This window comes from Chenopodium quinoa, unplaced genomic scaffold (genome assembly GCF_001683475.1).
Source record: "Chenopodium quinoa cultivar QQ74 unplaced genomic scaffold, ASM168347v1, whole genome shotgun sequence".
Taxonomy (NCBI): Eukaryota; Viridiplantae; Streptophyta; class Magnoliopsida; order Caryophyllales; family Amaranthaceae; genus Chenopodium; species Chenopodium quinoa.
The window spans coordinates 1,676,790-1,820,791 of record NW_018743920.1 but is presented as its reverse complement, the minus strand read 5'-3'; the positions used below and the strand labels follow the sequence as shown (position 1 = coordinate 1,820,791).

General features: G+C 34.2%; 13 protein-coding genes, 2 long non-coding RNA genes and 3 pseudogenes across 17 annotated transcripts; 7 read left to right on the top strand and 11 right to left on the bottom strand.

The window, feature by feature from the left end:
• Positions 1-10,884: 10,884 nt before the first annotated feature.
• On the top strand, positions 10,885-18,369 carry LOC110687855 (proline transporter 2-like). 2 transcript variants are annotated; one of them, XM_021864497.1, is made up of 8 exons: positions 10,885-11,611; positions 14,325-14,549; positions 14,659-14,753; positions 15,068-15,254; positions 15,869-15,993; positions 16,110-16,325; positions 17,094-17,324; positions 17,411-18,369. In XM_021864497.1, exons 1-8 carry the CDS (start codon positions 11,494-11,496, stop codon positions 17,558-17,560), a joined length of 1,347 nt encoding a protein of 448 aa, XP_021720189.1. In that variant the 5' UTR covers positions 10,885-11,493; the 3' UTR covers positions 17,561-18,369. The 2 variants fall into 2 exon arrangements, with proteins under 2 accessions (XP_021720189.1, XP_021720190.1); XM_021864498.1 differs by lacking the exon at positions 10,885-11,611 and adding an exon at positions 13,051-13,813.
• Positions 15,201-21,104, bottom strand: LOC110687854 (putative pentatricopeptide repeat-containing protein At5g37570). Its single transcript, XM_021864496.1, has 3 exons — positions 18,985-21,104; positions 15,377-15,522; positions 15,201-15,289 (listed from the first exon to the last, which is right to left on the bottom strand). The coding sequence occupies exon 1, from the start codon at positions 21,082-21,084 to the stop codon at positions 19,357-19,359; it is 1,728 nt and encodes a 575-aa protein (XP_021720188.1). The 5' UTR covers positions 21,085-21,104; the 3' UTR covers positions 15,201-15,289; positions 15,377-15,522; positions 18,985-19,356.
• A 7,439-nt stretch (positions 21,105-28,543) lies between these two features.
• LOC110687590 lies at positions 28,544-29,791 on the top strand. Its single transcript, XR_002504450.1, has 2 exons — positions 28,544-28,977; positions 29,601-29,791. It is a non-coding gene; the product is annotated as an uncharacterized LOC110687590 (long non-coding RNA).
• Positions 29,792-34,541: 4,750 nt separating this feature from the next.
• Positions 34,542-39,781, top strand: LOC110687853 (proline transporter 2-like). The gene is made up of 8 exons (XM_021864495.1): positions 34,542-34,744; positions 35,357-35,581; positions 35,671-35,765; positions 37,411-37,597; positions 38,349-38,473; positions 38,625-38,840; positions 38,930-39,160; positions 39,292-39,781. The coding sequence occupies exons 1-8, from the start codon at positions 34,618-34,620 to the stop codon at positions 39,439-39,441; spliced, it is 1,356 nt and encodes a 451-aa protein (XP_021720187.1). The 5' UTR covers positions 34,542-34,617; the 3' UTR covers positions 39,442-39,781.
• LOC110687852 (aldehyde oxidase GLOX-like) lies at positions 39,760-42,002 on the bottom strand. The gene has a single exon (XM_021864494.1). It carries the CDS (start codon positions 41,925-41,927, stop codon positions 39,960-39,962), a length of 1,968 nt encoding a protein of 655 aa, XP_021720186.1. The 5' UTR covers positions 41,928-42,002; the 3' UTR covers positions 39,760-39,959.
• A 2,840-nt stretch (positions 42,003-44,842) lies between these two features.
• Positions 44,843-48,658, bottom strand: LOC110687851 (annotated as a pseudogene).
• Positions 48,659-50,379: 1,721 nt separating this feature from the next.
• Positions 50,380-57,227, top strand: LOC110687850 (rhodanese-like domain-containing protein 11, chloroplastic). The gene is made up of 10 exons (XM_021864492.1): positions 50,380-50,808; positions 50,930-51,024; positions 53,532-53,640; positions 54,124-54,220; positions 54,452-54,491; positions 54,583-54,657; positions 55,716-55,803; positions 55,896-55,963; positions 56,097-56,169; positions 56,252-57,227. The coding sequence occupies exons 1-10, from the start codon at positions 50,656-50,658 to the stop codon at positions 56,330-56,332; spliced, it is 879 nt and encodes a 292-aa protein (XP_021720184.1). The 5' UTR covers positions 50,380-50,655; the 3' UTR covers positions 56,333-57,227.
• Positions 57,217-61,126, top strand: LOC110687849 (BRCA1-associated protein-like). 2 transcript variants are annotated; one of them, XM_021864490.1, is made up of 11 exons: positions 57,390-57,685; positions 57,795-57,903; positions 57,975-58,089; positions 58,184-58,281; positions 58,877-58,983; positions 59,074-59,323; positions 59,610-59,663; positions 59,863-60,006; positions 60,141-60,205; positions 60,568-60,622; positions 60,775-61,126. In XM_021864490.1, exons 1-11 carry the CDS (start codon positions 57,390-57,392, stop codon positions 60,931-60,933), a joined length of 1,452 nt encoding a protein of 483 aa, XP_021720182.1. In that variant the 3' UTR covers positions 60,934-61,126. The 2 variants fall into 2 exon arrangements, with proteins under 2 accessions (XP_021720183.1, XP_021720182.1); XM_021864491.1 differs by lacking the exon at positions 60,568-60,622 and having other exon boundaries at positions 57,217-57,685; positions 60,775-60,924.
• Positions 61,127-61,607: 481 nt separating this feature from the next.
• Positions 61,608-66,861, bottom strand: LOC110687846 ((+)-menthofuran synthase-like). The gene is made up of 2 exons (XM_021864489.1): positions 64,629-66,861; positions 61,608-62,377 (listed from the first exon to the last, which is right to left on the bottom strand). The coding sequence occupies exons 1-2, from the start codon at positions 65,562-65,564 to the stop codon at positions 61,763-61,765; spliced, it is 1,551 nt and encodes a 516-aa protein (XP_021720181.1). The 5' UTR covers positions 65,565-66,861; the 3' UTR covers positions 61,608-61,762.
• Positions 66,862-66,908: 47 nt separating this feature from the next.
• On the bottom strand, positions 66,909-68,653 carry LOC110687848 (annotated as a pseudogene).
• Positions 68,654-84,577: 15,924 nt separating this feature from the next.
• Positions 84,578-92,914, bottom strand: LOC110687687. Its single transcript, XM_021864312.1, has 13 exons — positions 92,522-92,914; positions 91,523-91,671; positions 91,237-91,366; positions 90,901-91,182; positions 90,592-90,797; positions 90,188-90,348; positions 89,398-89,657; positions 89,034-89,314; positions 88,565-88,658; positions 87,644-87,735; positions 86,731-86,860; positions 86,503-86,638; positions 84,578-84,714 (listed from the first exon to the last, which is right to left on the bottom strand). Exons 1-13 carry the CDS (start codon positions 92,912-92,914, stop codon positions 84,578-84,580), a joined length of 2,451 nt encoding a protein of 816 aa, XP_021720004.1.
• A 4,243-nt stretch (positions 92,915-97,157) lies between these two features.
• LOC110687844 lies at positions 97,158-100,849 on the bottom strand (annotated as a pseudogene).
• LOC110687845 lies at positions 99,092-101,270 on the top strand. Its single transcript, XR_002504474.1, has 2 exons — positions 99,092-99,203; positions 100,652-101,270. It is a non-coding gene; the product is annotated as an uncharacterized LOC110687845 (long non-coding RNA).
• Positions 101,271-104,279: 3,009 nt separating this feature from the next.
• LOC110687843 (cytochrome P450 71A25-like) lies at positions 104,280-106,966 on the bottom strand. The gene is made up of 2 exons (XM_021864488.1): positions 105,910-106,966; positions 104,280-105,086 (listed from the first exon to the last, which is right to left on the bottom strand). Exons 1-2 carry the CDS (start codon positions 106,852-106,854, stop codon positions 104,469-104,471), a joined length of 1,563 nt encoding a protein of 520 aa, XP_021720180.1. The 5' UTR covers positions 106,855-106,966; the 3' UTR covers positions 104,280-104,468.
• A 593-nt stretch (positions 106,967-107,559) lies between these two features.
• LOC110687842 (cytochrome P450 71A3-like) lies at positions 107,560-110,342 on the bottom strand. Its single transcript, XM_021864487.1, has 2 exons — positions 109,271-110,342; positions 107,560-108,608 (listed from the first exon to the last, which is right to left on the bottom strand). Exons 1-2 carry the CDS (start codon positions 110,219-110,221, stop codon positions 107,985-107,987), a joined length of 1,575 nt encoding a protein of 524 aa, XP_021720179.1. The 5' UTR covers positions 110,222-110,342; the 3' UTR covers positions 107,560-107,984.
• A 2,304-nt stretch (positions 110,343-112,646) lies between these two features.
• On the bottom strand, positions 112,647-115,040 carry LOC110687589 (cytochrome P450 71A26-like). The gene is made up of 2 exons (XM_021864233.1): positions 113,666-115,040; positions 112,647-113,423 (listed from the first exon to the last, which is right to left on the bottom strand). The coding sequence occupies exons 1-2, from the start codon at positions 114,599-114,601 to the stop codon at positions 112,800-112,802; spliced, it is 1,560 nt and encodes a 519-aa protein (XP_021719925.1). The 5' UTR covers positions 114,602-115,040; the 3' UTR covers positions 112,647-112,799.
• A 580-nt stretch (positions 115,041-115,620) lies between these two features.
• Positions 115,621-116,486, top strand: LOC110687686 (DEP domain-containing protein DDB_G0279099-like). Its single transcript, XM_021864311.1, has 2 exons — positions 115,621-115,824; positions 115,893-116,486. Exons 1-2 carry the CDS (start codon positions 115,621-115,623, stop codon positions 116,484-116,486), a joined length of 798 nt encoding a protein of 265 aa, XP_021720003.1.
• A 20,410-nt stretch (positions 116,487-136,896) lies between these two features.
• Positions 136,897-139,037, bottom strand: LOC110687841 (cytochrome P450 71A26-like). Its single transcript, XM_021864486.1, has 2 exons — positions 138,054-139,037; positions 136,897-137,628 (listed from the first exon to the last, which is right to left on the bottom strand). Exons 1-2 carry the CDS (start codon positions 138,993-138,995, stop codon positions 137,014-137,016), a joined length of 1,557 nt encoding a protein of 518 aa, XP_021720178.1. The 5' UTR covers positions 138,996-139,037; the 3' UTR covers positions 136,897-137,013.
• Between the last annotated feature and the right edge of the window lie 4,965 nt (positions 139,038-144,002).

Sequence of the window (144,002 nt, the reverse complement as noted above, 5' to 3'; positions counted from 1 at the left end):
TTTATTCTTCCAATCTAATATATATTCTATAAAAGTTAATCTTACATTATTTGATAATACAATAATTAATATATATATATATACTTTTATATGAATCCCAATAATTAATATATAATTAATTGTTTTAATTTTATCTAATGTTTTACTTTGTAATTTTCAACATATCGGATTATCTTTAATCTTAATTCCTTAAAGTTTGATATTTATATTATTCATTTAAACTAATGATGTGAACTATTTAGATTATTTTATTCCTGTCCCTTTATTATAACACAAAGACTTTTATTATAATATAATAACCTTTATTTTCGTCAAAAAAATATAATAACCTTTATTAACATAGTGACATTTTTATTAATATAAAATTTCATAGGTTTAAATAGCAACATTTAAATATAGTAACCAATTAGTGTGAATCGGGTTTATTTAAGAGTTTGTACCTCTTTAAATGGGTAAAATCAAATCTCAATGGATGAAAGTGAGAATATCACCCGTATAAAAATTATCCAATTGTCGGTGTATTTTAAAAATCATACAAAGTTGAAAGTTAACCAAAAAAGATAAAAGTTATCCCAAATTATTGGATAAAAATTACCTGAAAAAAAATTGCTCAAAAAAAAAAAAAAAAAAAAAAGGGTTTAATACTGTTTTGACTAAATCTTTACCATCCAATATTTAAACTCTCAACAAATTACTATATTTTTTGAAAAAAAAAAAAATTCTACAACAAATTCTACCCTAACTAACTCCGAATTTCTAAACTTTTCTATCTACACCATATAATCATCCTAATCTCCTTCAGTAAACATTTTTTCCTTTCAGCAATTATACACCGTAATCCATCAAAAATTCCACATCCCATGTAACGTAGATTGAACAAAACAATGTCACCCTTAAAGGATTTATTGTTGTGTCGCCTGTCGACCACAAGCATTCGATGGTTCGATGAGCTAAAAATCCAAGTCCATTTCGCCGAGAACTTCACTAGTGATCCTAAGCCGAGTGGTGATGTAGTCAACACGAAGCCATTAGAGCCACCGCGATTTTATGTAAAATCCATGGTTCGGGGCCAAAAGTTGCGCATGAGCCAACAAACGACTAAAATACAACTCACTAGGAATGAAGAAGGGACGTCTTGCGTTAATTGGAATTACCCTATGACATTCAAGATTTGTATTCAAAGTCTATTTCAAAGTGCTACACTCAAGTTTCGTGTGATCCAAGTTAAAGAGAATAGGTCGGACCAAGAAATTGGAGTCGCTAGCGTGTTTCTTAAGGAATTATATAATAAGGCACCTCATGCCCAATTGCGCCTACCGATCAAGCTGAGGTTTGGAGAATCGAACAAGGGTTTTCTTTGCGTCTCCAAGGTGATAAATTCATAAAATACAAAGTATTTACAAAATTTTTAATTTGCATCGACTTTTTTGTAAGTTGTTTATTTAGTGCTTTTTGAAAAAAATCGAGGAAGTGGAAGAAATTTCTTTTTTGGGAACTTGAACTTCCTATGCAATTTTAAGAAATTTGTTTTATGTTCGATCAAACAAGCAGATATTCATATTATTCAAGTGTTAATACTGCAATAGTTACAATTAAATTTTATTTAAAAAAAAAATTTATAAATCCATTTTATCATTTTATGGTTTCTGGTTTGGGTCATTTTTGAGCTGTTGTACATTAATTTTTTTAGGGTAACATCTATTTTTATGTGATTGTAATTTTCTTTTATATAGAAAAGTCAAATGATGTAGATGAAATTCGTCGATTTTGAGTATCGCTCCCAAGGTATCATTCGTGTTAAACGTAAGTAGTAGAATAAACTATAAAGTAGGAGTGTTGTTAGTGGGCTGATAGCCTGACGTGGTTTGCTGTGCAATTCGCAGATTTGGGTCATGTTGAATTGTTGATGGTTCATTAAAATACGTTGTTTTTTTTTTTTTTTTTATGTGTTTATTAAAATACGTTCATGAACTTATAAACTAAGTTATAAGTACGTTTACTTTGTAAAATCACAAAGAAAATTGTATTTATTAAAATAATAGCAACTTTTTTAGTGCAGCAGGTCACACCGTGTGACTGGGGGATATTTTGTTAGAGGTTACCCGAGTTATTCAGTCAAAGGTTACTGAAGTTACTCGGTCAGGGGTTACTTGAAAGGTTCGGATAGGGGTTACTCGAGGGTTTAACTCGGTCAAGAGTTACTTGAGGGGTTACTCGGTCAGGGGTTACTCGAGTTACTCGTACTAAGGTTACTCGAGTTACTCGGTTAGGGGTTACTCGAGGGGTTACTCGGTCATGGGTTACTTGACTTACTTGGTCAGGGGTTACTCGAGTTACTCGATCAGGGGTTTCTCGAGTAATTTGGTCAGGAGTTACCTAAGGAGTTCGGTCAGGGTTTAATCGTCAGAGATTACTTGAGGGGTTACTTAGTCAGGGGTTACTCGGTCAGAAGTAACTCAAGTAACCCATGACCGAGTAACTCGAGTAACCCCTGACAGAATCGAGTAACTCGAGTAACCCCGACAACTCACGTAACCCCTGACCGAGTAACTCGAGTAACTCCGACAACTCAAGTAACCCCTTCCGCATATGATACAGCAGGCCGCATATACAAAAAATTGTGTTAAAATAAACATCACTTGCAAAACTATTCCTTTTTAAGATTTTTGCTATTCAATTGAAAATGTATACCCATTTACACTAAAAATAAATGAATATTAGTAGTTTCAATTGAAAATGTATACCCATTAAAAATGTATACCATATTTATTTTTAGAGTTAAGGAGTGGGTAGTTTCAAACCACCACCCCCCCCCCCCTAAATAAGTAAATTAAAATCCTAGTACGGCTTAATGATCTCTATATATTAAATTTATTTTTTAACGAGTTATAAGGGATGGGTGATTTTCTTGAACAAAAGTCCTCGACACTCTTAATCACCACTTACAAGATCTAAATTCTCATCAATAGTATTAAACAAAGTTAGTTTTGCTACTAAATAATATATATATTTAGATTTCTTTATATTGTTCTTATGTTGACGTGCAAAGGTGATAAAACTTTATGACTATGATCGTTATATTGTTATTGGTATATATATTTATCAACTTTGTAACAAATTAAGAAATTAGGTCTTATCATCAATAAATTTACTAATAGCATAATCTATTATTAATTCATTATGTACGTTACTTTAAAAGTTATGTTCTTGTATGTTGGATTATATTGTATCTATTGACCCTTACAACCACATGATATGTTTCTTTTTTTTTTTTTTTGTTCTCTTAATAGTTCTAATAATAACTCCACATTATTCATGTTTTCCAACATATAAAGTTGACAAATAATACCTCTAAGGCTAGCTACTATTTATAAGCAAACAGTTATATTAGAACTATTTTTCATAAATACTTTATGTATATAAGCAATTAAGCAATAGATACAATATTGATAGTGCTAAAAACTGAATAAAATTAACTAATAAGCTAGTATAAAATTCTAATGAAAGTGCTCATTGTTATAACAAAATATTGCTTGATTAATTGATGACAAAATGTTATGGAGGTAAATTCATGTACATTCAATATAATGTCTTCACCATATTGCGAGGTTAAGCATTAGTGGCTTTGATCAAGATATTTCAACAAATTAAAGCTAGGGTTAGTTGTCACAAATATTTTTTTTTTTCCTTTTCTTTGTTGATTGTAAGTTAACCAAAAATGGGTTGTTAATTATAGGGCCATGCATTTTTGCCTTGCAAAAACTAGAACCGCAAACTTGTCACGAGAGAAAAAGAAAAAAAAAGGTGCCAAAAGTAGGTGGCTTCGTTGTGAAATTTTTATGTATCAATTCAACTTTCTTTTTCATTTATTTATTTATGACATTGACCATTTTGTGTTTTTGTTAGTATAATTAAGGGAAAACATATTTAAAGTTACTTTCAAAGAGATAACTATATTTTCATTAATAGTAGTAGGATCACTAGGAATCTAGGATGAGGTGTGGTGCGTTTATAATTTCAAAATGTGTCACAAATCTATGAGTTTCGCTAAATCTTCACCATAGAGTCATTCAAACAATCATTCAAATTTCTATCAATCAAGGAAAAAGGAAATGTGGGGGCAACATTATTATTGCTGAAAATTCTAATGTAGTCTTATGCTTTTGACTACCACAAATTTTTAAAATGGACGGCTGAAATTATTTGTTTAATGATTTATTTTTAATTAATAATTTTATTTAAAATCACTTTTTAATTTATTTTATATATTTTTTTTTATTTCCTGAATTTCAAAAATATTAAAAAATAATTTCTAGAAGATAAAAATATATTTAAAATTATTTAAAAATTATTTTTAACTAAATAAAAATAAATCCAAAAAAAAAAATCTTAGCCGTCCATTTAAAAAAAAAAATTATGATAGTCAAAAGTCATAAAACTACATTAGAATCATTTTTATTATTGCGATTATGAATATATCTCAAGGGGTCGATGAATATTGAATGAAAATATAAGGATACAAAGTGATTTTATTTTTTCAAACTATTATTAGAGCACCTTGTGAAAAATCCTTAACCATTTGGGCATTATTAAGAAAAGAATTTGAAATTGCATGGTGAGAATGATGTGAAGGTGAAATATTAATAAGGACGGTCAAAGGGACATCATTTTGTTTGGTACAGGTGTGATCGATGTGAATGTTGTCCCTCGGGTTAAGTTAAAAGTAAAACATCTTGTGTTACGTTAATACTACCTTCGTTTCATATTATTTGCAAAGATTTGACATAAAGTATAAGTGGAAAGTGTCTAATTATTACAAATAATATGAAACAGGAGTAGTGGATTTTTCTCCATCATTCGTAATGAGTTGTGATTATGAATGGTGACGCTCGTAATATCAATACAAAGAAGACAAGCTTAATTAAGACGGGAAGAGATAAGAAATTATTACTGCTTATTATGGAAACATTTATCCTAATCCGACCTAAACACCATTGTTTAAGTTGCAAAATCAAATATGTCAATTTCTTTTATGCTACTCCACACAGTGAACCAGCCAAAAATTTTGACGTGTGAAATGTGATTTAGTGTCGTATTAGCCTAATAATAAAAGATAGGGTAGCTAATTTCACGTATATTTCCTATATGAGACTTTTATATAATGCATTTAACGTATACATAACTAAGTTTTCTTATTGTATTATAGGAAAAATTCATTATAATCAAATCAACTAGTAACAATTGACAACCACACCTTAGGATTTTCAAGGGTCAATTCTGAAAATAATTGATCACGACAACCCTACAAATCTACAATATACAATTAGCATATTTTCATTTCCAATAGTACAATTTTTAATTATATTTTTTAAATGGACAAGAATTTAAATAGGGTAAGATGTTCTGCATTTATATATACAATTGTATGAGTACTTTTTACTTCTTTTAGGTGATGAACTTTTAAATATGTACATTAGGAAACCTTTCTTTGTAGGTTAAATCTGATATATGTGATAAGTATGTCATAGTCTATAAATGAATATAATACTAAGGGAATATATGTTATATTTGTTAAATTTCGGGAAAACTCCTTAATTAATTTCGGAAAAAACTCCTTAATTTGAAGCATATATCTGATTACAACTTATAAGACTAATAATAACCGTGTTAGAAAATCAAACTAGCAATATAATTAAGTATACATAATACACAAAAACTTATCCTATATCTATGAAAAGATTATCTTACTATAATCTCTTTTGTAATTAATGATCCCATCAACTGCATATTCACGAAAACTAAAAAAAATGAAGGCCTTTTTCATTATAAAATAAAATAAAATAAAAGCTAGATCTTTTGTATCCATCAAATTAAAAAGTTAATTTCAACGAAATAAAATGAATAGAACAAAAATTATGCTAAAACAAAAATTATATATGATAAAAATCGTGATTCCATAGTAGATGTGTTTGTTCATAGTTATCAAGAGTTGGATTTTCATATTAAACTAGATTAGGAGGATATTATTAGGGATTATCCTTTCGTGATAAGAGTTCTTAATATTCCCTAATTTTCATATTTATTTTAATTTGTTTGGGAAAGGTTTTATAATTTGACCTCAACAAAGAATGAGGAGCACTTGTAGCACAAAGAGTGGTGCATGGAAGAGCATGAGACAAAAGATAACAAGAATATGCGTATAATCTTAACATACAATTAGACCGACTTTTATGCATAAAGTTTTGAGCTATATAGTTATAAAGTTAATGCATTGTTATTTTTGTTAAGATAAGTAGGTATCAATGGAAGATAGCTACTTTGAACCAATAATTTATAAAAAATAGGGACAAGTGTTGAGTTCGAGTTCACTATTATTATCCTTTATTAGAATGGGTTAATTCAAATATTTTTCATATTGATTAATTTCGTTTTTGTCTTGGTGGCTGTTATCAATTACTTACCATTATCTAAAATGCAAAGGAGAAAAAAGACAAACGTGAAGAACATAGATTGTCAATGTTCGTTGTCTCAACTCTCAAGTAAGCCAAGATCGAAATATCATAAGATTATAGCGTCCTCTAAACAACTAGAGTATGTACGCGTACACATTAACAACTTTGAAAATACAAGAATTCCATTTCCCTAACAACTAACTCAATTCAAAATGTGGTAACAAAAACATGAAGAATTATAGAGAAAATCTTCTTTTAATATACATCAAAAGAGAGTGATATTCTCTTACCAAAAATGTTCTGGTTATTAGAGAAGATAATGATGACGGGATTCACTTTTTCTCTTTAGATTTATATGATAGGTACAAGAGTTCTTATCTTTGCAATCTCTTACATAATTGCAAGGAATTTAAATTTAAAATCATATTTTAATTTTGATACTCTTTTTCAATAAATGTTTCCCATATCGTTTGTCTTTATGCACCAATTATATTATACCCATCTTATTATTATTTATTTGAGAGAATACCAATCCTATTACACAAATTCTTGTATATGGCATCATGGAGCTACTTCGTTAGTATTATATGGGTTATTTGGTCAATGTTATTAGAGTTACTCAATCAGTGTTATAGGGATTACTTTGTTCTTTTACAAATGACTAAATAATAGCAACACACAAAACTTATTACCCTTTCCATCCCTAAATATAAAATATAATAAAGAAAAACCTCCATTTCTTCTAGACACACAATTTTAGTTTAAAATGGGGTATTGTCGAATGTCGATTCAATTCAAATATAAAAGGAAGAAAGTGATTAATTCATAAGTGTAAATATAATTATATTAGAAGGGTATTGTGACTATTAAATTAAATTTAAAAAAGTTATAAGTAAATGATAGAGCACACCTATAGGAGGAGCCTTTTATTATGATGTTTTCCACAAAAATAAGGCTTTTAATTATGGATGGAGGGAAAAAACATCCATGTGATGTAGAAAAATACTCCATAAATGTGTGATAATATCACGTGACATATAATTCCAATAATGCAAGCAACGCATATTATACATTTATACAATTATACCATCAGAATGAATTAATGTTGCATGTCTTTTATTTATCAAAACATTAGTAGCCTATCCTCCAACACTTTTACACCTTGAAACCAAATAGAAAGAAAAACCAAACTAATCAAACAACCTACAATCCTACATTAACTAAAGCTAAAAGCAATGTATACTTCATGTGCCTTAAATGATTTGTCCCTAGGGTTTTAATAGGCCTTGATGGTTTAAGTTGTTTTAGTTCGATTTGATGTATTTGCAAAACCTTGTCTAAATTTATGCCAAAAAAAAAAAAAAAAAAAAAAAATCATTCCTCCCCCCTCAAAATAATAATATAAAAAAAATCAAGATCTTTATTACAATATTATAATTTATGAAATAATATAATGGGGTTAAACTTGGAATTTATGAAAGATTTATTCATATAAATATTTTTGTAATGAATATATTCTTTGGATCACTTTTTTTAATACAATTTCAAGTAAATTGTTAGAAAAGAAATTAAGTAACATTATTTACATATGATTATTTTTTGAGATGAAAGATATAGTTTTACATAAAAAGATGGTCACAAAAAGTAATGAAAAGTGGGATGAACTTCACAAATTGGAGGGAGTAATAAAGTTGTTAAAAATTACCTAAGTATTAATGTTGAATGAAACAAAGATTGAAGAGTTGAAATGATCAATGCGTAAATAATACAAACTAATGGACACTTAAGATGTAATCTGTTGATTAAGAAAATGACTTTGTTTTTATTGATTACTCTGTAATTACTTTATTTCAATTATTTAAATCTTGTAATTTTGGAAGCAAATATATGATATAATGTCATCTATATATATTATATATTTATATAGTCCTTGGTCTAGCAATAAGAGCAATTCCAATGGTAAATTAATTAGCAAATAACCTGTTATGTCACATATGATCTTAATTAAATTAATCTCTTTTGTAACTAATTTGTGCCCTAAATTTAGCTTATAATTAATATGAGCCTTAATTTCTTAATTATCTTTTTAAATTTAATTTTATTAATATATCAACCCTCTTTTTGACATTTTTTTTAACACTTATTTCATTTTTAAGTTCCAATGATAGCTAGAAAATACAATGGGCTATGGCTCTATTTTTTATTTTTTTATTTTTTTAATAGCAAAAATATTTCATTAATTAAAAGTCATACGACATCTACAATAGAGATACGACGTTAACAAATACATAAGATATTGAATCAAATAAAATTTTCCTTCATAAAAACTACGATTGTCGAGTAGATCTTGCATTGTGGAACATCTCCCACTTATATCGCTTGAAAATAAAACCTTGTTGGAGAGACAATCTAACAATCCTTTGTAGCTGTGAGGATGTTTTCCTTCTGATTCATCTGTCTGTATTCGAAAACTTGATAACTTTTTCACCAATGAAATAATTTCACGACAATCCATTAGATCTAATATCATGGATTCAAAACTAAGAAAGTTCCCCCCTGAAAAGAGGAGATAAACCTTGTCTTTTGAAGAAGGTCGAAAAACCCTTGTCTGTCAAAGGAGATCGGAAACCCATTCTTTCGAGGGAGAAAAGTTCTTCCCAAAAGGAGGAAACATTATTATAAACCTAAAAAAAACTTTAAAGTTACAAGGATTGGGGCTTTCCACCGGATAAAACCGATGAAAGCCCCTTCAAAATTCAACAATGGAGGTTAGGGTTTTGGAGAGAGGAAGAAGGTGAGAAATTTTTATCTTTTAAATATAGAACTCTCTGGGGCTATGACTCTATTTGGTGATAGTGTTTCAGGTAGCAGTTAGCTTTTGTACTAAGTCAAAATACTAGTAGATAAAATAAGAGTTATTGCTAAGGAAATGTTTCATGTAGCGGTAAGTGGTAGAGGACGGCCTGTTCTTTAGAGCTAATATGCTCTATTCTTCTTTGTTCTGCTCTGATGAGTTCTGCTATGCTCTGCTATGCTATGTGAAATATTCTTTGCTCTGCTCTAATGACACCTGCTCTAATATGGTCTGCTGAAATCTGCAGGTTTGCTCTGCTCTACACTGCTTACCCAGAAGCTCAAAAGAACAAGATGGTAATGTTTTGGTAGTTTTTCACAAACGTAAAATATGTTCGCGTTTGATAAATTTTGTGTTGTTTTTTTTTTAAAAAAAATTATTATCACATATGAATTTTATTGTATTTATATTTCAATCGCTATTTTTGTCAAATACATATTATTAATTGTTACATTAACGGCTAACATCAACCATATACTAATTGACAGCTACCCGCTATTCGACCGCTTAAAGATACTCCGTCAGTTCTTGAAATAAGGTTGCATTTGTTCATTTTACGCAGTTAATAAGGAAAATAAGATAGTGGAAAACAATGATTAGATATCACATGTATCAAGTATTATTAAGACATTAGTTCAACGTTGAAGATAAGAATATTTGCATAAGAAATAGGTAAATATTTATGTAAATATGAATATTTGCATAGGGAGTAGGTAATTATTTTAGTAAATGGGAATAATTGCATTGAGAATAGGTGTATGAAGGGAAATGTGTAAAAAAAGTTACTCCGAATTTTACATTAAACTATAAAATAATTACAACGTAATTATTAAAAGGAAACGCAAAAGATGACAAATGTAACCCTCTTTAGTAACGGAAGGTAGTAGCAGATTTTGCCAAATAGGGCCTATACTATGAGATTGAGAGTTAAGATAATATGGAGTAAAGACAATTCAAATGGTAAGCAAAAAAAAAGTTTTACCTTTTGTCATTATTCATTTATTTATTTAATATTTTTAAAGCTTGTAAATTTGAAAGAAAATATTTTAATATAATGTTTATATGTGATATTAAACTAGTTTGTGGTTCGGGCGATGCCCCGGGTTGCTAGTTTGTACTTCTTTAATTTGATAATTATATTCGACTGTTTGTATAGTTAGTGTGTGGTTCGGGCGTTATCTCGGGTGTTATTGTTATTTATTTTATTTTTCTTACCTTATATGTAATTATTTTCTAATCTTGTGAAAAATAAATAAAAAATATGACCTCTAATTTACTTAATATATTAAAGGAATATATAATGTTAATTATGTGAAATTTAAGACATTAATCAAAATTGGTTGAGATGGTAAATGTATGACCTTTGGAGAGTGACGTGGCATTGTGCAAATATTTGAAAAGTGTCACGTAGCACCGTTCTATTACTATAAACGTCTTTTAATATATAGTATAGATTATTATAAAAGACTATATTACAATCCAAATACTTGGATCTAGCAATAATAGAGATCACAAGTTTACAAAATATGAAATTACCGACATGAAATAGGCAGCAAAATATCGTCCCTGAAATAAATGACAATTCTTCATACCCATTCATAAATCATATTGCCCTACTTACTCTATCAACTTGTCTATATTTATGATTGATGGAGCTTGGAAGTGGTGTGGATCCCATCTACTTTCCTCTTCAATGAGTGGTGTTGCGCAAATTTTGCATTTGGTATTGTTATGCTACTTAACAAATTTAAAGGAGTGATAGAAAACAATACATCGTAAAACTATGTCATATCCTTTTTACTCCTTATTTGATGATAGGAGTTAAATCTGATTGCTGGTTAAATTAATTCCTAACATAGAGAGTAACATACAGGGAGTCACGTCCCTTGCCGACCACTCCGAATGCCGTTCCTAGCCTACGTGAACAGACCACAACCTGCCAACATGCATATATTACCAACCATGATAGAGATCCTCACCAAAAAGTTGGGAAAAAGAGAGACAAATGAAAGAGGAAGTAGTGGCCAATTACACATGGAAAATAATGAAGCAGCAGCCAGCAGGCAAAAGTTGTAATATATGGTCATTGATTGATGCATATTGATGGTCCTTACTCATCAGATGTTTTCCTTATAAAGAAGTAACAATTGGCAAATGTAACAATATCACTCTCAAAAATTTAAATATATGGAGATAACAGAAAGCAAAATTAGACAGCAAGAAGCACTTAACATTGAATCTGGATCAATTAGAGATGATCAAAACCAAGAAGAGTGTCCTACTTCTGCTCACACTATTGGAAACGGTGAGTTTTTGTTCATCATCTAAGCTTTTGAACATTGTTATTTTTCTTTTATGTTATCATCTAAGCTTTTGAATTATTGCTCTGACAGTTCTGTTTATTAACACTATATGTCACAAACTTATAAGTGCTAGTATAAGTCCTATTCCATCTCCACGCCTAATTCCGTCCGCCCTATTTAAATATTATTAATAATATGTGTGACAATTAATTATGAACAAGGGAGTATAATATTAGAAAGAAACACTTTTAATAGTGGGAAGGAGTGAAGATGATGTCTCTTGAGTTTGGGCCTGTGGTGTCAATCACCCCGCCAAGCACTAACTCAACAACGAACATATCTTTCCTGAGAAACATAAGTACTCTGTACTTACTTAGTTTCCTTAAAATTTCAGCAGTTTAAAACTGAGGTGAATGAGAAGACCTTAAAACAAGTACTCTTGAAATTTTAAAGACACTAACCAAAAGTTTGCAAAAATTAAATAACATCCCATAGCTAAACAGGAAAACCTTTATCAGCAAACATTTTGGTAACATACGAAGTTTTTCTCTATTTTATTTCATCCGAGCATGACTCGAGCACTACCTAGTTATATATAAACCTCGGGTGACCTCTCTGGCTCTCACTAGCCAAAGACACTGAATCACATATACAGGGGTAATGAGCTTATGGGCTGAGCTGAGACACCTAAATCCTATCCCATTTTGTTCCCCTCTCCCTTATCCTTGAGTCTCAAGTGATGAGATGAGTGACCACCGAGCCATTTTGTCTTCTTGAATATAACGGCTTCTTGTCTTATATGCAAGATTTCGACTGCAATATTAGAAATTTCAGCAAACCCTCATTTTCTAGCACCTCATTATTGACTTGAGAGAAAAAAATAAGTATAATTTATAAGATATTTGTTTCATAATAGTATAAAAAAAAAAATGCAATTAAAGAAGAATCTTATAAATGAGCATATAACATCCCTCAAAAAGTATTGGAAAAGAGAGCATATAATCCTTTTGGATCTAGTTAAAAGCTACTCCGTAATAAAATAACCAAGCAATCATTAATTCATTCATTTACCAAGCTAAACTTATCATCTTCCAACCTTGTGGTTGGAAGTTCAATCTGCACCGAGGGCACTCAAGAGTGAGTATCTCCTTACCCTCCACTTCCCTACCCTCCCCTTCCTCACTCCCAAAAGTCCCAATGTATCTACCTTTCATCTTACCTGCCAAAAAAAAAATCATTAATTCATTTCAATAAATAAAAACATCACTTTTCAAAAATTATTGAAAATGACTTTGTTTGCTTGAATGAAATGAAATGAAAATGATGTAAATCTTCGACAAAAGTATTTTAGTTTTGTTCTCTCCATATAAAAAAAATGTTTAGTACAAATCAGATTTTAACAAACAAAAACTATTATAAATAGCAAATATTAGTTTGAAGAACTTTCAGTAATTAAATTTTATTTTAAAAATAAACTAACGACTAAATAAAAAATAGTCATAACAGACAAAAACCCTTTTAATCATTTATACCAGTAATTGAGTTTAATCACAATTGTAATCATTATTAACCCGTAAAAACAATTTATGCAGTAAAATTAGTTCGGTTCAATAAAATCAGGTAAAGAAAACAGACCTCAATCATAAATCATACAAGGCCTAAAGCCACGGCTGTATATTCTGGCTTTATGTATGTTTTTTTAAAGGTTGAAGGACCCACTTTTAGCAATAGGTCCAATGAATAAGACTCCAAATCTAAGCTTGGGACGGAGTATCTATCAATATTAATTCTTGACCATAGATGCACCATATATGCATGCTAGCATAGCATGATTGATCTCCAACCAAAAAACTGGGAATATTGAACAAAAAAAGAAAGACAAAAAAAAAAAAAAAAAAAAAAAAGACAAAATTAACAAGGAAAATAGATCACAAATTTTAAAATAATGCACCACTGTCCAGTGTCCACCAAAACAAGTACAGTATATAACGTTTATGTGGTCCTTTAAACTTCATACCATACGCTCTCCTTGTAAAAAACCAGCAAGTGGCAACAACCACTAAGCTTAGAAAAAGAAAGGAAAACTATGGAGACAGAAGGCAAAACTAGTCATCCATCAGCTTTTAACTTAGAATCAGGCTCTATAAAGAATGGTGATCAAATTCTAGAAGAAGTTCCGACTTCGGCTCATGCTATTGGGAATGGTTAGTTTTAGTCACGCCCCTTAGTCTGATAGAATCAAATAGCTTGTTTAGTCTAGTATACTGCTTGTATCGTGTGATCCAGTGCACTGCTATATTTATTCTGTGTTCCATTCATGACATGTTACCATGACTTCCTTGACTTCGATAGTAAGTTGCATTATATCTGCATCGTAGTTGGTAAAGTCTTAGGGGTGACAACTATGACATGTGATCAGATATTGTCGCATAACTCACATTAATATAGAATCTTAGTACAGTGACTACGTCCTTAGTTTGTTTTTGAGGGAGGAATGAAGATTACTTCTCATATTAAGCCTAAGGTGCCAGTAACCTCTACCATAGTGCAATATCTCTTAGCACTAGATCAGTAAAGTGTACAAAAAAGGAGGGGAAAATGTGTTATCCTACACTTATTTACAATTTATAAATGTATCTTCTTAGATTCTTCTATCTATAAGCTTGATGAAACAGAATGTTTTGATGTGATAAATTTGTTATGGTTTATATACAGATTCATGGCAGCAGGTTAGTTTGATGCTCGTAACGAGCTTCAACTGTGGATGGATACTAAGCTTTTCAAACCTTATGTTGGTGCCCCTGGGTTGGGTATGGGGTATCGTCAGCTTACTTCTTATTGGGTTCTTCAGTTGCTACTCAAGCTGTCTATTAGCAGGCTTTCACTTCATCCAAGGTCAGAGATTCATCAGATACAGAGACGTCATGGGGTATCTATTTGGTTAGTATGCTAAAAAAAACTACAGTATAAAGTTTCAACTGTATTGTTCAGATGTATTTTAAAATTGGATACGAAGTAGACACCTAACACCAAACATAAAACTGTGCAGGGAAGAAATTGTACTATGTAACATATATGCTCCAATTTTCAACCTTTATTTTGGCAAATATGGGTTTCATCCTTCTGGGAGGCAGAGCACTGAAGGTATACTGTTCATTTAACCTCTTTAAAACTAATAAAATTAAAAATAAAAAAATAAAAAATGATTATGCAGTCTTAGTAATCAGTAGGCAAAATCCGCCATAGATGATTATGAACACTTTTAATCTAGTGAGTTAATCAAGAAGAGATGGCTATGTTTGGCCGTGTGAATATTAAATAGTTAAGGGTGATTTTAAATAATTTTCTCTTAGACGCAGTAAGATTATAATCAGCAGCTCCACCCAAAAGAAACAACATATAAGCAAATATAGAGAAAGATCTTAATACCAGTTAAACTTGTCATGGTCTTCTTGCAGGAGATAAATCTGGTGTTCAGTGAGACAGCCTTGAGGCTCCAGTATTACATCATTATCACAGGAGTAGTATACTGCATATTTGCTTTTGTCGTCCCAAACATGTCTGCCATGAGAGTGTGGGTAGGAGCTTCTACATTTCTCACCTTCGGTTTTATTGGAGTCCTCCTTGCGGTATCAGCAAAAGACGGTAAGCTCAATGTTGTTAATGTTAATAACCTCAACCTGCAATAACATGTACAGATGCCAAAGAATTATGTAGTATACTAAATTTGATAGTGCTTCAAAGGTTTGTGGCTTATTTCCCCTCACCAGAATTCAGCAGCTAGATTTGTCCCTAATCGGTTTTATTAGGTCTTTAGCCTTTAGCCTAACAGGCTAACACAATTTTCCCATTCCTCTGCAACAACACTAATTCATTCCCCCAACTTGAGGTAAAACACGGAGCAACAATCACCCTAGTTCAAAAAGCAAAAACAAAAATATCATTAATTTGTTTTTAAACTCCCTCTTAAGGCTGAATAATGTGCTTCAGATTTCATAACTCAAAACGGATAGATCTTTCAAAATTTATGTCATTTAGTTGCTGAACTGAATGTTGCATCCTTACAATGCCCACTCAATGCATAAATAATGCAAGTAATGTGATTGTGTGTATTATATGTATATATATATATATATAAATACATGTGTGTGAGTGAATGTAAGGAAATTTATATACATAACAATTGTTTCTTTGATTTAACAGTTCTACTCCATCAAATGCATATTTCAGCCCAACTTATTCATCCATTCACTTTGCAGGAAATTCTAACAGACACAGAAACTATGAAGTTAGGGGTAGCACAGTGGGTAAGGTGTTTAATGCCTTAGGTGCAGTATCGGCCATGATTGTGAGCAACAATTCAGGCATGGTACCAGAAATACAGGTGAAAATTTCTACTTAATATGAGCTTTGAGACAATAGAAAGTATATAGTCATGCAGAAACAGAGAGCAATATTCAAACAAGCTTCAATGACCAAATCTAATTTTGAATTGTGCAGTCAACTCTCCAGAAGCCAGTTGTCAGGAACATGAGAATTGCCTTGTGTACACAATATACTGTTGGACTCATGGTATATTATGGTGTTAGTATCTATGGATATTGGCTTTATGGTTCAGATGTTCCAGATTATCTCCCTATGGCACTAAGCGGGCCAAAATGGGCGAAGATCCTGATCAACTTAGCTGTCTTTCTACAAAATGTCATCTCTCAACATGTATGTGTTATTTTGCTTCTTCTTACTTAAACCACTCCTCATCTCCCCCTTTTCATACTTCTGCTTCACATAAATTCCAGATTAAAAGCATATTATATTAGACAAATCATATAAGTTACTTAAGTCTCTACAGAGTACAGACTGAACATACTGCATCTACATTAATTCAAATTACTAAATTAGTAACTAAAAATTATTTCACCATCATAAGTCAGTTTAAAATCATGGTAGTGGCACTAAAAGTAAGTAATTCTGACATGGAAGAAGAAGAGAGAGAGTAATAGAATAAAGGAGTGATTAGAGAAAGGACTGATAAACGAGGAATTACAGAATCAACAAGGGAAAATCGTTGAAAGAGTCTCCAATGAGCAACAAACATTTTTAATATATTACTTTGTATTAAAGTAGTAGATTAATGATCCAGGTGCTATTTATTGTGTAGTTGTAGGCACATGAACTATATTTTTTAGGTTTGGAGGGAGAAAATGAGAAGGGTTAGGTCTCACTACTACTACTTTACTAGGATATTTCTAGATAATCTTATATTGAACTTCCTAAAAATGCTTTGATTGTAACCAAACAAGACTACTATAATACAAAGACATGATCATGATATCTTCATACAACAAATTATGAAAAAATGTTTGGTCAATGTCTCCAATTGAGCTCATAATCAAAGAAGGAATTTGCATGGGAAGTATCTTAAGCTAATTAGTTGTGACTCACAATAGTATATTGCTAACCTACGAATATTTCATACAATGTCAGATGTTCTTCCAACCAGTTCATGAGGCGCTAGATACCAAGTTTCTGAAAGTTGACGAGAGTACATACTCAAGAAGAAATATAACAAGGCGATTTTTGCTACGGGTACTTGTATTTACAGGCAATACTTTGGTGACAGCGGCCATACCTTTTATGGGAGATTTCATGAACCTCTTGGGATCATTTACACTTGTTACATTGACTTTTATCTTTCCAAGCATGATCTACATCAAGGTAACTTCTACTAAGGCTAAGCAGTTTCAATAAAAGTAACAACACAAAAATCAGTTATAAATTTTGACTCTTATTTTATGCCATAGGTTAAGGGGAAGACAGCTAGGACTGAGATGAAGGCATGGCATTGGACTCTCATCATTGTATTTTCCATACTAGCAGTGGCAACTACAATCTCAGCAGTCAGATTAATCATCAATAATGTTAGAAACTATGAATTATTTGCAAATCAATAATATATTGAAGTACATACAGGCAGCAATAGGCTCTAGTCAAGGTCATAGTGTTCCTAACAGTAGCTTCTACAGCATTGCTCCAAAATAAAAGTGCAAGAATGCCCCTGGCTGCATTGCTGGGGAATTGTTGTGCAAAAAGTGACACAACCAGCACTCCTTAAAATTAGAATATTATATAACTATGGATTTGCAAAGCAAACCAGATGAAGGTTTTATCAACAAAAGATATAAAAGAAAAGGGCCAAAAAAAATTGCAACTGCTACTGGCAAGGACATGCTGGGGGAGTTTAGACATCATCTTTACAGAGGTAACTCACGAGGAAAAAGAAATTTTCTGGGAAAAAGTTACCTTTCTTAAAGTGTTGGACTCAAAAGATGGCAGGACTGTCAGACGGAAACAGAGAAACTGTCCAAGGAGAATGTCAAATAAGAAATGTTTTAGAACAAGCGAGGGAGTAAGAAAACTTGAAAAACAGTGGAGACCAATTTAGCCATGCATACAACAGAAAGGAATGAATGGGCATGCAAATGGAGTTAGGGTGGGAGCAGTAGCTCCCAACCCAGTTTCTTTCCCCTGAGATAGAGGTTCAACTACTACCAAGAGCATGTGGAGATTACAGCTTCCCTCCATTCACTCTCCTTTTTACCTAAAACATAACCAAGTAGATAGAGATTATATGAATTGCATGTGCAATTTTTCCCAGATTAAGGTCTTAGAAGATAAAATCAATTCCTGTAATTATAGACCATCAAGTGTATCCAACCTTTCCACATTGGTAAAGCAATAAGGCCTTAATTGGTTCACCTTATTTTTACTGATCTGATCTGGTTTGGTCTGATCTGATCTGATCTGGTCTGGTCTGGTCTGATTGTCTGATTTGACCAAACTTTGACCTTAAGTGTACGATAATCTATAAGGAAAAAATATATCAAGTGGGATCTTGTTAGATTCGTAATAATGTGTAGTTTATTAATATGTAATTTTCACAATTTTTTTCATTACGAAATTAAGAATATTTAGCGATAAAAAACCGCACATAAAACGATGTTTTGATCTGAACTTATTTTTTCTGATCTGATCTGAACTTATTTTTTCTGAAATAAGTAAAAATAAGTTGAACTAAACAAGGCCTAACTCAACTATCTAGCATGATACATTTGGAGTTTTGGACATATATTAGAAAGTCCGATCCAATGGCGGCATAATAAATGTGTATGTAGCAGAGTAAAGGTAAACTACAGCAAAATAATGGAAGAAAAAAGAAAAAACACAGCAGAAGCTTTCAGGTGCTTTAACAAACAGCATTAAAGTCGGGCAATGCAAAATTGTCTGACTTGCTTCAATGCGGACTTAGACCAAAATTATATGCCAAATACAGCAACAGAAATTGTAGAAAAATGTAGCAAATTAAAGAAAGGTATACCTCAGCTCAAGCACATCTGGCAGTCTCACCTGCACTCTATATTCTGTACATAATCCAAGAGTAGTTTCATGAGACATTGACTCTAAATATGTTTGTTCTGTTAAAAATGTACAAGCCAGCAATCATATTACCTCGATCAAACTAGGGGAGCAGTAATTCTGACGTGCCATTAGGAAACTGGTAAGATATCTTAATTTGATAAAGAGATCAATGAAAGATTATAGCTCTACATATTATAAAATCAAAAGGACGGCTGATATTCCTGCACTTGGACTCCAGAAATCAGAACAATGTACCTTAATACCACCTCAAAATCAGAATCCATCATTACATAGTCTGTTTTCCTATGTCATGATCATCTACCCAGTTCACTCACACTGGGCCACTATAAACTTTCCCGTATTTGTTAGATTCAACCCAACTATGACCAGGTAATTTAGCTGTGATCTTTTTCTTCATAGCTTTTCGAACTCTTTCAGCCTCATCCCATTGCTCTCTTTCAGCATAGATACCAGAGAGAAGCACATAGTTACCAGTATTATTAGGTTCTAATATAAATAGTTCCTGAGCAACAAGTTCTGCTATTTCAACATTGCTATAAGTTCGACAGGCAGCAAGAAGAGCACCAAAAGCTGCAGGGTGAGGATCCATTGGCGTACTCTTGAGCATCTTATACGCTTGCTCAAGTCTCCCAGCACGCCCAAGCATATCAACTACGCAAGCATAATGATCTGCATCCGGCTCAATCTTGTAATCGTTTATCATGCTCTCCCAATATGCTAAACCATCATCAACAAGTCCCGTATGGCTACACGCATTCAATACTCCAACAAAAGTTATATAATCAGGTTCAACCTTCGCCATCAACATTTTTTGAAACACCTCAAGCGCTCTGATGCCATGCCCATGTGAAGCAAGGCCTGTTATAAGTGCACTATACGGGTATACATCCGGCTGAGGAATCTCCTCAAACAACCGACATGCTTCTTCAATGTTCCCACATTTAGCGTGCATATCAACCAATGAAGTAAGGACTTTTACATTTCGCTCAATGCCTTCTTGATTCACTAATGTCATGATCCAATTGGCCAAATCAGGACGTCCTAACTGCGCCAATACAGATATTACAGCAGTCATTGCAAAAGCATCCGGCTTAACATGTACTCCTTGCATTCTACGAAAATACCTCAATGCTTCATTTGGTTGTCCATTTTGAGCATACCCGGAAATCATAGCAGTCCAACAAACTAAAGTCTTCTCCGGCATAGCCTCAAAAAGGACTTTAGCCATATCCATCATTTTATTTTTAGTATAACCAACTAGCATTGTCGTCCAAGTTACAACATTCTTCTCAGACATCTTATCAAATGTAGCTCGAGCCGAATCCAAATCACCATTATTCACATACCCTACAACCATAGCATTCCAAGAAATCAAATTTCTAACAGGCATTTCATCAAAAATCATCTGGGCATCCCCCATATCATCCCCAACTCTAGCATAAGCACCCAGAACAGCATTATAAGACACTACATCTCTCTGAGGCATTTCGTCGAACACTTTGCGTGCACAACCCAACTTACCACATTTCCCATACATATCAATCAAAGCATTAAAAACCTCAACAATTGAACAAAAACCAGATTTCACAACACGCCCATGAACCTCACATCCATGATTAAGGTCACAAAGAGCAGCACACGAGTTAAGTAAAAAAGGGTAAGTATAATTATCAGGTTTTACATTACAACGAATCATTTGAAGGTATAATTGCAAGGATTCATAGCAGAGAAATGGGGTTTTAGAGAAAACTCTGATTGAGTGATTGAAGAGAAATGCAGTGGCGTAGTGAGAAAGAGAAGAGAAGAGGAGATGGGTGTGACGAGGAGAGAGAGAGGTGTACAGAGTAACAATGGAGGAAGTAATTGAGTGTTGTTCATGGAGATTGTGGCGTAGAATTTGAGCGTGAATTTGTTTGAGGTGAATGATCGAATTGCAGTTTCTTAATAGAGATTGAATTGATTGATCTACTACTTTCATGTTTAAAATGAGAGTGCAAAAGACTGAGTGAGTGAGTAACAAGATGGTTTCGTGTTTCATCGCAGCGGTTATTGAGCCATATTAACATGCGTCGTTAAAAAACATTTTTTTATTGAGAAAATTCGTGTTTTTTTTTATCGTAAACAAAAAACATGCGTCGTTTATATGGGATGCAGAAGTCATTTCATTGAATAAAGTAAGGGTTTCTTTGTAATTTTCCCTGGGCAGACTAACAACCGTCAATGGGTAATTTAAAACTGCGTTTTGAAAACATTTTGGTTGTTACTCCGTTCCGTAAATATCACAATCTTTACAACTTCGATCGATGGGCAGGGTACTTGTCAGAGCTAGGGTTTCAAAAGATATGTATAGTCACCTAAATGTCGCCGTTTTTATCCAGTGGATCGATGTGAACTTATTCCCTCTATTATTGAGTACAATGGAATTGCCATATTAACAACGAATTCGATAATTACATTTTCATAGCTTATTGAATTACTGTATGTAGATGAAAGGAAGTAGTTTTAATGAATAATTAAATTGTATTGTGGTAAGATTCGTAAATTTTGAATCCAATCAAGTTAAATTGCATGCATCAAAATTTCAATTTATATTCATTAAGAATTGAAAGGAATTGGTTGAATTGCTTAAAGGCATATGCAATTCAATACTCCGTAGCTCTTCTCTCTCCTCTCTTTTTGGGGTTTTAATTTTCTTGTTCGTTTAGGCCAGAAATAGTTTCGGAAATTTGACTATTTCCGACCCTTTTTCTTTGATTTAATTCGCTTATTTGTTATTTCATTTGTTTTGCTTTGTTTTGTTCTCTTCATTTGTGAGAGTTTGTCCCAATTTTTTTGGGTTTTTCCCAATATTCTGAGATTTTGATTCTCATCTATAGACGAGAATTTTATTTTTAGGGTTTTAATAATAATTGAGAAGGTGATTTGGATTCATATGGGTTTAGGGTTCGTCATCAACTCTACGATCAAAACATCAGTGCAGATTGCGAAGGTCTCTACTTGGAAAGATGCAAAGATACCGAAAATCACTGTTCGCGTCAAGTTTGAAGCGGTGGAGTGTGAGTTATGCCCGATATGCAAAATAGTTATGATTTTGATTGTAAAAGTTATGTTATTTTCTCTAGATATGTGGTTTCCAAATCTTTATTATTATTGTCGATGCCGTATGACTATTTATTAATGATAATATTTTTCTTCCTGTCAAAAAAAAAAAAAAAAAGGTAAAGGCATATGCAGAAAATCCGTTTTTAAGCTTACACTAGTTGAGCACTTTCAGATCTTGGCACCAAGAAACCTCAAATGCAGTAAATTTGTGCGTTCACACATGAAAAACCTCTCTATGTTGCTCCTTTCTCGATCACTACACTTTGGTGTTTTCCTGACAGAGGAAAGGATCGAGATCGTGTTTTCAAGAAACCTTAATAACGAGGTTGAATATATTTTTTGAGTGGCGAATTCCAAACGAACGGAGGTCACTACATTCGTTAAATGTTAGCAAACACCCAGTTAAGTGCCACATCAACAACAACAAAGAATAACATTAAAATATTTAAAACCACCGCTCATATTTGCAAAACTGCCACTATATTAACATGGTTGGTTAATATGCTATATTAACTGGGGCCGGCTCGCGGTTATTTGAAACATAAGTTGTTTATCTAGTAGTATTTCAGTAAATAAATCAACAAAAAATTATATTTTGGTAATTTTGTAACTATAGCAATATTTGTAGGCTCACATGTAAAAAAGTTGTTAATTTATTTGCGAAATGTCATTAGATAAACTTATATATTCCCTTATTTGAAGTAATTGCGAGAAATTGTTAGGTTTTTTGTAAAATGGAAAGATCCTTCCTAATGAACTAATTAGTCATTATCTGATTATCTCACTATCTTATCTGAAATTATCTTATCTGATTTGAATGTATATAATGTTATTAAACCATTAATTGAGGAGAACATGGCCTAAATTGCCGTATACTTTTATAGAAATACGTTATATATTTTTGTGTAATATTTATTACACTAGTTAGCAACTTAGAAACTCACTCATATTAATTCTTCCTGTCTAAAAATTAATGTCTAAATTGCAGGTATTGCAATCTAGTGAAACAATTTAGTATATACTATATTCAAATTATACCAGAAAGATTCAAATTTGCATAGAATATTTTGACGTACTTATACCGTCCTCTAGTCAGTTTGAGGGTTTTAGTGTTTTACCACCTTTTATTTTACTGTATAAAAGTTTTATGTTTAGCACCAGATATTGGATTCCCAGACAAATTTTCGTCTAAGTAGGGCCCATTGACGAAATTGTTAGCTAAAATCCAAATTGACTAAAATTAAAGCTATTTAGCTTAGTTAGGCAATTGAAGCTCTCTCGAATAAGTAAATGAGCCAAAATAATAGCATCAATTGTACAATACTACAATAGAAATTGTTAGAGCTGTTAATTTTTTATCCGAACCGTTAAATTCGACTGTTTCGAATCGATTTATAAAAGAATCAAACTGTTAAAAACCTTTTTTTGAAAATAGAAAACCGACCTAATCCAATTTTTTCCAACCCAAAACTGAACTGAACCGAAGTTGTGCAAACCCTTAATGACCCGACCCGTTATTAAGTCAAACCATTACCAGCCAAAAACCGAAAGCAACCCGAACTGATTATGTCCGAACCCGATAGTAACCCAACCCATTTTAAACCGAAAACTGTTTAAACCCGACAAAAATCCGATTAACCTGAACCGTTCCAACCCGTAACCCACTGTGACCGAACCGTTTATAACCTGTAACCCGTTAGGACCGAACCGTTTACAACCCATAACTTGTTGAGACCGAACCGTTTACAAATCCTAATCCATTATGACCGAGCCATTTACAACTCGTAACCTAATATGTTTATATCTGATCCGTTTCAACCTACTACCGATAAACACAACTTATTTAAGAATTAACTCGATTATAACCTAACCCGTTCCTACCCACTATCTGATCAACCAGACTCGATAATGATCTGACTCGATTTTAACCTGATATGATTTGAACTAAAACACACTTCATATTGGATAATACTGTTTCCAAACAGACCCAATTCAATCCAAATCAATTACGACCATAACCAATGACCCGATTTCACCTGATCTGTTTTGAACCGAAACCCGTTTTCAAACCGACCCAGTTTAGCTCAAACTAATTATGACCTGAACCGATTACAACCCGATCCGATTAGGACCCGAACTATTTTGAACCAAAACTCGCTTTAAACAGGCTAAACTCATTTTCTAACAGACCTAGTTTAACCCAAACTGATTGTGACACGAACCGATTACAACTTGATCATTAGGACCCAACCCGAATAGAAACTGCAATTAAAAAAACCAAAACTGAACTGACCCGATAATTTTCAAAACCAACCCAAACCAACTCGCTAATCATTTCAACCCATTATAAACCAATCTGTTATAACCTGAAACCGATAAACAACCCGAAACTGAACCGTTTACCCGATTTGACACCCCTAAAATTGTCCGATATAAAGTGGTGGCTTGGTGGGTATGGTAACCAAAATAGTTTTATGAAAAAGTAGTGGTTATTAAGGAGCATTGATGGAGGCACTCTTAGTCCATCTTCAATGATATTTTGTACTACCCCCGTTAAATGTTATGTGCAACTTTTGTCAAAAACGGATGATTAAGGTTATGTGCAACTTTCCATTTCCTTTCCTATTTTAATAAACAAAAAAGCTTAAAAAGATTGATATACCCTTACTTAAAAAATCAGGTTTGAATAATTAAGTGGGGTGGTCTCATTTTCTCTCTTTCTTTTTTTAAGTGGGGTGGTCCTATTTTCTCTCTCCCTCCTAATAAAATAAGATTTCCCCACCCTTATTTGAGTAGGGTGGTCCCCATTTTCTCTCTCCCCTTTCTTTAATCTTTGCCCTTCAAATTTTGTCTTGATAACCGCAACCCCCTTCAAAATTGCACATAACATTTAACGAAGGTAGTATTTCAATAGTCAAAGTTGAGTCTCATTATTGGAGATGGTATTATAAGAATTACAACAAATATCCAATATTGCCGCATGTAATGTCATTGCCTAATATTTTAGATTATGAAACCAGTTACTCATTAACCAAACAATCAATTTCAAACTCGAGGAATCTTACATGCTCTTACTTTAGTTTGAGTCTTATAAATGTAAGATAAAATTAAAGTTTATTTATATTTTATTTTTTATTAATTACTAAGAGAAGCTTATTCATTTACTACAAGATAAGTGTACTAAAAGATATGATAATTCGATGATTGATATGGTGGACACAATTCTATAATTGACATTAAACCTAATAATCAGATAGAAATATAGTCACACCAAAATGACCAAGTCAAATAGTCAATAGCAAGTAACAAGTAACAAGTAGCAATCAGTAGCAAGTAGCAAGTAGGCAGAAGAAACTATAGGAAAAAACTAGAGCCGCTAGTAGATTGGACCTAAACGCCTATCAAGAAAAAATCAACCAAAAACCCTAATTAGGAGGGCGCCCCCATTGATCTTCTTGATCAATTTAACATGTAAATCAAAATGGCTCATTTGTAAATAATATGAACAGAAACCGTCCACATATCCACATATCTGATTGATGGCAATTACTCAGCAGCTAAGTAGGAGTGCCCTCGTGTAACGGGAGTGCCCTCATGTAACGACTGTTAGAGTGTTGAGCGTCACCGTCAAGTTTTAATGTCATTGATTTTTCTTATTTATATCCACATATTATGTTCATCTGACCAAGTGAGGTAGCTAGTAGCTGAACACACACACACAAAAACAGAGAGAGAAGTGAGGTTTTTCATTTTCGGATTTTCTAGGGCAGACTTCTGCAATTTGCTCGTTGCCAGAAATTGCACCGTTGGATCATCCTCAAATTTTGACAGCTTGTTCCTGACATCTAGAGCTTCATTTTGGACGGTCGGATTGTCAGTTTGAGCTCTGGTTTGGTCGCAGTCGTCTCTAGACAGTTTTGCTGTTTTGGGTGATTTTTCTCCACTTTGTTTCTTCAATTGTATCATTATTATACAATTGGCTTAAATAAAACATAGCAAAATCAATTATAACTTGTTCATGACTAATAGATAATATATATCAAAATCTGAATTTGAGTTCACAATTTGGGTACTATTAATACATGAATTTTAAAAACAAAATAATTAAATACTTAAAAGGGAAGTAGGTGCATTGATGAGAAGATGCATTGATGAGGTGCATTGATGAGCAGGTTTGATGAGGAAATCACGGCAAAAAAAAAAACGTAACGGCAATTTGTTCAAGCAACACGTAGGCAGTGAGATGTGGCAAACCTGCCTAGTCATCATTAATGGTATTACACAAATGTCCCAGGTTTAATGATGAAAAAGACTATATTGCCCTGTTGATTGACAAAATAAATTGATCAACTTGTATTTTGCGCCCTAATCAGTGACTTTAAGATTCCAATTCTTTTTTTATTTTTTGGTAAAATTGTTCTCATCAACACGAGCCGGCCCCCATTGATCTTCTTGATCAATATAGCAAACAAATCTACATGGCATAAATGTAAATATTGTGAACAGGAAATGTCCACATAGCCACTTACGTGAATGTGGGCAGTTACTCAGCTGCTGACTCATATAACTTCCGTTATCAATGAGGCTTCACCGTCAAGTTGCAATAGTCAATGAGTTGTCTTGTGTTAGAGCCACATATGATGTTCTTCTTTTATGAGTAAATTCAAAAATCCATACTTCTCATCCATGTTTTATGATGTTCATCTTTTATGGGAAGTGAATTCGCAACGACGGATGAGTGATTGATTTTGGTATATGATCAATTGGATTGTTAGGTAAGTCAAATACAAACTATTAAATTCAATATTTTTAGCATCATTGCACTGTGTTTTTTGTTTTTGATCGCATATATGGAGTATAATTTTATTTGTTTATTACGGATTATTGAAATGTATGGATTGTTGAAGTAGATGTTGGTGTGAAGTATTCGAATGAGTATATAATCAAGTGTGACAATACTCGTTCGATTAGCTGGACATTGGTAGCATTTGTTTGTGTTTGTGTATGTGTTAGAATTGTAAATCCTCTAAACTAGCCATGGAGAACTGTAATGATTCGCCCGTAGTTGGTGGGTGCATTGGTAGTGTTTTGCAAGATAAGGGAAGCGGTGTTAGGTGCAGAGAGGAGCCTTGTCTGGAAGATGATGCAAATCGGATTTGTGAAATCGGAGATGAAATTCAAGCCCTCACCATTACTGAATTTTGACCCATATTGCTATATTGGGCTTCACATACTTACAAATTGCAATATTGGGCTCCCCGAATTAAACTACATTCTATACTCAGTTACCCAATATCAAATTATCAATTATTCTAATATAAGATTAATGATAACAACAACCGAATTTTCCGTTTTTTGACGGTCTAATTATTTTTTGTAATGAAACGCAATAACAATGACTAATGCCTAATAGGGTAATTTGGAATTAATTAATTACGTATCATTACAAAGTGGTATTATAAATAGTTGGTATTAAAACATATTATACCGAAGTTAAAACTAATTAGAATAAAGTAAATATTGATACATACTTTTTTTGAACATTCAATACATTAATTGTGAACAATTATAAATATTCAATATTTACAAGGGGTAGTTGGATGACATACATAAATGAAAAAAAAATAAAACAAAAAACATTAAAATGGGTGCATTTATGGCACATGTACAAGCAAGTGAATTAACGGCAAAATTGTGCCGTAACGACCAATTTCACCATCATTCACACGTCAAATGCATAAGTGGCAAAGAGGATGAGTCACACCATGGGATATTACCATATTGTCCCCAGTTTAATGATGGAAAAGTCTATTTTACCCCCTTGATTGACAAACTAAACTGATCATGAAGATCAACATGTATTTTGCGCATCAACAGCCTGAACTATAAATACAAGTGTACTAAACATCCTGAACTTTAATTAGTAATTGGCACACCACGAACTATTGATTGGGGTGCAATAAGTGTCATTAATAATTTTTAATAAAATTTAAGATAAGATTAACTACGTTAATAAATAAATATAAAAAAAAAAAAAAAAGTGAAAATCAACTGAACATGAAACACTCTAAAAGCTCAAGGATTAAAACAAAAGGTCCTATTTTAAAAGTATATGTTTATGTATATGCGTGTAGAACTGTAGATAAGTACTCCTAAAGTCATAATGAACAATTGTTGGCATTTAATTCTAGAAATTAATTAATTAACTAAAACAATAAACTAAAACAATGAATACATTATCATTCTATACATTAAACATTAGATGTTCACACTAGTAGGAAAAATGAAATAGGCACCCCCTTTTAGCACCGGTTCTTTAAAACCGGTGCCAAAAGAAATGGGCGGGAGTGAAAAATTGAGAGTTGGCACCGGTTCGAACTAAAACCGGTGCCAAATCCTGTAATTGGCACCGGTTCAAACCGGTGCCAACTTAAAAAAAAAATAAATAAAAATAAATTAAAAAATGGTATGGAAGAGAGTTGGCACCTGTTCACCTGTTCAAACCGGTGCCATTTATGACAAAAAAAACCGGGTTTCAATTCCTTAATATATAATACTTCTTCGTTTTTCAGTATTTCATTCAAGCAGCTTCTTCGTTTTTCATTCTCTCTACCTCTGAAATAATTGCATGCTCTCCTTCCTAATCTCTCATCTTTCATCTCGATCTCTTCTCTCTCACCTCTATTCTTCTTCTTTAAATTGTCGTTCTTCTCTCATCTCGTTCTGCTTCTTTGACCCCTCTAATCTCTGTTCTTCTTTCTCCAACCAAGCACAACAACCAAGCTGTCGTCGTCAACCACAACAAACATCGCCGCCGCCTTAAATCTGGGTAATTTATGGGTTTTTCGGTTTCTGGGTTCTTGAATCAGGGTAATTTCTGGGTTTTCGGGTTTCTGGGTTCTGGGTTTTTTCACGATTTTGCTCGGTTTTTTCTGTGTTCTTAGGGTTTCTGGGTTTTGTCTTTTTTTTTTTCTAGGTTTCTGGGTTTTGTGGGTTGAATCTTTGTGGGTGTATTTGTGCGAAATCGTTCGTTTTTAATGGGGTTTAATTGATCGATTTGTGTTCGATTTTTTGGGTTTAATTGTTCGATTGGCTTTCGATTTTTTTGGGTTTATTTGTTCTATTTATATTTTGTTTTTTTGGTTGAATTTATCTGGGTTGAATCTTAGTGCCTTGTTCGATTTTTGTTCGATTTTTTGGGGTTATTTGTTCGATTTATTTTCGATTTTTTTGGGGTTTATTTGTTCTATTTATTTTTGGTTTTTTTTGTTGAATTTATCTGGGTTAATCGTTCGTTTTTAAGGGGTTTTTTTGATCGATTTTTGTTCGATTTTTTGGGTTTATTTGTTCTATTGATTTTCGATTTTTTTGGGGTTTATTTGTTCGATTTTGTGGGTTTATTTGTTCGATTTTTGTTGAATTTATCTGATTTTATTGTTTTAATTGATGCAGGTTTGAAGTTTCTGATTTTTTAATTTTCGGTTTGAAGGTCGTGAATTTGCCGAGTATGAAGTTCGAAGTTTCTGGGTTGTAAATTGTAAAATTACAAATTCAGCAATTTCTCTGTTTTTTTTTTAATAAATTGTAAAATAACAATTTATTTGATGAATATAGCCTTGTTCGATTTCTTGTTTTGGATTGTATGCTGAAATTGGATTGATGAATAAATTGTATGCTGAAATAATTTTTTTTTTTTTACTGTTTGAAGGCATAATTGGCACTGGTTAACCGGTGCCAATTGTAGTTAAAATAAAAAAAAAAACAGCGCGGCATTTACATTTGGTACCTAACCGGTGCCAAAGCGTGTAGTTAGCACCGGTTAACCGGTGCCAAAATGCTTTAGTTGGCACCGGTGCCAAATTTTTGGGGATTTGACATCCCTCAAATCCTCAACGGTTCAAAACCGGTGCCTTAGGGGGGTTTTGAACCGGTGCCAAATTACCTTTTTCGTCTAGTGTCACCTCGTAGAGAAAGTCTATTGATATTTAAATTTTATTTTCCGTACTTGTTTTAGGAAAATGATTGCATATATCATTCGGATTAGAAGTTTAATTTTACAGTCAAATCATTAAATTTTTATTTTCCGTTTTTTTTAAGAAAATGATTGCATATATCATTTTGATTAGAAGTAAAAATTACAATCAAATCACAAAACCGGCCACCTAAGAGTGAGGTATAGCTTAAGTGGTTAGAGCTTCCCTCCTGATTCTAGGAGATCTTGGGATCGATTCTCATCACCCACTTTTGTGGCTCTCTAAACACCAAAAAAAAAAAAAAAAAAACAACCAAAATCAGCCACCTCCACCTCGTCCTTGAAACCCTACCCTTCACATACAACTATTTTTTCCAGTGGTGATCATTATATATATATATATATATATATATATATATATATATATATATATATATATATATATATATATTTTAAGCCTAGCAATACATTACAAATTCACGTTTAAATTTGGTACTATTTTATTATTAATACTACTGCGTACCTCTCTTCATCTCATATTTATTGCCTTATTATTATCTTACTTTTTTTAAAACTGTTTTGGATTAAATGAGACAAATTACATCGTAAGGCAAAAAATTGATCAATAACAAAATGATTGCTAAATTAAATAAAATACGATTATACAAGTAATACTGTTTTCGTCTGAAGTTATTCCGTATAATTAGGGGTGTTAATTTAGGTAATATAATAGGGGTGTTCACCGGTCCAAAACCGGACCGGACCTGGACCGGACCTGTTGGGACTGGGACCTGAATTAGGGGATTTTGAGGACCAGAGACCGGACCTGATTCAACAGGTCCGCTTCCGGGTCAGCCCTGAAAAATCAGGTCCGGTCCGGGTTTGGACCTGAATAGACCTGTTTTGTTATTTTATTTTATTTTTTTTAATAAATAACCTGTTGGACCTGCATATGGACCTGTTTTGTGATTTTTAGACCTGTTGCATAATTTAATAATTACATACAATCCCAAATTATCAATCACAATTTTTTTTTGATTTTTAGACCTGTTGCATAGACCTGTATATGGACCTGAATAGACCTGTTTTGATTTTTGATATTTTTTTTTTTAAAAAAAAAAATATATAAATTTACCGGGTTTCAGGTCCGGACCTGAAAACCTCGGTTTTGGACCAGAACCGGAAACCTTGAATTTTAAGAACCGGGACTGGACCTGAATCTACAGGTCCGGATTAGGTCCGGTCCCAACAGGTACGGTTCAAGTCGGTTTTCAGGTCCGATCCTGTTTATGCACACCTCTAAACATAATGGATCGTTGTGGGTTGGCCTACGACAAGTCCGGTCTGTTTGGGTTAAGATTACTCTTTTAACCCACCTCGGTTAGGGTCGGGACAATTTCAGGTCAGGTCAGGTCAATTTTGCTGTCAAGATCTGTCCAATCAGAGTTATGTTTAGGTTGGATCAGCTTCTGTTCAGTTCATATAATAAGGTTTGGTTAAATTCGTAATGAGTTCAAATTAAAATGGGCTTGACTAGGTTAATTTTGGGTTGGATGACTTTGGGTTGAGTTGAGTTCAATTCGGTTTAGTTTGATTAGGATATGGTTGATTCAGTATCGGATAAATTCCAATTCAGATTCTTTTCGACTTTGGTTGAATTGGGTCGGGTTGACCGAATTCAATATTCAAATAAGGTCATTCTTAAACCAGAGTTATTATTGCGTTACAACCTTATTATTGGGTTACTATCCAGTTATTCCTATTTCATATTATTGTCACTAACACTTATTAGTTTTTCTCATTAGATTAGTTCTTGTATCAGTTTTATTTTTAAGCCAAATTAATATTAAATTATTGATGACTTATAAGTGAGACGATAAATAATGAACTAATGATACATTAATAGGTGATAGCCAGTTATGGTCATGTTATGTTTAAGGAAAAAAAAAGAAGTTCTTAATGAATAACGAAGTAAGCAATTACATAAATCGAAGTAATTATGTTTAAGTCAAAAAAAGGAAGGTCATTAATAGTTTGGATTTAAAATTATGTTTGGTTTGAAACATATTGGGTTAAAATCATGTCTGGTTAATATCATTTCGGATCAAAACGGGTCATATTGAATTGGCCATTGGGTATTTGTCGGGTAAATTCTGGATTGGGTTGAGTTCAAGTCGGATTAAATTGGGGTCAATTTGAGTTCAAATCTGGTAAAATCACTGTCGGATTGAGTTTAGGTCTAGTCAAATCGGTGTTGGGTTTGTCAAATTCGGATTTAGGTTGAGTTCAAGTCAGTTACCAAATCGGGTTTGTGTCCTGAATTTTTCGAATTAAATTAGGCCGGTTACAATTTAAAACGGATAGTTTTTTTTTTGGTCGGGTCGCTTTTGACAACCCTACATGTATAATAGATTAATAGACCAACGATGTGGTGTAATCAATTGTATTAAATATCTTCCATGATTATGCCTTAAGTGTTATTCCGTAATATAAGATCTTAACCACGCAGAGCATTAACTTGTCAACATACATACATCATACATGGTCTAGTCCCCCACCTAAAATTTGAAAATAAGATTAGGAATTCAAAGATGGACCTACATGGAAAACAATGTATGTGATCCACCATCTAGCAATTCCTTTTTCTAAGGAAAAAATTTGTCACAAGATTGATTAATTGTTATAATAATCAAACAAACATATTGAATTGAATTGAATAGAATAATACAAGTATATAATAGCAAAACTACTATCATTGCAATTCGAAAATATCTTATGTCCTTTTTTCACATCATAATTCATAATGATTTCAGCATTCCTCGTTTAACGAGGGGTCTATGATAGTATGATCTATTGTAGGCCTTGTAGTTGTAGAAATGATTTTCATTTGTAGTTGATAAATTTACATATTTGTTTATTCCTAATACTAGTAAATCTTCTAACAATTTAATTGGACGAAATTCAAACAACTTAACTAAAACTAATTTAATTCTACCAGAAGGACACTCATTTCACTCAACAAACGATGTAGTTTCAATACCAAAAACATAAAAATTTACGGCATAGGAGGGTCTGAAATATTCAAATTTTCAAACAAATAAAAAAAAATAGTAATTTACATAAATCTTAGAGAGAAATTAAGAAAAGAGGGTAGAGAATGATAGAGTATAAAAACCAATTCTAAGACTACTCTAACCATTGCGTTATTAGCTTATAACTTTAAGTTGAGTTGATCTTTTGGCATAATATTTGAGCAAAAAAATCTCATATGATGGGGCGTGATAAAATATAAAATCATTCAATCATTCATATGATTCTATTAATTAGCTTAATCTTTTAATTGATTTGATCCTTTGGCAGAGATGAGAAGGGTTTTGAATGCACCTCGATGTAACCTGTAAGAAAAGATACTGTAAAATCAGAAAAATAAAGATTGAAATGTGAGCCAAATTTCTTAATGTATGTATAATATTGTGACGTGTTAGGAACACTGTCTTAGAAGCAAAATTCGCCCCGATTATGATGCAATCGGAGATGGCGTTGCCCCCCAAGATTTAACACAACGATCTCTTTTAATGTGCACTCAAAAAGAGAGATTAGGAACTCACAATTGCTCATAACTAATTTAGAGGAAAACTGATTTTCAGAGGAAGAGGAAGAAGAGAAATTTTTCAGTGTGTCAAAAACTGATTGCAAACTCGGTTTTTAAAAGCTTTCAAAACTCGGAACTGCTGGAGAAAAATCGGGAAGTAGTAAAGATAGAGGGCGAAAATCAAGGAAACTTTTGAACGAGTAAAAACGTATGTTGCAAGCTTCGTAACTGAACGGTCTCATAAACCTGGACCGTCAATTATGCCACGGCCTAAAAAGGTAGGTACACCACGAACCAATCGGACGACGGTGGAGCACGAATGCCCCTCTTCTAGCTCACAATAATAAGGAACGCACTTCAAATAACTAACTTAAACCCTCATATAAAAACCAAGTAAAAACTTTCCTCCTCCACCAATGTGGATCTTGTTAGATTTGTCATGTTATATACTTTCAAAATATCAACTTTTCATAATTTTGATTTATCGATAATTAAAGATATTAATGATTGAATAGGTATATTGACAAACGTGACTAAAGAAACGTGTCAACTAAAAAGAAATGGAGGAAGTATAAAACAAGTAAAACCAACCTTATATTATCCCACCAATGTGGGACAAAGAGTTTTCTTCCAAAACAAATAACATGTTTCCTTAGCATTATTTCCAACATAACCAACTAGCTAGGACCAATTAAATATTCTAAAATTTCTTGATATATAAAACTAATGCGATGACCACTAATTCACTACATGCTGTCCTTATAACCACTAAATAACAATTAGATAACGTTGTTATAAATAATTATATCTATTCAAAAATATATATATAAAAAAAATTATATTCTTATAAAGAAGCAAGAACTTAGTAGAATAGTAGCAGTTGCTTTGCAAAACAACCAAAATATATGGAGACCACAATTATAACAGAAGGCAGAGTTAATTATCCACAAGGTTTAAATATAGAAACAAGCTTCATTAAAGATGAACAAGTCTTAAAAGAAGCTCCAATTTCAGCTCATGCTATTGGCAATGGTTAGTTTTACTCACCTTAATTAGTTCTATATTATCAATTTATCATAGACTATATGAGTTACATGCATGGTTAATAATAATATACATAATTAATTAAGGATGATGAACGTGGCGTTTCCATAAATTATACAAGTACGAGTATTAAATATTATAGTGGCTTCTAGGATGGTTATGGTAATATATGTTGTTTATGGTGGCACAAGACATGATTTTGGACCTTGTGGTTGTCATCGTATACAATATCTCAGGTGGTTATGGTAGTTGGGAGGTAAGATTTTGGTACTTGTCTAAGGGAAATCTATCATTGCTTTACTTTTATTTAAGCTCTATGTTAGTAAAGTTCAAATATAAGCGAAGGAAAATTTGTGAAAAAACATCTTTTAAAATCGAATTTTAGACTTTTAGGTTCGTTGTTTGCCATCCCATTTCTTATATTCGTCGTGCAAATACTCCCCTTCGTTAATTTTACAAATCTACTCCTAATTAATGCTTAGACTTACATCAGAGTTAGTTCCATTATTGTTCACTAAGTTGTTACATCACTAGGTAAAAATTCTGTCTTTTTTTCTTTTTTTCTTTTTCTAAACAATTTTGTATGCGTAAAAAATGCAGATTCATGGCAACAGGTTAGTTTGTTACTCGTAACGGGGTTCAACTGTGGATGGATACTATCCTTTTCAAATCTAATGATGGTACCCCTGGGTTGGACATGGGGTATCGTCGTGTTAGTTCTGATCGGGTTAGCCAGTGCCTACGCGAACTGGCTATTGGCAGGGTTTCATTTCATACAAGGCCAAAGATTCATCAGATACAGAGACATCATGGGGCATCTATTTGGTAAGTTTGCTCAAAAAACACAAGTTTCAACTGTATTTTTAAAGTGTTTCAAAAGTATGTAGATATTGAACAGGCTCTTAGTTGTGCAGGGAAACATATGTACTATGTAACATGTTTTCTCCAATTTTCAACCTTTGTTTTGACAAATATGGGTTACATCCTGCTTGGAGGCAGATCACTTAAGGTACGATTTTATTACTTACGTTTAACCTCCGTGCAGTCTACATACTGCAGCGAACAATTTATTTCCGAATATTCTAAAATATGAAGCGTTATTCATGATTATTAATTATTAATTATTGATTGACGAAGTATATAGTTGGCGGCTCTAACTAAAAGTTAGCAGATTAATGCATAGATAAGATCTTCATACGATTTGTCGCTTAATGCATATCTTTGTGTTACTTCAAATTCATAAATAATTAAACTACTACCTCTGTTTTTTATTATTTACAACAAAGAGGTATTATTTGTGAGACATAAAATATTAGGTCACCTTACAATTAAGATTTAAGAGTAGCATGTTAGGGGAGAACATGGCGTGATTGATGGCCCACTATATATAAATTAAATAAACACATGCATTGCATATGCTTATAAAACTTAATTAAAATCAACTAACTAATCCTAGACGTATGGATAAACTACCCATCATTAGCGATGGTGGGATTTATGAAGAATCACTCCTCTTTGGTTGTGATCATGCACTTCTGGACGACTTATGGTTATCTGCATGCATACTCCTTCCTTTCGTCTCTAAATAAAGTAAATAGTCACTTTTAATGAACCAAATAGGATAAACAATAGATCTGGGACCTTAAGATTTTTATATATATATTAAAAAAATAAAAATAAAATTAATGCATGGTACGTATGTATTCTTTTTAAGAACAAAATGTAATATAAATAGAACCATTTTTGAAAAACATGCATGTATTCTATGGTTTAAAACAAAAATTTCCATTGCTATTACAAAAAAATATGAGGTACTGTATTAGCAAACATAGTGCGTGCTCTCCTTTTCAATGTGATTATAACTTTTAAAGGCTACAAGTAGTAGATACTCTTAGTTATTGTTGAATACCAAAAAAGTCTAATTTGGTGGAAAATAATATTGAGTATCTAATTCTTAAAGCTTGTATTGGGTCATTAATTGGTTCTTTGTGTTAGTATATGTCATTGGCATCTTGATTAATGCTTTGTATGAGTTGTTGTACCCTGGAAAATGAAAGATTGTTGGAGATCAATAATCCAAAAAGCTAGATCACAATTTTTTTTTGGGCCCCCTTCCAGTCATCTGCCCTAGGCCATTGCACTCCTACCTAGCCTCAAGGCCGGGCCTGAATTAATCAAACCTCCACTATTTATCTTTCTAATATTCACTTTTAATTACCCAAACAAAACAATGTATCTTGTTAATGCAAGTTACCACTAAGGCTGTTCACTTAACGTTAAAACAATACGGAGTAATATTTAATAAATACGAAGTATTCCGTATAAGTTTAGTTCAGTAAAACTAATTTCTGTTCAAATTAAGAAATTTGAGTTTAGTTAAATAAGTTCAGTTCTGTAAAAATAACTTCATTTCAGTAAAAATTAATAACTTTAAAGAAGAACTATAATAGAGAATCAGTAAAAATATAATTTGAGTCCAGCCAAAAAAAAAAAAAAAAAGTTCAGGAAAAATAATTAAAGTTCACCTAAAAATTTCAGTTCAGCAAAAATAAGGTAAAGTGAATAGGGTGTAATACCTTATGTTCAGTAATCATGATGCACTTATTTTTAAATTCAATTCTCTAACAATTTTATTTATTTAATTTTTTTAACAGGAGATAAATTTGGTGTTCAGTGACACAACCATGAGGCTCCAGTATTTCATCATAATCACCGCAGTAACTTACTTCCTCTTTTCTTTTACCGTACCAAACCTCTCTGCCCTGAGAATTTGGTTAGGAGCCGCAACAATCCTCACCTTCACTTACATCGTAGTCATTCTCGTCACAACAATCAATGATGGTATGCTGTCAAATTTATCAGTGTTCTAAGAAAAAGAATTAAATTAATCTGCATTAACACGTAAAAACCGTTAAAACTTTATGTACATAACATAAACATACCATTAGGGTGCTAATTGAGTTGAGCAGCTCGCGAGCAACTTGAGCTCCACTCGATCAACGCTTGTTCAAAACTCGACTCGATTTAGCTCGACTCGAGATGTTAATGAGCATGAGTTGAGCAAGCTCTAACTCGACTCGATAAGCTCGTGAGCAACTCGATAATATATTTTAGTAATATAGAATTTACAAACAAAGTTACCATGTTTAAATAAATTAGACACTTAAGTGTTAATTTATATTATCAAAAAAGAAAGAGTAAATCTTTAATAATAAATATATAAAAGAAAGAAAACAATATAAAGTGAACAAAAAATAAATAAAGGCATATAATTATAGAAGGGCCAAAACTTTAACGAGCAGATCGTGAGCTGCTCGACTCGACTCGAAACTTTAACGAGCATGAATTGAGCAGGTTTTGTTAGCTCGAAACTTTAACGAGCACGAGTTGAGCACATGTAAAAAGTTTTCGAGTAGCTCGTGATCGACTCGCTCGATAATCATCCCTATATACCATAAGGTGTGCAGTTTGAGTCTTACTTGTTACTTGTGTTAGCAAGGAATGTTTGTGCATGCGCACACGTGTGACTAATTGTAATTTACTCCCTAAATGCTTATTTCAATACAAGTTATTAATGTGTAGATTCATATAGGAAAATCTAATAAACAGAGAGACTACGAAGTTAAGGGAAGCACAATGGACAAGGTGTTCAATGCCTTAGCTGCGATATCAGCCATCGTATTAAGCAGCAATTCGGGCTTGTTACCCGAATTACAGGTCGAATTTTCTCCTTCGTTCTTACAATCTTTATAATGACAATCACAATATTTACCAATCATACAAATCAAATGAAGTCCAAGACGACGAAAACATTATTTAAAATAGCTACAATAATGATCATATTTGTGTTTGTTAATGTATGGTACAGTCTACCCTACGAAAGCCGGTTGTCAAAAACATGAGAAAAGCCTTGTATGCACAATTTACTTTTGGTATCATGGTATACTATGGTGTTACTCTAGTTGGATATTGGGCTTACGGTTCGGATGTACCGGATTATCTCCCTAAGGCGCTAAGCGGGCCTAAATGGGCGAAAATCCTGATCAACTCTGCAGTCTTTCTCACTAATGTCATCTCACAACATGTATGTACCATTTAAATGTACCATTTTAAGATAATAATCGAGATCGATTCATAACTAACTTCATATTATTGCGATACGTACATTTTCAGATGTTTTTCCAACCAGTTCACGAGGCCTTAGATACCAGATTCTTGAAAGCAGAGGAGGGTGTATACTCGAGAGAGAATTTGAAAAGGCGGTTCCTTCTACGAGCACTTCTCTTCGCCGGAACTACTGTGGTGGCAGCAGCATTACCTTTTATGGGATATTTCATAAGCCTCTTGGGATCATTCACACTTGTTACATTAACGTTTATTTTTCCAAGTATGATCTTCATTAAGGTAAAATTTGATTACAAGTCCCTTTTAATTTTAATACAAGTACGGAGAAGTAACATAAATTATGTTCATAATGTTAATACATTATTTTTTATTTCAATTAGAGAAATGTTGATTCTAAATCAATTGTACAGGTTAAGGGAAAATCGGCTAGGATTGGACAAAAGGCATGGCATTGGACTATCATTTTCATATTTTCTTTAGTTGCAATGGCAACTACAATAGCTTCATTCATATTAATAATTCATAATGTTAGAAGCTACCATTTTTTTGCCGATCAATGATAATATTGAATTAAACAAGTACACCAAAATATACATTAGTCCGCTTTGCTCTAGTAGTTGGTTCTGCACCCTCTCTGGCTATGGCTATTAGCAAATTATTCCCTTTCTGGGAGTTGTGGAGTATTACACAGGGTGCTTGTGTCGCGTGCACAGGATACGTGTGTACATTTCGTTTTTCAATTGGAAGAAGACTTGAAAAATCCAAGTAAGCCGTGTGATTTAATTTGAGACTATCGAACTCTTTGTTATGTTGTAATATTCTTATCATTGGAATTTTATAGCTAGGGTTTGATTTTCCTTATATGAGTTACAAAATCATTTATGTAGTATGATCTTCTCATGCAATATTGCAATGCATAAGTTACGTTCCTTTTATAAAGTACAAAAAGATATAAGCAGTTCTTGCTTTGTGTTAGAACTTTTTATTTAAACAAATAGCAATACAATACTACAACGTACTAATTATAAATGTTCATATATAACATCTTATTTTTAAAGCTTGATTATAATTAATACTATCAAGCATGTACAAACCTAATCCATTGAGCTGTGCTAGGAATCCCACCATTGACAAGAAAGAGCATATAATACCCGGATGGTGCAACATTCGCTGAAGGGGGTGCTTCAACCACGGCATCAACCCACCCACCATCACCTTCCAAAACTTTCGAGCTTCTTAACTTTAAAAGCCTTTGGTTCATTGAAACTGAATGTGTTGTAAAAGGAGGAGCATACGCGTTAAATTCCACCTTATCATTCAATTTTCTCCCTAGCCAAAATGTTACATGAAACTCCTCCCCGTACCTAATGTTAATAGTCTCATCACCATTATCAATATTATTATTTATAGAACTCGTATGAGACTTTTTAGGGTGGAACCCGTGGCCTTTCTCTCTAGACATGCTCCTAGGACGCGTATTTATGATGTGTCCTCCAATATTGCTATTTTTTTTGGAAGGGTTACTAGGCCGCCTACTTACGTGGTGTGCCCCAATATTGCTATGTTTTTTAGAAGTGTTACTAGGCCTTAAATGTTGATTTATTTTATCACTCTTACTATCCATGAAATTATTATTACTACGATGAAATCGATTCTTACTCGCTATAGAAATGTTACTAGGCCTTACGGAGTGAAACCTATGGTCGGTATATTGTGGAGCAAATGCTTGTAACTTAAGCTCCGTAGGGTACCGTACATTGTGGTAGACATACCTCTCATTAGGGTTACTTCCTCCAATTAGTACCCTCCCATCAGGCAAAAGTATGGCCGACGAATGATACATTCGCGCTACATTTGTTTCTTGGAGAACCAAAAACCTCTTGCCTAATGGCTTCTTAGGCCTATAGAGGAACGGGTTGTGTGCAGGGCGGTCTGCATTGTTCCACCCTCCAGCCCCAGCTTGCGCGCCATTAATCAATAAGACATGTCCTGTAGGGAGGATCACCATGTCCATTAAAAGCCGAGGATGAGGCATATCCTCCATAATCCACTTATTTGTATGCCCTGTTATCTCCATTCTTCCGCAACTCTTTAACCCTTCCAAGTACTGCCCTCCGCGTGCTGCAGTGTAGGCTCCCTCGGCTGCACCCCCACAGATCATAACCTCGACCTTTTGAAACCCATCGCGGTGGTCTAGTGGTAGGATGACCGAGGATCCGGAGCTAGGGTAGCTCCTGGATCCTCCACCAGGCATCCGCGGGTAGGTCTTGATCACACGGTCAAGCCGGTAGTTGAACAAGATTGAGTCTCGATTTGCAAAGATAAAAAGATGACCGTCCGACGAAAGATGAAGGAAAGGGTAGAGATTATTACCTCCTTCAGATCTATTATAAGTATTATGTAAAAATGGTAGAGTATAAGAAGGTATTCCAGAAGATTTTCTTGGAACAAATTCATAGGAGAAAGCATTTTTACCTCCTACTACTATAACTCTTTCCTTTTCACCAGGAAGTAATTGATTAGAAGCATACCATCGATTCTTCGCTAGCTTCGCCTTCGAAAGCCTCCAATCACATCTACCATCATCACAAGGCTCAAAGTGTCGGATCTTCTTGTACCCGTTTGCGTACCCACCCGTTTGAAGGAGTGTCCCGTTGCTTAGGAACGAGCCCGAGGAGCAAAACGGGTCGGACTCGATTTTCAATGGCCTTAAAGAGTTGGTATCTATGTGATACTCTACTGAGTGAGCAAAGCATGAAGAGTCCCTTAAGTCATTGGCATGGTTCTGATGGCATTCTCCACCGTGTGATCGGTGGTTAAGGAGGTACGCCGAGGGTCCGGTCCCGGTTTGATCGAATATCAAGATGGTGTTCATATGGGTTAAGGCCATGTGCATGGCTACCACCCCAACATTGTCCCTAAGAAGTTGCCATTCTCCTTGTTTTCCTATTGGATTAGTGATTTTCAAGCTAATACATGGGTGAATTGAAAGGGAAAACAATGTAGTTAAAATTATGGCTAAGAATGTTATAAATTTTTGTGCCATGAGAAATGATAGAGATAGTGACAAACAAACTTGAGTAACGTAGGTGTCTGAAGTGTGAGTAGAAAGTTAAGTATAGTGAAGTCGTTGGTAGTGTTTATATACTTAGAAAACTATGCATAGTTATTAGGAGGTCATGCAATAAAGAGGGGCCAATTGATAAGGCTTGTTTTCTTTAAATGAGGAAGAAGTATTGCTGAAATGTTGCAACGCAAAACACATGCTCATGTGTATAATCCTAAAAGATCGATCGCATGCATAAACTTTACTAAGTATTAATTATGAGTGCCAGCGATTAAGGGTGACAAATTTGGTGATTAAATAACCAAGGAATGACATCTTTATTGCACATACAAGTGAAACAAAGTTGGTAGCATTTATATTGTGAGTTTGTGACTACATGAATATACAAGTGAACAACATAAAAAATGGCACAACGTAAATTTTGGGTTTTGCTATCTTTGATTTGTAGTATATATATACGAGTACATAGTAGCACTGTAGCAATGCTCATATGTTGTATTCTTCTTCTGTTTAAATTTACTCCCATCACACTATTTTGACAAGCAATTTAAGGAAGATACGTTATTCACTTAGGTAAACGAACAAATACAAATTAATTAATTCTACCGCCAATTACTGTAAAAGTTAGTGCATGTCAAATTTTAAATTTTATAGTTTAATTAAACTGTTTACATACCTTTTCAAATCATTTCCTCAGATATAATAATGTCAAAATAATGTGTTACGAGAGAAAGGATATTTTAACCACTCATTAATATTGTATTTGTGATATTTGTCAACTATATGTGTATTTTACTTCAAAAGTTGCCCGGTAAACATATACGAAGTATAAACACAAGAACAATGAAAATTTTATCTATTTCTTGATAGCAAATGGGTAGTGGGGTTAAACAACGACAATGATACGAATCATCCAATCGTTATAATACACACAATTCGTAAAATAAACACATACGTCGTTTAAAGATATAATTTCAAACGTACAATTTCAACTTCAGTGACCTATTTGATTGACTATGGCTTGAACAACGTATGATAATAATGCTTTGGTAAATTTAATTTACGGATTTTTCACCAAATACCACTGAGTTAAAGCTTAATTCACCATATACCACCAAAAACTTTCTAATACACCATGTACCACTGAGTTTAACATAAATGTCACCAAATGCCCTTAATGACTAACGCCGTTAACTCCGTTAGTCATTAAGGTTAATTATGCCACGTGGCTGTCACTTATTGATTCTTATTAATATTATTTAATTAATTACTTAAATAAAGAATAAAAAAAACTTAAAAATAAATAAATAAACCACCACCAACCTAGCCACCGCTCCCCACCCAGCCAACATCCCTGCCCCTACCGGCACCACCATGTCTACACCGCCGCCACCGCCGCCACCATGTCTACACCGCCGCACATCCCTTTCCCTTAAACCACTATCCTCTCAAGTCCCACCCTAAAACTCGAAAACCCCCCTCTCCGACGCCCAAACCCACTTGTTGGCTCCCAGACCCACCTTCCCCGAGCCGGCGAACCTAAGTCACCCCTCAATCTTCCAACTCCACCCCTTTCCCCCCTCTGAACCACCACCCCAAAACCCTAAAACCCCAAAATCAAAATCTAGGGTTTCGATTTTGGGTTTTGGGATTTTGGGTTCAACTGCGGGCTGGTCAGGTGCTTAGCGTGGTGGTGTAGTTGGTGCCGTGAAATGAAGGTAAGGTGTTGCGGTGGTTTGTAGCTGGTGTCGTGTGGTGGCGAATTGGAGGATGTGCGGTTTGTGTGGCTGAGCTGGGAGGTGGTGCGAAGTAGAGTTGCGTGGGTGGTAATTTGGGCGGTGTTCGGCGGCAAAGGGCTGGAATTGGTAATGGTTGCAGTTTGTATGGTGGCAGCAGCGGTGCGGCTGGAGATGCGAGGGAGAAAGGGAATTGGTTGCGTGGGGCTGTGATTGGGGATGGCAGGGAGGTGGTCAGGTGTTGGGTATGGTGGATCAAGGGAGAGATTCGTGCACCGGCGCAAGGCTGGGTACGGTGAAAGTCAGCGCCGACCCGGTGGTGGTTCAAGGCTGAGAGCAGGCGGCGAGGGGCTGGGCTGCTAGGTGGCGGTTGTGGGGAGGGGAGATGGCTGACAGCTGGTGGTGGTTTTAATTTTTTTTTTAATTATTTTTGTTAAAGTTTTTTAATTAATTAATTGATTAATTATTAAAGTAAATAGTTTAAGTAAGAGCCAATTCGAGGCTGCCACGTGTGACATTTAACTCTTCATGACTAACAGGGTTAAGAAAAAGGGCATTTGGTGACATTTATATTAAACTTAGTGGTACATGGTGTATTAGAAAGTTTTTGGTGGTATATGGTGAATTAAGCTTTAACTCAATGGTATTTGGTGAAAAATTCGTTTAATTTATGACCTTTAATCCACATAGCTTAGTACACCCAATCGCTCTTATTTTTCACCATTTTCTCACACTCACTCACTTTATTACACTAACTCTCTCATAATGCATTCACATTATATATATAGGAAAGAACATCTGAAATCGAAGGTACAAATATATTTTTCCATAGCTACAATATTAGAGGGATAGCTCAATTTAGTCAATTGGTTAGAGCTTTCATCTCAGTTCAATGGGATTTTTGATCGATTCTCATCACCGCCCTTGTGGCTCTCTAATCATCTAAGAAAATATACTCCGTATATTATATACTTATAAAGTTTGTTTTTCAATTGCAACATTTCTCATTTTGCACCCTTGTCATTGTAATATTTCAATTCAAATCCACTAAAGTTCATAAATTGTAACTATGATTTAATTTTTTTTGACTTTGTCTCAAATTTGTTTTTATCACCCGTTTCTAAAATGTTGACTTAGAAAGAAGATAATGATGTCTGATTGGTTAAATGCGAAGGCCAGGTTTTAGCTGACTATAGATGATTATATAACAAACAAGATATGATGATTAAAGATAAATAGATTTAAGATAGTGACGAAATAAGATATTTTATTTGGAAAATGGTATATATAACCCTTATGATTGTATATAAATGTACACTTTTTTTTTAATAATACAATTTTTTTTTGACATTATTCCCATATTTTAGAATTTTTTATAATTAAACCTACTTACATATGAGCTTTAGTAAGATTTGTCTCAAAATTTTGTTACAATCAAATGCTTATATATTTTTTTTATTATTTATGAAATAAAAAAGTAATAATTAAAGTTATACATTGAGACACGTCACAATAAAAACTAATAAAAAATAAATATATAATCAAAAGAAATACCACATAGTTCCTAATACAATTCACTCCCCTCTTGTATCATCACTTCATCCAAATAACAAAAAAAGAATAAAAAAGCTTAAAAATAAACTATATATTAATTTGAAAGATCGAGCAACAAATTGTGTGGTTACAAGGACCTAGGGGCAGCTAACAAACAAAGAGGATTCTTCTTATGCGTAGTAAGCCCAACAGCTTCAACAATATCAATATCATCCCTTGTCATCTCCTTAGGCAAACTCCAATCCAAACAATACAATAGATTAGCAAGTGCAAGCTCAATCAACAAAACCGCGAAACCAAGCCCAGGGCAGCCCCTCCGACCAACACCAAACGGGATCAACTCGAAATCTTGGCCTTTATATTCAATCGAGCTATTCAAAAACCTCTCAGGCTTGAACACATTTGGATTAGGTGTGTGCCACACGTTAGGGTCCATTGCAATTGCCTTTGCATTGATAAATACTCTTGTTTTTGCTGGTATTTCATACCCTCCTATAATAGTGCATGGTGCTGTTGTTAGCCTAGGGACTAGTAGTGGTACTGGTGGGTGTAACCTTAATGTCTCTTTTATGACCATTTTTAAATATTTTAGTTTAGGTAGATCATTTTCTTCAACTCTTTTTTTGCCCTTGGCAACTTCTTTTACCTCATCTTGGGCTTTTTTCATGGTCGATGGATTCTTCATTAGCTCGGTCATTATCCATACAAGTGTTGCCGCAGATGTATCTGACCCTGCTATGAACATGTCCTGCATTTCAATTTCGAAAATTATAAACAACTAATTTATATTACTAGCTACATTAGTTTCTTATTACTTGTAACAAGGAGTTATTATGTGTAGGAAAAAAAATTCATTTGTTGCAAATAATAGAAATTGGAGGTAGTATATAAGTCAATTGCTAAGGAGTTTCGTGCACATGTTCACATAAAAAACTTAACATATTATATATGAGCAGAGTTGTTGGATAACCTGATAATATAAATTGTATGTAAACATGTTTTGATTAAATCAACTGTATAATTTGACAATTTTGGGCAAAATTACGTACAAAATGTTAATGAGATGATGTTTACTAAACGCAATTTCTCAATGCTAGTTGCTCTAGTGTTTATTTATTTATTTCTATTCTCGGTTTAGAGGCAAAGTTGCACTTGCACTACTTTATCGGTCAACTTTCATGTTAGGCGGCGAGACCAAACTTGCAATAGATTAGCCAAACTACTTTTTATGTTATTTTATTAAGTAAACTATTGTTGAATCTTCAAGTGTATCAATTTATACTCATGATACGGAGTGTTTTTTTTTTTTTTTTTTTTCACAAAAGTACTCATGATAATTAACGGACGACTAACTACATATGAATTTATTAAAAAAAAAAAAGGAACTACATATGAATGGTTCCACATTAGAAAAAAGGAGAGAAAATATCATTTTACAAGTTGGAGGAGTTAGTTTTGTTGTCATTAATTAGCTTTAATATGAAATCTTCTATGAGCTTGTAAGTGGACTAAATATATATTACCATTAGATAATTAAAGTAAAAAGCTAAACTCTTTTTAAATTAGAGGTTTAATTAAAGTCTTTACTAAATATTTAAAAAAAAAAAAAAAAAAGCTAATAAAAGTATAAAATTAAACCAAAATCAATATGCATAAATAGATTACGGAGTACTAGCTAATAAGTAACGTACCGTAATAATACCCTTGATTTGAATATCACTGAGTTTGACTGTTTGATTTGGATCTTTTTAAAGTTGAAGAAGTACATCTACAAAATCTTCATGATGTTCACCTTCTCTACGCGTCGTTATACTTCCAATATGTTCTTGGATAACTTCATCATAAAACTCATCCAACTCCTTAAAATTCTTCTCTAGTCTAGTATCAACCCCATTTACTTTATTTAGAAACCAACCAAACCAAGGATAAAAATCCGCTACATTAAGCTCTCCTAATAATCTTTGTGTTTCCTTCAATATCTCATAATTTTTAGCCTCACCGTCGAATTTCTTACCATATGCTACGCGACATATGACATTATTCGCAAGAGATAGCATCAACTCGCTAAGATTAATTGTTGTATTACTCGATGAGGATCGAGTAATTGTATTAATCACGATGTTAACCTCCTCATTTCTTACGGTGCTAAACGAGTTCACCCGTTTAGCACTAAGTAGCTCTAGGATGGCTATCTTCCGAACTTCTCTCCAATACTCACCATACGGAGCAAATGAGATGTCATTAAATTCGTAACTTAGTCTTTTCGCGGAGTATAACTCTGGCCTACCGGAGAAAATTAGATCGTGTGGCTTGAAGATTTCTCTAGCTACATTCGCGGAGGAAATTACTAGAGTTGGGATTGAGCCTAATTGTAGGAGCATGAGAGGGCCATGTTCTTTGGCAAGCTTGTGAAGAGAAGAATGAGGTAAATCACCAAATAATTGGTGAAGGTTCCCTAAAATTGGTAACTTTCTTGGGCTTGGAGGGTTCTTTTTTTGTTGGTGCATTCTTTTTTGGGGTTTATACAACGATATTAACAATATTATGGGTATGGTAAATATGAGTGCATACCAAAACAGTAGCCTAAATCCATGTTTTCTATCAATGTTAGCAATATAATATAGTAGATGGATTTATATAACCCTTTAAAGCTAAGGTAGGTCTATATATATATGCATGTGCAAATTTCTGACTAGGGATGTATGTATATAAAATTGTATCTAACGGGAGGAATTAACAAAATTGAATACGTATTCGTCTGTGTACAATTTTATTTTGTACGCGTTAGGATGGTATGATGTAGCTAGCAAAATAAACTTAAAATTGAATATGTGATGAGTACAGTTATAAATTTGCCATGGAGGTAACTCACCAATTTATAATCTATCATTTACTTCAAAATTGTTTTTAATTTAACAAATATGATGAGAAATTTACGCACATATATCATGATGCAATTATAGATATTCTGTATTTTACTGTATGTAGGGACTTTTTAAATAAAAAAAACAAAAAAATTAAAATTTGAAAAAATAATAATCTATCTAGTAATCATCTTCTACAAATTGTGAGGTTAATAGGGTGGTGGCCTGGTATATGGTAGAATAGTGTCATCGCTTTTCACCTAATGAAATGTATTTTCGAACACAACTTGACAAGCCGGTTGACAACTTGAAGTTGGCACATATGAAAATAATGGCGTGTAAAGTCAAAGATAACTTGTGAGCAGGGAAGAAAAGCCGCAAAAAAACGTTGAAGCTTGAAGTTATTGGAAATTTCCGCTGCCTGCTTTATTTTGGTTTGAGCTCTTTATGTATTTGTATCCATTACTCTGTATTTTTATTTACGTACTCCTCAGGGACGTTAGATACTAATGTATATATGGCTTAAAATAATATTAAGTTATGAATGCATGATAAAATCACGCGTCGTTTGGTTTAATTAGTATTATTTCTATTCTACTAATATTTCTCTTATCTAACGTCCCAAAAACGGTCGTTAACTTTTGCCATATTAAAATACTATATATCCATGCAATCATGCATCCTACTGTCCTACATGTCATAGATAAATAAATTCCTTATCGTTTCGAAAATCGTGAACGAACTTTGGAAGTATTGAACATGCAACCATTGAACCATGCAAGTATGCTACCAATTTATTGTTTGAAGGTGATAGTTTATCTATTCATTTCAAAAAAAGATGTATAAATTGAAATTGTGAGGAATTTTAAGAAAATTTATTTGTATTATACTCCGTATGGAATAGTGGAATACCAAAATAAATGCATTACTTGGGATATTGCAAGTGGAACAAACAAGTGATTTAGTTGAGTATATTTTTTCTGTTTTTTATTAATTATTTTTTTGGTGCATCTAACTAACCAATTACAATTGAAGACTAGCTTAATGTTATATTTGAAAGCTAACTAAAGGTGTGTTTACTTTACCTGATTAAACCTAAACTTATTTGGAATTATCCAAACTTATTGGACCTGATTAGAACTTATTAAACTAGATTGAATTTATTAAATCTGATTAAATTTGTTGAAACTTATTACGAAGTACACCTGATTGAACTTATAAAAACTTATTGAAACTTATTATGGAGTACACCTGATTGAACTTATAAAAACTTATTGAAACTTATTGTTATTGATCAAGTTAATTCTAATATTTTATTGTATATTGATGTATTGAGTATATTAATTTTTTTTTATCAACCTAATTAGTGTTTTAAGAAACTACTTTAATTTGATCATCAAGTTGAATCACCGAACTCATATTTAATGTTTAAATTAGACAAACTAAATCTTGTAGGCTCCTTGAATAATTCAATTACAAACTATTTAATGTTTAGACAAACTTAATCAAAATTGTACAAAAATTATTGTTGTAAAAAAAATGTATAGAATAATTTATAGGAATTAAGGCCTTATTTACTTCACCTTAAAATATAATATTCAGTAAAAAAAAATTCAGTTCAGTAAAAATCAATAATAACTTTAAAGAGAAATTATAATAAAGAATCAATAAAAATAATTATAATTCAGCAAAAATAATTTCAGTTTAATATAAATAATTTCAGTTCAATAAAAATAATTTAAATTCAGCAAAAATAATTTCAGTTCAATAAATATAATTTTAGTTCAGCAAAAAAAAGGATGAAGTGAATAGGGCCTAAATATTGTATTACCTTTTTCCCCAATCTATTCCATGCACTCTATCACTAATCTTTGCCCAAATTTAATTTTGTGATTTGCCTGTTAGTATCACCCCCTTAAGAGATATGGGTGGACCCGTGCTTTAAATGTGCCACTATTTGTTTTTCCTTCGATTGTTGATCAAACAAGGTATGAGAGTTCTTTTTAAAATTCGTGAGCAACTCAGCTCCTACTTTAAAACAGTTATCTAATACTAAATCATAACCATCTAAGCCCTTTTTTGAAAGAAAAGAAAATAGAATAACAATTTTACCAAAAATTATAAAACATTCTACATTTCTACGCCCAAGTTATATTATTTTATTTGAACTAATTTTCAACTTCATAATATGACAGGTGACTTGAATAGAAACCTATATCCGATGATTTTGATTCTGATCTTCATTTCCAAGAATTAGTTACCAAAAGGTCCAGTAACAAGTTCTAGTTTCGATTTCAAGAATTTTGACATGGTATCTCATATGGTTCACTCGATCACCCCAACTAATAGAAGTATAGAACGCAAGTCATTATGGATAAAAACTTTCTCGCCAATCCTGCCCGATACGGCTTGGGCTTTATAGCCTTCAATAATCAACACTAGCTCGAAAAGCCTGCCTCTTTTGACCCGCCCCAACCATCTAGATGATCCCCTCAAAAATTCGCTCCAAATTCTGGTAATTGCAAATTCCTCTACAAGATAATTCAATTAACAATGGAAGCCCTTGGAGTTCTTCCTCTTTGCTCTCCCAAAATCTCACCCTCAAATTTTGACAAAAGATGCAGCACAAAGTTTTCTAGAACTGTACAAACGTTCAAGTTCAGTGGCCCTAGTTCTGGGCAACTCATCCCAGTTCGCAAAACTATGGTATGTTAAAAACTTGTAAAAATTCCAGTCAAATTCTATTCATATTCATGGGTTTTCCTTTTTATTTCGATTTGTATAAAATTTCTGAAATGGGTGTTTGATTTTTCTCATTTTTTGATAGAATTGGAAAGTAACCAGAATGCAAGTAGTGGGAGAAGAGTATGAATTGAGGCAAATGAAGGATATGGCGGCTGCAAGAAAAAGATGGGGAAGCTTTGGTATAATTCTCTTTTACTCATTCTTGTAAATTAATGCTACTTTATTTCATTTTCTGTTTAAAATTTGAGTTTCTTTACTTAATTGTATGTAATTTAGGGTAGAACTTGTTCTAAATAGGATAGCCATGAGTAATTTAGGGTCTTTGTAATGAAAAGATTAGAATATTACTAATTTCTTGTAGAAATCTATGCTATATGGTTGAAATTGTGGATTCGGAAATGGTAGGACAATATCCAATTATGTTGTAGATAATAGGATTAATTTGGACATTTGTTACATCTAGTTGCGGCTGAACTGGGTAATTGTTGCCATTATATTGTTGTAAACTTCAAATAAGGAAAATGAACAAAGGAAATGGCTACTCATTTTTATAGGATTTTGATATCATAGTTTAAAGGCGGTGAAGTGTATTTCTAATCTCTACTAGTGACTAAGCTTTAAGGCTACAAATTGCAATTTCAACTGTATTTTTGGGATTTTTAGTTGTAGCTTTGTGGTAATCTGGTAGATTGTGTATGGTTGAATTGAGACTACCTCATAGTGCTGTTGATAGAGCTGGCAATTCGGGTAAACGGGTCGGGTTAGTATGGGTCGGGTAAATTCGGGTTAATGTCGTAACCTATGCGGGCCGGGTTTGGGTTGGGTCATGCTTGAGTCAGGTCACATCGGGTCATACATCTTATCGGGTTTGGATCGGGTTTAGTTCGGGTCAATAACAGGTCGGGTTACATTCGGTTCGGGTGAATAAAAGGTCGGGTTTAATTCGGGTTTTAACGGGTTAAAACGAGTTAGGGTCATTCTCGGATTCGAGTCGGGTTCGATTCTAGTCAATAATTTGCAAGTTATAATCAAGTCGGGTCATTTTCATGTCGGGTCATGTTTGGGTTCGGGTCTCAAATATTGGGTAATCTGGGTCTCGGGTTGATTTCAGGTCGGGTCACATCGACTTTGGGTACATTTTTCGGGTCGGTTTGTTGACAGTTATGTATTGACGTTCACATTGAATCATTATCAATTTCTTCATTTATTATAAGAGAAATAATTTCACATAAGTTCATATTCGAGCTAATAAATTTAAACTATATTTTTTTCACTTATTTTAGAATAAATAATTTCATATAAGTTCAAATTCGAACTAAGACCATTGCCCGCAGTGAGGAGAAAAAAAACCTCTCAATCTCTCTCTACCCACTTTCTCACTCTTCCCATCCAATTCCTATCATGAGAGGTTTTTTTACTACACCAATGCTTAAAAAAAAAAACTCCTCATCACTCTTTCCTCCACTATTTTCTATACCCCACCATAATACACATCACTTGTGAGAGAAATGGGAAGCTCAGAAAAATCAGAAATTTGTGGGCCCACCTCATTACTATTCCTTTGTGTTTCCCCTCACCATGTGAGAGAAATGAGAAGCTCTCATGCGTGCTTTTTTTTTCCTCTCACTAATGGGGAGCTTGAGGAGTTATTTTATACCTCTATTTTCACTCGTGAGGGGTTTTTCCCTCACTGGTGGGGGAGTGCTCTAATGAGTTCATATAAATTTAAGATAAGATATAATAAGTTCATATTAATTCCGTTAAGATAGGTTTATTTAAGAATTTTGGAAGATAAGTTCAGGCCTTCTGCTATTTTTCATTGGTTCCACTCATTTCAGGAAACAATTTCAGATTAGTTTATATTCGAGTTAATAAGTTCAAATAAGTTTAGATAAAATATATATAATAAGTTCATATTAATTCCATTTAGACAGGTTTAGTTTAGATTTTTAGAAGATAAGTTCAAACCCTATTATGATCTATTCACATTGTTTCCACTCATTTTAGGGATAACAATTTCAGATAAGTTTATATTTGAGATGACATGTTCAAATAAGTTTAGATAAAATACAATAAGTTCATATAAATTCGGATAAAATAGGTTTAGTTTAGATTTGTCAATCTGAGTGTTTGGGTCGAGTTAGCTCGGTTTGGGTCAATTTGAGTTAATTGCATTACTATTCGGGTCGGGTTACATTAGGTTTGGGTCGGGTTAGAAACAGATCGGGTTGAATTCGAGTTGGATTAGTAACAGATCGGGTTGAATCCAGGCTGGGTTAGTAACAAGTCGGGTTGATTTCGGGTTTCAACGAGTCAAAACGGGTTTGGGTCTATCTCATATTCAGGTCGAGTTCAGTTCAGGTCAATAATTGACGGGTTATGTTCGGGTCGGGTCATCTCAGGTCGGGTCATGTTCGGGCTGATTTTAGGTCGGGTCATATCGGGTTCATGGCACCAATTTCTCGGTTTCAAAGAGGTTAGGTCATGATCGGGTTCGGATAAAATTTTCGGGTCGGGTTAACTTTTGACAGCTCTAGTTGTTGATATGGAGGCCACCTTTTGTTTTAACTTGTGGTAATTGTCTCTGTAAGCACAAAATTTCTTGTCATGGTTGTGGAAAAAAAATTCTTGTTGTGGTGAGAATTTCATATTTTGTGCCTCAGGCTTTCAAACTCTTTTGCATAGGTGAGGGAGGGAAAAGTCAAACCTTTGACACCCAGGGAGGCTGGGTATGCAATCCAACTCACCAGCAAAACTCTACTTGATGTTCGCCCAGCATCAGAGCGCAACAAGGTGAATACTTGATCTACACCCATCTGCTTTGCTTGAGAATACACGTATGCTTTTCCTACTTTTTTGCTATTATTGAAGTTACGCCATCATAGAATATGGCTTCATTAACTCTGCTTTTGAATATCTGAATTTTGGTTATTAAGCATCAGTGGTAATTGAATTATCTGTTCTTGTTTGTGTAGACCTTGTGCATTAAGCTATGGTTTTAAAGAACAAAACATATGGGATGTGGCTACATACATTTTCTGCTCTTTTTTGCTCTGTATAATTGTTTTTAGAGGTTATCAAAACTTTGAGCTTGACACTCCTTGATCACTTTTTGTTGTGTCTGTTTCTCTGTCAATTCCATTCCTTGTTAATGCTTTTATATAGCCTTAAACTCATCTTCTGACAAAGGCAGCAATTTTCTTATGTTAGTTATGATCCTATATCATCTTCTGGCCTTCAATCCATAATAATAGAACATGTATTTTGGTGTTGCAGGCATGGGTTAAGGGCTCAGCCTGGATACCCGTATTTGACGTTGATGACAAATTTGATGTTGGGACACTCTCAAAAAAGGCAACAAATTTCATGATGGGTACTTCTTGATGCCTGTCATACTTTCCTTTCTTGCTATAAAGTTTTGTTATAAAGACAGTTTTGGTACATCAATACATCAAATAAACAATTGTATAACCCATCCAATTGTTACTCAGAATAAGGTTAGCAATACCTTTCTGTGCACTATTAAATTGGATGACAGAAATAACTCGTATTAAGGATCTTGATAAGCTCCTTTATATCTCAGAATCTTTTTGAATTTATGTAGGAGGATGGTGGAGTGGTGTGCCTACACTTTCCTATAATAGGTATGTTGCTAACCACCATCAATTCAACTTCAAACCTAGTTACTCTTTCCTATATGAAGAGAAAGTCTCTCTTATCATATTTTTCCTGCAGCCAGTTCTTATCCAAAGTTGAGGAAAAATTCCCAAAAGATACAGATCTTATTGTTGCATGCCAGAAGGGACTAAGGTGATCTTCTTAGCATCACCTTCTTATAAATCTAAGACTAAACAAGCCTACAAATTCATTGTGCGAAGTTTCCTTTTGGCTACGACTGTTTTCTAGTACTATGATACTAATAGTATATGTGCAATCCTCTGGATGAGATAAAGTTCGCTTGCTAAGTTTTTTGAAAATGGACCGCCTTCCTTCTATTAGTAGTATGATATCATCATCATTACTGTTTCATCATCAAATTCACCATTACTGTGAGTTGTCTGCATCATCTACAACTTTTTGCGATTCCTCTTGACGAATTCGAAAAGAACTGTGTAGTACTCCCTCCGTTTTTAAATACTTGCTCCATTTCTCCATGCGCGAAGTTTTAGGAGAAATTGGAAAAAAGTAATAAAATATGGAGGTAGTGGGATAGGTGGAAGAAAATAAAAATTGTAAAAAACAAAAGTAGTTGAGAGAATTGGAGGAGAGAGAATATGAAATTAATAAAATATGATTTATGTTGGGTCCACTAGTTGAGAGAAATGAATTAAATATTGTAAAAGCTTTCCAAATAAGGAAATGGAGCAAGTATTTAAAAACGGCCGGAAATGGAAAGTGGAGCAAGTATTTAAAAACGGAGGGAGTATGTTTTAAGGCACTTGAAGGGTTCAATATTTTAGGAAAAGTAGGTCTGCTCTGAGCCTATGAAGCAACTGAACTGCATGAATTCTGTGGTCAATGTCAATGATATTTTTTGCACATTTATCTATGTGATCCATGGGAATTGGAAAAAGAATGATATGATATGTGATAGGTAATAGATGTGGAAGAGCAACTAGATTATTTGCAAAATACATGTAACAAAATTGTAAGTAAGGTCAATTTGTGGAATGATTAAATCTTGTTGTTCCTCCTCAACATGCATACGATAAGATGTCCTATCATCCTGAAATGCACATTAGCTAATGAAATACAATCCTTTGAACACTTTGGTGGGGTTTTATCCTGATGTTAGAATGATGTCCAAATGTGTATATTTCATTTTGTACGAAGTATATGCTAACACCCTGAGCACATTTGGCTGGCAGATCTTTAGCTGCTTGTGAGCTTCTTTGTAATGCTGGCTACCAAAATGTCTTCTGGATTCAAGGAGGCCTAGAAGCAGCAGAAGAAGAGGTATTTTATTTAATATATATTTTCCAAATGATTAGTTTTCTTGTGTGTTCTTTTATTGGAGGGAACTTAAGGCTCAATGGTACACTGTGCAGGATCTTCAGAGGGAAGGTTCACAGCCTTTTAAATTTGCTGGAATTGGAGGCCTTTCTGAGTTTCTCGGGTTAGTAGTTTGCGCAATAGAATTATTGTCACCTGGTTATGTGAATCTGGCTAACCCACCACAGGGTTCTGAAAAATATTGTTTCTTACTCCAACATCTTCTTGCACTCAATTTAAACGGGTGTTCCTTTCAGTTGGACGGATCAGCAAAGAGCTGCTGCAGCTAAAGAAGGATGGCAGTATCGATTAGTTTTCTCTGCACGTATGGTATGATAGCAGGCAGCAACTGCTGATCAATATGTATATGTCTCTTTTGGATGTATAGCTTATGGACTGAATTATTTTGTAGGTCGGACTGTTTCTTGCTGCAGATGCATTGTACATTGCTGCTCAGCAAGTGGGTCGTTATCTACAAGAAATACGATCGTAGTTAATGTTTTTCTGCCATTGCAAAGTTGAAGTCATTCACTCCTTGCATGTAGGAACTTGTTTTGGTTTGTATATATGTATGAACTTGCCAAATCCATCTTCTCTTAGTGTAAACGAGTTTCATTTGTTCACTAAATTTTTGTAGCGTGAGGGCAATAATCTATGAAATTTCGATGAAGATCCTCGTGAATGTTGTATGAAATCTTATATATATTATATTTCATAGTTTAATACCTTCTTTTTACTTTTGGATTCTGTTATTCACAGTCCTAAGAAATATTGGGTAGCGGGCATTGAAATGTCTGAAATAGTGAAATACAGAACAATGCAGAATCAGCAAATTTAGAATGTATAAAAAGTGTTGGCAGTTTTGGCACACTTCCTACTATTTTAGGATGAAAATTTAAGCAGCTTATTTATTACAAGTACGAAGTATTACTATTTCTTTTTTAGTATCGAATTATTAGGGCATATGCTCAAACCAAACTCACTCCCTATTTGAGGGACACTCCAAATTCGGGGGTCAAAGAGTTTAAAAACCAAAATATAACTAAATACTCCAGTGTAAAACATTATTCATGAAATTGGGGATTTTTTTTTTTTTTTTTTTTTTTTTTTTGGGGAAATTGGGGAGGTTCTTGAGGTTTGATGTTTTTAACTAGACTTTTTGCATACCGAGTTGGAATCTTGCACCAAGTAATTTAGCCTTGAAAAATAATCCAAAGTCAAAATTTATGCCTATCCTACACCAACATCAACACTGTTAATTATACCAATATGGAGTACGAGTACATTTTATGTAAAATTACTTTGAGGTCGTGGGATTCCTTACTCTTAACATTCAAGAGGTTTGTTTAAATTTTGTTTAAAAAAAAATAAAAATAAAAATAAAAAAATAATGGAATTTGTAAAATTGAAATTTTGTTTAAATTTTGGAAGGTGTTAGAATTCAGCTCATAACCGCCATTTTCCCGCGAGAGCAAAGACTCAACTAACCCAGCAAATCACCTCACTTTCTCACCATATTTTCCGATCAAATTCCGGCGAAACACCCTATAATGTTCGCAATTCGAATTCATTCAGTAGACACAGAACACCCCCTTTTTCTCTCTCTTCCTTCAAACTCAAACCCTAGCCATAATCTTAACCCTAACCCTAAATTCGTCGAGCGCAGAGGTATAATTCATCTCTTCCGAGCCCTAATCCGCCATCCTTCAACTTCCGATTCATCTGCATCAACTTCCAGATCTACTCTCCTCTTTATTGTAGCTGTTCCCAATTATTTCTCCTCTGATGATTTGCTTCGATTTTTCGGGTCCCATGTTGCCGATATATCCGAATTTATCATCATTAGGTAAATCTTTTTTCTGGGTTTTGTTCATTTTGAGTTTAATTTTTGTGGGTTTTGAGTGATTTTGTATTTGGTTGATTTTGATTTTTTTTGGTTTTTGTTTGGGTGATAGAAATGATGGTATGGAGGATAGGTACAGTGTGTTGATTCGAACTTGGAATCAGGTTACAGCTGATGCGTTTTATCGTAGTTTCAATGGAAAGCGATTTTCGCCTCCTGAGGTTAGCATTTGTTGATTGATTGAGATAGTTGTGAATTGGTATTTACTGATGCAGTTGTGTTTTGTGATTAGGTTGAGATATGCCACATTTTATTTGTTCTTTCAATGGAGTTTACTGAATTGGGAGAAATCGCCAGCACATCGCCTTCTGATTATGTTGAGCTGCCTACTTGCCCCATTTGTCTAGGTTGATTCTGCATTGAGTTGTGGAGTAATATCTGTAATTGTTGATTGATAATGTGTGTTGATTTAGTTTCTTAACGAGTTGTTTTCGCTTGTAGAGAGACTGGACCAAGATACTAGTGGAATTCAGAGTACACTTTGTGATCATTCGTTCGATTGTTCTTGCATTTCGAAATGGACTTATCTGTCTTGCCAGGTCAGTATTTACAAATCAGTCCTTGATGTAGCTTGCAATTTTCGGGAAATGTTGAATATTTGATAAAAAATTTCGACACTAAATACTTGATGCTAGTTTGAATATGGTGATCATGTAAGACGCTCAGTATATGATAGTGACTTATCACTTATGTTTACTAGGACTTTCTTCTGCATAATTGGAAGAAAAATGGGTTTGACTTGTGATGCTAAAAAACTCAGTATAAGTGGAAATAAAGGTGGTTATCCCATTTACATGTGTTGGTGGGTTTGAGTAGGAGTAAGAAGGGTTCAGGTGGTTGGAATGAAAAGGTTTAATTCCCACAAACTTTATTCAATTTATGAATATGTATACCTTCATGCCTATACCCCCCATATGGCTATATCTGGAACCTTGCCACCTGCTTAAGGAGTGGCTTATATGAGAAAATTGATCCTCCACTTACAGTTTTTTAGATCCCGAAGAATGAAAATAACCGTTACTATGTGCTGGCCTACAAGTTGGAAGCTTATGAAGTTTTGTGGTCTTGACTACACAAGCATGATCAATAATGCAGTATAAATACATCTCATTTCTTTGCTATGCATGTCATCAGGTTTGTCGATTATGCCAGCAACCAGATGATAGACCTAACTGTTCTGTTTGTGATACATCAGAGAACCTCTGGGTTTGCATCATATGTGGCTTTGTTGGATGTGGAAGGTAAAATGGTCATCATTCTGCCCGAGTAAGTATCTCAGTGTTTGCATTTCTGGCATTAGTTGTCTTAAGCCTTTCAGTTGTTGCTTTTAGGTATAAAGAAGGACACACTTTCAGGCATTGGAAAGATACACAGCATTGCTATTCACTCAATTTAGAGACACAGAGGGTTTGGGATTACGAAGGTGACAGTTATGTTCATCGATTAAATCATTCCAAAGCTGGTGAAAAATCAGTGGCAGTTGACTCACATTGCATGTCGTATGATGGAGATTGTGGTAATTGCGGCCACGATGAGGATTCTGAAATGACTGGTGTTCTCTACGGCAGCAAAGTTGAAGCAGTATGTCCTTTAATGATTTACTTATAGTAATACCTTTGGTGATGTATCATGTGTGAAGTTAAGCCACTCTTTTGAAACAGAATTATAAAGCACTCAACCATTGAACCAGAATCATGTGTTCCTTACGTTTTAATTTGAACTGGAAAGTAAATTATAAATAGCCGCACCCAGATATATTTAAATAATTATGAACTTCAGTGTTTTGTTTTGTAATTTATTTTCAATGCTAAAGCAAATTATCTTCAAAGATGAACTAATTGCTTATGTTATTAATTTTTGGGCACAGATTACAGATGAGTACAACCATCTTCTTGCAACTCAGCTGGAGAACCATAGACAGGTCCTTATGTTTTCTATACTTTTGCTTTGATAATGATTTTAGTTTTTGTTTAAACTGTTGAAATGGTGTTAGTTGTTTGATGAAGGGCTTGATTGAGGTCTAAGTGGAATGATTTAAGAACTTTTGTTCAGTATATTCTTATCTAATGAGTGGTGAAGATGATCGAATAGCTTCATTTTTCTCTCTCTTCTTTGTCCAGTATTATGAATCTCTTCTTGTTGAGGCCAGAAGTAAAAAGGATAATAGTATTGCCGTGGCTGTTGAGAAGGCTGTAACAACAAAGATGCAAGACCTGCAGTGCAGACTGGAAAAATACGAAGAAGAAAAAAAGGCAGTAATGGATGTGAGTAAACATCTTGAGAAATCTACTTGTTCTTATAAAAAGACTTTTGCACATAGTCTTTGGTTTATCTATTTGATTCTTTACAAAGTATATATTCTTTGCTTAACATCCCTACCTCTTTCTTCTTTTTTCAGAAGAATCATATTTTAATGAGGGGGCAGGAAGAGTACAAGAAAAAGATGAAGGAACTTGAGGAAAGGTTAGGTGTTTTCTTGCCTTTCATGCTCTTTACTTGGAACTTTATCTTTTGGTGTTACAACTTTTGTTTTGTTCTATGTTGAAATAATTTAACCCATTTCTATTTTAGGCCGTCCAAAAATGATGGACCTCCTCCTTATTTTAGAGAAAAGATTACACTTGTAAGAAGGAGATGTGAATAACTAAAATGTATTTGTATTAGATATGATATTAAAATTCGATTCTTTGAAAATGACCAATATGATTTGACCAATTATATAGGGAAGAAAGGAGTGGTTGATTCCCCTTCTTTTTAATATTGGTTGTGAGAAAGTTCTGCGTGTTTTAGCTTAATTTCAAATCTTCATTTCTATTGTTGGTTAGGGAGATGAAGTCCCTAAGATCGAGGGATGAGCAGATCATTGATCTTGAGGAGCAGGTGAATTTTTATAGTTCTTTAGACTCTCTACCCCCCACCCCCCTTCTCTTTCATCTTGAATGCGTAAACTTCCAATTTAAGCCTCCACATTTTATTACTTCATCCATGGATAAAAGGCATGTAACATAATGTTAATTACTTTGGCATAACAGATTCGAGATCTTAAAATCTATGTGGAAGCACAAAGGAAAATTGGCAGCATAACAGATTCAGATGGCTTAAAAGGAGGAACATTGCTGCCTGTGCCTGAAATGCAATCCACTCCTGCCAATATAAAGAGGCGTACAAAGTCAGGCCGACATCGTAATTAAACTTTCATGTTAGGACTTGCTTTTTGTATAGAGATAAGATTTTCTAAAGTGACTTGTCATTGTGAATATGAAACAATGTAGAATTTTGAAGTTCAATCAATGATCACTTTGTATGTCTTCAGAATATTGCTTGAGAAGTTTTTAAGTGTTGGGGCTTTAGAGATATCGGCTTACTCCAGTATAAGCTTGTGTATGTTTGTATTGCACATTTGGAGATAAGGTGGAGTGCAAGAGACTACATGCCTCTTGAAATAATTGTGCTTCTGTGAGTTATGTCAGGATCGAATGCTTTATTGATCAGACATTGATGAACATATGTGTTTTTACAGGGTTGTCATAAACTTCAAAAGTAATGTCTCCTTTGGATTCTCTTGGTATGAGTTCAGTACGGGGGGTGTAATCGGAAAATCCATTTCATGACAAGTGTTAAGGCGCAATGTGCAGGTGAGGTAAATCACTTCCTAAGACATTTCTGGGCTGCATAAAAAGGTAGGTGCACCCAAGGGTGATTTTTTACTCATTTGATATTTTGTTGATTATTTTAAGATTTTAAAATGAGCAATAGTATTAAGTGAGCAGGAATCACCCTTGGATGATATATAAAATTTTTTACCATCCCTGACCTAAAAATACTTGTATTTCAAAGTTAGTGCACCAAGGTTAGCCAAAAAAGATTGAAAATAAGAAACAAACTGGTGGACTGGTGGTTATAATGTTACTGCCGGTTGGCTTACAATTCTAATCTAAACAAAGAAATTAAAGCATTATTCAGAGGAGACTACGATTGATGCAGATAAAAGTTGTTGGCAAATGTTGATGCTTTGATCGTTCACCAGGTAAAACGGGGAGTTGCAATGGCACGAAGAGGAGTCTCCCTGTGAATTGTAAGTCCAGGGTGTTCCTCCATGTCCAAATTCATTCCTTGAGCTCCTTCAGGCAACGCCCAATCGAACTTCTGCATGAAGTTTGCTAAAACAAGCTCTAAGTTCGCGGTGCCAAAATGTATCCCCGGGCACCCCCTCCTTCCTGATCCAAATGGAATCAAGTTGAAGTGCTGCCCCTTAAAGTCTATGGAAGAATTCAGAAACCTCTCGGGATTGAATCGTTCAGGTTCTTTCCAAAAACTCGGGTCTCTATGGATTGTCCATGCATTGATGATGACTTGTGTTTTAGCAGGTATGTCATAGCCATGGAGCTGTGTTTCTTGAGATGAAATACGAGGCAATAACAAGGGAACTGGAGGATGTAGCCTAAATGTCTCCTTGATTACTGCTTTCAGGTACTCCATTTTCTCAAGATCATTCTCTGTTATGTTTGCTTTATCTCTGGTAATTTCCCTCACTTCTTTCTGTAGAGATTCCATAATTGTTGGATTTCTTAGAAGTTCAGACATGACCCATTCTAGTGTTGCATAAGTTGTTGTAGACCCAGCTACAAACATGTCCTGCATCAAACATTGGATTAGTGATCGAATCTAGGATTTAGAATGATGGGTCCTAGTAGGTTGGAACCCCTCACGAGTTAGTTCATCCCATGTTAGCGGGCTTGACACTTGGGGAGGGAGAGGGTAAGGGGATCCCTTCCTCAAAGTGTCGTTAAAGGAGATTCAATCCCCAAGATATTGAAAGGTGCTTTACTTAATACGAAGTACTCCGTATATAATTTTGGCAAAAGTTTGGAAACTTAGATTGGAGATACATATTCAAAACTTTATTGAGTGAGATTTTATTAGATTCATCTTGATATATATTTTCAAACTATCAAATTTCTTATATTTTTTTGGTGAAAAAACTCTCATATAAAATTGAATATTAATGGTCAAAGATGTCATTGGTGTCCATGAAAATAGTACCAACAATGAATTTAAGTAACGTCACGTTACGAATAATTTGTTTGGTACTCCCTCTCCTTTTTAATAAATGCAACAGTTTTATTTTTGTATTCAAACTTAATGAACTTTGACTGCAATATTATTAATAAATATATACATCACAAAGTAAATATTACCATCATGTGATATCCTGTTATATACTTGTATGTTTTATTCTCACAAATTAAAAAGAAAAAAATTAGATATGTATAGCTCAAAATGCCTCAAAATATTAATTTTCTTATAAATATAAAAAGGTTTTATTGCTCAAACATTGTAGTATGTATTATTGGAGTTCTTGGGAATAAAGTTTTTCGTTAAAAAAAATAAAAATAAAAAAAATAAATAAAAAAATAAAAAAATAAAAAAATTGAATTTCAAATCTAAGGGTGTGTTTGGCATCATTGCCGTTTTTGGTTTTCTTGTTTTTTTCTCCCAAAATAAAACAAAACAGTGTTTGGTAAATAGCTTTAAAAAACAATTTTACAGTTATTTTGGAGAAACTAAAATGATAAACCTAAAACATCTCAAAGCAATTTTTGAGGTTTTGTTTTTTAAAATTAAACACTATAAAAACCCACACTCATATCTCATTCAATATTTCATCTTTCTTCCTCAAACCCTAATTATTCTCTAGATTCAAGGAGCAAGCAATTATGGAGTCTTCTCTCTCTTTTATCTTAATTTCCTTTATAATTACCATACGTATCTCCCCATTGTTCTTACTATATGTTTTTGTTGGTGAAATTGGTTGAATTGAATTTCTTTGATCAAAGTTGTTTATCTTTGTTCTTAATTTTTTCTGAATTTTTAATTGTTCTTTGTATAATTTTTATACAGTTTATTTTGGGTTCTTGTATTTGGGTGCCTGAAAGTTCAGCACTATCGCCATTGTATAAATCGCCTAAGTGGTGATGAGATTTGGTTCCTGAGAAGGTATGAATTTTTAATCTTATACCGCGGGCAATTTTTATAGTTGGTACTATCGCCATTGTAAATTTTCGATACAGGCAATTTTTTAAATCTTCTTACTATCACCATTGTTAATGGTGACTGAGTTTTATTGAGGAGAGGGATTGAAGAGAGGGTATAGAAAATGGTGATTCTGCCTTTTGCAGAGAGTGTAAAAGCAGAGGTTATTGTTATGAATTTGGAATTTTTTTATTTTACTCTGTAGTTATTTTTTCATGGATTCTTTTCTCTAGGTTAACAGTGTTTCTTCTACAATTCTAGACCAATAATAATAATGTAGTTGATTGAAGTAATACCTATAAATAATAGAAGTAGGTAGTATAAGAGTTAATTGCAAACTCAAAACTGGTGGAATAGAAACAGTTTTTAAAAACAAAGAATCAAAAACTGAAATCAGTTTTAGTTTTTAAAAAACCAAAAACTGAAAATAGAAAATAATGCCAAACGAACCCTAACTTTTTGTTTTTTGTTTTTTGTTTTGTTTTTTTATTTTTTATTTTTTATATATATATATATATATATATATATATATAAAATAAAAGTATGTGATTATTTATTTAATAACAAAAGGGTATATAAGAAATTTTCTCATCTTAATTTTAAGGGCTGACTTTCCAATTAATCTGTTCTTCCTGGAATTAGATATGTGCATTAATTGGTAGTACTTGAACATGCAATGGTGAAATTAACTTACATAGTCATAGTCATAGTCATGATAAATTATGCTTAAAATTTATGTATCTAACATTAAAAAGCCAAATTTAAAAGGTTTAGTTAAGGAGATTAATAACATAGATAAGGTGTATGGAATAATTGAACATACCATCTTTCAAAAAAAAAAAAATGAACATACCAATATAATGCCTTTGATGCTATCTTTGTCTAGACTCATTTCGGCTGAATGATCTTGTTGCAACTCAAGTAAAACATCCACAAAATCTTGTTTGTTTTCAGATTTTTCCCCTTCATTTATGCCCTTTAATTTATGCTCTTGGACTAAACTTTCAAGAAAGCTATCCATATTTCTTGAAACTGTCCTAACATCCTTCTCCACACCATTCACATGATTAATCCACCCTAGCCAAGGGATAAAATCACCTATATTAATGCTGCCTACGAGTTCTTCGTGCTTTTCGTGCAACTCCTTAAAATCGATCCCGTCTCTTTGTCCATCGAACTTCATCCCAAAGGCTGCCCTGCATATAACATCAGTCGAAAAATTGGAAAGCATCTTACTTAAGTTTACTGCTTTTGACGGTGATGACCTGATCTCTTCGACGATTTGTGCTATTTCTTCTTGTCTGACATTATGGAATGCCTGGACTCGGTTATAGCTTAGAAGTTGGTTGACACATATGCTTCTCATTCGTCTCCAATAGTCACCGTAAGGTGCTGTTGCGACATCTCTACAGTTGTAAAGAAGCCTTTTGAACATGCTTAGAATTGGCCTGTTTGCGAATATGGTGTCATGTGATTTCATGACTTTGCTTGCTGCCTCTGCGGATGAGACCACAAGGACCGGGTTTCGGCCAAAGTAGAGTAACATGAGAGCCCCATGTTTTTTGGCTAAACTATGCAATGATCGATGTGGTAGTTTCTTGTCAATTTGATGCAAGTTTCCTATGATTGGAAGTTTTGATGGAGAAGGCGGTAGGTGATTTCGGGTTTTGTGGTTAAAGAGGAGTTTGTAAAGGGAGAGGAAAAAGAAGAAGAAGAATGGTAAGGCTGTGAAAGGGTGCATAAAGAACAAGGTTATTTGACTCTCCAGCAATTGCTTGATATTAGACATTTTCTCTATGTTTTTGCTTCACTTGTGAATTGTGATAGAGCTATTTTTCTCTAATTTTCTAGAATGTGGGAAAGCTAACTTGTGTACTATTATATGTATAAGTACAAACCTTAGAGGGTGGCCATAGGATTGGTTTGTTTTTTTTTTCCCTTCACAACTCTAATTTTTTCTCTTTTTCTTTTTAAATTTTTTTTTTTATTTGTTTTTAAATTTTATATAAAATCCCAAGAGATATCTTTCACATTGCTTTAGTATTTTGTGATTTCTTTCCATTTATGTTGATCTCAAATGATTCATATCAAATGTTTCTACTATTTAGTGATTTTTTTTTTCTTATTTCCTTTCAAATTTGTCATTTAATCTATAAATATTAACTTTGTTTTTATAATGTTCTAACTATTCATTATAGCCTGTTTCATAATGTTCTCAACGCTTTTACTTTATCTCATTTTTATCCACCTTCTTTTACTATACTGCTATTACGTACTCTACAATATTTATACTTTTTGACTTGATATATCTTACTCTTTTATTATGTTTTTCGCACATTTACTCACCTTCTTGCACTCTTTCTTGTTTGTCTTAATTCTTGTGCTTTATCCGTTATTGTTACCTTTCCCGAGTTTTTAGGGGAAAGTAAATGGAATAATTGATGTGTTATCCCATGTGGTTTTGTATTATTAGTTATCTCTTTTGCATTTTCCATGTTTGGCGGGCCAATCACCCTGGCGGCCTGGTAGGACTAAAAGGGGCCCAAAACAAAGTCATGTATTAATTTACTTCTCTAGAGTTCAACCCACGCAATTAACATACAACTGATAATTACTAATTAATGTTTTTAAAGTCTAAATCCAGAAAGTAGAATAGTTAAATGCCTGATGAACTAATGTTTCGTTCTAAAGCCAACTATTTTGCCTAGTTTATATATTCATGTTTTCTTAGTTAGTTCTCATGCAATTAAAGAACAGAGCAATTCTACTTCTCTTGGTCATGTATGGAGTAAATATCTGTTTTCTTTTTCTAGGTGTTAATTAGTCCAATGGCCAATACCTTACTCTTAAATATGGTGAATAATGTTATCTAGTATGGATTTGTAGGGACAATTCAAAACTCGACTTTATCTACTCTTAAGTATGAGTAGCACATTAGATGCAGTAATTCCATGTACTTTGTTATTATGTCGGAATCTCTTTTGCTGATATGCCTGTATATTACGGAGTGTTTGTTTTAGGCAAAAGATAGGAAAATGTTGTCTCCCTAGTAGCTTTGATTGGATTAATTCCTTATCAATCATTTATAATCATATGTTATCTTCTGCTACAATGGGACATCCGATATGCATGACAGAGAGCACAGGCTTAATTTTTTTCGTTTCTAAACTTTATACAAGTAGTGTGTTCAGGAAAGTTGTGGTTTAGCAACTACAATCAGATCAGATGTCTTATGCATGGATATACCGAAAGCTTCTGAAAGATCCAAATCTTTGGCTTCTACTCCTGGAGGAAGGTCCCAGTCAAAGCTGTGGAGAAGTTGAGCAAGAGCAAGCTCTATAGTCACAGTTCCGAAAATGATGCCTGGACATCCTCTTCTTCCTGCACCAAAGGGTAACAGCTCGAAATCCTGCCCTTGAAATCAATTTCACTGTTTAGGAATCTGTCAGGATTGAATGTTTCTGGATCTTTCCAGGATTCAGGGTCCCTTCCTATAGCCCAGACATTGATGAAAACCCATGTTTTTGCAGGGATATCGTAGCCTTCAATGGTAACATCTTTGATGGACTCTCTTGGTACAAGTACAGGTACAGGGGGATGCAGGCGGAAGATCTCTTTTATAACAGCTTTAAGGTAGTGCAGTTGAGGTAAATCACTTTCTAAGACAGTTTTTCTTTCTTTCAAAACGCTTCGTACTTCTGTTTGTGCTTTCTTCATCACTTCCGAGTTCATAATCATTTCTGTCATTCCCCAATCTAGTATTATGAAGCTTGTATCAGTACCTGCTGCAAACATGTCCTGCACACGATAATTATATTTTTAGTATATAGCCTTTACTTGAAAGTAAAACTCTCTATTTGCTGATTTTATTAGCAAGAATTATGAATTGAACATCTTACCAGTAGAATAGCCTTGATGTTGTCCATAGTTAAAGGCATTTCACTAGAACCGTCTTTTTTTATGTCGAGTAAAACATCTCGAAGATCCTTCGCTCCCTCAGTTTTCCTCTGCGGACTCAGATGTTCTTGAATCACCTTGTTGAAAAAGCTATCAAACCGTTTAAACGTTTTCTTTAGCCTTGATTTATGGCCTGTTAGTGTGTGCACAAATTCTTTAGAAGGGAAAAAATCTCCTATGCTAAGACCCCCAAGCAACTCTTGGTAATCATCAAGCATACTTTGGAAACCATGTAAGTCATACTCGCCTCCCTCAGAGAAGTTCCGTCCCAAAACAACTCTACAGAGGACATCATTCGCATACAAGCCAAGTACCTTTGTAAGACTGATTTCCTGATTACAAGAATCTGCAATTCTATTAACGAAGCGACACACTTCTTCCTTTCTTACAAAGTCATAAGACTGAACCATTTTGGTGCTTAAAAGCTCTAGTATGCAGATCTTTCTTACATGCCTCCAGTAAGCGCCGTAAGGAGAGAAAACACTGTTAGTGCAGTTATAAAAGAGCCATTTGGCAGAATACAGCTGAGGCCGGCTGCAAAATGCTAGATCATGTGTCTTCATCACTTCCTTGGCCATAGCAGCAGATGAAACTACGACTGTTGGAACCTCGCCAAGCTGTAGGAAGAATACAGGTCCTAAATCCTGTGCAAGTTTTCTGAGTGTGAGAGGGGGCATTTAGCCAAGCTGATGAAGGTTCCCAATTATAGGCAGTTTTGTAGGACATGGTGGGAGATTGAATATTTTTTCTTGTTTGGTAACTTTTAAGTAGATATTTAAGTGGCATAAGTAAGAAAACAAAAGCACAGACCAAGCTAAAAGGTTGCCTTCCATCTTGTGATTATTTCGTCGGTTGGCTGGTGAATTCTTCAATCCTGAAACTAATTTGCACAAAAATATAATTCCAGAATGACAACATATAGCCCGGAAAATTCTTGCATACAGCAAAAACATGTAATGGCAACACGCGATAGGTTAGCTATTTTGTATGATCAGTGATTCTTGTAAAAGTAGTAAAATCCTTTAGCCCTTATCCACGAAAATATCTTTGTAGTATATGGCCATTTACTTCGTTTAAGGACAATTTTGTTATCTACTACGGAGATATCAAACATGTTAGTTGTTTAAAGTGTTTGTTCAAAATAATCGCCTCAGCTACATATGCTTGGATAATCCTGTTAAAGGGTGTGACATATGCTTATCTTTATGCAAGAAGGTTTTAGTGGCTCACATCGTTTTGTTGATTTCTTCAAAGTCCATGAAGATTGGACAGACTATATATCAAACGTTGTTGTTACTCTCATTCAGTGTGGGGTTGTCTGAAGTCGGCCTTTGCAAATGTCTTAACATGCTTACTTCTTGTCAACATCAAAACTTGTATCTTATCTATGTCAGATTAATGACTATCTTCTATACGGAATCAAAGATGTAACAACGTAACAATTAATGGTGAAGCAAAATTTTAGATTAATCATGTAAAATTATCCCTTGAAGCCTTGAAGGCATCATACAAGAAATTAATGCTGGCTAATGTCGTGTTTTGTGTTCCACTGTTTTGGCTAATGTCGTGTTTTGTACTCAGGTTTTTTTTTTTTTTTTTTTTTTTTTTTTTTTTTTTTTTGTAACAAATCATTAAAAATTAACATTTTAAGTGTATTACGGAGTATATATACATATAACATCCATATAATCGAGGTAGTGCATACTTCGTACTTCCTCGGGTTCCTCCATTTTTTATTACTTGTAACACTTTTCTAAAATAAAAATGTCACGATACTTGTAACACACTATAATTAGAAAAAAAGGGGGAAAAGTTGTACTATTTCCCATATTTAAAGCAGGCCCACTAAATTATACTCCTAAGAACCTCTTACCTCAATTTAAAGTGTATTATATCATGTGAACTCTACTTTTGTTAAATATCGTGAAAAAGTGTGTAGTAACTATTAAAAAACGGAAAAAATATAATTTAATACTTTCGTATGAGTAAAATCTGAATCTAACGTTACATAAACCATGAAGGCATAGAAAGATGTACTAATCATTATAAAATACATGCCAAATGTCAAATTGTAAATCACGATGAATCACAGGTAATTTTGTTGCATTCTACTCTATTGTTTTTTTCTTGGCATTTTGATTTCTGGGTGTATTGATTTTATGCAATTTCTATTGATTTTATGACTTTTTGTTGTATTTTGTTAATTTCAGTTTATTTTGATTACTAGGTAAGCTTTTGCATGCTATTGATCGTGATTCAATTTTGTTGTATTATGTTGATTTTGGTGCATTTTGTTGTATTCTTGGGATGTTAATGTCTTATTAGAACTTGGGTTTCTCCGTCTTTTAAGGTCTTATTGGTTAGACTAATTTAGACTTTTGAATGTGATTTTTGACGACACTTTGTATAATTTCTGTTTTCCCAAGGTATCGTTTGGCTTTCGAATAAGAATTTTGATTACAAATTGGCGAACACCCAATATGTTATCGTTCCTGGCCATTTGAATACTCTTGGAGTCATTCCGTTCCTTTTTGCTTTTGTGGCATTTGAAATCTTCACTTTAACGAGACGAATTTAAACCATGGATAATCTTGATGATTGCATATGAGATCTTGTTAGGTTGATTTGTCTCATACTCCTTCGAGTCCTTTTGTTCAACTATGTACATTGAAAAATGTGCAAAAACACAAATGAGACATACAAAAAGAAACACAGGGAGTAATTAGGAACCCTAAACTTTCGCACTTATTTATCATTACAAATTGGAGTACTTAATATTGGAAAACTTGTTCTACTAGGAACCTTTTTGACATAACTTTAATCAATCTCAATTGGTTAGGGATAAGATTGTACATTTTGACCTCCCCACACTGATGGATTTATAAATTTATACTCCCTTCGTGTTTAAATAAATAAAACATTTTGACTTTTATGAAGTTTTATAAAGATTAGTTGAATTATTAAAATATTAGGTAGTGGGGTATAAGTTTGAGGAGAGAGAAGAAAGTAAGGGGTTTTGTAGGGATCAAACCATAAGTTAGTACAATAGAATATTATTAATAAAAAAGAGAGAATATTTTTTTAAAAAATAGAGAAAAGTTACTAAAAAAAGGAAAAGTTTCATTTATATAAATACGACCGTACAAAAAAAAAAGGTTTCATTTATTTAAATACGGCCGTAAAAGGAAAACGTTTAACTTATTTATTCACGAAAAGAGTATCCATTTTGATGATGGAATTTTCAGTCATCATTGTTAAAAGTTTGCATAGTGTACTAAGGTGGTGTCCTGTGTTTGAAGATTGTCCCTAAGCTTAGATTCTCCGTACTAGGGAACACATGTCCTACCATTGGATATACCCTCAACAGCCCAGTTATTGTTCCTTTTTGGTCATATGTGGAAGACATCACTTGGGCTAAAAAGGAGAACAAAAGTCCATACATAAAAATAATACACTTTCAAATCAGCCCATATCTATTACTTCAATCCGTCCTTTAATACAAAGCCTAATTTCCTTTTTGGGTAAACCAAAATATAATGCATCTTTCTATTTAAAGGTTGTATTTTTTGACATTATTATCCTCTTTTTGATGAGTTGTCATCTTTTTACCTTTACTTTTTTGTTTACATCAATTTTCAACACTTTCTCTCTCTATCTTTTCAATTATCCCAGCTACTTTTTTCTTTCTCTATATCTCTTTTTAACCCCACATGCACATATGTACTTTTAGTCCTTAGTTTTAAAGAATTTACAACTTTCTTAATTCCCGCGCAAAAACCAAAAGAGCTTTGTATTAAGGGAGGGAGGGAGTAACTATTACTAAAACAAAACATTGCTGATATCATCAACCCTCAAATTATACTACGTGTGATGTCATCATTTTCTTAAATTTTTTTTTTAACCTACACTATACATTTTTCTAACAAAAAAAATTACCACTCTTTTTTACACAAATGATAAAACTTTAATTTATGCATAATAATAAAAATTAATTAAATCGTGCGATGCACGAGTCTAATCTAGTAATTATGGCTTATCTGCTCAACTTTTGCACAAGGCAATGGCCTCAACTATTAGGGATAATCGGTCTAAACGACTCCTTCCTACTCGCGTTCACTTATCCTAACTTTTATTAAGACTTGAACTTGGAACCATTAAAATAGATATTTTTTTAAGAGTTCTTACTATCTTTTCTCTCTAAAGATATGCTTAAATAATCTTTTATAAATGTACTTTAATTTACTTAGAATAGGTGGACGTATTTTGTAATTTATTAATTGTTATGAAGTATTTGCTAAGTTCTAATATTTTATAGCTAGGGAATGAAGTATTTATCAAATGAAGTATTTTATCAAATGAAGCTAAACTAAAATTAAAATGATAGTTATGATGAGTATGTATATAAAAAAATACAGAGTAAATATACTTTGCTTAGAATGTTAGAATAGGTGGGCGTATTATAATTTATTAATTGTCATTTGCTAAGCTCTAATAGATTATGGCTAGTCGATGAAGTATTTTATCAAATGAAGCCAAACTAAATTTTAAAAAGATACAAATGAATCACTAATGTGTTTTGGTATGTGTTGGGACAGTTAAAAAAAAAGGGAATGTGTTGTCAAATAAAATTGTTGGTAGCATGAGGTTGTTAGCTCATTCAAGTATCACAACCATCCACCTTGGCGAATTTTTCAATTGTCGTTTTTTATTATGGCCAAGGTCACAAATCTCACAATAAAGATCTGTGTAAATTAAACATGTCGTACGGTTCTTAAAAAAAAAAAAAAAAAAAAAAAAAAACATGTTGGTATGGTGATACAATAAACTTTATTGTTGATTTGTTGTTACTAACAATTGGACATTCATAAATACAAGCAAAAAGCTAAAAAATATACGCAATGCATATATGTACAATATAAGAAACAAAGGAAATTGTTATTAAAAAAAGTAGTAGGAAACTAATGGAGAAAAGAGCGGCATTTACACCCCGCATTTCCAAGCTACAACATCCATGGTTGTCAATTTGTCATCAATGTCAACCAAAAACCTCACTCCCCGCAACCCCCCCCCCCCCCCTCTTTCTTCAACCAATGCTAACCCACAAGTCTTAGGAGCCAAAAAGAATCCCTTCTTGGTTCTTGCTTCTAACTTAAACTTACCTATTCAAATCATCTGTCTCCCAACAACAATAATTAACAACAATCAAAAAATTAACCCAATTCACCAATTAAACTGGCGATAAACCCTTTTGTAGATAATTTGTCCACCAATCATGGTTCTCGAGCAATTTCAATGGTAAGCTAATTAGCATATTTATGCTATACATAAGATTTAAAGCTAATATCTTTTGTAGATAGATTCTCCCCAGTGGTTATCTAATAGCTTGTAATTTAAATAAGCCTTAATTTCTTAAATATCTTTCTAAATTTTTGTTTTTATCAATAACATTAACCCTTTTTTTGGCAAGTTTTTTTCTCAAGCAAGCTAATTTGCTTGACCAAACTAATTTCATATTTTAGCTCCAATGGTCAAGCTAGTAGCTAGGAAATTTTTCAAATTGCAAGCAAATCCCTAATTACAAATATTGGAGATGCTCTAACACTATAATCACCTTATACAAAACCATTCTTCTTTAACAGGGGATGAGGAGGAGGACCCTTTTATAGAGGAGGTGCTCAATCATACTCCCTCCATCCATTCTTTTTTTTTTTTTCCCTCAACTTTTTCCATTTTTTTTTATATAATACTAATGTGTAGTTCGGAGGTTGCACCGGGTTACAATTTTATTAAACCTTGTGATTATATGTATTTAATATTTTTAGTGTCTTTTTTTCCCCTTTTTTATTATTCTTTGTGACTTGCAATTATATACATTTATATTCAATACTCATAACATAGTTGCTGATTGGCTTAGATGGTTAAATAACCATTTTTTCTATAAGAGGTAGAGGTGATCAACTTCGGCCCGACCCGCTAGCCCTGCCTGGTCCAACCTGAAAATTGGGCGGGTTTAGACAAGTCTAAAAACACATTATTAGTTAAAAACTTGAACTCGGCCCAAAAAAGCCCAACAAGCCCGCTTAGGCCCGTAAAACCCGCCACTTTTGGGCGGGTTTGGATACATCTTAACGTGTTATGATATTAAGGTCTGCCGGACCCGATGTTTTGATCACCTTTAATAAGAGGTTGGGTGTTCGAATCTTCTTATCATTATGTTTTTATATGGAGTATTAGTTACGTGGCATAATGATTAAGGTTAATTGAGTGGTGATGTGGCATAATGAGAAGTTGAGTAGACGTGGCGTAAGTGAAAGGGTCTACGTGGCACATATAGGGGTGAGCAAATCGGGTACCTAGTTAAAATTTTAGGAATCGGACCTGGAATTGGTTGGGACCATGTCCTAAAATTTGGACCCGGAATTGCAACCGGTACAACCGGGTCCTAAAATTTAGGAATTGGAATTGGAACCACCGTGTACTCACTTATATAACATACATTTTAAAATATAATACAAATTATAATACTTTTTTTTTGTCATTTTCTGCGTTTAACACTTATATTTATATATGCATTAAGCTATTTTATTTATCTTAGACATTAATAATATATACTTTCAATTTTATTAATTAGATACATTCAACATATTTTTGTTTTTTTTAAAATATATTTTGTTTAAAATATGTTGGGTAATCGGGTACCCAACCGGTTCCTTAATTTATTACTCGGAATTGGAACCACCGGTCCAATCCCGGTTCTGGACCCGCTGGTTCCTAACCGATTCCGATTCCAATTTCGGGTACCCGGAAATTTTTCTCACATAGACTTTCTTAGGAACGCCTTTTAATATATTAGAATAGATAAAATGCTTCGTGATATTTTAATAATAACTACCTGATGTTTCAATAATATAAATCAAACAACAACTTATTTATTACTACTCCTTTCGTATTTTATAACGTGCTCCATTTCTATCTCTGGACACGTGTTTTAGGGGAAAATGTAGACAACATTATTTTACGATGGAAGTGGAGTTAGTTGAATAATAAAAAATCAGAAAATAAAAAAACAAAAGTAAGTATAAGTGGTGAGAAGGGGAATATAAAAAATATTAAAATATAATATATATGAGGGAACCACTAGTGGAGAGCAAAATACGAAGGGAGTAACATTTTATTAGAGTACATAATATATACGCAGTATAAAAAAAATGGTTAGAGTTTATAAAAAAAAAGTCAAATATGTCAATTATTTTAGGACATAAAAAGTATTTAATTAGTCTATTTAATATCTAGATAATTTTATAATGGATACCATAATTTGGTAGCAATTTTAATATTTCAATCACAATCGTATATTTTTAGTATTAAATAATCCACCCCAATACCATCCATTTAATAGGAAGCAATGATTGACTCAAACTACCTTCTCACAAACATGACCAACCACTATTGTAAAAATAATAATAAAAGAGAAAAAACTAGTATAAAGAATGCTTATAAAAGAATACATAATCAATTAATCACTATACTTGTCAATTTTAGACCCTACTCGCAAACTTAACCCGAACCCAATCCATATTTGTGGGTCTTGAATAAAAAATTTTGACCCGAAACCCGCTTTAATCCCTAAATTGCGGGTGAAACCCGGCCCGAACTCGATCGACCCATTATTATAGTTTGTTTATAAATGAAAATCTAGTTCTTTGACTGAATTTGATCATTTGTCCACGATTTTACACATTTTCCTCTAATCTGTCTATCTCACATAACTCTCTCTCAATTCACACAAACCACCTTGTTTGTGTGAGATCTTGCTAGATTCGTCTCAAATTTTAGTTTTCAAAAATGTACTCTGTAAGTTTGTTTTTTTCGAAGTAGCTTGACATATTGTAAGTAAAATATTGCATTGAAAATCGCGCAAAAAACAAATAGGACTCATAAATAACTAGAGGGAATAGTATTTTTTTTTTCCTTTTCTACCATATCATAGTAATATTGCTCCCTTATTGATGAGTGGCTCACATATATCTAGCATTATCGTTATCTAATCATTTAGGGCAACAAACTTATCTAAGTTTCTTTCTCCAATTGCTCTATCTTATAATAATTACACAATAAAAAAAAAAACACACACACACATAATCAATTAAATAATAGTAAAAAAGAAATTAAATAGTTGATATCATAAAACTTTAAATCAATGTCTAGTTAACAACATATTTCAAGATTTGTTTTCTAAGGATCGCTAACATTGATCAAAGTAGGTTAGGTGAATAGTGCAAAAAATCTTAATAAAACACTTAAAAAAATGGCTCTTTGTTATGAGAAAAGAAAAATTAAATAATACAAGTAAGAACTACTTTTTGTAGAGCAAAAATAAAATATAAGTTTCGTGTTCCATTTTTTTTTTTTTTAATTTTTAATTTTTAATTTTTATTTTATTTTTATAATCACATTATTTTTAGAAAGGCATTAAAAACACTAAATGGATTGACTATCTATTAATTCGCTCAAATCTCTTTCTTAAATACGTGCATGCCTAGTAATGATTCGTGTTTTAATATAACAAATTTAGAGTAGGTATGTTGTAAATGTGATCCCCAACTTCACAAGGACCACAAAACAAGAGTCTCTTTTCAATATTATTTCATCCATTTCTTTTATGTGCCTCATATAGACTTTTGCATTATTCATATACATCAATTTGACCAACTTTTATGGCTAATACATAAAATTTAATATAGTAGAATGGATCATTCATACATGTTATATTTGTCTTAATATATAGATTTCTGAATATAAAATTTTTGTATAATCTATACTCATTGCTAATTAATTAGAGATATTATCGTTTGTTTAGTTAAGAAGTGGGTTGACAAATATGACGATCAAGTTGGGATAGTTGAAAAAAAGGGAATATGTTCTCAAATAAAATTATTGGTAGCATGAGGTTGTTAGTTAACTCATCCAAGTATCACATCCATCCACCTTGGCAAATTTTTCAATTGTCGTTTTTAATTATGGCCAAGGTCACAAATCTCACAATAAAGATCTTTGTGTAAATTAAACATGTCGTATGGTTCTTATCAAAAAAAAAAAAAACAAAAAAAAAGCATGTCGGTATGGTGATACAAAAAACTTTATTGTTGATTTGTTGTTACTAGCAGTTGGACATTTCATAAATACAAGCTAAAAAATATACGCAATGCATATATGTGCAACATAAGAAAAAAAAAAATCATTTACCCAAAACCCCTGTTCACTTTATTGAATAATTTTTTTTTTTAAAAAAGGTTTATAAAGTACTGATTGGATTATGCAAAAAAAAAAAAAAAAAAAAAAAAAAACAAATGATATGATGGTAGTTTTTATTTTTTATTTATTTTTAAAAAGGTTAAGAAGAGGTAATTTTGGAAAGTGAAATTCATTACCCACAAAACCCCTCTTCACTTTATATACAAGTATTAGAATTTTAATAATGGCCAAGGTCATAAATCTCACAATAATAAAAATCTTTGTGTAAATTAAACATAATGTATGGTTCATCTTATCAAACAAAAATAAATAATAAAAAAAAATGTCAGTATGGTGATTTTATCAACTTTATTGTTGATTTGTTGTTACTAGCAGTCGAACATTTCAAAAATACAAGCTAAAAAACATATGCAATGCGTGCATGTGCAATATAAGAAATAAAAAAAAAGGAAAAATGAAAAAGAACAATCCCATCTTGCTCAGTTTTTCGAAAATAATCCCACCTTTGAGGCTTTGACATTATTTTTTCTTTTAACAAGACTTTTGACTTATTACTCGTTTTACAAGTTAAATAATTTTATATTTTGAAAAAAATATTTCTCATCTCCGCAAACCACCTCATTGCCACTAACACTGCCACCCCACCGTTGCCACCCTTGAAAACACCAATGGCCAACCAAAACAAACCCACCCCATTCCCAATCTCCATTCACCCAACACTACCTCCTTTACCTCTCCTCAATAGCCACCTCCCCAATAGCAAAAGTAGTGGGAAATTAATGAAGGAAAGAGCGGCATTTACATCTTGCATTTTCAAGCAACAACATCCATAATTGTCATCATCATTGTCACCCAAAAATCTCCCCTGCAACCTCTTCCCCCAACAACACACCCCCACACCCCCCCCCCCTCAACCAATAATGCTAACCCACAAGTCTTAGGAGCCAAAAAGAATCCCTTCTTGATTCTTGCTTCTAACTAAAACTTACCTATTCAAATCGTCACCACCATCATTGTCACCCAACAACAACAATTAACAACAATAAATTTTTTTACCCAATTCACCAAATAAATTGGCGATAAACCCTTTTGTAGATAGTTTGTCCCCAATGGTTCTCGATGAGCAATTTCAATGGTAAGCTAATTAGCAAATTAGCTTGTTATGCTATACATAAGATTTAAAGCTAATATCTTTTGTAGATAGTTTGTCCCCCAGTGCTTATCTAATAGCTTGTAATTTAAATAAGCCTTAATTTCTTAATTAGGTTTTTAATTTTTTTTTTTTTTATTAATAACATTAACCCCTTTTTTTTTTGGCAAGTTTTTTTCTCAAGCAAGCTAATTTGCTTGACCAAGCTAATAATATATTTTAGCTCCAATGATCAAGCTAGTAGCTAGGGAATTTTCCAAATTGCAAGCAAGTCCCTAGCTACAATTATTGGAGATGCTCTTAGAGCAACTCCAATGTCAAGCTAATTGTCAAATTAGCTTGCCATACCACATAAGGTTTTAAGCTAATTGTCATTTTAGCTCCAATGGTTAGCTAATAGTTTACTATTTAAATGGACCACACCTCCTTAATTTATGTTGATAAATTTCATTTTATTTATTCTAATTTGTTTTATTTTAGCAAGTTTTTGCTTGGCCAAGCTAATTGTATTTTCTAGCTCCAATAGTTAAGCTAATAGCTAGGGATTATTTAATATTGCAAGCAAGTGATCTCTAGCTACAACCATTAGAGTTGTTCTTAACACTTTTACTTTATTTCATTATACCCACCTTCTTTACTACTTCTATTACTCTACAATATTTATACCTTTTGACTCAATATATCTTACTCTTTTATTTACGGTTTTTGCACTCTCTTATTTATAAATGAACAAGCTTTCACCATATATTCACTCGATCAATCTCTATAACAATTTTCATAATTAAACTTATAATAAAATGATCGCTACTTAATATTAACTCGCTTAGCTTATTGTATGATTTGATAGTTAAATTCTTCCTTGCAATATTCGTAGCAGCAAAAATAATTTAGTTTATTAATTGAGGCTTCGAGAGTACGTATTTGAGAGGTAGAGAGAAATAACAATGGGATTTTAAAATAAGAAACAAAGAGCTAGTACACTTGATTTTTATTTATTGATATGGAAATAATAAAGCTTCTCATAGATTAATGAAGAAGCTAATTAAATCCAGAACTCACATTATATTACATTACAAACATATATAATATAACATAACGAGCTAGCGACTTGCGGATACATCCGCAAGTCGTCTCGATGACACAACAGATTATATAGATACTTGAGCATTAAACGCACGTTCCAATTTCTCCCTGTTCAACGATGCAGTAGCCGCTGCAACAGCTGCCGCCGAAAAAACTGCCACAAAGATCACCACTTGTTAACATTATCAGGAGCAACATAACCGCACACTCCAATAGTGGGACCCAACAACGGGGTGCAGCCACCAGCGTCGCTTCAACACTCGCCGAATTGATTACCACAAAGTTGCCCTCGCTTCTTGCATTCATGGAGAGGATTGTTAATAACTTCTTTGATTATGATGTCTGAGAGAGGGTTTTGACGGACACCCAAGATGGGTTCAGGCATTGTAGCAACCATCATAATTGCTACTAAAACTAACAAACTTATCGCCTTATTCGAAACCATTCTTCTTTTCTTTTCTTTGGTATATTGTGTTTTTCATGATGAATAGGGGATGAGGAGGAGGACCCTTTTATAGAGGAGGTGCTCAAATAATAATACTCCCTTCATCCGCCTTGATTTTGATTTTTTTTTTTTTTTTTTTTTTTTCATCTTTGGGAAAAGTTTTGGGAGGATCAATTGTCCAATCTGCAATGGTGGAACTGGAGACACTGAGGGATTTTTTATGCACTTTCATATTTTTTTATTTATATTATAGGTAAATTTCAAGTTCACCTCTCATAATCGAAATTAATAAGATGACTCCATTAAATGGATGAATTTGAAAGATCTACTCAATTGAATAAATTAAATATAAAATGAAATAATAAAATTTAAAATGTTTAATTTGATATTTAATGGGGGTTATGGTTTAATTGCATGACAACTTTATCAACTGGACAAGCAAAAGGTTGTTTCTTTGTGAAGGTCAAAATTATTGATTTACACATAATTGTGTTTAAATGACATTGAGACCTATGAAATAAATTTGATGATTGTGTCAAAGTAGATGTATTAGGAAGAAAGGAAACCAAACTGACTACGGTGAAAGGGGGAAAAAAAGCAAGAAGGAAGTCATCAAGGGAATTATCAAGGGTTTAATGGCTATAATTGGGGTTGTACTCTATGATTTTTGAACTTATTTAATCTATTCCTGATTATGTTTGTAGATGTTTTTGCAATATTGCACTGTTGAATAATTGCATAATTGTTTCCTGAGGAAATGTTGAAAACAACTGGAAAAGTTGTAAACAACTGGAAAAGTTGTGCAGCGAAGAACGAAAAGTTTAAACACAACCAATATACACATTCCATTAATTTACCAAACTATATTTCTCTAAATACTCAATGTCGTGAAGATTTTAAACACAACCCAATATAAACATCAAGAAAAGGCAAGCCACTCCGCGCGCATCTAGTTTAAACACAACCCAATATAAACATCAAGAAAAGGCAACCCAATGTCGTTGGCTGCCCTAGTTTTATGGAAATTCAAACTACTTGATGTTTCAATAATATAAATCTAACAACAACTTATTTATTACTACACTCTTTGTATTTTATTACGTGCTCCATTCTATGATTTATACGAGGGGACCACTGTGGGGAGAAAAATACTAATGGAGTAACATTTAATTAGAGTACATTATATATAAAAAAAATTGTCAGTGTTGATAAAAAAATTGTCAAATATCAATTATTCTATGACGGAGGGAGTATTTAATTAGTTTATTTAATATTAAAATACTAGGTGAGCCTACGCGCGTGTTGCGCGCAACATAATTAGTTTTTGTGGTCGAGTTGTAATATCTTGTCACGACACCCAAAACTTATTGGCTAGGTTTTAAAACGCAAACTAAAAAAATAAATCGTTGACAATCATACCCTTGCGTAGATATGGAATTGTCATCTCATTTTAAATGAAGTTGTAAGCTTTTTGTGTTGCAATATGACTTTTGTTGTGAGTTATAATATATACATCCTCTGTCAATTTTAGTTGCAACACTTGAAAATACATATACACTATTCACATTTTTATAACTAATTTTTATTTTTATTGACTTTATTTGTTGGCAAAAGTCATGTAGGATCTTATTAATTAGATTTATCTTGATTTATTATATATATGTTTTAAATATTTAATATTTAGATTTTTTTACATGTCTATAATTAGAGATACATTGACAAACGTGAAACTTAAAATGCTGCAACAAAAAGTTAACAGAAAAAATTTCAAAAGAAGAATGTCTAATTAGGTGATAGGTAAGTAAAACATAGAGGAAGTGACTTCGGTGGGTTTGTGTGTTTTTTTAAGGAAATGGTAACAAAGTGGATTATATCTGGCCTTTTCCCCCTACCCCTTGAGGAGGATTATTAACATGTTAAACAATTTTTCCTTCTAACTCGACATCAAATTCAACAATCACCTCCTCTTCTTCTTCATGTGGCTTAACTTGGTAGGCGCTTCTTTAATGGAGGACTATTTCGCTTCAATGGAGGAGAGAAAGAGAGTATGGAAGTAAAGGAGGAAAGAGAGAGAAAGGGGGTTTAAAAGAGGGGAAAAGGTTGTTAGTTGGAAGGGAAGGAAGATTAAAGAAGAAAAACAAATACGGGAAGCATTAACACACTTAACAAGTTAATATTACATAAATGGATATATAAGTAAATAAACATTTTACATAAATGGATATATAAGTAAATAAACACACTTAACAAGTTAATATTACATAAATGGATATATAAGTAAAAAAATCATCACACTATTCATAAGAGTTCTTTTAAACTTTTTATAAGGTAGGGATCTAGATAATTTTATAATGAATACGATAATTTGGTATTCATTTTATTATTTCAATCACAACCGTATATTTCTAGTATTAAATCCACACCAATACCATCCATTTATTAGGAAACAATGATTGACTCAAAATACCTTCTCACATACACGACCAGCCGTTATTGTAATAAGAAAATAAAAAATAAAAAAAAATAGAGAGAAAACTAGTACTACACTACTACGTATAAAGAATGCTTATAAAAGAATACATAATCACTAGACGTGTCGGTTTCCATTTTTGTTGATCTTGAATAAAATTGTTTTGACCCAAATCCCAATTTTACCTCTAATTTGCGGGTAAAACTTGACCTGAACTCGGTCGACTCAATGATATGTGTTTTTTTTATTGAAAATATTATCAAGAATTACCCACTGAATATATCATTTTGTCAACAAATACTCGCTTAAAACTCTTATAAAAAAAAACTATCCTTAAATTTCAAATTAACTTGGAGTAGTACCTATTTGTGAATTTCGACAAGAATCTCCGGTAGATGGGGCTCTTTTTCAAAATTTAACTCTTATAATAGGTTCTAACCATAATATATAGCTACCCATCCTTTTTCTCATCTTCTCTTCACAAAAACTCATCTTAAAATCCAATTTTTTTTAGATTTTGACATGTTAAATGGTTAAAGGAGGAGAAAGTTAGTGGGTTTTTTTTATGAAAAGAAGATCAAACAAAAAAGGGTGAGTAGTTATTTACTTATAAGAGGGTTAGAACAAATTTTAGGAGTAAAAAATGAAATTGAGCCTCACTCACCGGATTTTTTGTCGAAATTTATATAAATGGATAGTGTTACTCAATGTTTAATAATTTAAATGGTAGTTACTTTGATAAAATTTTTAAATGAGTATTTGTTGACAAAATGATATATTTATTGGATAGTTCTTGATAATATTTCCTTTTTTATTTGAAAATGAATACTAGTTTTTGATTGAATTTGATCATTTGTCCAGGATTCTATAGTCATTTCTCTCTGATATGTCTACCAGTCTATCTCATATAACCCTCTCTCAAATTCACGCAAACCAACTTCTTTGTGTGAGATTTTGTTAGATTCATCTCAAATTTTAGCTTTCAAATATGTAACTTTTTTTTTTTGTAAGTACCTTGACATATTGTAAGTAAAATATTGCATTGAAAATCGCGCAAAAAACAAATAGAACGAAAAGTAGAACAGAGGGAATAGGTTTTTTTTTTTTTCTTTTTTTCTTTCTTCCATATCATAGTAATATTGCTCACTTATTAATCAGTGGCTCACATATAACTAGCATTATCGTTAAATATCGATCATTTGGGGCAACAAACTTATCTAAGTTTCTTTCTCCAATTGCTCTATCAATAGATCGAGCAGGTATGATGTAAATTTGATCCACAACTTGACAAGGACCACAAAACAAGAGTCTCCTTTCAATAATAAATACATCATGCATCCGTATCTTTTACATGCCCCATATAGACTTTTGCAATATCATGTACATCGATTTGACCATTATTTATGATTAATTTATATATTTAACATAGTCACATGGATAATTTGTAAATATTAAATTCGTCTTAACATATAGATTTCTGAATATAATTTTTTTATAGTCGCATGGGTAATTTGTAAATATTAGATTCGTCTTAACATATAGATTTCTAAATATAATTTTTTTATATAATCTATGCCTATTGCTAATTAATTAAAGATAGTATTGCTTAATTAGTTAAGAAGTGGATTGACAAATATGACAATTAAGTTAGGACATTACAGTTCAAATAAAAAAGGGATTATGTTGTCAAATTCAGTTATTGGTAACATGCTGCATGAGGTTGATAACTCATTCAAGTATCACACCCAACCACCTTGGTGAAATTTTCAATTTTCGTTTTTAATAGTGGCCAAGGTCACAAATCTCGCAATAAAGATCTTTGTGTAAATTAAACATGTATATATGGTTCGATTCTTATCAAACAAACAAACAAAAAATAAATAAAAATAAAAGCAAAAGCATGTCGGTATGGTGATACAATAAACTTTATTGTTTTTTTGTTGTTACCAGTAGTTGGACGTACATTTCAATAGATATTGATTTTTCTAGAGACAAAACTTTCTAATTTTTGCTAAATTCAATATGCTGCAAAATGAAGGGATAGTTACACTCTTTAAATGGGTAAAATCAAGGAAAAAACTTGTGTGGACCTGGTTTACAATATTATTATTGTGGACCAAGTTTCATACATGCACAACTAACACATTGCTCAACATATATAGTAATCCTAGTTTTAACATAGTGACCTTTATTAAAAGTTTTATGAGTGACAAATGTGTATGTATAACGTTAGATGATGTGTCTCTAAGTGATATCATATAGATTTTTTAGGATAAAAAAGTTATTTTAAAGTTTTATTTTCGATAAACTCATTTTAAATATATCGCATATAAAAGAATACTTCATCCGTTTCTTTTATTGCACCATAAGGGACTTTTACAATATTCACAAAATCATCTTTGACCATCTTTTGTGATTTATTAGTAAGAATCTCCTAGGTTTCTATACGTTTCCCCCTAATATTATTGAGAGGATCAAGGCTATCAAAATCTTTCCTGGTACCAAAGACAACCTGATTTGCTTCCATGCACGTGGAGAATCTTTCAATGCCTCTGCCTTATATAGGCAACAATGGCTATCTGCAAATGCCATTGATCAGATTCAGTTTGTTAACATGTTTTGTTTTGTGTTTTTTTTTTTTTTTTTTTTTTTTTTTTTTGTTTTAAATTGTAATATTAGCTAGATGTAAGGGTGGTTTATACTTGATGTAGTTAAAGTAATTGTGTGATGAATTTATAATGAATATTAGAGGTGTTTTCTTTATGTACCTACACCAATGTTTAAACGATCTACCGTGTTTACTTAATATACGTGCTAATTTATTTTTAATGTATCTAAATGACTAAATTTCTCACTCTTCTTGAGCACTTCTCAACCGCATTGGAGGACTTACTCTATACAGTTTCTATCAGCAATTATTGGAGCAAAGAGGACAAATATTTACGTAGATTGCATGGCAGTCATCGGCAAGACCGTAAGAGTGCAATATTATTGTTGGAAGTAATTAAAGAAAAACAATACTTCATGGATCATTCGAGGTGAGAAATATAATACACTCAGATTCGTAATAATCATAACACTTTCTCAATATATGAATTTCATAATAATTACAACACCTTCATATTTGAAAATGACCCAAAATGTTCTCCGACAACCCCTTTTTAGGACGGACTCGTGACGCGAAATATCGTCATAAATTTATAGATATTATCGCTGGTTTAGATTCATCTTAATATATAGATGTCTAAATATAAATTTTTTTTATAATCTATACTCATTGCTAATTAATTAAAGATATTATCACTTGTTTAGTTAAGAAGTGGATTGACATACATGACAATCAAATTGGGACAGTTGAAAATGAAAGGGAATATGTTGTCAAATAAATTATTGGTAGCATGAGGCTGTTAACGCATTCAAGTATGAAGTATCACATCCATCCACCTTGGCGGATTTTTCAATTGTCGTCTTTAATAATGGTCAAGCTCTCACAAACCTCACAATAAAGATCTTTTTGTAAAATAAACATGTTATTGTATGGTTCTTAAAAATAAAAAAATAAAAAAAATAAAATAAAAAACATGTGGGAATGGTGATACAATGCTAGTTTTTTTAAAAAACAAAAAAGTTAAGAAGGGGTAGTTTTGGAACCCCTCTTCACTTTGTATATTAGATTTTTAATAATGGCCAAGGTCATAAATAATCTCACAATTAAGACCTTTGTGTAAATTAAACATATCGTATGGGTCTTATTATAAAAAATAAAATAAAATAAAATAAAAAAACGCCGGCATGGTGATACAATAAACTCTATTGTTGATTTGTTGTAAAATACTAGTAGCTAGACATCTCAAAAATATAAGCTAGAAAATACACACAATGCATGCATGTGCAATATAAGAAACCAAAAAAAAGAAAAAATGGAAAAAAAATAATCTCACCTTTGCTTAGTCATCCGAAAATAATTAATCCCAGCCTCGATTATTCTCGAAATAATCTCACCTTTGAGCCTTTGATATCAATCTTCTTTTTATAAGCCTAAATGTTTGGGCCTAGTCCATGTCCTAAACCCAGTCACTTGAAATGACGAAAATACCCCTCCATGATCTAGCCCACTATTAATCATCATAAAGTACAAATTTACCCCTAATTTGTCCACTAAAGTACAGTTATGCCACCTGAAAGTACATCCACAAAAAGCTCTCAAATTATTAATGATGGTAATTTCTCTGATTCTCACTCCTTCTCTCTTTACTTTCTCTCTCTAGAAAGTCCACACTCTCTCTCTACTTTCTCTCTCTTAAAGTATGATTCGCTGACTTAAGCATCGAATGATCTTTCCCGAGTCACACCCCGGGGCAGCTAACCTTCTCGTTCTTTCTTGTAGGCCGAGCCCCTAGACGCTCTTGCAAGGCGGAGCTTAGGGACTTTCCTAAGGACTTTTGGACAACTGGACTTAAACTCTAGGACCTCTTGATACCTTAATACCCTAACACTCTCAGCCTTTCAGGAACATTCTGTTTCTAGAATTACCCATTTTACAAGTTAAATATTTTTATTTAAAAAAAAAATTATTTCTCATCTACTCCACAAACCACCTCATTGCCACTAACACTACCACCCAACACCCTTGAAAACACCAATGGCCAACCAAACAAACCCACCCCCTTCCCTACCTTCCTGCACCCAACACTACCTCCTTTACCTCTCCTCAATAGACGACACCTCCCCAATAACAAAAGTAGTGGGATATTAATGGAGGAAAGAGCGGCATTTACACCCCGCATTCAAGCAACAACATCCATCGTTGTCACCAATGTCACCCAAAAACCTGCTCCCTCAACCAATGCTAACCCGGCCCACAAGTCTTAGGAGCCAAAAAAGAATCCTTCTTAATTCTTGCTTCTAACTAAAACTTACCTATTCAAATCGTCACCACCATCATCGTCGTCACCCAACAACAACAATTAACAACGATAAAAAAAAAAACAAAATTAACCCAAATCACCAATTAAATTGGCGATAAACCCTTTAATTAATTATTATTATTAATATATGTTACCGTAGAAGTTGCTTTAATGGGAGAGAGAAAGTTCACAGGTTGATGGAGAGCTCTTAGAGTACACTTCAACGAAGAAAAGGAAAGGAAAAGGGGTAAAATCACTAGTAGAAAAAGCTAAATGGACACTGCATGCATCAAAACCCTCCTATGAGCACTGATTTTGAACTGTAGGTGCTCAAGGGGTTGCCCATTACAAAGGTTATTGGAACTGAACCGGTGCCCTTTTATGATAATGGGAACCGATTCAAAAGCCTAACCGGTGCCCATTACATGAGCTAATGCCCTTTATGCCTTAAAAAATTATTTAAAAAAAAAATAGGAAATATTTACACTTTTCATCCAAAAAAGTAAAAGGACAAAATATCACAACACCATAATTACAACAAGAGCAGCATCCCCATGAATTCTTAATGATATGGCCTTTCCTGAACCTTATAGGAGCATACCCGGCAGACCCATAACCAACCTCAGCAGCAACAACAGTCCAATCATTTAACAACCCCAGCAGCAACATTAGTTTTGTTTCAGCTCTGCATGACTGCAATCCTTGAACAATTCCTAAGACAGTTTTGTACTACTTTAGTTGGCAAGGAGTTTTGTACTACTTTAGTTGGCAAGGCGGCAGCCGCCTTGCGAGGCCAGCAGTAGCAATAACCTTGCAAGAGTACTCAGCAGCAGAGTGGACCAAAGAGAAGAAGATCAATTCAATGCAAGGTTAAAATGAATTTGACTATGAATCAGCCACATACACAGTAATTGAGCCAGTTTAATGCAAGATATAATTACATATAATTTCTGTCAAATTCATCAATCCTCCATTAAAATGCTCGAGGAAAGAAAAGTTTAAGCAGGAAGAAGAAGAGGATTTTGTTATCTTGAGAGAAGAGTTATTACAACCAACTACTTATTACAACTGTGAGAAGCATTTATATAGCTAGCTAAAACTAACTGAAAAATAGAAAAAGGAAAAAGTTGTTATAACTAACTAACAACTTGTGTTGACTAATCAAAAGTGTGTGGACTAGACCTCATTGTATAATGGGCCTTGGCCTGATCCGGAGTATTCTCAACACCCCCCCCCCTCAAGCTGAATTGTGGTTTGAACAGGCCAAGCTTGGACAGAAGATCAAAGAATTGAGCAGAAGGCAAGATTTTGGTGAAGACATCTGCCAATTGGGATTGAGTTGGAACATAAGTCAGCTTTAAACCTTCCATTACCTTTTCTCTTGTGAAATGGCAATCAATCTCTATATATTTTGTCCTTTCATAAAATACTGGGTTTCTTGCAATGTGTAATGCAGATTGGTTGTCACAATGAAGAGTGACAGGAAGTAAATCTGTAATCCAAGTTCTTGCAGTAGCCTAACCATCCATGTTACTTCAGCAGCTGCACATGCCATGGCTCTATAATCAGATTTAGATGAAGATCTTAAAGTGGTTGGCTGCTTCTTTGACTTCCAGCTAATAGGTGAGGCACCAAGTTGCAGAACATAACCAGTAACACTCTTTCTGGAATCAAGACAAGCCCTCCCCCCCGGTCTGAATCACTAAAAGCTTGCAAAGTTAAAGTATTTGAAGCTTTTAATAATATTCCTTGTCATGCTGTTTGAGTAACATACCTCAGAGTATGCTGTAAAGCTTCCCAATGAATAATCCTAGGACTCTACATGAACTAACTCAAATACTGGACTGTATATGCAAGATCATGCCTGGTATGTGTGAGAAAGTTCAGCTTTCCTACTAGACTTCTGTAAAAAGATGCATCTGATAACAAATTTCCTTTTTCAACTGGAGTGAAGGTTTCTTCATAGTCTATCCCAAACTTTTTGTGTATACCCTTTTGCAACAAGCTTTGCCTTGAATCTTTCTATGGTACCATCTGCCCTAAGCTTGATCTTGAAAACCCATTTACACCCTATAGGTTTCTTACCAGCAAGCAGATTAACAATCTCCCATGTATGATTCTTCTGTAGAGCTTCAAGTTCTTTTTGCCTTGCATTTATCCAATCAGGATGTTTAGAGGCTTCTTTATAGGTACTAGGTTCTTTTATGGCAGAGGACAGGACAGCTAAGGCTTTTTTAGTTTCTGGTATGCTAGAATAGCTAACCAGGTTACACTAATAAGAAAGGTTAGCCTTTTTAGAAGTTCTGCAATCATAATCATTCATCCATGCAGGAATCTGTCTGGGTCGGAATCTACTTCAGGTATTATGGAAGAAAGAATATCAGTGACTTCAGCAGAACTGGAAGGAGAATGAATAGGATAAGGAAGAGAAGAAGAATTGGAAGTAGAATTTGTGTCCTGAGTATAAAAGGATGATGAATTAGAAGATACAGATTCTGTGTGAGGATCACTATTGGTTTGTGAAGCAGAAGAATGATCAGAGAAGGTTTGAGTAGTGGAATGATGATTAAACAAATTTTGTGAAGTAGGAACAACTGGATACCCTTCTGTAAGATCTAAGAATGGATCAGCAAAGATATGATCATTATTCAAGTTTGGTAGGAAAAATTGAAAAGGTGTAACCTCTTTTGACTTTGGTAAGTGAAAGGGAAAGTGTTGTTCATGGAAATGTACATCTCTACTGACATAATTAGTATTGTTATCTAAATGAAGTACTTTATATCCTTTTTTAGTAGGAGAATATCCTATGAAAACACAGGGATCAGCTCATGGATCAAACTTACTCCTCCCTACTTTAGAAGTGGAAACATAGCAAAGACAACTAAAGACTCTAAGATGAGAAAGATTTGGTGGGATTTTATAGAGTTTCTGGTATGGTGTGAGGTAGTTTAGAACTGATAAAGGCATTCTTTTTATGAGATGGGATGCACTTAAAACACACTCACCCCAATACCTTTGAGGAACCTTTGATTGAAAATAAAGAGCTCTGGCTGTTTCTAACAAGTGCTTATGTTTTCTCTCTACAATCCCATTTTGTTGTGGATCGGAGTTCCTACACAACTAGTTTGATGATGTATCCCTTTACCAGTATGCAACTCAACAATTCCTCCCCTAGTAAACTCCTTGGCATTATATGTTCTTATAAACTTAACTATACAATTATGTTGCTTCTCAGCAAAGGTAACAAAATCAAACAATATTTGAACAGAATCAGACTTGAATTGAAGCATGTGAATCCATGTCATTCTAGTAAAATCATCAACAATAGTAAGGAACATAGAGCAACCATTATGAGTTTTAAAACGAAGGGGTCCCCAAATATCAACATGAATTAACTCAAAAGGAGCATAATTTTTTATTTCACTACAAGTAAAAGACAATCTAATTTGTCTGGCTTTAAAATAGATTTGACATATACTATAACACTAGCCTTTATTTTTCACTTCTGGTAAAACATAGCCTATTTTCTTAAAGGGAAGATGGTCTAACCTTAAATGCCAAAGTTTAGCATTATTATTTTCTGCACTAGCATATGTAACTGTATGACTACTTACAGAGGTAGAAGTGGGAGAGTCAAGATCCTCAGAAGTGGGAAAATTAAGATCCTCAAAAGGAATTGGAGGCAATCTATCACCAACATGGTACAATCCTGACTTTTGTCTACCAAGAACAATTTCCCTGGCCAAGGAAGGATCCTGTATAATACAAGAATCAGAGGTAAACTTAACATTACAGTTCATGTCCTTGCAAAGTTTATGAACATATATTAGGTTGAACTGGAATTTAGGGACATATAACATTTTTGAGGACTATGTTCTGCTCTAAAGTAACTTCCCCTATCTGAGAAATGACTACTTCATTGCCATCTGATATAGTTATAGTGTTATCTCCATGTTGTAAAGGAGAATAAGAATCAAACAAGTACAAGTCATAGCAAATATGATCTGTTGCCCCACTATCAATAATCCACCCATTCTTAAAAGCTGAAAAGAGGCACATTTTACCTGCAAAGTAAGCTGCAGACTTGTTTTCTTCCTTGGAAGCTGCTGTTGAACTCATTGCACTATCATCTTTAGGTGTCTATAAGAAATTCATCAGTTTAGTATATTGTCCCCTTGTAAAAGTAGTTGTCACAAGATCACTACCATCATTATTGTCATCAAATTGATCAGCAGAAAAAGAACCATCACCCTGAACAATATTAGCAAACTTCTTCTGATTATTAGCCTTAAAATTAGGTGGATACCCTTTCAGCTTAAAACACCTGTCAATTGTATGACCAGTTATCTTACAATGTTCACAGAAAAACATGCTTCTTCCTTTATAACCAGTGCCATTATTCCTTCCTTGAAAACCTCCTCTAGATCCATAAGACTAAGAATCGTTAGCCTGATTGTTTTGACTAGGTCTATTGTAAGACTGAAAACTAGGCCTATCAGTGAATTTCCTTTTATCTGCTGCAAATGCAAAAGCTTCTAAAGAAGTTACAATATTAACATGCTCACTAATTTGCTTATGCTTTTGTTCTTGTAATAACATTCTATATGCCAAAGGCAAAGTGGGAAGAGGCTGCATCATCAGGATATTGCTTCTAACTTGTTTATACTCATCTATCAGTTTCATCAAGAATTGTAATAACCTGTAATCCTACTGTATCTTTAGAAACTTTCCTGTTGATCCAAGATTAAGAAGCCCACTTAGAAGCTCCATGGATCAAGAGCCAGTTGCTCTAGTCTTGGAGACTCTTGGGTTTTTATCCATTTTCAAAGAAGGCCGAAATTCTACGTTGCATTTCATGGGTGGATTGAAGATTGAAAAACGGTTGGCATAAATAAATCACACTTTGGCCCATTTCACTACTGTTTTGGGCATGTGTTGCTTGGTCCGTTTACTTAGTATTATTAGCTTAAGTTTGTTGTTTTCTTTGCTGAAAAATAATGCCAAGAGTTTCTCTTTGGCCGGTTGCAATAGGAAGAGTTTAACTCTTCATCTTTAGGCTTAATTAGTGCATTTAAGCTAGCTTGTTTAAGGAAAACCGTGGCTTTTGGCTCTCCATCTTTTGGATGGTTTTTCATGCCTTTTGGTGTGCTTTTTTGCTGCTCCTTTCCTCTATAAAAGGGAGAGCAAACCAGAAATAAAATGAGTTTTTGGAGTTATACATAAAACCGTGAGGTTGCTAGCATTCTTCTTTGTGTTTGTCCAAAGTTTGAGTGTTGTTCCTTGTTGCTTTGAGTTAGTTCTTGAGTGACAAGATTAAAGAGAGATTGAGTGAGTCTTGTATCTAGCCTAAGAACCCAGAACTTTGAGTGTGTTCTTGAGTTTTGGTTAGTTTCACTATTTTAAATTGTTTCAAAGTGAGTTGTGTTTCATTCAAGTCTAAATACCATAAAAACTTGTTGGAGGGGTGTTTTAGACTTACATCACTTGTAACATTACACACACAACCATTGCAAGTACAAACTTGTATGGGGTTTACATCATCAAGTTGATCCCAGAGAACTTTGATCTTTACAAAAAATTCAGCAATCTCCTCAGTTTCTTCATGAGCTGCAGAGATTTGTTCTTGAATCCCATACAATTTAGTAGATGAAACTTGACCATATCTTTCTTCTAAATCTTTCCACATCTCTCTTGCAGTCTTATAAAAGAAAACACTCTTCTTAGTAACAGGCCCTAGAACACCTAGAATCCATCCTATAACCAAATCGTTACATCTTACATAGGCTTTGTAATTAACATCCCCAGAAATTGGAGTAGGTAAAGTTCCATCAACAAAACTCAACTTATTCTTAGTTGATAACCCAATTATCATCGATCTCTTCCATGAAGAATAGTTTTCTCCATCAAAAACCTCAGAGATGAACTTATGAGTACTATTTATGAGTATTATTATCAGAAGGATGTATATAGTAAATCATATTAGGATCTTGAGTAAGTTCAAGAATCCTGTTAGAATTATTAGTATTCTCTATTCCAACCATATTTCAGAATCAATGAACAATATGTAATTCAAAAAACAACCCACAATTTACAATCCAAAAAATACTTCCAGAAAATGAACAACCCAACAACCAATCAAACTCTTATCAACAAAACACAAGAAGGATCTAGTAACAATCTCTCAATTCAATCGATCAATCAGAAAATCAAGAACAAAACACAACAACTTCACAATCAACCAAAAAATCTGACAATCTTCAGAATAGTCGCAAACTTCAAACAGAAAACTTCAATCGCAACAGATCAACAAAATTTCTAATCAATCCAAAAAGAAACCAATAACAAGATTCTATAAGAATAACAAACCAAAACAAATCGACGGAAATCGCAGCGGAAAATCTTCAGGATCAAAGTATCAGTGGCTCTGATACCATGTCAAATTCATAAATCCGCCATTAAAATGCTCGAGCAAAGAAAAGTTTAAGCAGGAAGAAGAAGAGGATTTTATTATCTTGAGAGAAGAGTTATTACAACCAACTACTTATTACAGCCGTGAGAAGCATTTATATAGCTAGCTAAAACTAACTGAAAAATAGAAAACGGAAAAAGTTATTATAACTAACTAACAACTTGTGCTGACTAATCAAAAGTGTGTGGATTGGACCTCATTGTATAATGGACTTGGGTCTGATTCGGAGTATTCTCAACAATTTTTGCATTCTGTCACAACCCGAAAGTAAACGAATGGAAATATTGTAACATTATAATCACAAAACAATACAATATAATCACAGAACGATACAATGTATAAGTTTGTCGTTTAACATATGTCATATTCATAATTAATCAATTAGATAATATTAAAATGGATGACATAAGTGAATGCTCAAAGTAAATGTGATACAACTTAAAAAACGGTGGCATTCTACCATGATTCCCATGCTATTGCTACAAATTATAAGGCAGCGATATTTTACCATGATTTCCATGCTATTGCTACAAAATTATAAGGCAGCGGCATTCTACCATGATTACTTGATTAGGCTTCATCCATCTCTAATAAGGCTCTTAGTGCAAGAGCACTGCAGTATTAGAGTTTTAGATTTTTTTTAAGAAAAATATTAAAAAAAAATATAAGGGACACACCAAAAAATAGCACTTGCCAAGTTATTGATTATTGATTGATAAGACCCAAAAACAAATTAAGAGCAGAAATACCCGAACAACCACAACTAAGGATTACATTTTCCCATTTCATTAATGTCTATTCGGGTTCATCCGAGTAAAACTTCCATCTAGACAGAGGTCCCCCAAGATGTAACTTCTAGGGAAGCAGAGACTTCTATTTCTACTCCAGTTAAGATTTCAGGTGGATTGGAGCGACAGGCGGTGTCTAGGTATCCTAAGAAGGTTGTGCAATAGCCCCAAGATGCTCCAGTTTTGCAATTGTATCCGAAGAAGGTTAGCTCCTCTATTACGACAGAAGTCTCCCACGATGTGAAGTCCAGTGTAGCGATGTCCTCGACCTTTACTTCACTACAGGTATCCTGTGATGAGGATCGGCAGACAATGCCCATAATAGAGTCTCAGCTGGTTCCCATTTTGCAACAGTTCTTAGGTACTCTAGTGGCGCACAACAGTTCGGAGTGCATGATTGCCCTTTCTGATGTTGATAGTCATATGGGAGGGATGAATTCACAGGAGTTTGTGAGAAAAGTTTGTGATTCAAGTTTTCAGTTCGCCACTTTACATTTCAGTGCCAAGTCTTCCCGCCTACCTTTTCGCCGTCACAGGTCTATTTTTCATTCTCAATTTAGGAAAATGAGTTCTGTGGTGGATCGAGCTAGATCAACTGCAAATTGCCAAGTGGTTCGTGTGGGTACAAAGCGTGATCGTGGACCTAGTGTGGACTTCAAGTACTCCAACTTGGCTCGAATAAAATTTGTTCGCAAGTGTCTCTTTGGTGTTTTTGCGTAGTGTAATTTGTTCATTGTCTTTTGTTTTCTATATTTCTTTATTAGTACTCTTTGCAATTAAAAAAAAAAAAGGAAAAAAAGGGGAAACTCCACCAGACACACCAACTCAACATCTTCTACAATGCAAAAGCTCAAAGAACAAAAGGAAATTGAAAGAAAATAAACAAGCAGAGAAGGAAATGAAGAGCATTTTATGGGAGGTTGGTGTTTTTCATAATCTTCAACTTAATAAACTAAAAATGAACGGTTGCTAATTCAGACAATTCACCAAAGACGTTGCATTTAAAGAGTGTTACTCAAATTGCAGTTATCTTCATCTCTTTCCTTGAGCGCCCACTCATCTGTTCAATTCGCTCCAATTATTGCTCAATTTCAAGGTTTGTTCTTATCTTAGTATTAAGACTGAAATCTGAATTTTTCGTTGCTGTCACCATCGCAATTTTCGTTGGGATTTCAATTGCTGTGCGTTTTATTGTATTTTGATTATTGGGCATTTTGTTGTATACTGTTGAATTTTAATGATATTCTGTTGATTTTGATGCATTTTGTTGTAATTTGGTATCTTTGATGCTAATTACAACTTGGGTTTCTCCGTCTTTTAAATTTGGAATTGTTAGGTCTCGTCGATTGGATCGTTTAGATGTAATATTGGCTTTTGGATGTGGGGTGTTTGATAACACACTTCGTCTAATTACTCTAATATCATTGTTTTCCACTTTTCTTTAAAGAAGATGAGTGTAGCAAAGATGCATCACTTACTTTTATGTTGAGATGAATGTCTAGGAACACCTTGTGGGATAGAATTAAGAATGTATATATTCGGAGGAGAGTAGGTATATAGGATATTGGAAATAAGATAAGGGAGAATCGACTACGTTGGTATCGGAATGTGAGGCATTGGCTTGAAAATGCATCATATATGTATGGTGGAGGGTTAGGGTAATGTAGTTTTCAAAAAGATGCTGAGAGATACCCTAGGTAATTTAGATGGAGGGAGTTAACAATGACATGGAAAAATTGGGTTTGCAAGTGCAAGTAGCAATGGATAGAAGCAAATGGAGGAAGAGAATATACGGCTGTTCAATTGGGTTAACAAGAGATAGTTTTTTGTTGAAATTAGCCAATCCCATCCAATTTGGAATAAGGTTTTGGTTTTGTTGTCGTCCTGATGTAGGCTATCAATTTGCAATTCCTTTCAGGCTTTAAGCATAAGTATATTATTCTGGGAACTTGTGGGTTTTTGCAAGTTGCAACTATATTCAGGAAACACTTAACTAATTCACAAAAAAAAAAAAAAAAAAAAGTTCTAATAAACTCCCTTATGAATGCTCCATATTTTATTCTGACCTACATGCTAATGGCTGTTCAATTGTTGTCCAATAGAATCATCCTTTTAATCTGCATGCTATGGTCACATAACAACCGATCCGAGGTACTTAATACATTTACTAAAGGGTTACTCCTTACCACCTAATGTCACAAGACTCACAACATCCTCACCTTGCCTCCTTCCCAATACTAAAACACAATCAAAACTTATTGTCATTAAATCCTTGTATAATCTACTAAGTGTTACTCTTACTTAGCCTAAACCCTTTAGATTCTAACTTTCACCTCCATTGCTCCACCATAGCATTTACCCAACACTAGTCCTCAATATGATGTATTAATGTATCCACTTCAAAAAAATAAATTCAAAAAATGGTAACACGCCTTTTGCTCATGCTTGAAAATGTTTGGCTGCCGTGCATCATTAGTATTACTGTTACAACATCCCTATTTACCCCTTTTGGAAAGTTTGTTTTACTAGGGACCTTTTGCACTATTTTCAATCAACCTCAACTAATTGGGGATTTAGGGTTATGACTGTACATTTTAAACCTCCCCTCATTGGTGGATTTATATCTGTTGGAATTTTCAGTCAGTAGGGTGCAAGGAATGCACCGAGACCTGCAGTAGTGTTCACTTATGCAAGGAGGAAGCAGGGCAAGGGCAGCAAATTCAATTGATAAGTCAGGGGTTGAGGTGTCAAGTTCTGTTAGAAAAGTTTGTTATGGGAAATCTTTTCTGTTAGTGGGATGTGAGGAAAAACCAATTGTATTTAAGTGAGTAGCCTTTGCTGTAATAATCATAAAAGAAGAATATTGTTAAGCATTTGCTTAGTGGGAGAGCTCCTTTCCTCTTGAAAGAAAGGTGTATTGAGTGATTGCCTTGATCAATTCAATACGAACTATCCTCAACCTTACTCTAATTGCTGCTATTACAGATTTCTTTGCCTGAGTTCATGCTAATTCCTAGCATAGGGTTTGCGTGTAATGCATTAAGGTGGTGCCCTGTATTTAAAGGCTATTCCTTAACTAGGCTTATTATTGGTGTGGTGTGAGATAGAGTAAAAAAATAGGAGATAGAAATTGATGGAAGATCTGATTGGGTGACTCCATCTATTCTGAGATACCTGTAATTCGAGGTTGATGTACATGGATGATGGAACCATGTAAAGTATTATTGCGTTAAAAATGGCAAGTATTATGGAACACTATGTACTCGTAATTTTAAAGTGACCGATGGTATCCTGAAGTGATAAGTATTATAAGTTGATGTTATTAGAAAGGCAAGATATTATGGAGCACTTGAATGCTTTTTTGTTAAAAGTGACAAGTATTTCCTGAAGTGGTTGGGTTGAGGTGCTTAGTCTGTCACTCTATCACCAATTCATCTGTAGTTGTTATCCCTTCAATCACTGATTCATTACTAACTTGTGAAAGTAGGTCTTTCTGTGTCAACAGGGTCATTTTCTGTCTGTAACTTATTTTATGTTTGATTCGATCTCATGCATTTCACAAAATGTTGCTGTTGAATACTTGCTTGTTAATACCACTTATGTGTTTGTTTATGTCTAATCTTTATATCACCTTATAAACCAAAGGCACTTTCTCTGCCTTCAACAAGGCATTTCAACATCATTTGGTGACAAGAAGTATGGTCATTAGCAAGCTCCTTTATCAATTACTTAACCTAACCAAATAGCAAGTATAGGGGCTAGTAAGGGTTGAAATCCTTGAGAATGGTTTGCTAGACACCTTAAATGAAATGCAATAGTAAATTAGCTTGGAGAAACTTTGGATTTGGGGGTTATGCTAACAAATAAAATAGACTAGGCGAGACGACTAACGGACTAATAACTAACTTAACGTAAACAGCTAAGGACTCGATGATAAGAGGGGGTATGTATATACTGTGTGAACGTAAGGGGGTATGTATATACTGTGTGAATGTAAGGGGGTAAATGGTATTCAACACCAATTAATTCACAGCCTTGAGTTAGCTGGGAAATGATTGTCTGTCCCTTATCATTATCAGTCGACTGCTTTGCCCTTGTGCTGGCAGCCTTTTTTTTTTTTTTTTTTTTTTTTTTCTAATTTGTTTTTGGAACTTTTAACATCTTCACAAGGTTCAATATTAGTCTTTAGATTTACACATAAATGACTTCTGTGAGCCTTCCCATTACACACTGGTGTCAAATAGGCTTATAGGCAAGCATAGCTCATTCTTTATAGTTATTAGTTTATTACTTCATTTCACAAGAGTAACAAGACATTTGCTGATGTGAGATGTCTTCTATTATTATGTATACCGCGTCAAATGAATCTATTTGCTATTCCACCAATTTATTATCCTAATTTCTCAGATTGCCAAGTATGAGAAGTTGCAACAGCAAGAAGAGGAACTTCTCTGTGGATTGTGAGTCCAGTACGTTGTCTCATATTCAAAGTCTCAATGTTTTCTTCCCTAGGCAATGCCCAGTTGAACTTACTTAAGAGACTTGCTAGAATGAGCTCAATGTTGGCAATGGCAAATAAGATTCCTGGACAGCCTCTCCTGCCGGACCCAAATGGAATTAGTTCGTAGTCTTGCCCTTTGAAATCTATTGAAGAATTCAAGAACCTTTCTGGATGGAACTCCTCAGGATCTTCCCATGTTGCTGGATCGCGATGAATTGCCCAAGCATTGGTTATGACTCTTGTCCCAGCAGCAATGTCATAGCCATTAATTTTGACATCTTGAGTTGATTCACGAGGCACCAGCAACGGAATTGGGGGATGTAGTCGAAGTGTCTCCTTGATCACTGCCTTCAAGTACTGCATTTTTTCCAGATATTCTTCAGATACATCTGCGTGTTCCCTGGTAATATCCCTCACTTCTTCTTGCAGCTTTTTCATAACTGTAGGATGCCTCAGAAGCTCTGTCATTGCCCATTCTAAGACAGTATATGTTGTATCAGTTCCACCAGCAAACATGTCCTGCATTTAGTAGAATAAATATACAGTACTCAAGTCCGAAGATAATTATTCGTATGATTGATGGTTATGTACAGTTTGTCAAAACCTTCCAGCTGTAGGAAGTGTTGATGCTTTCAAATGTTATTAAAATAATTTAAGTGGAATTTGGTGGACTGCAAAACTTGATTTTATGTGCTGAATCCCGATCATTGAACCATAATATGAGACACTGTGAGAAACTAGATCTATTGTGAGGTTTGACTTAGCTATTTAAAGCTGTGTAACCTCTGGATTGAGAACATTTTTGTTTACTTTTTCCATCTAGAAATTCTATACGAAGCCTACTATGAACTGCCTGGACGATAAGATTAAGAATGAAATTCTCTATTACCAGGGAGCTATGTTTATCTTTAAGTTTCCATGGTTTACTAAAATTAGTTTTATGAATTGCAGATGATGAAATTAGTAAATTTTGAGGATTTGTTTGTTTCTTTACTTTTTTGTGTTATACACGAAGTACATGATTATTCTATGCATGGCCAAAATTGTCCGGTTGTTTTCTAGATAAATACAAGTACTGTGTTTTGCTATTTGATATGTTGCTATCATCTAAGAGTAAGTAATGTTTCATATTTGTTTGGAAGCTCACCGAAGCAAATTTGGATATCAGTAGACAGATTCAGTAGTTAGGGACAAGGAAGACATACCAATATGAGAGCTTTGATGCTGTCTTTATTGATAGGAAAACCAGCTGTGTTGTCCATTTGAACCTGGAGTAGAACGTCCACAAAATCTTTCACCCTTTCTTTCTCACTTGCTGCACCATTTCTTTCCTTGTCTTGTCGATCCATATGCTCTTCAACTATTACCTCAAGAAACTCATCGAACTCTATGGCAAGTTTGTTCACCTTACTATGCAACCCATTCAGTTGATCAATCCAAGCCAGCCAGGGTATAAAATTACTCACCGTAAATGTACCTAGAAGCTTCACAAACTCTTTCAACAATTCCTTGAACTTGGCACCATCTTCCTCTGCACTGTATTTTCTCCCGAAGGCCACCCTGCATATCACGTCATTTGTAAATGTCATATTTCACTCAAATTCACAGCTGATGTCGACTTTTTGATCTTTTCTATCGTTAGGGCAACTTCTTCTGCTCTCACATTCTGGAAGGATCGAACTCTTTTGTTACTCAAAAGCTGGAGCACGCATATACTTTTCATCTGTCTCCAGTATTCTCCATAAGGAGCTCCTGCCACATTTTTTCTGTTATATATTAGCCTTTTGCTGATTATTGACTGAGGTCTGTTAGAGAATTTGATGTCATTTATTTTTATGATTTCTCGAGCAGCATTTGCAGATGATACAACAAGAGTTGGCTTGCTTCCAAGGTGAAGCAACATAAGCTCGCCATATTGCCGAGACAGGGATTGAAGTGTACAGTGAGGGTACATACCGAGTTGGTGAAGGTTCCCCAGTATTGGCAGCTTTGGGGAGACGGGGGTAAGTTTCTTCGCATGGATGCATTGAAACCGAGCCATTTATAGAGGAAGAATAAAGATGTGAAGAAGGGAAGGATTAATAATAGGTGAAAAAATAGCAAGCCTATTTGTTCCGTTATCATGTTAACGTTCATTGGAAATCAAAACATGTTAGCGGATTGAGCTCGGCTTCAATGTACCTCTAGGCTCTAGAAGACTGAAGAAGGAGCTGTCTCTCACTAGCAGACTCGCAGTATTATGCCAAAGCAATATAAAGGCAGAGGGAGGAGAAGACTTTATTTTTCGAGGTTGATGAAAGATAAAATGTAGGGATAATATTGCAGAAGTTTAGTTAGCTGAAGAATGTGAAACTTCTGCTAAACTCTGATATTCCTGCAAGTTTCTATGCATGGTATGCATAGTTTCACTACAGGTTTGAAACATGTGCCTCAAACTTTCCAACAATGCTATTAGACATTGTTTGTTCCACTTTTGGTAAGATTTATTTGCTTGCTGCTTCTTTCTTCGTATCCCATGTTTTATAGAGCTAGTCCACAGGTGATTAGCGTTGACATCATGCCATTACACACCGCCTTTTGAATTAAAGGTACAGCATATGTTAAGTGACCTTTTATTTTTCTTCAAATTGCTATAAATTATCTACTGTACTCTTAATGAAAACCAAGTTGCATTTCATTTCCTTGCCGTACTAGTAATTTTTTTAATTTGAAAGCTTTGAAGATACGTATTTGCACAATATAATAGAGTGATAATCGTAGGATAATGATCAGATTCAGATTTGATCTTAGTTAAATTATTATTATCTGTCACCATCTTTCCTGAGTTGCTAGTTTCTGTTGATTTTTCCTACAAGATCCATTGGATCATAGAGCCACGACTGTAGGGTCCCTATCTCTATATGAATGTATCTAAAACCGCCTTTCGAACCGGGTTGGTAGTGAATAGCGATCATGAAGTGTTCTATGTCTATCAAATTTTATACTCCCACTTGCTTGCATTGGATTGAATTTGATTAGTAGATATTTACTCTCTTTGATCTGCCAAGGATTTGCCATTCGTTGCAAAAGTAATTGTTATATTAGCGTTTTATTAACGGGTTAGCAGTCAAAGGTAGGTTGTCATAACTTAGTCTTCGATTGGAATTCATTTCCATTCTAAAAGCCCTCTAATTTAAGTTACAATTTTTTCTATTAAGCCGCCACCCCCATGAGATCCTATCTCTAAAAATTACTTCAAAACAACACGAGTAATATTAGACATTTTTTTTTATAATCCTTAACAAAGTTTTGATTCGGCTAACACTGAAATCTATTACCAAACAATTTGTATTTTTTTTCTACCCCAAATGTGTCATTGATTAATCTTGTATCTTGTTTAGCATATGTAGGAGAGAGTTGAGAAAGACCTCTTGGAGCAGTGGCCCAGAGGTCGCCTCACATCCTTGAGGTGCGAGATTCGATTCTCATCAAGCACAAATCCCATCCCCCAAACCCCTCCGGGCATTTTCAGTCGGGCTTCCTGTGATAGGAGCCTTTGATTGGGGCGTAGTTGACCTTACCGTGTGAAAAAAAAAAAAAAAATGTATGAGAGAGTTAGGGCGTAAGTGTTGCTAGCTTAACTGTAACTCTATAAGCTATTGTAATTGTTTTTTCACTTTTGTCAACTTATAAGGAATTATAGAGGACCTAGTACAGTGTTATACTCCTAGGATTAAGTCAAATAATTATGTCAATATCCATGAACATTACCACTACCTAATACTCGCTCTTTTGCCAATTTTTTTTGACTCTTTCAGATTTCAGTTGTACCAAATTTGAATGCGTCACTAATGTGTTTTGATGTTTTGTCTTATTACTTGTATGATTAAGCTCTATAGGACTATAACTATAGATAAGAAATAAGAAAAGTCAGTTGTAAAACAAAACAAAACTTTGAGGGTAAGGGATTGAAATTTCCTACCCTAAAATGCCGCATAGAGGGGTTGGAGCGATGCAAACCTTTCTACTAGATTAGTCTTGGTTGATGTAAAGCAATATTTGAAGGATCATATTTCATCGCATATTTATGCAATATTATTAGTTAGTTTTTCTTATTGACATATTGTCTTCCTTTCAAATGAGTCAAGTTGAAGGGAGGTGACAGTTTATATAGAGTTTTAACTTCTACTAATTTTCACTTCCCCTTATTAAACTTCCTTGTAAAATTATTTGCTCGTGTAAAAAAAAGTTCCAAAACTTGATAAGCTCAATTGTCCAAAGTGTATATGATAGTTATATCAAGAGATTAATGAGGTGGCATACTGGCATGCACAAAATATTGTGCACATCACATATATGACTGACAAATGATAATGCATATGCGCATGTAACCACTTAAATGACCCATAATTAGTCATAAACTTTATCACATAATTTAACAAATGGCATGTGAAATTAATCTTTTTGAAATTATTGTATACTCTGTAATTTTTTTTTTCCACACGATATCATTAAGTATCAATACCAATAAAAAAAAGGGATTTCTAAAAAAAAAAAAAATGAAAAAATTAACACCGTTTAAATAGGGATGCTAATTGGCTATTATTTTGTAAGAGACATGAAAATGCATGGGGAGATTTCAAAAGTAAAAAAAAAAAAAAGAAACAATCCAAAATTAAGGATTATTTGGCATTGTTTTTGGATTTTTGTTTGTTGTTTTTAGTTTTCATTTTTTTTAAAAACAAAAAAGAAAAAACCAAAAACAGTAAATAACACTTTTTTTGCAATGATCCTAAAGTTATTAGTTTTTTTTTTTTTAAAAGAAAAGTTATAATATAAGAATTTGTAAAGAGTAAAAAAAAAAAAAAAAAAAAATCACTCAAGAAAATAAGTAAATAACCATTGTTTAATAAAACATCAAAAATAGGTAAGTGTAAGACGTGTAACCATTACTCCATTTCCTTAAAAAAAAAAAACACATTATTCCATTAGTAAAAATATAGAATTTGATCTAGTAAAAAAAAAAAAATACACTACGTATAAAATTTGATGAAAAATGGTGTAATGAATTGGTCTAGAAAGATTCAATTAGCAAAATTGTACTGAATTTTCCATAATACTTTACTTGGCGATTTCATGACAATTTGCTGCCATGGGGGTTAGTTGGATGAAGCTTGCTTCCAATAATTCTATGCATTCTATCTCTCCCTTGTGCTCAATTGCGCGCACCCTGGAAGATTCATGGGATTACGAGGTTTGTTTTTGTGCATACCAACTGTTTGATAAAATGCCTCAGTGAAGTTGGTTTGGTTTCTGAAGGTATACTCTTCTAAATGGATTTAGTTCGTACATATTCAGTGTGAGTAAATAGATGCTCACATATGTATGATCTGGTACCTTTTATCGGAACGGGTTCTCGAAACATTGTTGATCACACTGACTGTTGTGAGCCAGTGAGTGTAAATGAATTTGATGTGCATTGCGCTATGACTTTGGTTTGTGTGACAACTTAGTTGAATTTATGATATTTCTGGGTTTTTGATTCGTATGATACATTGTAATGAAAAGACGACGAAAGAGAGACAAACATAGAGCATAGGATTGTGTTAGAAGTGCATAACCCATGAAGCATTTTCGAGTTGCTAGGTATTGCTGTTTTATTTTTGCAAGTAAAGCACCAGTAAGACCTTCAGTTACCTGCAGTTGTGGGTGATGCTATAGCAAGTAAAGGAATCTCCCGATGGGCGGTTAGGCCAATGCATTCAGTCATATCTAAAGTCTCACCGTCTGCTCCACCGGGCAGCATCCAGTCGAACTTATGCATGAGGTTTGCTAATACAAGCTCATTATTAGCAATAGCAAATGTGATTCCTGGGCAGATCCTTCTTCCTGATCCGAATGGAATTAATTCGAAGTCTTGCCCTTTGAAGTCTGTAGAAGAATTTATGAACCTCTCAGGATTGAACCTTTCAGGTTCATCCCAGGAAGCGGGATCTCTGTGGATTGCCCAGGCATTGGTTATAACTGTGATACCTGCTGGAATATCGTAACCATTGATTTTGGTGTCATGTATTGATTTTCTTGGAACCAGCAAGGGAATCGGAGGATGTAGGCGAAGGGTCTCCTTGATCACTGCTTTCAAGTACTTCATCTGCTCCAAGTCATCTTCATTCACATATAATTTCTCTCCGGTAATTCCTCTGACTTCTCTTTGTAGATTCCTCATTTTTAAGGGATGCCTTAATAGCTCTGTCATTGCCCATTCTAGGACTGTGTATGTTGTATCAGTACCACCAGAAAATATATCCTGCATCAGTCAATAACTTTACATTAACTGAATTCATAAAATACGCATAATTGTTGTATTGTGCCAATTGATGAAATTTTTTGTATGTTCTTGTATAATAAGCTCAACACTCGATGCATATTGTCTACGTCTATAATCAAATTTTGATTTTAAAGGTGTTATAGATATGTATCATGTTTGTATGTATTTTGAGTGCTTGTCATCCATCAAGGACGCTGCATAGTGTGTGGTAATTTAGTATTGTTTCCTTCATATTTTTATATTGGCAGAAGTTTTTTTTTTTTTTTTTTTTTTTTTTTTTTTTTTTTTTGGGGGGGGGGGGATAATTTTGTTCTGCCTGTAAGTGCATATGTGGTTTATATAAGTTACCTTGTAGATTTTGTGAACCTCAAAAGCCCAGCCTTTTAAAAATAGCTTAGACAGGATATTGCCTTTTAAAAATAGCCCAGCCTTCCATTGGGCAGCATGTTATATGGCTATTCTCATATGTGAAAACTGAACAAGGAGAGATGATGACTATTATAAAACCTTGATACTTGTAGAAAACTAGAAAAGGAAATCACGGATTGAATCACTGCAAACCACTAGCATATCGTGTGCCTACTTGGTCTTTACACTTTAGGGATCCTGGAACTAGAACATTGCTATCCTGCCTTACCTACAGCAGGGTAGTTGATGTTGACTTGGTGATGATTAAAGGGAGTTGAATTTTTTTATCTAGGGACATGATCCAGGGAAAACAGAACAGGAAGATGAAAGAATTAAAGCTTAAAGGATGAAAATAGTAAAAATGAATAAATTAAAATAAGATTGTTACCCTTACCAGTATTAGAGCTTTGATGCTATCTCTGTCAATGGCGAACCCAGCTTTCTTTTCTTTCTGAACATCAAGTAAAACATCTACAAAGTCCTTAGCCATCTCATCATTTTTGCTCTCTTCACCCTTTCTGCTGTGTCCTTGACCATCCTGGTGCTGGTGCTCTTTAACAACCTGCTCAAGAAAGTTATCAAACTCTTTAACAACTTTGTCCACCTTTGCATCCGAGCCATCAAGCCAATTAGTCCAAGCCAAACATGGAATAAAATCTCCAACTCTAAAACGGCCTAGCAACTCTAGAAACTCCCTCAAGAGCTTCATGAAGTTAATATCTTGACCTTTGTTATCACTATATTTCCTTCCAAAGGCCACCCTGCATATCACATCATTTGTTAAAGTCATAAACATCTCACTCAAATTCACCACTGAAGATGATGAGTTCTCAATCTTTTTAATTAGAAGAGCCATCTCTTCTTCCCTAACACGTCGAAAAGATCGCACCCTTGTGTTACTTAAGAGCTGAAGCACACATATACTCTTCATCTGCCTCCAATACTCACCATACTGAGCTGCTGCCACGTCCCTGCCATTGTAGAGAAGCTTGTTACCAAGCTTTGATATTGGCCTATTGCAAAAGGTTGAATCTTGGGTTTTCATGATCTCGTGAGCTGCTTTGGCAGAGGAGACGATAAGGACTGGAGCTTTCCCCAGATTAATCACCATGAGCTCCCCATATCTTTCGGATAGTGATTTGAGAGAGCGGTAGGGGTAAGCTCCTAGCTGATGAAAGTTGCCTATAATCGGAACCCTTGGCGGAGAAGGAGGTAGGCTTTTTCCGAGAGAAGATTTTGTGTGAAGCCATTTGTATAGGAAGAATAAGAACAGAATGAGTGGAGCAATTGTGAATGACTGCAGCCAGATTACCTTCAACTGTTCTATGCTGGGCAGCATCCTTCTATGTGCAGACTGTGATTACTTTTCTTTCTGAATCTGGGCTTTGAAATAAAGGGGTTTTCTTTGTTAGAATATTATTTTAAATGTATTCATTTGACTGACCAATAAAAAAGTCAAGTATGGTTGATATGTTTATTTATTAGATTAGTGAACGTCACAGTGCACAAATTTTTGAGTGCACATGGGACCATGGCAGCAATTTGTTTGCTAATCTTTTGTACGGATGTGTGGATGAAGATTATAGACCGGGGATAGGAGGGTGTATACCTCAATGCTCAAGTGTATATAAAACAAAAAATGATTATATAAATCTTTTACTATTTATACAATTTTCATTACTAGGAGTTGGTGGCAGTGGTTATGTTTTTTGTTTATCTTTAAGGTTAAAAGAAAGGGAATTTATTTTAGTCATAGTTTTGTAAATAAATCATAGTTCTGACTTTAAAGAGTTGCTACTTGAAACAATACTCTTGGAAAAAGATTATGTTTAAATTAATGCCATTTCGGAATGATGTCGATCAAAGAAGGAGAATTATGGAACTCTAATGCTCTAAATCTATTAGTAGTTCTTGTTATCTTACGGAATTATGCTCTGCTTTTGCAAAGCTTGAAGGTGAAATATTTGTTCCATGCTTTACAAAATTATTTGGTTTGCATTTAGTCATCATCCTGGCAATAAAAAACCTAATTTCCAGTCCCATGTCCTTGAAAAACAATCTTTGTTTCAGAATAAGACCATACATGGATTAATAGTTTTTTGGTCGAACCTTACCAAATTTAATCAAAATTCCTATTTCCCCCCCTTAATTTTACTAATGTGGATTCCCGGTGAAAGTTACAACATACTTTACCTGAAAAAAAAAAAAAAAAAAAGAGGATAATTTAGCAAGGATACATAGCATAGATACATTGTAAGGCAACAATTCCATATTATAACTTAATACATGCTTTGATGAATTAATGTCAAGAAAAGCAAGAGCAAGGATTAGGAGTATGAGAATCTGACTACGTAAAACATGTTGTAATCGTAAGATCTCTTCATTGCATAAAAACATGTTCCTATTGTTTGTTGCCCATCTATTTGCTGCCAACAACTCAGGGTATTCATATGCAGGGGTGCAGAGCCTTCAGTTTCCTGCAGATGCAATACAAGATTTTGCTACGGCAAGAAGTGGAGTATTTTTGTGCATATTGATCCCAAAGCTCTCAGTCATGTCCAGGGTTTCAATATCTGCTTCACCAGGCAACATCCAATCAAACTTACGCATGAGATTTGCCAATAAAAGCTGACTGCTTGCCATGGCAAATGATATTCCAGGGCACATCCTTCTGCCAGCTCCGAATGGAATGAACTGGAGGTCATGCCCTCTGAAATCCGTTGAGGAATTCAAGAACCTTTCTGGATTGAACTTTTCAGGTTCATCCCAAGAATCAGGGTCTCTGTGGATTGCCCAACCGTTTATTATAACTCCTGTCCTGGCAGGAATGTTGTAGCCAAATATTTTGGTATCTTGGGTTGATTGTCGGGGTATTAACAAAGGGACCGGAAGATGTAGCCTTAAAGTCTCCTTGACCACTGCTTTCAGATACTTCATATGCTCCAAGTCGTCTTCTTTTACATCTACTACTTCTCCAGTAATTGCCTTCACCTCTTCTTGCAGTTTTTTCATAATTCTAGGATGTCTCAATAGTTCTGTCATTGTCCATTCTAGTAGGGTGGAAGTTGTATCAGTTCCAGCGGAAAACATATCCTGTAAGACAATTACTTTATACAGTTAGGTAAGGTAATAAAGTACTAAAGAGAGAATATAAGGGTGCTAAAGATACTCTTTGTTTGTTTATCACTCTACTCTCTACAATTGGCCTATGTTATTATTGAGATATACACTGTCTTCATAATCAGTGCACACCTTCAGCAGTCACAATCTCGGTTTAGAAAAATTTAAACAAATAGAATATTCACTTTACTGTTGGTAGAGTCCAACCTGTAATCTGATTCTGTTTGTCCTGTAGTTTTAATTTTTGTCATAGGTGACTATTAGGTGTCTTTTGCTGTTATGCCTACACTTTAAACCCAATCTTGTCAAGACTCAAGAGTGATATTCCTTAATTGCAAGATATCGAAGATTGATGAATAGAATATATGAATAGGTTTAACTGACCAAACTATGCTTTTCTAATACTTGGCTCCCTGATAATAGCTAAGGAATTTAATGTTGCTGAGAACCGAGTATATTACATTGGGAAAATTTTGCTGTTGGAGCGACTATACTAGTGAGATGAAGTAGTGACATGTTTACATGTACATTAGAAGTTCCACCAATCTGTTTTATTTAGACGCAAAAAAATGCATATGAGAAATGAAAATGAATTTTAGCAATTAGTAATTTCCGACAATTGAGTAAACACTTACCAATATGAGAGCTTTTATACTGTCTCGGTCTATGGGAAAGTGAGGTGTTTGATCCTTCTGAATATCAAGCAAAACATCGACAATGTCCTTAGCTTTTTCATCACTGTCACCCTTTTCATTTTTCCTGCAATCATCTAAACGATTCTGGTGTTCTTGAACTACTTTTTCAAGAAATTGATCAAATTCTTTGGCAATTTTATCAACTTTTGCATCCCATCCATTAAGTTTATCAATCCAAGCAAGCCAGGGAATCAAATCTCCAACATTAAATTCAGCTAGCAACCTGTTAAACTCTTTCATGACCTTATTAAAGTTGATACCATCTTCCGTTCCAATGTACTTCCTTCCAAAGGCAACCCTGCATATCGTATCATTCGTGAACTCTATAAACATCTCGCTCAAATTCACAGGTGATGATCCTGCTTGTCTTATTTTCTCTATCAGAAGAGCTGTTTCTTCTTCTCTGATACTGCGAAATGACCGAACCCTTCTGTTACTCAAGAGATGGAGCACACATATACTCTTCATCTGCCTCCAGTATTCTCCATAAGGTGCTCCCACAAGATCCTTGTAGTTATACAGAAGCCTCTCTCCTTTCTTCGACATTGGTCTGTTAGCAAAAACAATATCATGGGTTACCATGATCTCACGGGCTGCTCTTGCTGAGGAGATGACGATGGTAGGAGCACTGCCGAGTTGAATCATCATGAGGTCTCCATATTTCTCGGACATCGATCGGAGAGAACGGTGAGGTTGAGTACCTAGCTGATGTATATTGCCTAGAATTGGTAGCTTTGGTGGAGATGGAGGCAGGTTTTTCCTGGAAATAGTTGTTAATTGAAGCCATTTGTAGAGAAATAACAGGAAGAGGATGAATGATACAAGTGTTAAAGGTTGCAAGTAGGTGTACTTTAGTTGATTTTGCAGCAACTGCAGAATTCTGGAATTCATCTTTAAGATTTTGCTGTAGTCTTTGATGATTGATGAATTTTGTGGATATGATGCCCAAGATAGAAGTAACCAAGAGATAACCCCATTAATTATGATTTGTAGGGACTACAGTCTACGACACAATTTAATTTAATTTATATATCTGTTTAGTTAGTTAGCCACAGCCACCTTTCTTTCTTTTTATTTCTTATTTTTTGGCAATAGAAATAGCACTCATCTCCATCCAATTTTTTTGAGATGGTTACTAGTGTACTATACTCACCAATCCAATTAGAGATGTCAAAAACCGACCCAATCCGTTTTATATTTAGATTCTTATAGACACAATAATCTAACATGACTCAAATTCGATAAACACTCGACCTAAATGAACCCAACCAAGTTACCTAAATTGATACCTCTGGATCCAATGTTCAAAAATGCTAAAGAACTAACATAATAAGTTAGAACTAAAGTTCTATTATCAGTAAGACTGTAGCTGTAAAACTTTATAAGAATGGAGAAATGGATTAGAGAGGATAAATCAGCTCTGAAGGGGGTTAATTAAGTGTTGCCTTTTACCAGTGGTATATGAAGTAATAAGCTATAACATTGGGCCTAGCGACTAGCCCACTAAACGATTTTGGTCCAACGAGTTGCATCCAATTAATGTCATGCCACATTGCCACTACTTGAATAATCTCAGCCTAATTAAATTCTATGCAGTAAGTTTATTTTTGTTTTTTATTTAAGGAGATCCTATGCAATAAGTTTTTATGGAGTAGTTTGTCATAACCATATAGTCAGGAGTATTATATTTCGTATGTTATTTTTACAAAATAGAACAATAAAGAATAACATAACTAAGAGATTCAATCATGAAATTCTCCGGTAATTCCTCTGACTTCTCTTTGCAGTTTACTCATTACTAAGGGATGCCTTAACAACTGTCATTGCCCATTCTAGGACTGTGGATGTTGTACGTATCAGTTCCACCAGAAAATATATCCTGTATCAGTCAATAACTTCACATTAACTGAATTCACAGAATACTCATAACTGGTGTATTGTGCCATATGATGAAATTTTATGTTTGTCCTGTATAAATTTTGGCTGAAAAGGTGTTATATACATGTATGAGTGTACTTATATTGCGCATTTGTTACATGCATTTTACCTCTCTCTCCTTTTAACACTCACAAACAAATTTTGCTTAAGAGTCTGTGTCATGCCATTTGTTACACATAATATAAAACTAGGGTAGTATTGTTTTTTGAGACTAATCGTGAACTCCTTGTGAAAGCTATGAAATACTTTACTTGAGAAAAAAAATATATCCGAAGTACAATTTTAAGGATCCTATATAAATCTCTTGATTATTGTCCATACTATCATACAAAGTAATATTCCTATATAATTCTCTTAAAACTCGGCAACTTACGAGGGAGCTATTTGTGTCACTTTTGTGCTATATTCGCTTTAGTCAATGCGCGAAGGGAATTAGAATATTACTATGTGGTAACATAGGTTCTTTTATATGCATGACTTTAACAAAACAAGAGAAACAGCTAAAAGCATACTACGCAAAAAAAAAAAAAAAAAAAAAATGGTGTGCCCGGGCAACACTGATTAGGAAAAATACAAGTTCGGCCCATTGGTGTGCAACTTGGGGCTGGTGCTTGGGCGAACATGATGTTTGAAATAAGCGACTGCTGCTCGTACCAAGGATACAAGTTCGGCCCATTGGTGCCTGTGCAATCGTATCGTATGCATTCATGGTTCGACTAAACAATTGACCACGTACCATATCATCAAAATAACGGTTATTGTAATTAACATGAGAAAAAACTCTACTTCCAACCCATTTGGCCATTTTTTTCATCTCTTCCTTACATACGTAAGTACTTATTGAGTATAAAGTTATACTTAAGAATAACTTGTAAGAAATTACTAACTCTGCCTCACGTACAGAAAGAAATAAATTTGCATTTTTAAGTTGTCCTTTTAAGGCTAAAAGTGTTCCAAATTAAATTAAGGATCATTTAAACATTTACAAGCTAAGCCCTAGTTGCTTGATTTCTAGTGATGAACTAGATTTATTTTAACTGAGTAATTAGTTTTTATAAACTAAAACTCAATATATGGACTGAAATTGAATTTATTGATTAATTAAACCTTATTCTTAAGATTAAGTATACTGTAAATTTTTTATTTAATTACTGATGTTTACTATGTACATACTAAAATTGTTATTTGATGATGAATTAGACTGATTATTACTCAAAAATTGATATTCATTGGACATTAATTCAGAGAGAACAATGCCTTAGCTTAGCTTATTCTTAGGCTAAACAAAACTTGGATCAAAAGTTATGGTTTAAAGAATATAGGTTGACAAGAGCATATTGCAATGAATGGATGAAAATAATCATAATTTATTGACGGATATAGGAGATAAATTATTCATTCATTCAGTCATCTCCACCCTTTTGGGATTTAAGCTTTTGATTACATAAAACACATAGTAATTGATTGATCTCTATTTTGCATTAATTCATGTTTTTTTTTTTTCGTAACACTTGCCAAAAACTCAAAGCCTTCAGTTTCCTGCAGCTGGTATACTAGCTTTTGCTACAACAAAAAGCGGAGTATTCCTGCACATTGTGATCCCAAAGCTCTCACTCATGTCCACGCTCTCACCTTCTGCTTCACCAGGCAACTTCCAGTCGAACTTGTGCATTAGATTTGCTAATAATAGCTGACTGCTTGCCATAGCAAATGATATTCCCGGGCACATCCTTCTACCAGCTCCGAATGGAATGAAGTGCAGGTCATGTCCTCTGAAGTCTGTTGTAGAATTCAAGAACCTTTCTGGATTGAACTTTTCGGGTTCATCCCAAGAAGCAGGATCTCTGTGGATTGCCCAACCGTTTATAATAACTCCTGTTCTTGCAGGAATGTTATAGCCACATATTTCGATATCTTGGGTTGATTGTCGAGGTATTAACAAAGGTACTGAAAGATGTAGCCGTAAAGTCTCCTTGACTACTGCTTTCAGGTACTTCATATGCTCCAAGTCGTCTTCTGTTACATCTACACCATCTCCGGTAATTTCTTTGACCTCTTCTTGCAGTTTTTTCATACTTTTAGGATGCCGCAGTAGTTCTGTCATTGCCCATTCTAATAAGGTGGAAGTTGTATCAGTTCCAGCAATAAACATATCCTGTGTTAGACAATTACATCACATCGTCGTTAAGGTGGTAATATAACGGTATTAAAGATAATCATGTATTCGTATTTCACTCTATACTCTAAAATTGTATATCTACTCTCTTTACAATTAGCGTACAATTTCTACTGTTCTGTTTTATATAGATGTTACAGAAAAATGCTAATGAAGTTTTGCGAAATGAAATAAATATTAACAACTTAGTATTTTACGAATTAATTTAAAAAATCACTTACCAAAATGAGAGCTTTTACACTGTCTCGGTCTATAGGAAAGTGAGCTGTTTGATCCTTCTGAACATCAAGCAGAACATCCACAAAATCCTTTACTTTTTCATCACTGTCACCCTTTTCATCTAAACGATCCTGGTGCTCTTTAACCACCTTTTCGAGGAATCGATCAAACTCTTTGGCAATGTTGTCAACTTTTGCATCCCATCCATTAAGTTTATCAATCCAAGCAAGCCAGGGAATACAATCCCCAACATTGAATTCAGCTAGCAACCTGTTAAACTCCTTCATGATCTTCTTGAAGTTGATACCGCCTTCTGTCCCAATGTACTTCCTTCCAAATGCAACTCTGCATATCAAATCATTCGTGAACTCCACAAACATTTCACTCAAATTCACAGGTGATGACTCTGCTAGTCTGATTTTTTCTATCAGAAAAGCTGTTTCTTCTTCTCTGACAATGCGAAAAGACCGAACCCTTTTGTTGCTTAATAAGTGAAGCACACATATACTCTTCATCTGCCTCCAGTATTCTCCATAAGGTGATCCAACAATATCCTTGTAATTGTACAGAAGCCTCTCTCCTTTCTTCGACATTGGTCTGCTAGCAAAAGCAATATCATGGGTTACCATGATCTCGCGAGCTGCTCTTGCTGAGGAGACGACAATGGTTGGCATACTTCCAAGTTGAATCATCATGAGTTCTCCATATTTCTCGGACATAGATCGGAGAGAACGGTGAGGTTGTGTACCAAGCTGATGTATATTGCCTAGAATTGGTAGCTTTGGCGGAGAAGGTGGCAGGTTTTTCCTAGAAACAGTTGTTAACTGAAGCCATTTGTATAGGAATAACAGGAACAGAATGCATGGTAGAAGTGTTAAGGGTTGCAAGTAGATATATTTCAGTTGTTTCTCCAGAAAATGCAGGAAACTAGAAATCATCTTTGATTAATTAATGATATTTAGGGGATCTGAAGTTATTACTCTTGCTAGGCGGTGTAATAACTAGCTCATATTTCATGATTTCTAGGGACTATGCCACAAGTTTATACTTGTATATTCATTTACTTATCATATTAATTTTTCTTAAGTTAGTCACCGCTTAAATTTTCTTTTTTAATTTTTTTTTTGGCCTATTGAAAGTTGAGACTTCAGAGTGATTTAAGTCACCGATTGTATGGTGATGGGCTGTACCAGTGGGCCTGTAGACTAGCCCAATAAAATATATTGGTCCATCTAGACAATTTCATGTTTCCAATGTTCCAATTGAATTTTTTTCAGCCCAAGATATAAGATATTATTGTTCAACTTGTTAAGAGATTACAGCTAAAATTACCTAGGTAGAGGTAAAATTCTCTACTGATCAGTGATCACCAACTATGCAAGTACTACCTCGATTTCACAATGCTATTAAAAAATATTCCGCTTGTTTATTTCATAAAATTTGTAACATAGGTAGTATTTACTTTATTCTATTTTGGCGATTTTTTTTACTACCTTATCCCACATGCACCTTTTTACGCACAACATAAAATATAATAAGCTACGTAGTAGAAATAAACCCAACACGATACTACATAATTATATTAATAAGACATGGAAAACTATTAGAGATAAAATCATGCAAGACTGATACAACATAATTAATAAAGGTGGTACAACAACACATGGACAATCGTACAGACACACGCACTGTTAGATTATGTAAATAATCTTGTGTATATTAGTTTGTAAATTACTTATGTATCCTTAGCTATTAACCCTAGAATATGCTTGTACATATATTGATGATTAATCAATGAGAAGGCCACGACAAATATTCTCTAAATCTTATATGGTATCACGAGCTTAGGTTAAATTTTTCTCCCTAAGAATTCCTACTGCTCTTCCGCAAACCCTTACTCTCTTCTTCTTCATCTTCTTCTTCCATGGCCGATTCAAGCAAGCTTCGTCCGACTACCATGGTACTCAACATCAAGGCGTGTATCCCTATCACCCTTGACTATGCTGACACTCAATACAACAACTGGTCGACTCTCTTCCAACTTCATTGCCGTGCTAATTTGGTCATTGACCATATTCTTCCTCCACCAGTTGATCCTTCGGCCAAACCATCCGAGCCTACGGATGCCGAGAAAGCTTTTTGGCAAAGACTTGATGATATTGTATCTAATGGATCTATGGGACAATTTCCAATGACTTTCTTAACTCCATTATCAATCCCGATGACAAGGCGGTTGATGCTTGGAAGCGTTTGAAGAAGTTCTTCCACAATAACAAGTCTGCAAGAGCCTTACAACTCGATGCCCAATTCACCAACACCAAGCTTGAACAATTTGAGGGTGTTAAACCCTACTGCACTCGCCTCAAAACCCTTGTTAATAGTTTGAGGAATGTTGGAGACACGGTCTCTGACAATCGAATGGTCCTTCAATTATTGAAAGGTTTATCCGAGGAGTACAAACCCTTTCGTACGTCGGTTAGACATCTCAATCCGCTGCCATCCTTTGATGCTTTGCCCTCGATGCTTGAGTTGGAGGAGCAAAGAAATGCTACAGATCTTCAATCCGAGTCTAATGAGGAGGCATTACTTGTGCAGTCCTCTTCGACTTCCAATAACAACGTTGAGAATTTCCCAAATTCTGGAGGAAATCGTGGGAATAATTCGCAGACTGGTGGCCGAAAAAACAACAAAGTTAAGGGCACCGGAAAAGGGAAGGGTTCCGGTAGTTCAGGCGGTGGTTCAGGCGGCCGGAGCAACCAGTCGCAGCCACAGCAGCAACGTGGTTCACCCACACCAAAGCAGCAGCAGCAGATGCAACCATAGGCAGGGTGGATGCTTCCCCCTCCGTGGGCCTACTGGGGTCAAAACCCATGGTCCACTCCACCATGTCCATACCCGACACAGGCTCCAGGTCCAGCCCAGTGGGCGCCAGCAAGGTCCGGACAGCAGCCAGGGGTTTTAGGGCCTCGACCTTCTCAGGCTTACTTTGTGACCAACCCGTCTTCTACTTCGGGGCATGTTCCGACTAACATAGAGCAAGTTATGCATACCATGTCTCTTTCCGACCCGAACTATTACATGGATAGAGGAGAAACATCACATATGTCGAACTTACATGGTAATTTATCGTCGTATATTCCTTTGATCAGAAATAATAATAATTCTATTATTGTTGGTGATGGTAGCAAAGTTCCAATTCATGGTTATGGTCACAAATCTTTACATCAAAACACACTTCACCTCAAAAATGTCCTACACGTGCCCAAACTTGTTAAAAATCTCAAATCCGTTAGAAAGTTCACTAATGATAATAATGTGTCATTTGAGTTTGATCCGTTTGGGTTTTCTGCAGACGGGGAGAAAAATAGTGAGATGTAATAGCGGTGGTGATCTCTATCCCTTCTTCACCGATCGTCACCTCATTTCCACTTCAAATTCGTCAGCTTTTGCAGTTGTGTCTCCTAGTGTGTGGCATTCCCATTTAGGTCATCCGGGCAATGTGATTCTTAGTTCTTTGCGTAGTAGTAATCTCATAAATTGTAATAAGGCTTCAAAACATGTTTGTCATTCTTGTCCTTTGGGAAAATTAATGAAATTGCCATTTTATGATTCTATGTCTCATACTACTATGCCTTTTGATATTGTTCACAGTGATTTATGGACTTCTCCCGTTCTTAGCTCTCTTGATTATGTTCTTTTTCTTGGCAATTACACGAATTTTCTATGGACTTTTCCTATCTCATCCAAGTCCCAAGTTTACAACTTGTTTCTTCGTGTTCGAACATATATTAAGACTCAATTTGAAAGGGAAGTAAAAGCCTTCCAATGTGACAATGGAACGGAATTTATCAATACTCCATTTCAAAAATTTTGTGAACAAAATGGCATGACTTTCCGCTTCTCTTGTCTATACTCCTCTCCTCAAAATGGCAAAGCTGAAAGAAAGATTAAAACGATCAACAATGTTGTTTGCACTCTTCTTAGTCATGCCTCCATGCCACCTACTTTTTGGCATCATGCCATAGTATTGGCCACATTCCTTCATAACACCCTTCCTACAAAGATTCTAGGCTACAAATCTCCGACTCAAATTCTATATCAAAAGCATCCCGATTATTCTCATCTTAGAGTGTTCGGTTGTCTATGTTACCCCCTCTTCCCCTCCTCTAAAATACACAAGCTTCAATCTCATTCTACTCCTTGTGTTTTTCTTGGTTATCCGTCTAATCATAGGGCTTACTAGTGCTTTGATATATCGAGTCGAAAAATTATAATGGCTAGACATGTTTGGTTTGATGAGTCGGTTTTTCCATTTTCTAAAATTCATACTCCAAATTATCATACTTATGATTTTTTGGGCGATGCCTTAAGCCCCCTTCATCATCCCTTAGTGCGGCAGCAACTCACACCTACCAACGAGCATGAGCAGCTTATTGTTACCTCACCCACACGGGATCCAGTAGGTACTGGAGTGGGGAGGGTACAGCATGCTGCCGCGTCTTCTCAACCCGTAGGTTTCCCAGCGGGCGCTGGGTCGGGCAATGCAAAGCAGCACGCACAGCACACTGCTCCCCACCACGAGCTGAGCAAGGCAGTGCAGCAACATCACGCACCCTCCTCACCTCCTTCTTCTCCTATTGTGGCCTCTCACTCTTCTATTATCTCATTGCAGCCGCATATTTCACCTCCCTTCCATGTTACCGCACCTCAAACTCACCATCCCATGGCTACTCGTAGCAAACACGGAATCGTCAAGCCTAATCCAAAATACCAAAATCGAGCACTTCATACTACTACCTCTATATCGCCTAATCCAAAGAACCCAGTTCATGCCATTCGTGACCATAATTGGAAAATTTCTATGCAGGAAGAATATGATGCTCTCATTGCTAATGGTACTTGGGATTTAGTTCCGAGACCGTCTAATGTCAATGTTATCCGCTCTTTGTGGATTTTTCGGCATAAGACTAATTCTGATGGCTCGTTTGAAAGACATAAGGCTCGTCTTGTTGGTGATGGTAAAACTCAAAGGGAAGGAATTGATTATGATGAAACTTTTAGTCCGGTTGTCAAACCGGCAACCATTCGGGTGGTTCTTAGCATTGCTTTGTCCCGCTCTTGGCCAATTCATCAATTGGATGTTAAAAATGCATTCTTACATGGTAACTTGAATGAAACGGTTTATATGTATCAACCATTGGGCTTCAAGGACCCCGCTCGCTCCAATCATGTATGTTTACTCCGAAAGTCTTTATATGGTCTCAAAACAGGTGCCCAGGGCTTGGTATCAACGATTTGCTGATTTTGTGACTACTATTGGTTTTACTAACAACAAATTTGACAACTCTTTGTTCATTTATCACCATGGTCGTGACATTGCATATTTATTGTTGTATGTTGATGACTTTGTGCTAACAACTTCTATAGAGTCACTTCGTCACCAAATTATCTCCCGGCTCAGTTCTGAATTTGCCATGAAAGATTTAGGCAACCTGAGTTATTTCTTAGGTATTGCAGTGACTCGTGACAAGAGTGGCTTATTTTTGTCTCAGAAAAAGTATGTGAAGGAAATTCTAGAGAAAGCAGGCATGGCTAACTGCAATTCTTCTCCCACTCCAGTTGATTCTAAAGGGAAAATGAGCACAGACTCCGGTGATCTATATGCGGATCCAACCATGTATGGTCGATTGTGTGGTGCCCTGTAATACCTCACCTTCACTCGACCTGATATTTCCTATGCAGTTCAACAAGTTTGCTTATTTATGCATTCTCCCAGAGTTGCTCATATGGATGCTCTGAAACGCATTCTGCATTACATTCAAGGTACAACTGATTTTGGTTTACACTTATATAAATCATCTATCACCTCTATCTTGTCTTACACGGATGCAGATTGGGCCGGATGTCCTGACACTCGTCGTTCCATATCCGGTTACTGTGTTTTTCTTAGTGATAATTTGATTTCATGGTCCTCAAAACGACAACCTACTTTGTCAAAGTCTAGTGCGGAAGCAGAAAACAGAGGAGTTGCTAATGTTGTCTCTGAGTCCTGTTGGATTCGGAATTTATTCCTAGAGCTATATTGTCCGGTCTCTAAAGCTACATTGGTTTATTGTGACAATGTGAGTGCTATATATCTCTCGGGCAACCCTGTTCAACATCAACGAACAAAACACATTGAACTGGACATTCACTTTGTTCGTGAGAAAGTACAACGTGGTGAGGTCCGTGTACTACATGTTCCGTCCTGGTACCAGATTGCAAACATTTTCACTAAAGGTCTACCGAAAGTTTTATTTGATGATTTCAGGGATAGACTCAGCGTTCGCAGTCCTCCCGTTTCGACTGCGGGGTGTGTTAGATTATGTTAATATCTTGTGTATATTAGTTTGTAAATTACTTATGTATCCTTAGCTATTAACCCTAGAATACGCTTGTATATATATTGATGATTAATCAATGAGAAGGCCACGGCATATATTCTCTAAATCTTATACGCACACTTTGGTGATAGTTGTACTACTCGCAGTCTCCCTAGCTACAATGTCAAGAATAGAGATGACTGCTTTCATTTATTTCATGGATACATATATATATATCGATCGATCCGAGGACATAGACATACGTATCTCTAATAAGATCAAGTTCACTCGAGATGACGAAATTGTACACATTGGAATATAGGAGGCATAAGCTTAACGGGAAAGCAGTCATAGGGATCACAACAGCTGTACTGTGAGTACGGGATGCAATATTCGCCCTTCTTTGTACAATTTAAGTGATTTGTATTTTGAGTAAGCTATTAAAGCAAGATGCTTGCGAGAGGATCAGGGAATTGGCGAACACCCGTGATGAGTTGAGGTTTAATTCGTAGCAACCATTAAAAGGGCTACCAAAACCACCATACTCACAACCCTCTTCATCTCCATTTTTCTCACTTTCTTTTTTTATTTGAGTTTCTTGTTTTTCGTTTTATGTAATGGTGTGTGTTTGATAATCAACAAAATTAAAGGATTCTATTTATAGACAGGGGTGGACCTAGCTAGGGTCCTAGACTCCTGATGCCCTACCACCCGCAAAGCGTATTTTTTTTTGAAAAAAAAAAATTAGGTATTTTTTAGTTAAATACTCCATAGAATATAAAGCGTATAATGATATTTTAGCTTACCAACACCAAAGCGGTTAGAACACTAATTTTTCTTTCAAAGGTTATGGGTTCAATTCTCTTATCCAACATCCTTTCTTTTTTTTTTCTATTTTTTTTAAAAAATTTTAAAATTTAATTTTTGTGATTAATGTTCGATCTATTTACCCTATAAAAAAACATTTTTTTGTTGAGGAAAAGTTAGCCGGAATTATTATTGCAAATCAAGTTCCGACAAAGTTAAGATACTTTGGGGGAAAGAGTTCATACATACACGTTCGGAACATTCATTTGTGTCCCATCTAGCTACTAAATGGGCCACAGCATTTCCGGTTCTTTTAACATGAGAAATAGTAAAAAAAAAAAAAAAAAAAAAAAAAAAACCTAAACAAGTTTGATAGCTTCTTAATGTCATCATACAGCAGAAAATTAAATTTGGAGATCTTCCTTTAGTAGCTTGCTTAACATTCTTCACAACTGACAAGGCATCACATTCCACCCATATATCCATGTGCCCAAATCTGTATAAGGTCTGTAAACCATACCTTAAAGCTGCTGCTTCACCCAATTCCGGTGGCCATTCAACGTCCAAATGCTTCACAGCAGCGAGCACTACTTCACCCTTGAAATCCCTTGCCACAATACCAAGCCCCACATACCCATTCCCAGCAATTTTTGCATCGACATTGAGTTTAATCACACCTTCAGGGGGGGGAGCTCAGCCAGAAGGGGAGTTGCAGGGAAGAGAGCCTTGAATACCACTTCGAACCTTCTGATAATACTCTCTATAGTCCTCAACTAGTTGGATAAATCCCCTTGTAATCATTCCCATCTCCAAACTCAACTGTTCATGCACCCATTTGTTTCTCCCAAACCATATAGCCCACACCAATGCTAGGATTTTTCAAACTTCCTTCTTTTCATATCTGTCAGTCCACCACAGTAGCATAGAGGCAAAAGAGTCACACGGAGCATCAAGGATAGCAGCAGACAGCTCATACCCTTCCCAGACCATCCTAACTTCTTCACAATAGTTTCAGCTTCAACACCACACCGAGGACAAAGTGCATCATTAGCAATATGTCTCCTAAACATTTCAGCCTTGATAGCCATGTTTCCTCTGCAGATTTGCCACACAAAATGTGATAGTTTTGGTGGACCATCAAGCCCCCAAACAACACGCCATATCACATTGTCATCAGCATCAATATTTGCACCACCAAGCATGCCTAGCTAATAACCCGACCTGACAGAGTATTCACCATTTTTCGTGCCTTTCCAGTATAGCTCATCTTTTTCCTCAAACACTGAGAGAGGAATTGTGAAATAATTTTGGCGTGCTCATCTTCAACAAGCTCACTTAACAAGGTCAAATCCCATTCTTTGCACTGATGGTTAATTAAGCTAGCCACTGTTAACTCAGCATTAACCTCACTGTTCGGTTTTGGTGATGGGGGAAACGAAAGACCAGGAACCCAATTCATTGACCACACTTTCACTGTTGCACCATTTCCAATGCGCCAACCCAACCCATCCAGTAGTAGCGACTTAGAGCCCCACATGCTTCGCCATGTATAGCTTGGATCAAAACCACGATGAGCTTCTAGGACAGTTGACTTCTTGAAATACCGGGCTTTCAAAACTTCATGCAGCAGTGATGAACATTTATAATGGAGCCGCCAGATTTGTTTGGCCAATAAGGCTTGATTAAACACCCTTAAATCTCTAACTCCCATTCCCCCCCTGTGATTTTGGTTTGCATAATTTATCCCAAGATAACCAATGCATTTTCCTACTAGTGTCATCCAAGGCCCACCAAAATCGAGCAATAAGGGAATATATTTCATCAATCAAGCCATCGAGAATTTTAAACACACTCATCATGTAAGTCAGGATAGCTTGCGGCCTTAATCATAACTTCTCTCCCTAGTTTCGATAGCAACTTCTCCTTCCAACCTTGTAGCTTCTTCCAAATTCTCTCCTTCAACATTGCAAAGACTTCTTCGATTTTCTAATAATAGTCGGAAGCCTCAAATATTTCTCATGTTTTTCCACCTCTTTGACACCCAAAGTATTCACAATTACCACTTTCCGATCCTCCGGTACATATTTGCTAAATACGACATCTGTTTTATCAAGATTGACATTTTGACCCGATGCTCTCTCATACACACTGATAATATCAGTAATAACCGAGCATTCTCTAACAGTTGCCTTAGCAAACAAAATACTGTCGTCAGCGAAAAATAAGTGTGACACCCTAGGAGCTCCATTGCAAATTTTAGCTCCTTTCTTTTTTTCATTTTTTTTTCCTATTTACTCCTCTCATTGGTAATAATTGCTACTAGCATTTTTTTATCCGTGTAATAATTACAACATTACCTTATTTAGTAAATACCCCCACTAAGGTGTTATTTGGTTTACATAAAAAAATAATAAAATAAATAAATAAAAAAAAAAACATAGGAATTGGGAGTTTCTATGAATTGTATGCAAAATTAGTAAGTTGTTTAGATAAATTAAATTTGGAGAAATGAAGAAAATAGAATTTCCTAGGAATTTTCAACTCCCACAAAATGTAGGGAATTCTTATGGGAATTTACTTCCCTCATTACTAACCAAATAACTTTTGAAAATTCCCATAAATTTGGTTGAGGAATTTAATTCCCATATATTAGAAGTTCATGAGAATTTTCACTTCCTATGTTAACCAAATGAACCCTATATTATTTCTTTCTCATACTCTCCTTTCACTTAGGTCCCGTTCACTTCACCTTATTTTTGCTGAATTGAAATTATTTTTATTGAACTGAAATTATTTTTGTTGAACTGAAATTATTTTTGCTGAACTGAAATTATTTTTACTGAATTGCTGTTATGTTTCTTCTTTAAGTTTATTGATTTTTACTGAACTAAAATTATTTTTACTGAATTGCGATTATATTTCTTCTTTAAGTTTATTGATTTTTACTAAACTGAAATTATTTTTACTGAATTGCTATTATATTTCTTCTTTAAGTTTATTGATTTTTACTGAACTGAAATTATTTTTACTGAATTGCTATTATATTTCTTCTTTAAGTTTATTGATTTTTACTAAACTGAAATTATTTTTACGGAATTACTATTATATTTCTTCTTTAAGTTTATTGATTTTTACTGAACTGAAATTATTTTTACTGAATTGCTATTATATTTCTTCTTTAAGTTTATTGATTTTACTGAACTGAAATTATTTTTACTGAATTGAAATTATTTTTGCTGAACTAAACTTATTTTTATTAAACTGAAATTAATTTTACTGAACTAAAATTATTTTTACTGAATATTATTTTTTTAAGGTGAAGTGAACAGGGCCTTATACTACTTTTTTATTACGGAAATACGGAGTATTATTTATTTTTCCTATTACAAGTATTAAATATGTCTCACTAACTACATTGTACTTCGTATATTATAAAAATCACCTTTTGATCCCCACCCTATAATTTTCATAAACTTTATGCACTCTCTACTATTACGATTAATACAAAACGGAGGGAGTATAAAGGTTATACTTTGTACATATATTTAGAGGTGTCAATTTAAGTATTTGGGTCGGGTTCGGTGAGGACGAGTCAGATCGGGTCTAATTTAAATTTGAGTCATACTAAATTATATTATTATATAAGTCGAAATTCGAATCAAATTTGTTCCAATATTTTTGAGGGGGTGGGGTTTGAATCAATAGAATCGAATTTAAGATCCTACTTATGAGCGAAAAAGTGTATATCATGCAGCTACATTCCGACTTAAAATTAAGTATTTCAGCTGATTTTAATACTACAAACAATTACTTTGCTTCATTAAGTTTTTTTTTTTTCTTTTTTTTTAACAAAGAGAACTTCATAAATAAAGAGCAATTACAAGGTTTAAAGGAAACAAACTAAATGGAAGGAAGTACAACAAAGCAAACCAATAAAAACCACTAAATAGAAAGCAAACTAGGCTTGTGGAAATCAATATTCTTGGAAACCCTCATGACATGGATGGAATTGGGAGAAGACTCCTGCAAAAACACAATATACCTGTGCTCGCTGAGGCTAGACTGGTGGTCAAAAAACGGAAATGACAGCGCCTTAGTAGAGGAACTTTTGCTTAGAAAATAGAGTCAAAATATTTATTGATAGGATGGAATAAGTGGAAGTAAGGAATTGCTACTGGCAAAGGAATATATGTAAAACACGAGTAGGCGAGACTTGGAGTTCGCTACTGAATGAGTAATCCCAAAGGCCTAAAACCAAAATGGGATTCTAAACTCACTTTTTTAATAAAGGTCACTTTCTTAATTATGCTTCATTAAGTTTGATATTCATTTAACTTCAATAATTAAATGATAAGTTATGTTCAACACTGTTAAAATAAGGTTTATAGTTGATGTCAAGTAATTGAATTGATTGGAAAAATTATGTAAATATTTGAATTGATTTTACTATTTTTACTTAGTAACTATGATTGAATATTTTAAGGATTAATGCTGTTGTTTAATCCCAACTTTTACCAATTTAGTTTCATTAATCGCAACTTTGGATTATTCCTCAATAATCCCAACTTTAAGGTGGCCTATCATTCTTCAATCCCAAAAACCGGTTGTCCGTTGAATGAGTTAATTTTATTTTATTTTGGTTAAAGTGACACGTGTCACAAATTAATTGGTTAAAAAAATATTTTTAAAAAAAACTAAAATTTAAAAATTAAAAAAAATCAGAAAACCTTGACGTCAGCCACCAGCCATGAAATCGGCCAGCCAACCCATGACGCCGTCTGGCCGCCCTAATGCGCCGGTTTTCCCCTAGAAAACCTCTCGCCACCGTCACTAACCATTTCCCCTCCTTCCGTCGGCTAATTGGCCCCGGTCACAAAACCCCTTTTCATTTTCTCTCTCCTCTCAATTGACACCAGCCATGAAATCCAGCCACCTGTACGCCGGCCGGGCGTGAACCTCCCTTGAAACCCCTCCCTTACTCTCGAAAACACCTTAACCTCCCCTGAAACTTCCGTTTTCGTGGCTGGTGGCTGCAATTTTGGAGATTCGTGGCTGTGATTGTAGGTTTCGAGACTGCGATTTTAGGGTTTCGATGGCTGCGTAGGGGAATGGGAGGGGGTTTTGGGGAGGGGGAAAATGGCGGCGCAAGGGGTGGGGGAGACGCGGCGTTCCGGCGAGGGGAGGGGAGGGGCGGCGGACTGGGCAGTGGTAGTGGAGGTTAGGGTGGGAAGGTGGGGGGGAGGTTAGCTGGGTTTTTCTGATTTTGTGGGTTTTATTTTTTATTTTTTATTTTTAGACCAATCAGGACTTGACACGTGTCAAGTGACCTGATATAGCAGGTTTTGTTACCGGTTGGGTAATATAGTACTACTGAACATGCTTAGTAGTACTATATATGATTCTAGTTGTATAAAAGACACTGTTAATAATACTGAAAGAAACATCTCAGTAATACTATTAGGACTTTATGTAGCATAAAAGACTGCTATACAATTTTACTTGTGTCTAACGGTGATGTATTACAACTTTCTATGCAACAAGATTCAAACCACGGTCTTCCATGCACATATAACTATATAAGTGATCTAACTTATAAATTTAAACAGTTGATCTAACTACCAAACACTACTATACAGTATACACCACAATACCACATACAAAATTCTTTTATATAAATCAAGGGAATAGCTATAACCCTCCGATTCTGCCCCTGATCCTATATTATTTGTAGCTAGGGCATCATGTAAAACCTTTTGATTTTATTTTGTGTGTATTTTATTTTAAATTTCAAATTTATTTTGTCTATTAATTATTATTGTACATCCTAGATTCCTAGGCATGCAAAATCTTTGATTTTATTTTGTCTAAAATTATTTTAGTTTAAAATTTTGCACATAATTTGCCTGAATTTATCTGTTTGAACTTACTTGGTTTGAAAATATTTATATGGGGCACGCAAAACCTTTTGATTTTATTTTGTCTATACTGAGGGGGCGTTTGGTTCGAAAAGTGGAAACGGAGTGGAAAGGAAACAAATAAGAGAGATGAAGGGAATCATTTAGCTATTGCCTTTTCATTTGTTTGGATTAAACATAGAAAGGGTATTTGTTAAGAGGAGGGCAAGGGTATTTGTTACCCCAAGTTTTTGAGAGGTAACAAATAAGGGGTAATCATTACCCTTAGGTAACGGTAATTGTTACCATGCCTTCAAACCAAACACAAGGTAACGTTATTGGTTTAATTGAATCCGTTTCCAATCCAAAATATACACTAACCAAACACCCCCTGAATGAGCTTATTTTGTCCTTTTTTTTTCTAAACTTATTTGATCCGAAATTATTTTATTTTGTGCATGCATAACCATTTGATTTTATTTTATTTGAAGTTATTTTATCTAAATTATTTTGAACTTAATTTTCTAAAATAAGAGATAAACTAGGAACTAAGCGATTTGACCAACTAAAGGCATTTATACAAGGCTACATGCTTGCAATCGACCCTATAATCGAATCACATAACCAAATTAACCAATTCTCTTATATTGTGATAGACATTATAAATAGCGGGTGGGTGTTTGACACTTTGATATGTTCCAAAGAACTTATTTTGCGCATTTTTTGAGGTTCATGGGTTGTTTTAACTCGGAATAAGGTGGTTGATCAGGAAAGGATTGAAAGTGTTGTTTGTGTTGTTGGTGATGAAGAAATAAGCCCAATAAAATGATTATTTGCATGAGATATCTATATACCTATACTAAAGCAGAGTTTTTTGGAGGAAATTTTTCCTCCTAAACTCTACTTTAATCTTCTCTCTCTCCAATCCCTGGTTCGTAGAGGCGTATGTACCATGCGCATAATACATATGTTTCATTAAAAAAATGGAGAAGAACATATTATAGAAATGTAATGAAATATAGCTATAGTGAAAAGAACATACTATTAAAATGTAATCAACATATACCTAGAGTGAAAAGAACATATTGTTAAATAATATTCTTTATCAGAAAACATGATGTACTTTATATTTGTTTATAATGTATATTTAATTATTAATATTATGTTCTTTTGTTCATTATTACATAAGATAATAATCTTTATTAAATATATTTGATAAACTATTGTAAATGTCCATGTTTTTTTATTGTAAGTGGAATGTACTTTTTGTAGGTTGAGATATTGTAAAATAAGAAAATAAAGATTAGAATGTGGGCCGAATTTCTTAATGTATGTATAATGCTGTGACGTGTTAGAAACACTGTCTTAGAAGCAAAATTCGCCCTGACTATGGTGCAATCGGCGATGGCGTTGCCCCCCAAGATTTAACACAACGATCTCCCTTAATGTGCACTCAAAAAGAGAGATTAGGAACTCACAATATGCTCCGAACAACTTTAGAGGAAAACTGAAAATAATAGAGGAAGAAGAAGAAGAAAGAGTTTCTGTGTATTTTAAAAGCCACGAAAAGATCAGTTCATAAGGATGAAGAAAACCGTAACTGTTGGAGAGAATCAAGCCACGAAATAGGGAAAAATCAGCGACAGTTACAAATGTTTAAACCACGCACGTGCCACGAACACGAACCGAACCGAACCGGCCGGATGGTGGGGTGGAGCGAGCGTGGGGATGCCCCCTTCTAGCCCACAACAATAGGGAAAGCACTTCAAACAACAAAGTATAAACACACATATTTAAACCAAGTAAAATTTACTTCTCCCACCAATGTGGGACAAAACCCCTTTTCTTCCAATATATAAATCAAGTAAAGCCTTCCTTATCTCACCAATGTGGGACAAAGAGTTTTCCTCCAAAACAAATAAAAACTTCCTTAGCATTATTTCCAACAATCCCCCACAAATGCGAAGGAAAAAGATTTTAAGACAAATAATAGCACCTGTCCTGAGCATTTCAATAGGTTTGATACTTAAGTATTGGTATCTTTCGGTTGAACCAATACATAGTGAAGATTAGGCAACTCCTTTGTTAAGTCAGTGAACGAATCTGGAACTCACTCAACTCAGAAGTTAAATCCTAATAACACATATCTTACCTTAAAACATTGTGAGTTCCATGATAAAAATCAACCACCAAGATTGGCCATCAAACTTGGGATGCTCATGAGTGCCTTAGAAAGACTGCCCATGTCTTTCATAGAAGGTGGCCAAACCTTCACACCCACGTAGGTGATTTCATCAAGTCTATCACATAGACCACCCAGATCTTGGGATATGAAATCATTAAGAGCCTTTGCTCAACCTCACATTATCAAAGCGGTGAATTCATCAAGTCCGTCTCATTACCCAAATTCTGGGCTATGAATTCATTAAAAGCTAAAAGCTTAACCTCATCGAATGTACAAGTCATAGGAATGGGAAGTGTACAATTATGAGTCTTTCCATGGCTTCGTTAGTCCACATGAATCCTTGTGTGAACAAGGTCGGGTATCCACCATGTATTCCTCAACTAACGGGCTTAAGCCCCATTCCCCTCAACGTACCAAGGACAAGTCTCCTATTTAGTCCTTTGGTCAATGGATCTGCTGTGCTAGATTCCTCTCAGATCTTACATATTCCATAGTGATAACACCACTTACTATCAAAGTCCTCACATACTTAAGTCTCACATGAATGTGCCTCTTTTTGCCATTGTAAGCACTGTTTTTGGCAACACAAATAGCAGCCTGTGAATCACAATGTAAAGAAATAGGTGGAGCAGGTCGCCCCCACAATGGAATATCTGCTAATAAGTTTCTTAACCACTCCGCCTCTTGCCCGGCCAAGTCCAAAGCAATGAATTTAGACTCCATAGTTGATCGGGCAATACAAGTCTATTTTGAAGACTTCCAAGACACAACTACTCCACATAAAGTGAAAATATATCCACTAGTGGAGCTTACCTCATCATTGTCAGACAACCAGTTTGCATCACAATATCCTTCTAACACAGCAGGAAAACCAACATAATGCAAACCCCAATCCATAGTGCCTCGAAGATACCTTAATAGGCGTCTATGGGCATTCCAATGTTCTCTATTAGGGTTATGAATATACTGACTAAGTCTACTAACAGCATAAGCTATATATGTCAGGTCGAGTGTAGTTCATAAGAAACATTAAACTCCCAATTATTTTAGCATACTCAGTTTGTGACACACTATTGCCATTGTTCTTTTTCAAGTGAATGCTAGCATCATAAGGAGTTTTAACAGGCACAACATTATAATTGTTAAATTTCTTTAACATTTTTTCCACATAATGAGATTGAGACAAAGAGAAACCATTACTAGTTTTGGTAACTTTAACACCCAAAATCACATCAGTTTCACCTAAGTCTTTCATCTCAAACTGAGAGGAAAGAAATTCTTTTGTTTCATTAATAACATCAATATGCGTATCAAAACTCAACATATCATCTACATATAAGAAGACAATTACACAATCAGATTCAAACATTTTTGAGTACACACAAGTATTAGCAAAGTTTGCTACAAACCCAAAACTAAGTATTGTTTTATGAAACTTTTCATACCACTGTTTTGGAGCTTGTTTTAACCCATACAAGGATTTATTTAAGTTACACACTTTTTGCTCCTGCCCAGGAACCACAAAACCTGGAGGTTGAACCATATAAATTTCCTCCTCTAAGTCGCCATTTAAAAAAGCAGTTTTTACATCCATTTGATGCACAATCAGATTATAGCTAGAAGCTAATGCAAGTAAAGTACGTATAGTGGTGATCTTAGTCACTGGAGAGTAAGTGTACAAGAAATCAACACCAATTTTTTGTGTGAACCCTTTAATCACTAGTCTTGCCTTATACTTTTCAATAGTACCATCAATTCTAAGTTTTCTTTTAAAAATCCATTTACAACCAATGGCTTTACTACCTTTAGGCAAATCAACTAGTTCCCACGTATGATTAGACATGATGGACTCTATTTCACCATTAACAGCTTCCTTCCAAAAACTAGCATCAATTGAACTCATGGCCTCTTCAAATGTTTTAGGCTCATCATCAAACAAATGATAACATACAACAAGTTCATCTATTTCATCAACATCATTGAGTTCAGTTAAGAAAGTAGTCAAAAAATCAGGACCAAAGCTAGTCTCGGTTCTACGTCTCTTACTTTTCCTAGGTTGTACAACATCATCATTTTTAACAACAGGAGAAGGAACATGTATAGAAGAGGATGAAGGAGCAGATAAAGTCACATCATGTGATCCATTACTTTTCTTCAAAGGTAAAACATGCTCAAAGAATTTAGCATCTCTAGATTCACACATAGATTTATCATTTAAGCACATGAACCTATAGGCTGCACTATTTGCAGCATAACCAACAAATATAGCATCAAAGGTTTTAGGTCCAATATTTTCCCGTTTAAAGGAAGGTAAAGCAACTTTAGCAAGACACCCCCACACTTTCAAATATTTAAGGTTAGGCACATGGCCTTTCCACAATTCATAGGGAGTTTTATCGAGTTTTTTATGAGGTACTTTGTTCAACACATAAGTAGCTGAAAGAATGCCCCCCCCCCCACATATTATCAGGCAAACCAAAACTAATCAACATGGCATTCATCATTTCCTTAAGGGTTCTATTTTTCCTTTCAGCAATGCCATTTTGTTGGGGAGTATGGGGAGCAGAAAGTTCATGGATAATTCCATTTTTCTCACAAAGTCCTTTTAAAAAGGTGGTTCCATACTCTCCCCCCTATCTGACCTAAGTCTTTTAATCTTACGGTCCAATTGATTCTCAACTTCTGTCTTATAAATTAAAAACATGTTTTCCGCCTCATCTTTGGTTCTTAACAGATACACTTTGGTATATCTAGAATGATCATCAACAAAGATAATATAATACCGTTTGCCGCCTCTGCTTACAGTATTCTTAAAGTCAGCTAAGTTCATATGAACCAATTTAAGCAATTCAGTTTGTCTACTAATAACAGGTTTGAATGGTTTCTTGGAATGTTTAGCTTCAACACAGATTCCACATTTATGACCATTACAGACTAGACTAGGAATTAAAGACATGTTTTGCAAGCGTTTCATGGAACCATAATTTACATGTCCTAATCTAGCATGCCAAAGATCAAACAATATAAGCAGAAGTAGAAGCTTTATTAATAGAATCAGCAACAAATGCAGTTTCTAAAATAAATAGCCCACCCGACAGATATCCCTTCCCCACAAATTCCCCATTACGAGATAACACTAACTTATCGCCTTCAAAAACAAGTTTCACACCAGCCTTGTTTAGAAGTGCACCAGAAATTAAATTTCTACGAAGGGAAGGGACATATAACACATTTTGCAAAGACAAAGATTTTTCAGAATTTAATTTAAGGAGAATTTTTCCTTTACCGAGAACTTCGGAACTTCTAGAATTGCCCATGAACTCCTGATCAGCTTTGGCAAACTCATGGAACTTGGTAAAAAGGTCTTTGTCCGAACAGAAATTCTTGGTGGCTCCAGTGTCAACGACCCATTCTGCTTTGTTGCCGACGAGGTTGATTTCAGAAACTACGGCAGTAATGACATCATCAACTTCTCCAGCAATATGGGCTTGGTTCTTGTTCTGGTCTGATTTCTACACGTTGTTAGATGCATCTTTGCGGTTGTAGCATTGCCATGCCTTGTGGACTTGCTTTCCACAGACATAGCAGCCACCATTACCCTTCTCAGATTTTTGGTTTTTCTTAAAGTTATTGCTCCTTTTGTTTTGAACTCCAAGCGGTTTCTGATTTTGGTTCTTCTTAGAATTTGCAGCAACTTTGTTTTGTTTGTTAAACCTGTCATGTTTTGGAACAGAAGATTCCACAATGTTAGCTTTAACAGAAACTTCATAAGGGGAAGAATCCTTATCCTTAAGGCGGTTGGCTTCTTCAATCTTCATATGAACGACTAGCTCCTCAAGAGACATATCCTTCTTCTTGTGTTTGAGATGGTTGCGGTAGTTGGACCACGAATCAGGAAGCTTCTCGATCAAAACGTTGGCTTGCAGCACCTCGCACATCTTCATACCCTCGGCCAGAATGTCAGCTACCAGGTTCTCATACTCATGAACTTGCTCCGTGATCGGCTTGTCATCAACAATCTGGAATTTCAACCACTTTCCCGTTGCATACTTCTTCTTTCCAGCATCATCATTACCATATTTCTTCTCAAGAGTCTCCCAAACAGATTTAGCAAATTTGTTGTTGATGAAGAGATCGAACAACGGGTTAGACATGTGACTCAGAAGATGACCTCGAACGAACTTGTTATGCTTTTCATATTTAGCAATCTGTTCGTCTATGGCAGAAGATGAAGCAACAATGGTATCTCCGGCTTGAGGGCGAACTGGACAGTCATGAACAAGAACATAATCGACCTCCAATTGTTTGAAGAAGATTAACAGATTTTGAGACCAACGTTTGTAGTTAGTCCCATCAAGGGGTTCAAGTTTAGAGAGATCGGGAAGGGTGTTTGTGATTGAAAAATCTATGATCTGAAATTATAGTAGAAAATTTTGCTTCTAAATTGTAGGTTGAGATACTGTAAAATCAGAAAATAAAGATTGGAATGTGGGCCGAATTTCTTAATGTATGTATAACGCTGTGACGTGTTAGAAACACTGTCTTAGAAGCAAAATTCGCCGCGACTATGGTGCAATCGGAGATGGCGTTGCCCCCCAAGATTTAACACAGTGATCACCCTTAAACACCACACCGCGCACGTGCCACGAACACGAACCGAACCGGCCGGACGGCGGCGGTGGCGTGCGCGTGGGGATGCCCCCTTCTAGCCCACAACAATAGGGAAAGCACTTCAAACATCAAAGTATAAACACACATATTTAAACCAAGTAAAATTTACTTCTCCCACCAATGTGGGACAAAACCCCTTTTCTTCCAATATATAAATCAAGTAAAGCCTTCCTTATCCCACCAATGTGGGACAAAGAGTTTTCCTCCAAAACAAATAAAAACTTCCTTAGCATTATTTCCAACACTTTTATTTGTGACATAATGTTCATTGCTTATTGTGAAATGTTATTTGAATTTTGTCTTTAGATTATGGTGGGTAAATATAAATAATGTTCATTACATAATATTATCATGTTCTTTATTAATATTACGGATGTTCTTTAGATATGCAAAAAGAACATAAAGCTGGATGTTCTTTACAAAACAGCTATATGTTCCTTACAAAACAGCTATATGCTGTTTTTTACAAAGGCTGGAAATACCATGCTTGGTATAGACGCCTCTACCATAAAAATTTCACTCTCTCTACCTTAAAGATTTTTATAAAATTATTAAGGGTTTTTTTTTTTTATTTTATTTTTTTTTATTTTTTACTTTTACCCCCAAGAAAAAACATGAAATTGTTTTTTACCACATAACTTTTAAAAGTTTTATTTTACTACCAAAAAAATTCAAAAATTTTATTTTACCACCTGTCGTCAAGAGAACAATTAAATCTAACGATTTTTAAAAAATTTCTTCGATATTCATGTCAAAAACATGCTTTTAAGAGGTTTTGGGGTCATTTTGGTCCTTTGGGCCCGATTTGAGGTCAGAATTGACTTAAAACTATCGAAAATGCCTCGTTTTGTGTGTGTCACGCAAACCGAGGTATTTTTAGTTGGAAAAATAATGTATTTACGATAATTTTTTTGTCAATTCGACCTCAAATCGACCCCAAAATACCAAAATGACCCCAAAAATATTAAAGAGCATGTTTTTGGCATGAAAATAGATTTTTTTTTTAATTTAGTTAGATTTAATGGTTATTTTGACAACATGTGGCGAAAAACAATTTTTAGATTTTTTAGTTGGTGGTAAAATAAAATTTTTTAAAGTTTGTTGGTAAAAAACAATTTCGTGTTTTTTCTTGGTGGTAAAAGTAAAAAACACCAATTATTAATTTGCCTAAGAACTATATTGTTTTATTATCTATATTAATATATTAAAGGTGTTTTGGTAAAAAAACAATTTCGTGTTTTTTCTTGGTGGTAAAAGTAAAAAAACACCAATTATTAATTTGCCTAAAAACTTCATTGTTTTATTATCTATACTAGGTTATCCCCGTGCAATGTACGATTTGAATAAATCTTTCTTGTAATTTATGTTCTATTGTATTACTGTATATGAAGATTAGAATTAGATACAAAAGTAATTTAAATTATATTTAAGGAAAGTAAAAAAAATTGAAACCACGATCGAACGCCAAACAAATTAGGTATGTGAAACTATAATTTAGGAGTGAAACTTGGTTAATTGAATTTTATATAGGCACTTATGCATTGAAGTCAAAAGTGTAGATTTAAAAAAAAAAGAAAAAAAAGAAGGTTATAATTGATGACATAGCAATGTTTTGTTTTAGTAATAGTTAATAGATTAATATATTAAAAGGCGTTCCTTAAAACGTCCATGTGTGTGGCTCTCCCTTCCATTTGTTTTTCATTTCATGTTATGCACTTATTATATTCTCCACAAGATTTGAACACGCAACCTTTAATTCTACAAATAAGTGTCTTACCACCAAGGTATGTGATTTTTTATACAATCTTTTGAATACAAAATATTAATATGTAGCAAATAACAATATAAACAACAAATTTAATTACAAGAAAATTGAGTCATAAATTACAACATATATTAATGATTAATTCCATGTAATAATCCAGGGCATCGTCCGAACCCAAAAACTAGTAATTTATTATTATGCACATTTTTGTAGGCACTTCTATGTTTGATTTATCTAGTGATACTTAATTACGATACCAGCAAAGCAGCAAGTTAACCAGGCCACTAGATCAAAAAAAAAGTATTACAGTATTTTTGACAGCTATTATACTGATGTTATGTGGTTAGTGAAGCCCAAAATAATACCAGTACTCCATACTACTAAAGTCCGAAGGAAATTAAAACTGGCCCATTAATAAATTGGGCCATTAATAAATTGGCCCATTAATAAATTGCAAATAATAGGAGTGCACTTAAATATCTATATATGTAGAGTAAGTCCACCTATTTGTTTTGTTTTAAATTTAATAGCCACATAAATTCAACAAATTGACACCAGGATAAATAGAGATATAATAGTCCAAGATTTGTACACCACCTCCTCATCACACTACCAACAAATCCACCATAGTAGGGTTAAATTAATCACATGTTCATATCATAAATAGACCTCTATGTAATCTAAGTATGTGGTTGATATGGCCAATAGGCCATACACCCATACAATGTAGTAGGGCTAGTGTGTCTACAAGTGTGTTATGATTGACCTTGTCAATTATTCTAATATGGAGGTAATTATTTCAAACAGCAAATAGTAGCAAGATTTTACACGTAAAGAACTATTAGAGGTTGAGTATTCCATAATAATTTGGTCTTTAGAGAAAAAATATATATTTATACCTAGGCATGTACAGTGGCGGATCAAAGAATTTAGATATAAGGTACAAAATTAATCTTAAAAAAAAATACAAAATAATATGTGGAGTATTATCATTTTTTTGCAAACTTAAATTTGAGTTATTAATTAATTTTAATAATGTATTAGTGTTTACGCGTGTACGGTGTAATTATCCTCCAGCGACAATCTAAAGATGAGTAATTTTATGAAAAAAATGAATCATGTAACAGACCTGTTTATTGTGAGAACTGGTCTCTTTGGTTCTAAAACTTTTGCAGCGGAGGAAAACATATGAATACTATCTAAGAACAGGTATTAAAAAAATGGGTCTCTTTGGTTTGAAAAATTCAAGCACCTCTTCAGTGGCTTGGTCTTGCTTGTACAACTGTAAATAAGAGACCTGTTGGATTCAATAGGCGGTCTCTTTTTTCTCGTTTTTTTTTTTTTTTTTTTTTTTTTTTTTTTTTTTTTTTTTTTTTTTTTTTTTTTTTTTTTTGGTGGGAATGGGGGTATCTGTACCTCTATGTACCCCTGGATTCGCCAGCCGCATGCAAAATGCTGATTTTATCGAATTCAAAAGGACACCTTCACTAATCTAACACCAGCACATTCAATCTCATGCATCATTTTTTGTAAAGGAAAGTCAATCAAGTAGTTAATTATGTAATAACTTACCAAATTATTAAGGTCTTATGATATTGATTTAAAAGTATACAAGGTAAAATTTGATATCTAGGCTCTATTATTGAGCCTAATACTTGTATATATGTTAATACTTGCTTGAATAAGGAATGGGAATGACCACAATAGGATCCCGCTTGCGAATTGTAATACCCAAACCCTCATCCAAGTTAAAAGCATGGCCTTCAGGCAACTTCCAATTAAACTCGTAAGTAAGAGTTGCTAGTACAAGCTCTGCATCAACTATTCCAAACGAAATCCCGGGACAACTTCGTCTACCTGCACCAAACGGGATGAATTCGAAGTCTTGCCCTCTGAAGTCTACTGAAGAATTCAAGAACCTCTCTGGATGAAACTCCTCGGCTTCTTCCCATGAAGCCGAGTCTCTTTGGATTGTCCAAGCATTGATGATGACCTGTGTTCCGGCTGCAATGTCATAACCATTGACCTTAACATCTTGAGATGATTCGCGAAACACCAGTAGAGGAAGTGGAGGATGTAGCCTTAGTGTCTCTTTGATTACAGCTTTTAAGTACTTCATGTTCTTCACTTCATCCTCGTCGACTCCTTTTTTGCCACTGCGGCTAATACATCCCCTTACTTCGTCTTGCAGCTCTTTCATTGCTCGAGGATGCTTTAGTAGCTCCGCCATTGCCCATTCTAGTAGCGTGTATGTTGTGTCTGTTGCCGCAGAAAGCATGTCCTGCAGCACATCAGATGAATTACATATTGCCATTAATTGTAAAATAAGCCATTTTAGCAAAAGGTCCTTACTTTTGACCTCTGTAATTGTCTTAAAATATGCTTATAAAATTACAAAAATTATAGTAACAAATATCTTTCATTATGCTTATGAGTCTATTTTCTTAAATAGTATCAAAATTTATAACAATTATTGGTCAAAGTTTAATCTTGAAATTATATGTATGTATGTATGTATATATGTATGCAATGTATGTATGTACAATATTACGAAACAATATGTGCACCTAAATTGTTTGAAACTATATATGTGTAAACAATATTTTACCGATGGTTTTACTTGGCCGTCTAAACAATTAATAATAACGCTTTATTTTTGTAAAATTTTAGCCAAAAGAGGCAAAAAGAACTAGATAGTAATCTTACCGATAGTATGGCTTTGACACTCTCTTTTGGAAGCACAGTTGAATTCTCTCTTTGAATTTCAAGCAAAATATCCACAAAATCCTGCAATTTTTCTCCTTTATCACCTTCATCTGTTTCATCTTTCTGTAAATTTTGTCGATCAATATGTTCTTGAACAATCATTTCAATAAACTCATCAAGCACAAATGCAACTTTATCAGCCTTACGATTTACTCCCCTCAAACAATCAATCCAACTCAACCACGGCACGATATCTTCCATACAAAACGTTCCTAATGCATCAGAAAGATCACTTAACAACTCCTTAATATTTGCACAACCTTTTTCCCCTTTATATTTTCTTCCAAAAGCTGCCCTGCATATCACATCATTAGTTAAACCTACTAACACATCACTTAAATTCACTTCTTGTAATGGTCTACTTCTAATTTTATCCACCATTAATTCAGCCTCTTCCTCCCTAACATGTCGAAAAGACCGGACTTTCGTGTTACTAAGCAAATGAAGAACACATATACTCTTCATTTGCCTCCAATACTCTCCATAGTTAGCAAAGGCTATGTCCTTACCATCATACATGATTTTTCTAGCAAGTTTTAAACTTGCCCTATTTGCAAATATAATGTCATGAGTCTTCGTGATCTCCCGGGCTGTACCGGCTGAAGACGCCACGAGTGTCGGCTTTCTGCCGATGTGAAGCAGCATGAGATCTCCATATTGCTGTGATAAGGATCTTAAGGAGTGATGAGGTAGTTTACCTAGTTGGTGCAAGTTTCCTAGGATAGGGAGTTTTGGTGGGGAGGGTGGTTTGTTTAATTTGATGGTAGCATGATTAGGTGCATTAAGCCATTTGTAGAGGATGATTAAGAAACTTAAAAAGAGGAATGAAGAGAGGGAATTGATTGGGAGTTTCTCTAGGTATTGTATAAGAGCCATAACCATGTTTACAAGTTTATTTTGCTTTATTAAATTTGGAATTATTTATAAGGGTTATTGGCAAGGTGGTTCTCTATCACCAATATATTAAAATAATACTTCGTAATTATTAGCATTATTATATTAGTATGATTGGACCTTTTCATGGAATTATGTCCAAATCTAACATATTTACGATATTATATTATGGATCTTGCTTACGAACGTCTTTGGGGTGTTAGATAAATATTTTAAATATCACTTAAAGTGGTAATAATTTGGGAATGCATGACAAAATCACGCGTCGATCGGTGTAATTAATGTTCATTTTAATTTAATATTTTTACTTTTAATTATCTTATCCAATGCCCTCGGGGTGTTTGTTAGTTTTTGCCTTATATTATTTGTTGAGGTATATGTTGTTCTTTACCAACAAGTTAAATACTCTATCTTATTCTAGAGTATTAGGGGGCTACCCCTCGAGTTAGTGATTTCAAAGATTGATAATCTTACTAACGTAAAAATAAAACAATAAGAAAGCTTTTCCAAAATAAGTAAAACAAGTTAGATTGCTCAATGAAACGAGTAGATAAATATATGACAAAAGATACAAATGCATTCCATTAATTAAGGGATGGAGTCAGCAGGTCTAAAATTGTACAAGTTGAAAGAAAGGTTACCTCCATGATCATACAATTGGAAAAGACGAACGATCTTCAATACATGCTACGTGATAAACTACACTATCGATTGGCTACTAAGCCAAGGGAAACTACAAAAGCTAAGAAAAAAGCTTAAAAGAAATGAAATGCTTGTTGTTGATTGATTTGCTGATGTTTTCTTTTAATCTTTGCACTTCTATTTATAGGCGAAATGGAGCGGTTAATTAATTTTCTCTTGGTGTAATTAATTTTTATGTAAATTTAATATTTCTACTTTTAGTCATCTTATCTAGGGATGTTAGTGGGGCGGGTCAAGTAGGAGACCTACCTCATCCCCATTGGGGCGGGGATGAGTCTCAGTTTAGCGGGTTGTGGGGCGAGGATGGGATGGGGATGAAAACCATACCCGCCATGGGTGATGAGGCGGGGGTGGATTTTAGATTGTACCCCACCCCACCCCACCCGCCCCACTTCATACCCGCCCCGCTCCGTCCCAACCTCCCCACTTTGTACCTGCCCCGGCCCATCCCCACCCCATACCCACATCTATTTAATTTTTTAAAAAAATTATATACTTTTATACTATTTTATAAAAAATTATGTAAAATAAAATAGTAAATATAATACTTTGTAATACACTTATATTATAAACAAAAAAATGTGTAATATTGACTTTGATTTAAAAAATAAATAAATAAATAAAAAATTGTATTCTATATTAATTATGTAGGATTGTGTATATGTGAAGCAGGGATTAGGCGGGTCTTGGGTGGGGATTAGGTGGAGGTGGATATCCAAGTGGGGGGTGGGGCGGAGATGGTTTTGGAATTAGACCCGACAGAGACGGGGATGGGGATGAATTTTGGATCCGCTGCGGGGATAGAGATGAAAATTTTAGGTGGGGATGGAGATGGGAAAGCCAACATACACCTTGACCCGCCCAATTAACATCCCTAATCTTATCTAACTACCAAAGTTTTATCAAAATGAAACTGAAAATACTTCTTCCATATTTTAATTTCAATAGATTAACTTTTTCACTATCTCCACTTTTAATTTGTATAATACTTTATATTTATGGAAAAATATAGTCATATGATGTCTACTTTTTAATTTATTATTATGTACTTCTCCGATTCTTTATTATTGCAACACACACTATATCACAATATTTAAAAAAAGCGGACCTTACATAATATAATTTATTTAAAATGAGGTTAAAAGGTTGTTAGGAGTATAATAAGGGGGACCATGAATTTCAAATAAAGGTAATAGTACAATATTCATCATAAAAATCTTTTTTTTTTTATAATGTATTGCAACTATTATGACATTTCTATTTTAAAAAGTGTTGCAATTGTGAAGAAACGGGGATGTATAAAATCAAATGTTTATGAATTTTACATATTGACAATTGAAGACACAAATAATTGAAATTACACATCAATGTAACAAACACCACATGAAAAGTGGTCGGCTAATTATCACCATAACAAACGCTCTAACTCATTATTTTATTATTTAAGCAAGTTCTAGAATATTTGACTAATAATTTGAGTTTGTAATGTGATATAATCTGACGCACCCCGTGCGTCTTTTATTGCTTGTGTATATTACTACAGTAGATTATTAGTGTATGTCTGTATTTTATTTTATCTTATTTTTGTAAAAAAGTATTACTTGTGTAGTTACAAACTTACAATTGCAGGCTTTGTGTCTTTTTCGTGTGATATTGGGGTATGAAAGTACGATACTTTGCTTGGTACAAAATTCACGTAACCAACTAAACACTGCCAAATCTGTTGATATCTCATGATAATGAGACTAGAGAGGCCACAAAAATCTTTGTTAGGAAGGTTTGATATAAATCTTTGTTTGTGTTATAAAAACAAAAAATAAAAAAAAGACCAGAGGCCACATGTTTTGTCATGTTTTATATTTTTATCAGAGACAACGACGAGCACAAATTCTTACTCTGTGGTCAGTTATCATGGGGTTATGAGAGTGAGGAATAGCTTAAGTGGTTAGAGCTCCCCTCCTGATTCTAGGTGATTTTGTGATTGATTCTCATCACCAGTTTTGTGGCTCTCTAAACACCAAAAAAAAAAGTTATCATGGGATTACTTTGTTAGTGTTATAGGGTTACTCGGTGTGTTATAGGGGTTATTTCATCAGTAATATAGGGGTTACCCAGTCAGTGTTATAGAGGTTACTTTTTGCTTTGACAAACGGTCACATGGTGTGGCCAGCTGCATACAAAACGGGCTGTAATACGAGTATTATTTATTGGAAAAAATGGCATCTATATATAAACCTGTTTTTTGGTAAGGAGAAGGGCCCTATCGGGCCGGAACCTCTCACGGGTTTTCCCGATCCAAGATAACGGGCTAGACACTTTGAAAATGGAAGGAAAGGGTAATGAAATCCCCACCCTAAAGTGCCTCTAATAAAATTTGATCCCACAACCTCTTAATTATTAGGTACAAATTTACCCATTAGACCAAGCTTAGCTTGATATCTCTATATAATGGAGTATAAGATGACAGCCGGTATATTGTAATGATTTAGAATGTTCATGTTGGACCCGCATTCATAAATAAATTAAACAGAATTCAAAATTTAATAGTAATGAATACGACTTTTTAGTGAATACGACTTTTTAGTATTCTTAAACGATTACGTTATTTGATATCTTAGTTAAAAATATGTGGATGCTGTTAAACACAACTAGTGATTTCTTGACTGATTCACATTGATATCTGATAAGACTGCTGGATTATATTTTCGTCCACTTTCAGAGTTGGTATTCTTTAATCCGTGATCACACGAGAGATTCTCAATCCAACATGTTTTATCCATAAGAGCACTCGGAAAAAAGAAAAAAAAAATGTCCATGAGGAGAATATCATGGTAAAAGTGGTAAAAATGACATCCTAGAAAAAAAAAAAAATGTCCATAAGGAGATTGTGAAATGCTTATGTAAATGGCAAAAATAAATTACTACAGTAGTCATAGGCCCTACCTCTTAAATCAGAAAATTAGATAGTTTAAGAGAGATAAAATGTAGGAGAGATAATGGTGTTTTTTTTTTTTTTTTTTTTAACCCATGAGTATGTGATGCTTTTTTTAAAATAAAATGCGCATGAGAAAAAGTGAAAAAAAGGAGTGAAAAAGTTGGTATAGAGAGACTGGCATAATTTTTTTCGGCCCATGAGTAAGAGTAGTCTAAGATAGGTATACCCACAACCTTTCATGCCAAGTTAATGGTTGTAGCCTTGTAGGCATTGGGTTATCAGCATGGATCAGAAAAGTGGTCTGGTACTCTGGATGCTAATCATATTGTTACATGGACAACCAATATGCATCCCGGTGATACGAACCAGGAAACTAACCGTCTAATGTTAATTGCATTCATATTATTAATTGGGAGGAGACTGAAACCTAAGCAGCGGAGGGAGAGGGGTACAAGGGGGGAGACTTGTCCCCTCCAAATAAAAAAAAAAAAAATATTCAGTTCTTTTTATTTATTTTTTATTTTTAATGTTTAAAATCCCATTTGTAATTGTTTGATTGTTAATTTTTTATATGTATGTTAGTATGTTTGAATTAGTTTGGATTACTTAAGTTGTTTTGTTAAAATTTAAATCACGCACATTTGCTTGAGATAGAATTATAAAATTTACTCTCTCTCTCTTCTTTTTTAAAGCTACACTTGGATTTGCACATTTGCCGAGATATAACTTTTACCATCAATATCTTTAATTAGAGATTAGTAAAAATTATGAAAAAATTAATTTATAAAAGTAGATATTATGACAAATCCAACAACATATTATATGATCATATTTATACATTATATATTAGTGAAAAAATTAAGTCAAGGATGACATATGAATAGTGTAAAATCTCAAGTGTAGCTTTTTTTAAAAAAAAACGGAGGGTGTATTATTTTATTAAAAAGTTAGGGTTGTTCAGTTGTTAACTTTTTAATTTGTGTAAAATTGTTTACAATTTTGGTCTAAAAAAAAAATTGTAAACAATTTTTTTTTTGTTTTTGAAAGAAATAATATTGCTTATAATTTCAATTGTATGATACGATAATTGAATTATTAGTTTATATTTTTCAATTTAATTACGACATGTCAAATGTTCACTTAATTTAAACGATTTCAAGACAACAGGAAAACTACTCAATCTTTGACAATTCAAAGAATGGTACCACCAGAGGAGGACTAAGAATTGATATATATATGATGTTTAATTTCTTCCTCATGATCCGTGATAAAAAGATTGAACATAATGGATCATCCTACAAATCAAAGAAATGTTGTGAGGAGAATTTATATCTTCATAAAACCTTGCCAACCACAAA

Bases quoted from the DNA above. Each gene is read 5' to 3' on its own strand.
- LOC110687855 (XM_021864497.1), top strand. From the start codon at position 11,494: ATGGAGATAACAGAAAGCAAAATTAGACAGCAAGAAGCACTTAACATT. The intron at 14,550-14,658 runs GTTAGTATGCTA...AAAACTGTGCAG, and splicing joins CGTCATGGGGTATCTATTTG to GGAAGAAATTGTACTATGTA. The intron at 17,325-17,410 runs GTAACTTCTACT...TTTATGCCATAG, and splicing joins CAAGCATGATCTACATCAAG to GTTAAGGGGAAGACAGCTAG.
- LOC110687854 (XM_021864496.1), bottom strand. From the start codon at position 21,084: ATGAAACACGAAACCATCTTGTTACTCACTCACTCAGTCTTTTGCACT.
- LOC110687853 (XM_021864495.1), top strand. From the start codon at position 34,618: ATGGAGACCACAATTATAACAGAAGGCAGAGTTAATTATCCACAAGGT. The intron at 37,598-38,348 runs GTATGCTGTCAA...AGATTCATATAG, and splicing joins CGTCACAACAATCAATGATG to GAAAATCTAATAAACAGAGA. The intron at 38,841-38,929 runs GTATGTACCATT...GTACATTTTCAG, and splicing joins CTAATGTCATCTCACAACAT to ATGTTTTTCCAACCAGTTCA.
- LOC110687852 (XM_021864494.1), bottom strand. From the start codon at position 41,927: ATGGCACAAAAATTTATAACATTCTTAGCCATAATTTTAACTACATTG.
- LOC110687850 (XM_021864492.1), top strand. From the start codon at position 50,656: ATGGAAGCCCTTGGAGTTCTTCCTCTTTGCTCTCCCAAAATCTCACCC. The intron at 51,025-53,531 runs TGGTATAATTCT...CTCTTTTGCATA, and splicing joins AGAAAAAGATGGGGAAGCTT to GGTGAGGGAGGGAAAAGTCA. The intron at 53,641-54,123 runs GTGAATACTTGA...TTGGTGTTGCAG, and splicing joins CAGCATCAGAGCGCAACAAG to GCATGGGTTAAGGGCTCAGC.
- LOC110687849 (XM_021864490.1), top strand. From the start codon at position 57,390: ATGTTCGCAATTCGAATTCATTCAGTAGACACAGAACACCCCCTTTTT. The intron at 58,282-58,876 runs GTCAGTATTTAC...GCATGTCATCAG, and splicing joins GGACTTATCTGTCTTGCCAG to GTTTGTCGATTATGCCAGCA. The intron at 59,664-59,862 runs GTCCTTATGTTT...TTCTTTGTCCAG, and splicing joins AGCTGGAGAACCATAGACAG to TATTATGAATCTCTTCTTGT.
- LOC110687846 (XM_021864489.1), bottom strand. From the start codon at position 65,564: ATGTCTAATATCAAGCAATTGCTGGAGAGTCAAATAACCTTGTTCTTT. The intron at 62,378-64,628 runs GTATGTTCATTT...TGTTTGATGCAG, and splicing joins GCATCAAAGGCATTATATTG to GACATGTTTGTAGCTGGGTC.
- LOC110687687 (XM_021864312.1), bottom strand. From the start codon at position 92,914: ATGATAATTGGGTTATCAACTAAGAATAAGTTGAGTTTTGTTGATGGA. The intron at 91,367-91,522 runs GTCTTACAATAG...TACAATTGACAG, and splicing joins ACTGATAGGCCTAGTTTTCA to GTGTTTTAAGCTGAAAGGGT. The intron at 89,658-90,187 runs GTAAAGGGATAC...ATCCATTCTTAG, and splicing joins AATTGTTGAGTTGCATACTG to ATCTTACAGAAGGGTATCCA.
- LOC110687843 (XM_021864488.1), bottom strand. From the start codon at position 106,854: ATGCTGCCCAGCATAGAACAGTTGAAGGTAATCTGGCTGCAGTCATTC. The intron at 105,087-105,909 runs GTAAGGGTAACA...TGACTGATGCAG, and splicing joins GCATCAAAGCTCTAATACTG to GATATATTTTCTGGTGGTAC.
- LOC110687842 (XM_021864487.1), bottom strand. From the start codon at position 110,221: ATGAATTCCAGAATTCTGCAGTTGCTGCAAAATCAACTAAAGTACACC. The intron at 108,609-109,270 runs GTAAGTGTTTAC...ATTGTCTTACAG, and splicing joins GTATAAAAGCTCTCATATTG to GATATGTTTTCCGCTGGAAC.
- LOC110687589 (XM_021864233.1), bottom strand. From the start codon at position 114,601: ATGATTTCTAGTTTCCTGCATTTTCTGGAGAAACAACTGAAATATATC. The intron at 113,424-113,665 runs GTAAGTGATTTT...TGTCTAACACAG, and splicing joins GTGTAAAAGCTCTCATTTTG to GATATGTTTATTGCTGGAAC.
- LOC110687686 (XM_021864311.1), top strand. From the start codon at position 115,621: ATGGTACTCAACATCAAGGCGTGTATCCCTATCACCCTTGACTATGCT. The intron at 115,825-115,892 runs GTATCTAATGGA...CCCGATGACAAG, and splicing joins GGCAAAGACTTGATGATATT to GCGGTTGATGCTTGGAAGCG.
- LOC110687841 (XM_021864486.1), bottom strand. From the start codon at position 138,995: ATGGTTATGGCTCTTATACAATACCTAGAGAAACTCCCAATCAATTCC. The intron at 137,629-138,053 runs GTAAGATTACTA...GATGTGCTGCAG, and splicing joins GTGTCAAAGCCATACTATCG to GACATGCTTTCTGCGGCAAC.